Raw genomic sequence first — 113277 nt, 5'->3', positions numbered from 1 at the left:
AAGTCGTTTTCGTCGCTTTCATGTTTGATGATGTTTGGTATGCATGCTTTCAAATGATTTCTTGATTTATAGCAATTTCGTCTGACTTTAGCACGACCCCGTGTATATTCAAGGGCTGTTTAAATGGACCAGTTAAAATGACTTAAATGTATGACTGCAATAAAAATGTCAACAGTGATGCTGTAGTATCTCTGTTAAATGCGATATTGCCTCCAAAGTGTCATTGGAGATGTAGGCTGACTAATTGTAGCCTAATTAAAGGCCTCCGTCTGCATGACAGGGGTCAACATTTCGGCTACAAGTTGAAATATGTAATTGAGTTACCCAGCCATGATAAATGTAATATAGCCTAAATATGAACAAGATCTAAGAAAGCAAGTAGTCTCCCAAACATTTGATTTTGTCTGCGACTGTAATAAATCAATAAAATCTTCTCTTTTCAGTAACATTCAAACCATCTGAAATCAGCAACAGCATTCCTTATTTCATTCATTGCCCACCAGTTGTCGTTTGATTCCGTGGCTCATATGTTCAAACCAGAAGAGGCTGTTTAATATATCAAAAATAAACATGCAACCATCAATATGTGCCCACAACGGCTTACCCTCTCTCAAATCTGTTTCGCTATGTCAGTGACTCTGATAATTCTTTTGATTACTTGGTTAGGACATATTGCACTAAGACAGCACTGTTTTGAAACGAACTAAACGTGTGTAATGTATTTGTCTTCGAAAGTTTCGAAACGAAACACCTGATTGCGATTCTCCTCTTGATTTAATAAGAGGTTATAAGCTCTTTACGGACTCATGGTTTTAAATTTGGTAACAGTGATGTAACAGGAAATTGCTTGAAAATCCACTACGGTTTCTTTGGAATGCGCTTTTGATTATTCACCAGGGACATCATAAAGTGTGACGTTGCCAAGCAGATATTTACGCATACCGACAGAGAGGATCTAAAATAGAATGGAACTTCTCTAAACATTCCAAATCACTTGCCCAATCAGTGTTGCTGGCCGTGTCTCTGTCTCTTCTGCTCATGAATGAGAAGCATTCAGATTAGAGCAAGCCTATCATGCCATCGTGGCCTTGTATGTCCCTTAGACTGGCTGTGAATCGAACAGCCTTATAAATAAAAGTTCCAATCACCATTTTTGTCCAGTGGAATTTCATAAATTCCAAAATCATAAAAAGTCATAAAAAATAACTTCTGCCAAATTGCCCAGCTACACCATGCTGCACTACCTTCCCATTTCAATGAATACCATTGCAAAGGTAGAATTTGGGAACAAACCTCATCTGTACATCACAGGGGATATACACAGGTTTCATGGAGTGGTGGTTGTGTGACATACTTATATGGTAGCTTATTCAAATTCTGGGTGAGACACACCTACTATAACATTGCACAGGTAGGCCTACTTACCTATAAGCAGGGCTTCATCTATAAGGCTATTATTCAAAAGCTGCCTTACTATCTCTGCAACCTTCTACACAATTTAAAAGCACATACTAGCTTCACAACCATGACTGAGTAACCTACTATTTAATGTCCCCACAACTCATTGAATTTGAGAAAAAAAAACACTTTTAATCACTTTGTAGAGTGGTTATGGAACAACCAGATGAAATTAACCAAGCATTTATCATTTGCTGATTGTAAGATTGCTACACAATGCTTCACCATGGATGCAATTATGTTCTGACGTAACAGATTACGCTTTAGTAATTTTTTATACTGTAAACAATGATACAGTTGCTATACTTTAATGACAATAGCATTGCACAGAGTCATATTGTTCACAGATAATGGATTTTATTGCAGAAAGCACAAGGGTCTCATTTGTTCACATTCCTCTAATTAGTATTTCATAAATCTTCTTCCAGCATTAATTACACTGACAAGACGCTTTCTGAAGTGTGTTTTGAGGTTTTGGCACTACAAATTACACAAGTTGCACCACAGTGAAGGGGGTAGGCATTGGAGGATAGGCACTACTTTACTGAAGCTGGGCTCAGTTAACCATTTCTTTGTAGACTTGGATGAACGCTTTGAATCGTCGTCATACTGTACTGTCAGTTTTCAGCAAAGTTTGAACACCTTGGCAGAGGGAATCGGGTTTTTGGCCAAAATGTCCTGGTAGGTGTTGGAATTCATAACCCTATCAATTTTAGCAAGAGCACCAGGACCCAAAGAAAAAAGAACAACCCCAAAACATAATAACCCCTCCACACAGTCATCGCATATCAAAATTTGGCATTGGGTTCTCTCTCAACATAAGATCCACATTTTTATACCACATGTGAATCTGATCAACATGTCCAAAAAACTCACTTTTCATTACATCTGACCATAAAACATGTGTCCAATTGTTGCTCGGAAGTAGTTTGACAAATTCAAGTTGCTTCTCTTGTGGATTGTGCTTAAAATAGACTTTTTTCCTTTTAAATCAGCAGTGAATGTAACATTTATGCCAACAAATTTGAATGGTTCCTTATGACACTTTGTAACCTCAAAACAGGAGTCCCAAGCCACCTGTCTGACAGCCCATGGAAAAATTGACATACATTCAGTAGCCTTTAATGTCTTCATAATGAATACAGTGGGAAGAGTGAGGTAAGAGACTAAGCTTTTTGTCAATGACCATTTACTAGCAGTCTTCATTGAGTTCTCTGCCATTCATCAGCATAATGCATTTAACTGATGAATCTCAGCTGTGTAGTTTACCTCCTTTTATTCCACAGGGAATGAGGAAACCTTTGTGTGTCTCTATATAGTTCTCTATGTAGTCCAATAGTTTTATATCTCTATATAGCTCTGTAAGAAGCTTCAGTCCAAATTCCAATAAACAAAATGTTGTTGTATATTTGTTTAAAATAAAATCTTTGAAAATGCTAAAGAGTTTTGTTTTAAACAGTAGATAAATATGTGAATAAATGTGATCCTCGTGTTATATTCACAAACAATGAAAGTTAATGTATTTGTGAAATTGCTCTGTGCTATGCTATTAAGATTAAAGATTTATAGTATTATAGTAAACATTTTTTCTTTTATTACGTGTTTATTTAGTCAGGAGTATGAATAAATGTGGAAGACACTGCAATTAAAAAAAGGCAGGAAGTAGGGAAGGTGCATGAAAATACACGTTTCATACATCAACTCACATCATGCATCTAATCTGTCATACGATTCTGTGTAGAGCTCTGCATGTGTAACCAGCTGAGTACGCCAAATTTAATGAGAAGAAAAGGGGAATATAATGAAACAAAATGGAACTTCAACTTTTTCCCAGCATTTTTATTGTAATCCCTTTTATCAGATGAATTAAAAACATTACAGTTAACAACTCAAAGTATGCCTTTCCAAGAATAAGACATAAGAAAAATACACCATTCATCAGAGTACAGTTTTTGCTAGAAATTAAAATGAACACTGTTGAACATCTGTCACTGGAATTTCTACAGTACGTACTGGTGTCTGCCTCTTGAGGTCAAAGTATGTAACTGCATTAAACAGCAGACTACCCTCAATTTACTGGTCTGCCAGTGTTTCCCAATCCTGTGCTTTGAGACTACTCTTTCATGCTGGTTTTCATTCTCCCTGAGCTCTCAGTCAATTGGTTTTCATTAAGCTGTTCAGCGAGCACTGATTTGACATCTCTACATGTGATTTGCTATAAATGATTTGTGAAAGAGATGTACTTTTGCACCATTATGAATAGTAAGGTCAGCTACTACATATTTTTAACACCTGCCCCTTAATGAAGAACCGGTGCAGCTGTTTCAGTTAAGATGAATTATTTCTGCTGTTACCTTACACAGGCCCAGTTGAACAACTTATCATGATTAACCAATAAAGATGAACACCTGTCTGTAATTTTATATCATTTAAAGGGAATGAATAGAAATAACTTACAGAAGCACCTTAACTTGCACCCTTGCATTAGAATGAATACTTTTTTCATGACCCATATCAGTAACAAAGAACCAAGACACAACAATAGTTACCTGATGTTGAATTCAGATCAGTACTGAATGAAGAGCATAGGCACATCAGTTGAGAATGTAGCTGAGACTAACACACCAGCATGCACAGTGGGTCCCCAGGATCAGGCCTGGGAAACACTGCACTTAGACCCCCTGTCTTTTTTCTTTCACTTTTATTACATGTAGTCTTGGCTGGCTGCAGCTCCCTTCATTAAGAGGATACTGTGATATATTGCTAGCATATTGGGAGTGCCACATCACCACATTAAGAAGCATGGTTACAAAATAGAATGCAAAATTAGGGCTAATTGGTTGTGTTAGAGATGTCCTTGAGATGGTGATGTGTAACCAAATTGTGGCACCACTGAGTTAATATTTTGAGGCTCAATTTGCAGCTACAAGATGCTATTAAGAGAAATGTAGAGGACTAACATGACATTCAACAATTGTATGTTTAACAACATATCACATAAAAACGTGCTTTACTTGTTTGTGTGTGGTTCTTTTGTATGTGTGTACAGATAAAATAAACTTTTAAAATTTGGAATGTCTAATGCTTTTACCTTTTTTCCCAATTTGGAAATGCCCAATCATGTCATAGACATGTTGCTCCTGTTGCTGCAACCCCTATTGTCAATCCGGTTTCGGCTTCCTCCAAAACAAGTGATGTTGACGCCACTTCTTTACCCAACACAGTCCCCCTGACAAGCTTGTTCCTCTGACATGAGTCAGAGGAAGACATCATTTCATGCACAGCTTTATACAAGCAGACCTGCATTGCCTGATTGAACAGCAGGGGTCGCTGGTGAACACAGCAGACAAGCCCCCCCCCCCCTATCTGACCTGCCCACACCTGTATCCCCCTGCGGAAAAAAGCCAATTTGTTCTGCCACTGTGAGCTCCTGGTCATTGTCAGCTGATGACAACGTGCCTGGGTCGAGCCGCGGTCATAGGGCTCAGCCTGCACTTGAAACAACTGCTGTTCCGAACTGAGCCACTCAGGAGCCACTCTTCATTGAAACCTTTTGAACGATTGTGCTAATCATAACTTGTAAAGGAACTAAAACCCAATTACCATGGTGTTCTATCAGAGACAGTACAATGATATTAGAAGACAAAAAAAAAACATGCAGGCAGACAGGCCAGAGGAAGGGGCTTAGTTGTACATCGTTGCGTAAAGCCACTGCATGAGAGAAATAAAACAGAACAGAGACATGATTTAATACTAACTGAAATGTTAAAATTGACATAAAACAGATAAATGAAGTTGGAATTGAACTGAATCATTGAAGTTATGGTTTCTACCGGTTAGGTAGTTTGCTTTGTTTTCTCTAAAAACTCTGTGCACTGCACTCAGTACTTTTCCTGTGGATTCTATAAGTAATCACTACAGGTTTCCACAGGCACACAGCACAGGAAAAGCATTGCATATGTTTTAACACAAAAGTGCATGTCTGCCAACTCTCACAACCTCTTACCTGCCTGTAATTGACAGTGACGGATCCCATTCCCACCATATCAAATGCATGAAATTTACCTGCAAGAAAGGCGCATGCAGTGTGTCAGCCAAAACATATTCATACCAGGTATCTACCAATGACGTGCACTTATACTGAAGATGCACACATGCAAGCATAGTATTATTACCAAGTCATTTGGAAGCTGCTCTTATCCATAGCAGCGCACACGCATACACACACACTCGTAAGCTCAGCCAGCATACTCTTCCTCCAACACTACACACTCATTCACACGATATTTCCTTTTCTTTGTTTTTGTCTCAGTCTATGCCACACCTGTCTCCGCCTCTCCTGTCCCCCTTAAGCTCTCTGAGTTTCTGCCCTTACTCCCTCACAGCCCAAACACTGCTGTTCTCTTACGGATCATGCCGTCCAGCTTGAGGAGTAGGTAGAGGAAGCCGGCGTAGCTGACGGTCCTGTCGGGCTCCGCGTATCGCAGGCGGACCATCTGGAGCACGAACTCGTCCACCTGCAGCCCTAGACAAGAGCAGACGAGCACAGATGAGCCGCACGAGCCATGCATTTGCACCCCTCACAAGCCACGTTTTCCTTCATCAAAGGGAACACAGAGCAGACATGAAGCTTGCAGTGTGGTACCCGTTACAGCCAGGGAGGCATGAGCGTGTGGTACCTGCAGCCGTCAGAGCTGGCGCGATCTCCATACTATCCAGCGACCGCGACTGGTTCTTGTCAAACTTCACAAAGATATCCTGTTAAAAGACAGCCGGGTCAAGCTCTCGGCCTTTACAATCAGTCTTAGGTCTCTGTGAGAGTGAAGAGTGGAAATCACTGTTAGATCAGGGTTACTGGCACTGGACCTCCCACTGTGTCTGTTTCTTTTCAATCTTGCTGAATTAATCAGTTTCTATTGAGGTGGCAACTGAATGCTTATCTTGATTTAATATCTCTTCATAGTCACTGTATGTGCTGTCAGTCCTTAAGTTATGAAAGAAATGTATAGTTGGAGGGGTTTTATGTGCAAATAAAAGTATATTTCTCAACATATTTTAGTCAATATGTGCCTAAAACAAAAACATAAGAGATTAAATACAAGCCCATTTATTACAATTAAGCTATTGTCCAACTGATCCACTGGGGCACAAAAAATTAATAAAACAAGTAAAGAAGATTAAGATTATTGTCCTAAATTTAGGAGGCATGAATTAACTGAATAAATTGAAGAAAAACACCTACTTTGATCTTTGCACTAGAATAAATACAAATCCTACAACATGCATTCACCTCACAGAGAAATTACAGGGGATGCCTACAAAGAAAATAATATCAAATCCAGATAGCATTCTGTTAATGTCATTAACTGAGCCCAGCTTTAAGGAAAACCAGCATACAGTACAGTACAGCGAAATGGTTCCCAGAGTACGGAGGCCAATTACATTTACAACAGTATGTCTGCAATGTCCATGCTAAAGCAAAAACATTTGAACTGAAATTGGAAGGGGTGGAAGCATGGACTCTGTCTTCATTTCTGTTGAAAACATCATTGTCAAGGTGTAGTAACTTGTTAGCATTGCTACAATTTGCAGAAAAGTACAGCATTGCAATATCCTCATATTCAGTTGCTCAATCGCAGTGCTCTTCTATGGTTACTGCTCATCATTTCTTCGGACATTAGATACTTGAGAACACACAGCGGGGCGTCCTGGCATAACTCAGCTCTTGACCTCAGGATGATCTTACCGTCCACCACCTGAATCTCTCCCAGAGTATCTGAAACTCCTCCCAGTCCAGCCCTTCTAGTCCGTTACTCTGTGATGTCACCATCGTCAAGGGAAAGTCACCATTTTAACCGTCTGCTCCTTCAGAGCGCTCCAAGTCCTTCAGCGCATGATGTCCACTTTTGACATTTCTAGAGTCATTTCTAAAACATATCTAAAATCAGTCTCATTTTCTCTGGTGAAAGGATACATCCATCAGTGCCACAAAACTCTTGCAATGTTCCAGGGAGAATCCACTCTCACTCCCAGCCAATGCTGGCAAGGATAATGAAACGGGAAACAAGGAGAGAAAAAAGTCACAGGTATTGTACAGGCAACTGTGTCTTCCCCTTAGCATAACCGGACCTCCGGTGTGTAGGTGGCATACAGAGTGAATAACATACTGGAGAAAATATGCAATACAACTTCAAAACCCCTCAGATTACAGCTCTCTCGCATTACACATCACTCCTTATGGCACCATAATGTACCCGAGAGTCTGTATCGGAGACAACCTCCTGGAGCAAAGGATCAAAGAGCAGTTCACTAGGTACGTCAACATCCGTGTTTAAGAAAGGTGGAGATTGACAGCTGAAAAATTCCACACCCACCTCCTCCACCGATAGCCTCTTTCAGCAGACTGAGCAGCTCTGCAGCTCCACAGCTCCCCCTCTGGAGGTAGGGCAGAACAACACCATCAGTCAAATGTCTTATGAAAAGCACCCTTCAGTAACGGGAATATTACCTCAAGTCTTCAAGGACTACCTGCACCATTACATACAGTTTCCTAACTCTGGTCCAACAAGGGCAACAACTTATCAGGGTTTATGGGCCTCTTTGTCAAGGCTCAAAGTCAAGGCTCTTAACACAGCAAGGGCAGGAACTTATCATTATTATAGGTCCCATTTTTCACGTAGTGCCTTTATTCAGCTGCTTATGCACTGAATCAGGTCAGGTTAAGTACCATGCTCAAGGCTGCCTAAATGGGTACACAGCACTGCTGAGTGAAAGGTAAAAGAGAACAGAGGAGCTTTTGGCTCCCCCTGCTGACTCACGCTGCCGCGGTGCTTCTTGAACAGCTGGTAGACCTCCGCCTCGGAGGGGAGGATGGACACCGTGGGGGAGGTGGGCTGCAGGAGGAAAGCACACAGCGGCGTCTCAGACTGACGGACACCGACAGACCTTCTCACAGTGATGCCGAACGCCGAAACGGCGCCGTCACGCTCGGACGCGCCGCGGTCTCACGACATCGGACCGATACTCCAATGTCACGGACATGCTAATGCATCGGGCTTGTACACCGATATCACATATGGAGAAACAGTGATCTCAGAACGTGAACGTGCTGAGATGAATGCCAGGCAAGAGCTCAAACACACAGGTTAGCATTAGAGTGTGAATACAATGCACTGAAAATTCAGGATATATGGACTCTCATTCATTGACTGTTACAAGAGCAGCGTTTAGATATTTCCACCTCATCACGCCCGTGAGGTAATTTACTGCACCATTCTGAATGCAGCTGGGTCTGTTCTGTGGAATGTGTGGAATCAGGTGTGGCAAGGCGGAGGGGACCACAGCAGCAATGAAGGAGTCGCCTCACCTGCACGGAGGCGTTTTCATCAGACTGGGGTTTGTCGGCAGGCCTGCAACAAAAGGATGATGTAATCAGAAGAGCCTTTTCAAAAAAAAAAAAAACGCAAACCTCATCACTTACGATTTTTTACCTCAAGGAACAGAAGTTGCACCACACAACACTGACATCATTTATGAGGACAGTCAAACAGGTAGCTTTAATTGGTACTTCAGGTCTCTCTAACTTATCAAGTTTTCCAAATGTTTCACTCCTCACCATGACTGGCTGAACTGAAATGTTAAATGCTGAACATGGCCATTATTATTATTATTACTATTAAGAAGAAGAAGTAATTGTTAATAAACATAAGTATTTATGTGGTGTGAATGTAGCCATTAAACTGTTGCAAGGCCAGCCCAGTGTACATTCAGTAAAGTGAAGAATGACATCGGCTGATATCCTTTATTATCAGCCTCTCCACTTGCAGCTGGGTCTCCCTCTGCAACGGCTTCGCGCCTGCAGCTGTCGCCGCACTCACACGGCCTGGTTGCCCTTCTCGGTGAAGATGCGGAGGATGAACTCCCCCTCCTGGTTTTCCTGCTTGGTGGAGGGGATGATAATGTAGCGGCCGGGCGGCAGGCGGCCCCGGAGCACCACCTCCGCGTGCTGGGTGTAGTCGGGCAGGGAGCACAGGGGGCGGAGCAGGAGCAGGTCCGTCGAGGAGAGGTACTCACGGTCTGGGCGCGCCTGCATCACACACGCACACACACACACATATAATTCTACTCGTAAACTACAATAATAATTATAATTATGCATAATTATAATATAAAACTACTCATTTACAAGATATACCATATTTAAACAGATTGTAAAACAGGTAATAAGATGTGCACTTTGGTAGGTATTAGTTCTATAGTAGTAGAACTGTATCTATCAGTGGTTTTCCAACAGTTCAAATAAGCTCTTCCAATAAAGCGCGCATGGTGTGTGTGTGCATGTGTACAGCACCTTGTAGATGTGCAGGTTGGTGTGGAGGTGTATGCCGGTGCGTCTCTGGGACTTCTGCATCAGTGCCACCAGGAAGCTGCAGGTCAGCTCGGGGTCGCTGGGGTCATCGTCCTCTTCCAGCAGGGTCAGCTGGTACTGAGGGTTCTGCCAGTACCTAACTGCTCACATGCAGACAGGCACAGACCACATCCGTGCAGCTTAATGTCAATAGCCCCTGCACATGCAATCTGAACAAGTGTAGCACAGTGTAGCACACTGTATAAAATACAGTTAACAATAAAAAGGCCATTGAGTGGGTCCCTCCATTATTGACATTTCTCAATAACGAATTAGCAAGAGATGCATCTTATTTCAAACAACTAGTCCATTATATACCCAGCCTGGACACTGCAGAGACTGAAAATAATGTACTAATGCAACAGTTAGAATACAGTGGAGCCATAACATACAGTGGAGACATAACTAGTGACTGCTCATGTGTTGGAAAAAAAATCAGTTGGAAAAAATCGTGTCTCTTTTGTTAAAAAGGTCCACATGATTCTAAGCAGGTTGAATGAATATGTTGTGGTGAAACCCATTTCAATGGGAGTTCCCTATTGCAGTGTGGAGAGGCGGGGCAGCGGGGCCTCCTCGTACCCCCGCAGGGAGAGCCTCCCGCGGAGACGTTGCGCACCCAGCTCCCCTGGCTCAGCGTGCACTTCCACGGCCGGCGGACAGCACCCGGCTCGCTCAGCGTGTCCTCGCTCAGGTGGCACACCTCGATCATCTCGAAGTTCTGACGGAAGTCTGACAGCGACATCCTGAGGGAGGGGGGTGGGAGGGGAGAGAGAGGGAGGGAGAGGGAGAGAGGGAGAGAGAGGGAGGGAGGGAGAGGGAGAGAGAGGGAGGGAGAGGGAGAGAGGGAGAGAGAGGGAGAGAGGGAGAGGGAGGGAGGGAGGGAGAGAGAGAGGAGAGAGAGGAGAGAGAGGGATGGAGAGGGAGGGGGAGTGAGAGAGAGACAGGGAGAGGGAGGGAGAGGGAGGGAGAGGGAGGGAGAGAGGGATGGAGGGAGAAAGAGAGAGAGAGAGGAGAGAGAGAGAGGGAGGGAGAAAGAAAATACAGATAATTTTATCAGCGAGGCGAAAACTCTGAAGAGGGTCACGACCGTGTTGGCCGCACGGCGATGGGAGACGAAGGGGCTGCTCCGCCGGCACTCACCAGAACTCCCCATCCTCCTTTTGGACCCGCTGGAGCCGGCTCTGCTCCTCCTCGCTGACCTGGCACCACTCCTTCCTGCACACCGCACACACAGAACAACCCCTCCTGTCAGTGCGACTTCAGTGTCAGCCAAATCTCTGTTCCACAGTGAAAATCTGAGGGCTCTGCAGGCCTCTGCGCATCACGACGGCGCAGGGATTAAGAGCAGCAGAGGCACTAATTATTAACTAACAGAGAGCGTGGCACAGACATGTCGTGCCCTGCAGGTGCTGCCCAAGCTTGTGTGCCATACCCTTCAGTGTCACTCCAGGCCCCCTCCCACTCAGCTCTCCCCCATGGATTGTGCACCCGTACCAGATCCACAGGCCCACATGTTGTCTGAACCTGAGGGAGACAGAGAAGGTGACTTCCTGGTACCACCTGTCAGCTGATCATTGTGCTGCACCTATCAGCAACCATATCAAGGACTAGTAAACTGGCTGTAGTAGCAATTACACTCCAGCAGAGGGCAATATCTCACCGTCTCCACCCCCGTCACAGAGTAAGCGTGTTTGAACATGATTCCAAATTCATTTTTCTTCTCCAAGGGACCCTGTATGAGCACACACACACACACACACACACACAGACAAACACATATTGATGATGATGAAGACAACTAAGTGTGCAGGACGGCAAAGACAGCAAAAGAGGAGGGGGGGGGGGGGGGTTCTGGCAGATAGATAACTGAAATATGATTAGCCAGTTGGCTGCAGCAGCTCGCCACGCCTGCACCAGCACACACCTTGGTGTTGCCGCAGTTGATGAGAGCCCCCTTGTTCAGCAGCGGCATCATGAAGCCTGCCAGGTCCTGCGGCAGGGAGGACAGCGTGAACACCTCAGCCACGCCCCCCGTCATGTCCACCATGGCCTCGTGGGGGTAGCCCATGTTCAAGGCCTGGTAGCCTCCCTTCAGCCTGGGACACAGACAGGGAACAGCTGGGGGAGCCGAACTGAATCACACTCTTCATAAATAGACAGGTGGATGTAGCCACCTCAGCAGTGCTGGGTGTTGCAACAGGATGTGTACCGCGCCAAGGGCAGGTGACCCATATCATTGTTTACTTATCAGACGATAAAAATATAGCCAAATCAGCCATAAAGATAATAGTAACGCTAGTGAGGACGTGCACAATTATTAAGTTTCTCTAAGTCAGTGCAGTGAATAAATATAAAAGAAAATGTTCCTATTTTAAGAGAGGCAGAAAACCCACAGCACTGTGGCCCTCCAAAAAGACGGCTGTCTCCCTCGCCCTCACAAACATGCCTAGGAATTGGGCCTGGTTATGATGGGATTTGAATCTCCTACAGGACTTTTTTATCAGACCTCAGACAGATACGTGTTAGATGTCATCACTAGGACACTCTGGGCAGGACAAAAAAATACTGCACTGAGCCTGTAGCTTGAGTATAAAGTCAATGTGTATGGGCAGACAGACAGGTGGAGGGTGAGGTGGACACTGACTTGGCGTAGGCCTTCTCCAGCAGAGGGGTCCAGAACTCCTCAGAGTTGGAAGAGCGGAGGAACACTAGCTCTCCCTTGTGTGTGGGAAGGAGGTCATCAATCGTCACTTCCTTCCAGACACCATACTGCCAGAACTGGGGAGAGTAAGAACGGTACAGGATAGGGGTCAGGTGACATGATGCCGTCTTCCAAACTCCCTAATCTTCATGTCAACGCTGATCTCAGATCAGCACACATAAATTGAGCCAGTAACAACACAATCACCCCAATACCCCACAGGCAGAGCAAGGGGCCAGTTTAGAATATAGCTAGTGGCTGTGGCTGAAGCTGGCAAATTCAGTTCCGTAAGACTATGCAAGCACACTATTGCCTTCTTCTCCGGATGCCAGTCAACTGCCAACATTTATCATCTTCATCTTCATTTATCATCATGACTGCCTTTGAATTGCCTTGTCATACCCAGTAATACCTTTTTATGCATTTTATGCTATGGGCTAGAGTATAGTAGCCCATAGCATAAATAATTCACATAGCAGAAATAATTCACTGTGGGCAACAACAGAGTACACACACACATGTGCTTGCACACACACACAAACACACACACACACACAAACCAAAGGCAGCTGCTGCACACCATTTTACCGCAAGCGGCTTTTTCTGTGTGTGTAACTGGAGAGGGGGTCAGACAAGCCACAGCCCTTTCTATTGGGATCGCAGCTCTCACAGAATGGGGCCTGTACAGCATGCATGACCCACGTACCCATGGTAAAAGTATAAAATCAATGAGAATCGAGCAGGGTCTCAAATGTCACAGCTTAGGCCGAGTAATTTTGTTGAATAGACTGGAAATTTACACCACCAGCAACATACTGTTGGTATTCCTCCTTTCTCATCTCCAAGGGCTACAGTTCAGTCATCAGCCTTGGAAAATGGGAGCTACAGGCCTTTAAGACTGGCAGGTCTGAACCTGCAGCTGCTAAAAGTGTGGAGGCAGCTGTCACCACCTAAGGGCACCCAGATCTCTGCAGAGGCTAGTAAAGCCCCAGGTAGGGTTCTTACTTCCACATATCATTCTTATTTTCAAATTCCGTTCTGATTTTACATAAACTGCTGATCCTACATTCAGTGCTCTGTGCAAAAAAAAAAAAAAAAAAAAACTGAAACTGATCCTGGATCAGTGCTTGTGGTAACGCTGCCCATCCTGTTTGTGGATGGTAGGCTGACCCGAAAGGTGAAGCAGCCAGTGTAGCCATTCTGGAAGTCTTGCTCTACGGGGACCACACGCTCCAGCAGAGCCTGGTGCATGGAGAGGGATGCCACCGCTGACAGGAACCAGCAGTCACCTGATGGGGGGAGAGAGAGGAAGCAAACTGCCACAGTGCCACACTGACCGCTCCCTTCTGATTAGACACCTGTTTTCCCTTGGCGTTTTCCAGGCAAAGTACTCGATGACTTCATCTCTAAGCGGAACTAGGCACACAAATGCTAAAAAAAAAAAAAAACTATTAAACTTTAGACCTTAAGAATGCAAGCCAAAAGGCATCAATTGATGTGGGGGAAATGGCTACTGTCAACAGATGGTTGCAGGTTCAGATCTTGATTGGGACATTGCAGTGGGCTAGGTAGCTATCCAATGCATTTCCAGCCACAATGATGGGAAATGTGTAAGGTGTAATTCAATGAATGAACAGCATGGCTTCTTGCCCGGTTGTTGGCAATAAAGAAAAATTTTGACACCTCTACTAATCAAATACGATAATTCTGATACAGCAACATGCAAATAGGCCACATGGCACATAGAAAAATCCTGTCTACAAATGCCAAAATCAGTCATTCTGATTCAAATCTCCAAAACCACAGCCATCACGGTGAAATGTGTGCAATCGCATATGGTAACATTCTACTCTGAAATACAAAGTGCACAAACTCACACAGGTGGCATGCTAGACAGTACTGGTGGTTCAGGTGAGCCACCCATTCCCCTGACAGTTAAGCCCTTTGAAATTCTTGAAATGGATATGCCTTCTGCCATTATTATTTATTGTAATATTATTTGTCACAGCACAAACATTTATATTTTGCTTAGCAGACATTCATACCCAGGGCAACTTGCATGTAGCTGACAATTTTTACATGCTATCCACTTTATTGTACTGAGGTAATTCAGGTTAGGCACCTTCCTGGGGTGCAGCAGTACGCATTATTATCACTATATTGTGAAATTATGGAGGAAGTAAGCAGAAAAGTCGGGGAGATGACAGAAACACAAAGGGATATGAAAGCAAGAGCTCACTCACAGAGGACTCCCTGACACACATCCATGCGGGTGGCTCCATCCACAATGAACTGAGCAGATGGGCAGATCTCCTGGAGGAGGACACAGTGACCCAGCTGAAAGGTGATCTTTGCGCAACATTCTAACGCTGTAACAGGAACGTTATGAGCGAACGCTGTGCTTCAGCCAGGGACAATAAGAGTAATAAACCATTAGTGCCATGTACAGCTGTGTTGGAGTACTGCTACATGACAGATGTTGACAGTTGAGAAGAGTGTCATTACAGCAAAAATAACTTCCAAGGAGATCAATGCTCCAAGGTTTGGGAGATCCACAGCAAAAGAGAAATGAAACTAAAGCTGCAAGGTGCCCACAAGTGGGTATTAGGTGCTCAGATACAGGACAAAATTGGACCTTTACAATACTGCTTGCAGTCATTACAGTGGGGAAACTGAGGAGTCTTGCTTGAACGCACACACCTTTGTCTACCACACTTTTTGTCAGGTGACAATGCAGCATCTGAACTTCTCGCTAAGTGCTCCACATGTTTCTCAGCTCAGAGGAGCATGAGTGGAACGTCTAATGGGTAAAAGCCATGCCCAATTGTAGTGACAGGAACCACGGCCAGTCCACCTTTTTATTTATACAGTTTTAAGAAACCTAAGGTTCCAATTGAAGTGGTTCCTTGATACTCCCAGGCCACTTTGATTCAATTATGTCAGACTTGAAATGGCCTCAGAGTTGCTTCTAAAGAAGTCATTATGTGATCGATATAAACCCAGGGTCAGTGGTTTTGAATATAAGAACACAAGGCGTAGTTAGAACAGGTACATGTACTAAACAGGCTGGCCCACAGCAATCATGCAACATCTGGAATCTTCAGGTGACTGAGCACCTGAAACAGTGACAACCTCCTCTGACGATGTGTACCTCATTCAAGGTGCAGAATATTTTATTCATCCACTAAGTGTGTTCTTACTGTATGTGTTTCCCCATAGTGAGTTCCAAGTTTACACAGGTCCAGAATACAATTCCGGACACACCCCACTTCTGCTCCACTTGTCATGTCTTCAAAATAACTGTCTTGCCTGGCGAGATGACGTTGTCATTTATACCACGATGTCAAATATTTCAAAAGCAAATTTGACAAATAATTACAGTGAAACACCTGCATGATAAAAAAAAATCTTTAGGTTTCTGAAAACAGATTAGGTTAAGAGAAAACCAGTGTTACTAGTATGCGCTGGTGATAGGCTACTAAAACATGAACTTACGGTGTAAGTGCATCTATAAGCAACAGTTAACGATATAAAAATGCAGACGTTGGTGGTTCGTCTTGTTTTACCTTGGGTCGCCTCCACTCCAGGTCACGCTGGACTATCATCGGAAAGCTATGATCCACAAACAATCCGTCGTCCATAGAATTCTTCCCAACAGGTACTTTGACCTGTTGTGCAGTTTTACTTGCGTGGCTCATTATGAAGTTGTAAGTATCAATCGTTCGTTAGGTACCTTGCGACACGACAATTTGCTTAAAAATATCCCGTAGGTTACAGATGCTTAAGCAAGAAATTGAAAGTGTTCTACAAGTTTCAAAGAGATTGTGCTTCAGTTAGTAAGCTACTTCTACCACTGTCTGCAAACGTAAAACAAGCAGCAAGCAAATCAAATAATTGAAAATAAATCCGTTAGCGAGCTTTATGCGATTGTCTAACTATAACTGTAAAAGTCGCCGCCAACTTCCTGAAACAAAATGCGTTCATACTGTACCTTGCACTGTGCCGCGCATTTAAGTTGTCGGAGCCAGGACCAGGTGATACCTACATGGCAAACCACACCCTCTTAAAATAACAGCGCCTTTGGTGCGCCTGAAAGACACATTGAGATCCCATAAACTGTAATATCTTGCAATACATTTTGACATATTGAGTTGGGGGTGGCACTCTTTGGCAGTTTTTTTTTTTTTAATCTTATTTTAGGAGCTTAGTTTGAGCTTCTATTACAATTAAAGTTTTGTGTTGGAATAATTTAAGCTCAAAACCTTCCATAAAGACAGTATTGACAAGACACGAAAACGCAAAAATATCTGCATGAAGAAAGATCAAGCAGGACAAACATGTATCAACTGTTTGGCTCTTCAAACGGCTGACACTGTAGTTCTCCAAGCAGTGACATACTACTATCTTATGCAGCAGTGTGGTGTGGTGGTAAGGAGCAGGACTGAAAAACAAACGGTAAAGTAAACCCTGGTAGACCCTTGGGCAAGGTATTTCAACTACAATTGCCTCAGTAAATATCCAGCTGCATAAATGGTTAAAACTAACTTATGTAAATTGCTCTAGAATAGAGTGCCTGCTAAAAGATAACAATGTAATGCCTAGTTTAGGCTACACCTACACCTGCAACTGGTTGACTAGTTGACTAGATGAATTACAAGCTACAGAGTGCCATTTACAAAATTCAAGTCTTTTTGACAAAAAGATATAACAACACTATATAGCAACACAGGACTGACATAAAATGACAATCATGTTGCAGCTACAGTTTGTGAGCTAGATATTTCAGCAGTGTAATGATGTGTACCTTTCTCTGCACTGATGCCAATATCATGTGACGTGTGAGGACTGAATTGTGTTCAGATTGTAAGAAGAAAAACACAAGACCATGGTGCATGGAAGTATTTGAGAAACATTGGATAGTTTGCTTTGGAACAGCGCTTGTGAAGTTTGCATGAGATAATATCACCCAACATGAATAGTATAACTTGGCTTCATTTTGATAACAAGACTTTTAATGGCAGACCTATTTTTGCAAGTGCAAAGTACACACATACTCAAAAAGTATTTAGGATGCATGAGTAATGTGCCACTTTTAAGCAATAAAATGTATTTTGGTACAGTATGTTAGCAGTTAGAATGATACTATGTATAACAGGTCTCATTGTGGAACTGTACACATCCTGTCCCCGTACTGTCGCTATACTTACTGTATGCACTTTTGTAAGTCGCTTTGGATAAAAGTGTCTGCTAAATAAATAAATGTAAATGTAAATGTAAATAACAAGTGATGTAATATAACAAGAGAATTTGAACAGACTGTAATCAGACAAACTATTGGTATAGTAAGGCCTGTTGTATCTGACATTTATCCTCATATTTGTGTTGTAAAAGTGAAGTAACAAACTGCATGTCCAGGTATTAGAGGAACTCCTCCCTGAGCCCCAAACTTCCTTTCCTCACAAGTTTCACAACTGTTTGCAAAACTGTATCAAACACAAATGATTTCATGCCAACAGAACCATCCATTACTGAAACCACTGTAGCACTTTGAAAAGACTCTTCAAATACAGCACAGGATTAAACTGTGGGCAAACCAAACTTACAATATACCCTTGCTATTCCTTCTGCACACACATATCAATGCAGCGTCAGTGGTCAATGCTGTGTATGAATGGGTTACTTTAGAGTTACTCTGGTTGCAACAGAAATCAGCTGCAACTTTAGAGTCTACAGCAGGAGGTCAAGGGAGCCACATAAAATACTAAAGTGACTAAAATACAAACTCAACTACTGTTGACTTCATAGTGCAAAAAAGAACTTTTCAATTCTGCACAATCTCTCACACCAGAAAGTGGAAGAGTATTTTTGAACTCCACATATCAAATTACTGGTGTGACTGCACAGTGTTGGGTCACACACAAGACCGCAGATTTGTTTACAAAACATTTTTGAACTGCGATATTCAAAATATGAAATGCATGCATTGCATCCATTAGCTTAGAACCTATGCCCAGAATGACAGAATAAACATATTCTATCCTATTCTGTTCCTATTATGCAGCCTCTTTTTTAAGCCTGGATTTTAACTGAGAAATTGTAGTGCAATCCCTAAGGCAACAGTACTGTCTTACCACTGGGTTTCCCACAAACTACAATTCAGTACCTCACATTATGAAAGTAGTTGTTTGGTACTGTAATCCTAGTAAAAGCCATTTGACACGCTCAAAGGAGACCCTGTATACTGCGGATGAAATTTCTGAAACCTCAAATGAATCGAAGCTACATGCAAAGGGGTATGTCTAACAAACTAGTCTGGTCAAGTCTGAATTCCACAGCAAATGTCCCCTAGCCTACTAAATGTGAAGCAGTAAATAAAGGAGGCATATTAAGGTGTCTGTGCGATGATACAAGACAAGCTGGTGTGAACCGTGGGAGCTCTAATTGCAGTGTGCAGTTTTTCTTTTTTTTTTTTGTTTGGTGGGTGTAAGCCATGGCCGCTTAGGCCAGAGGTGACACATTAATGCTTGTCTATGCAAATGAGCGCACACTGCAACTGGTGCTACATCACGGCCGATGATTCACTTGAAGTGATCAGTCTGTTAAATGTATATTCATCTCAAAGTGGTCCAGTTAAGTGATTAAATGCTCAGGTGTAAGGAAAAAAAGTAGATACGGTGCTCAGGCACAGGATCTGACTACTTTGGCACAGAATATCATCCACCAAGCTGGAACAGCCCTCTCTGTCTGTGCACAGGTTGTGTGCATACTTTCAAACCACTGCCATGCAACTGAGTTGCTTTTAGTAAGAAACACAATCAACTTTTTGTATGTTAGATAAATGGTTTATTGTGAAAAGTATCCTTGCAGAAAATAAGATCAGATGGTAAAAAGATTGGAGATCCTGTCTTGTGAGTATTTGTGTATGCCAGTTCATTACAGCATATCACTGGGATGTGGCCATGATGCTTGACACACCTGAGGGGGGAGAGAGAGGGAGGGAGAGAGAGAGAGAGAGAGAGAGAGAGAGAGAGAGAGAGAGATGGGCCAGTCAATGGTACTTACATAATATGTACTGGAAATGTACATGGAAAAGAATAAATATTTACAGTGGTTACTGGTGACTCGAGGGGGTGGCAGAACTGAATGAACACTCTAGGAACTATGAGATACAAATCAAAGGGATCATTGTAGGCCTGATCAAAGAGTCAAACACGCAGCAAAACGAACAGCAGCCAAGACAAGCACACCAACACACACACAGACAAAGCCACTGAACAGACAGGCGAACAGCAAAGGCATGCAAATCGCCACATCACAGACACAGACAGGCGAGAGACAGGGAGACTGAAGCCGGGGGACGACCCAGCGAAGCTCACTCTCAAAGTCGATCTTCTCCACGATGTTCTTGGGCTTAACGCTCTCCTCCTGGTTGAAGATGAAGATCTGTCCGTCCTCGCTCTCTGTCCAGCCGTACTTGCTCATCCACACCTTCACCTGTGTGTCTACAGGGGTACGGGAGGGTCAGAGTGTCAGACAGCAACAGCACCATACAAGCGATGAACCCTATGTAAACATTTTCCCACGTGTCATGTGGGAAGTTTGAAAGAAATTTTCAAACCGCCACTTTAACGGTCCGTACTGCGTACATTTTCATATGTGTAGCCATTACTTCGATTTGCACATGTTCCAGTTCCCATGCAAATCGGAGCTATCAATTTCACACATCCCACCAGCTCTGACTAGCATTCTTGAATAACAACGGCATGCCTGCACCCATGCATGTACCTGTGGCTCGCCCTGCGGAAAAGGGGGGATTTTTTTTTACTGAGATGTTGATAAATTATAACTATGAAGTGAAATTAACTATGAAGCAGCCCTGGGGAGGACCTCACCTAGGGGGTCTCCCAGCATTTCAGCTAGGAGGCGATGTTCAATGTTCTGATAGGTGATCCCCACCACGTGGCAGATAACTGTGGAGAGAAGAGGGAGACGAGTCAGAGACAAACAGAGGAAAGGAAAAGAGGTGGGGAAGGGGGCAGTTCAGAGCTCATACTGGGCAGCACAAAAAAGGTGTTATTTCCCCTTTAAGATAAGCAAAAGAACAAAGTCCTTCTTGATAAGATGACTTTTGCATTTGAGCTTTTGTAGTCTCTAAAGCACAATGTTGTGCAAGGGGAGTCATCCTCAGTGCAAAGAGGAAGAGTTGTGCTTCTTTGTATCATGGTGCATCCCTCTGCAGATGTTTTCACAGTGATCTGCAATAACATGTCAGCAGTTTGCCTACTGCAGCTTAAGGCAGGCTTACACTGTGCAACAGAATCAGTTAAGCTTGGTCCACTGCATCATGCATTGTGCAATTCCACCTGACAATGCAGAAATGTAGCAGACTTGGGGAAGAACTCAGTTACCCACGCCCCACTTGACCTGCTGCTGTGCCTCTCGCACCCAGACAGGAAGTGCCAAGACAAAGCGCGATTCACCCAACCGCGATGGCAACGGCTACTTTTCACACCAAAAGTCACACCGTGTAACAACAGGAGAGCTAGCACCGACTGGGGGGCCGGCCCATCTCTCGCTGACGACAACCCAATAACCTGCAGATGCCCCGCGAGCCCTTCAGAGGGGCTGACACTGAAGTGATCCGAGGGTGCCTGCCGGACATTACCCCACCCAAGCCTGCCAAGGTGAGGCCTGCTGTATCATCCTATGTCATCCTTCCTGCCGTTGCTGTGACCCGGACCCAGCAAGCTAACCACACAGCCTAGACTGGAAAGCGCGATGTCTTGGTTACAAGGCTGAGTCTGCGCTGGGAGCGAGGAGCTTCACACACTCAGGAACCCTCAGCAATTCATTTTAATATAGTACCGCTCCTTTGCATACAGGTTCGCTCCTGGCTTACAGGAGAATAGAGATATTAACAATAACTGGAGCAGAAATCATGCAAAACATGTCAACAACAGGAAGCAGTTACTGTGGTTTATATCAATATTTTGCAATGAGAACTGAGGGGGGAAAAAAATGAAGGTCTACATCAATACGCAGCTCGCTCACAAGACGCAGACAATGTAGGGCTCTTCAGCTCAGCTGGCTTTGCTTGAGAGGTCAAGTGATCTCAAACAACACAAACCCGCCATCAGCAGACAAGCCCTGTTTGCAGTGACTAAGCGCCCCTTGTACTTTCACCCTTGCTTGGTATACCCATCAGTCGCTTGGCCCACCTACAAATCATGCTGATGCAAAAATAAAGCCAAAGATGAGGACTGGCAACACTAGCTTTAAGAGAGGTAGCAGTGTCTGAGACAGAGCTAACGTATTGAGCTTGTGTGCTGCAGGCAAATTTAGCTAGTGTTGTGGCTCCGATACTGTGCCACAGTGTCTGAGAGGCGCCACTCACACTTGCGTACGGAATCCTCGAAGCCGGTGATTCCATCGATGAGCTCTCGGTTCTCCTCCAGGCTGGACTGTGTATCGCAGAGAGAGGTGAACAAGTGACACACAGGGGGACGGAGTGAGACGAAACACGTCGGCAGCAGTCAATTTAACGCCGACAGGCAATGCCACTCTCCACAGCCAAGATTTGCAACATGAGGAGGCACAACAGACAGCTTGTCTTGGCAAGAATTTGGCCCCAACAATCCACTCGGTGAGGAGCTGCGGCCACAGCTGCACTGCTGATGCGTATGGGTACCACACAGTGACCAGTTTGTTACAAGTCAACACTGCCTCAAAATTTCATGTGCATCTGGTCTGAATGTCCTGAGTGGAAGGGACTCTTGGGTAACTTCACAAAAATCGTGCATTTAATGCTGTCTGTGCAAGAACCCTTATTCTGGGCAGCCTATGCCATTTACCAGACATCACCCACACACACAACGATGTTTTGACAACACTAATGCAACTTGTGTGCCTGATTAAAGGACAGAGAGTAGTTCCCCTCCCAAAATCTAACGTCCTGACTGCAGTTCCATGTGGTTAGAACATCCAGGGCCTTATATGCAACTCCCCAGAGCTGCTGAGCTGCCTGAGCCAACTCAAACTGAGGGTAAAACACAGGAGAGACCGCTGTGTGATGTCACTTACCCAGAAGGACTGGAAGTGACACGTCTCCAGGAGGTTGCCAAGGTACAGGATCTGTCTTATCGGACGCTCCTCTTGCTGCGACACTGTAGTCAAGGAAAGAGAGCGCCCCCTAGCAGGCAGAAGGCCTCAAAACTGGCAAATCCTTTCCAAAAATGCATCTTAACTCCCTTTAACTAATGTTGGCTATATGGTTGGTGAACTAAGACGTATACTAAACCTGCCATCTCAATATCATAAATTCAGTGTTTTTCAAAAATGGTCATAAAAGTATCCTTGGACTCCTTTTTTGTCACAATCAACCCTGAAGCTTCTAAATGATCCTTGAAATTTAACTGTGTTCACTTATTCATGCTTGGTATAAGACTGAATCCACTTACAAAGGGACTTTTCCCTATTGAAATACACTGGCAAGGTGAAGAACAAAGACTGTTAACGGCGTGAATGTGTTAAACTGAATCCAGTAACAAGGAGCTGTTCAGTGTTCAGGCACTCAGCCTATATATCTTTTCGCTGCAACTGAAATTTCACCTCGCTCCCCCAAGAGCTAATGCATGTGTTCTTTTTCAGTGATAATCAAATTAAAATCCCTGAATTATGAAAACGGGGGACACTTCAGTATGCTACATTTTACTTTCTAACATTTTCCTGAGTCTGTGGTATCTAACGTTGTAGCTGGACCTGCACAGGTTATTGCCAGGCAAGTGGGGATGAAAGGTCCCAAAAGGATACGTGTGTCTGGTCGATCATACACTTGCACAGTGTGAAGTCTGTGTGGGGCAGATTGGTAAGGGCCTTGAGCAGAATCTGGGAGGTCACAGTGGTCTGAAAGTAGGCAGGGTTGAACTGGTATCTGGAAGAGGATGCACATTGTTGATTACCATTTGCAATAGATGAGACACATCTGTAGCTGCTGACTGTATTATCGGCATAGCGCCAATAAGTGTTTTTTTTTGTCGTTATACGTAGTAATTTGGATACAATAACTTACAATTTCAGCACAGCCAGATTGGCCTCCAGGTCGTAAGCGTTCTCTTTTGCCTGCGTTTCAACGTAACGCTCAAGTGTAGCCAAGTTCTCCGGGTTATACCTGTAAAGAAACAGAAATAGGCGGCTAGATAAGGCCTATGGAAAGATGCTTACTGAGGGGGGCTCAAAATGACGTATAGCACCTGAGCGACACTTACACTGCGACGCGACAAGACCACAGGAGTGCATCATAAATACTACAGCCCACTCCATATTCTATTTCCTAATAATGTGACTTACTCGAAATATTTAAAATCATATACCTATATCAATTAAATAGTACGGTAATCTTGTTTGTTGCCGGTTTTAACAATGTTGACGTCAGCTGCCGGCAGCTAGCTACAACGTATCTTATAGCTAATACTTCAGTGAGGATGGCCAGCCTCAATCGCATACCAGCATCAGCAGGATAACCATCTTGTAAAATGGATTGTTGAAAGAAAAGTTGCTTTATAAATTTAACCAAATACTTCAACAAAATCATACTTTATGCCGCGCAAAGTGTGGAGAGACAACTATCTTACGGAACAAATTAACTAGCTATACATAGCTAGCCAGCCAGCTAGCTACATCCAAGAACAAACCTATCGATTCCTCGTAATAGTTTTCCCACATTGGCCCTCATCTGCTCAAATGATGAACCCATCTTCTCAGAGGTGTTGTTTAAGCGCCTTATTAGCTTCGACAACTGTCCCAAGAAGATTCGGTTCGACTGTAATCCGCACGTGGGTCAGATGGAAAGGTAAAAGAGCGGTCGGAGGAAGAAAACGGATGGAACGGAAAAGGATAGGGTCACGTGAAGCGGGAGATTATTTATGAGCTTTTCGATCTGGATGAAAATCTACAGTGTAATATCATAATATGTATATCCTGATAGATACAAATTATGAAAATAGAATATCTACTGTCCACGAGCACTGAAAATGTGGGAAAGACCCGTGTTTTGATTAACGCAAGGTAGACTTTATTTATCCCGGAAAAACCTGGTCACGTGGGACAAGTGTGTAAAGATGAAATAGTTCCGAGGAGAAACATGCTAGCGGAAATGATCAGTTCTTATTTATTTTTTTTGCTTTTAGATGTTTTGTTTGGCTTTTGTATTTCTTTTGAGAAAACATCATTACTGCACATATAAGTACAAAGGCCACCATTTTCCCGTAAAATAAATAAATGGCGAAAACATTAACCCGACTCAAAATATTCCACGTCTTAAAAACTAATTTAATTATAATTCCCTGTTACCTGTCACTAATCTATTTCAAATTTCACCAAAATCTTTTGAGATGATATACCGATTTTCAAAACACAGGGAAACTGATAAATTCGCGAATGATGAATGAATTGGGGTTCGTGAACGGCAAAGTAAATGCAGAGCTAAATTTAAAAGGCTTGTTTTTCGTTCACAAACAATTTTTAAAGTGCTTTGCGGAAAATAAATAAAACATAAGAGAACCGGTAAAACAACTACACAAATAGATTAATAATATTAATGAAATAGATTAAAACAATGAGCAAATCACCAGATCAACAATTTAAGAAGATTACAGTAAATTAAACTCAGTACAGTATGAGTGAGATTTGAGAGCACTTGTACCATGTTTTACAAATTCAAAATTACTTGCCCATCGCCGCATACTGTGTAAGAATGCTGTGAACAATGAACTGTATTTCATTAAAACAATGTAGAAAACATTTATTTTCTAATATTATATATTAATAATATATATATAAATATTTATTTTGTAATGTTAATGCAATATTTGTAATGGCAATGTTCATTAGCTGCAAGTAAGAGATACACTGACTGAAGGATATGTGTAATTAACATATACCAATTTTTTTTCATTACATCATTATTTTTAACTTTCTCATTATGTGAGGGCAGCAGTGTGGAGTAGTGGTGAATGAAATGGGACTGAAACCCAAATTCAGCAAGTCAGATTCCAGGGTGCGGTTCACAAGATGTACCCTTGATAACCGAAATAGCAATCAGATAGCTATGTAAAGCACATGTAGAACCACATGCTATGAGAGTAGGGAAAGGGCATCTGCTAAGCAGATAAATAACACAATGTCGTAACCACATTACGAATCAAGCAGAATATCACTCAGGCTCATTTGAATTCTTTACCATGTCAAGCTGTATAAATATCAAATCACAGTGGTCAGCACAATCACCATTCTTGCGACTTCCTTTTAGGAGGGTGCGTGGTAGATGCGTTTGTTGATGTGAGTTGTTGCTGCAAAGTGCAAGCCCACATGTGCAAGCTGAAACCTGTGGGTTGTAGACAGACAAACAGGCGTGTGGAAAGCATCATAACAATGCACAACTCAGTTTAACTACAGTTCCATTGCATCTCTGCTCTTTTTTTTCCTACTGCGGTGGACTGCAGGTGGTATGCTGGATGGCATAAAGTGGCCAAGTACTTAAGTAAACCGACCCCCTTCTTCAGAACATTTTGTTAAGGGAGATGGGAACTGAGGCACAGCAAATTGTTTCAGAGCAGGATGTAGTCTGTTAGAAACTATAAGGCTTGCAGAGACCTCCTGCTTATTTGAATTTTTGATCGTGTACGTAATTGCATTTATCTTACAACTACATACCTTGTAAAATACACTTCATAATATATGAACAGATTTATACATTTAAAAGTGGCAATAAGCCACTTGCCATACATTTGACACATTGTGTTAAAATGCAATTAATATTTTTTCTAGTCTGATATTTTTCCTTCAAATTCATATATTTGGTATTTGATATTCAACATACTCTTGGATACCAAAAAATGGATTCATGTTATTCATGTATTCATATATTAATATACTGTAATCCATGATATTTCCCATAATGTCTGATCGATCAATGTTTATGATCTAGTGAACTAATACAAAATATAGTATCCAAACTGACATCGTTGGAATGGTTATTGCAAATGCTGTTCTGTGCTGTCTTTGTCTCCCCTCACTCTGTCTGTCACCTTAGAAACTTACTGTGGGATAAGGAGGAGTGGGCAGTGGGTTCAGTTGCTACACTAGCAGACCGTGGGCTGACTGACCGCATCACTAACGGGCCCTTCTTAACTGAAGAACAAGAAGGGAAAGGTCAGCAGATGTCTGCCTAACCCCTCTCCCTGCCCCCGCCCTGTGGAAATAGCACTCCATCTCCCACAATCCTCTACTGTGCTTTTGGTTAGTCCAGCCATGACAATATTTTCAGCTAATGCATCACCATGTCACCATGTTTCTATAATGTTTTTTTAAAAAAATTGTGAAGTAGCCAACGTAACAGCAATGTTGTAAAAACTTTGTGCACTGGCAGGGTTTCTACATAATCTACATATTGTTGGTCTCTGTTTTTACCTCTTCACACCAACTGGTGGAAGCTATTGAAGCTATTGCCAGTGTAGAAGCATATAAAATGTAATACTGTCCATCAATTTATGTTTTTGTTGTATCCAAAGCAGAAATTTTTCTTTTCTAATGTTTGACTTTATCAACCATTGTTTATCATCATTCCAATACAAACCCAGCTTTATCAATAGATCTATCAAATTCATGGCCATTCTAGAAAATACCTTTAGACCTACATGCGTATACCCACACCAACATCTATTAGCTTCTTTTATTTTAGTACCTGGATGTATAAGTCACATTACAGGAAGCCAGACAGATCTGAAGAATGTGGCCCCAAACTAGGGCAGTGCTGCAGTTTCTCTGAGCACTTTGGCTGACACACAGAAACCACACATACCCACACATACACACACATACAGAGCAACAGAGCAACAGAGCAACACCCAACAGGAAACAAAACTAGAGTTGATGTAAATGAGCCAGAGAGAGAGCGAGAGAGAGAGAGAGAAAGCGATAGGGGAGGGAGCTAGTTAGTGAGAGAGGAAGGTAGGTGCTTGCCAGTGGTGACCCTGTGAGTGTGCTGCACAGACAGCGCGCGGTGGAGGGAGCCTTTTGTCAGCCAGTTCCTTCCCCAGGCCTGCATCAGTGCCATGCCCCAGCAGTGATGGACTCCCAGAATCGGGCCGCACTGGACATCTCCACCAGAAACCCCCAGGAAGACTTCGAGATCCAGATCAGGGTTGGTGGAGGGACCTATGGGGAGGTTTACAAGGTAAGAAGCCAAAAAAATACCGCGGAATACTGACTTTCTGCCTCTGTGCGCCTTTCTCTTTTCATTTACCTCTCTTGTCCCCTTCATTCCTCTTTCTGCCACCTGTTCACTGTAGGGCCTTAGGAAGGCAGAAATGTAACCAAACCAGTGTGTCATACAAGTTGATATGCAGTGATGATGGAGTTCCCCTGGCTCAGACATTTCAATGTTTAAACTACATGAACACCTTGGTGATGTGTTCTTACCTTGGTTTGGGAAGTAGTCTGGTACCAAAGGAAAGGTCAGGTACATGGTTTCCAGATAAAACAGAAGCCAAGGGATTAGTAAAACTTGAGTGATTAACTTACAAACTGTCATGAGTATCAGAGTATGATTATTGGCTTATTAGCAGAGTGCTGTGATTTATGTGTTGCTCATTTCATTAATCTGGGGAGGTCTGATTCATGCAAGGTCACAGATTTCACATTCAATATCAGCTCTTTTCAGGGGTTTAAATCTACCTGCTCAAATATCTTTTTTTCAACTCCTTGTGACAGTGCAGAATTTTGCACAGCTTATGAAAATTTAATTTATTATGATTATAAATACACAAACAACATTGTGAAGAATGCATTTTCAATACAGCACATGGTGATATTTGTTACAAACATGGGTCATTGTCACTTTTGTTTATGTAGTATTATTGCATTATTGTCAGGCCGGTTAGCTCAGTTGGTTAGAGCGTGGTGCTAATAACGCCAAGGTCGCGGGTTCGATCCCCGTACGGGCCATAAGTTTTCTGGAATTTCCCCTGGGGGACAAAGTAGTCTATCTATCTATCTATGCATGGAACAAAGAGAATATGCATATACTTGCATATGTGATTTTAGTAATCCTTTCTCAGTGAGGGAGGAGAGAAACATATTTCTGACAAAGAGAAAAGTAAATCAGTACAATGGAGTTTAATGATATTTTACAGTCTGCGTTTGTTTTGGTGTTTTCGTTTTGTGCTGCTGTGGCCTATATCACCGAGAGGCCTGTACTCCACGACATTGTGATATGTTCAAATAGACCCATGGTCGCAGGGACCTTTTAAGCTGTATTGTGTGTTGTGGCTCCAGGTGCAAAATTTGCATTCAAACAGAGTGTGATATATGGTGGCTGTGGTCGCAGGGGCCTTCTGGCGTGATCTCAATCAAACTTCCCGTCTTTAGCAAAGTGAGCACTTGCAGCCTACTGTTGTGTGTCATGTCCCTCTGTCATTTCAGGCTGGGATTTTTTTTTTTTTTGTATTGAAGAATCACAGGGCTTGACCGGATCTTCCAAGGCTTAGTGACAACAGGCATCATTTACACCTTAGGGTCTGATTCAAATAACAAATAATCTAAGAAATATGAGAAAACAAGATTTTTCAACATTTGTCATTGTGTAAGTTGAACATATTCATTACTTACACCCAAGGTTTTGCACTTAGATTGAATCGGGCCCTTTATTTTACCAAATCACCTCTGCACAATGCGTGATTGCACTTTAGTTAATCAGAAAGTTATGAAGCAAACCTTTTACTATACACACATTTTCTATCATCAGCAAAAACAGCAAAAGTGATCTGCCAGCAAACACCATTATGTCTCCATTCACTGGGAAGTAAGCATACAATAACAGGGAAGAGATCAACTTTTGGGAAATACTCTAAATTTTCTGAACAATTAATGATTAACCTGTTTGCCAAAGCCAGTTCCGCATCAGATGAGCTCCGCCGCCATCCCTGGCACTACTTTCACACTGTTTCCGTGGGGCACAAAACAGGGGTTAATGGTGATGTTGTCAAGTAATGATAAGGGTGAAGAAACAGACACGTGTTCCCGGAACTTCTACGTTTGTAGTAAGTGTGACAGCAGAGTGTGTGCCGTGTGCCGGCTGGAGTAGTGTAGTGTTCAAAGCGCTAGATCTGAGCGTTCCAGGTTTAAATCCAGTGTGGCAAAGTTATGTTGTTTGATTATTTTTACAAAACTGTTGCAGGTTCCCATTGATAAAAACATCTGTTAAGAAAGCCAGCAATAATCAATGTACAAGACTCTGGGGGAGGAATTTAAGAACAAATTCTTTTTTGGAACATGGTGGGCTGTAAGTGAACAAATAATGTATAAAATATAAGGAGATTGCAGGTGGCCATATCCAGCAAGAGATAAAGCTGCCCTCCTCAACCTCACACACCCCCACATTCTGTAGAACCAGAGTGGTCCCCTGGTACCTCTGCTGTAACACCTCAGTGAGCACAGTGTACCCGTGTACCAAGCTCTCCTGTACACCTAATGTGGCCAGCCCTGATACACAGGAGTGCTGCAGCCGCCACGGCACGCAAACGTTTCCAAAACATTAGCAAGGCGTTCTGAGAGTATTGTCAGTGAGACGGGAGCAGCTGTTCCCTCCAGCTGCCATGCTCAATGCAGTGCAGAGCTGATGCAAATTAGGGGATGTGGAGCACACTTCCTCTTGAGAGTAGCAGACTGTGAAGACGGTTGGTCACACAGTTCTACTTGCTTAGTGTTTTATAGTACGCAGGTCAACGGTGCCAATAAATACTGACCCAAGAACAGTTTCAACATTTCGCTCGAAGTGGTTAGGCATGGGATTACAGCTGCGTCAGTTTACCTGGGGTCAGTATTAGGGAGCACTATCTGAAGACAGAGAGAAATAAGGAAGCATGCCCTTTCAGCACCCACATTGAAAACAAAATCAAAACACACAGAAGGAGGGGGAATTTGTGATGAAGTTTACCAGAACCCAAAGTAACTTCAATATGGGCCTGGCAGCCCAATGTAAACTACAATAATCAACAAATTCATTCCCACAGAACTCTGCTTGAAGTAATTACTGAACAAAAAGGTAAATCCCTTGGTCAAAAGGGTCAAAATATTTCCAACAGACTAATTCAAGTCCTCCTCAAATGTCACATTCATCAGAACAAACTGCTTATAACTAACTCTACTGTTTCACGTTTGCACCAGAAAAGTAAGCGAGGCAGGCACGTTTAGGCAGCTAGTAGAGTTGACGTATGTGGAGTTCCCGATATCTGACCAAGCTGACGCTCACGTAAGCCTTCAGAGGTTTCAGTGCTGTCAGCTCAGCTTGTGCTTTGACAGTTTTCAGTGAGCTGTGCTACGTGCTGGCCAGCTTCACCAGATGAAGCAGGGGACAACGATGTGGTTTCTCCACTTTCAGTTTCAGAACGGTGTCCCGCAGATGAATGGCATGCAGAAACGGCCAAAACGGCACAAACGTCCCCTGAGGGTCCGACTGCGAATCATCCATACCGTACACCTCAGTGCCCCGGCAGTCCGGCAGAGGTCAGAATTTTGGAAGTGAGGCTGAAAAGGTCCCACTTGGTACATTTCAGTGTTGCAGTAGGTTTATCCTGTATCACCAGCCAAACATTAGGGTAAAATTCTGCCTGTGCGAATCTGAAGGCATAACTCCTGGTGAAAGTTAATGTGAAACAGCCAATCACAGCAGGTCATTTGCTAACTGTGTGCTCTTGCACATGAGGCTGAACTCATCACTGTACAATGTACGAAAGAAAAAAGGTGGATGAACAAACCCGAGATGTAATTTTCACAGCAGGTTCCATTGGGGCTGGGCCACGGCATTGGTTACCACTTGGCCTGCAGCCGTTGATTGTCTTGGTTTCACACCTTCCACGGGGGAGCTGGAGGCTGAGAGGGATGAGGGCTCAGTATTCAGCTCGCCCGCTCGGCGCGTGCTCTGTGTGTCACCATTACTCTGCAGTCACAGTTAGGGTGACATTTCCACCTTGGGGCCGTAGCCGGGTGTCCCCGTGATGTGATGACAAAGGGACGCTGAATCAGGCCAGCTAGTGTCGGCCTCTCTCCTTTACAGCTCATAAAATAGCTGTTACGTTGGCGTGATGGTGCAATGGCCACGTCATGACGATGCTGTCAGAACATTCCGACTTAAAGACCTGCTGTCTGGCATGGATAGTTTATTCATTTATTTATTCACAAGTGTAGGACTGCAGCCACTACTTCTGTAACATTGTGGGGGATGAGCAGCTTTATGTATCCAGCCCATGTTACTAAAACCTTTGTAGCATTCTACACATACAATGAGACATGTGTGCAAGAGTCTGAAGCCTCCATAAATTTAATCGATTGCATGGTGTGATCAGTTGCATTCTTTATGCTGGAAGTGCCCATCTATTTCCTGTCATCTTTATACTGTACCTTGTATTCACACATTTCTTAAGCATCGGCTATGAAAACACTGCTGTCAGCAGCACTCAAAGGGTGAGTGGGACTGTATTACCACCTGCATGCAGGCAAGTGGAGAACCTTTTCATGCGATTTGACATTATTATTTGCTTTGCACATTCCCTTATCCAGGGAGGTTTATGAATTTGATACATATATTTTCACACACGTATTCTCATGTACACCTGGATGTTGCAGCTCAGGTGAAGTGCCTCCCTTAAGGGTATAGCAATACAGTCCCAGTTGAAATTAAACCCTCAGGTTCCACGTGTGCTCTAACCAAGGCACAAACACAGAGCTCCCCCTTTACACATAAACACCTCTCCTCTCCCTCGCTGCCCCTTTTTTTCTGCTGAAATTGTTCACTGAAGTCATGTGACCGACTGTGAGATATCTGGTCTGCAAGTCAGTTCAGCCTGCTGACACTGAAGCACACTATGTGCCCACATCTTTTTACGCTTGTGCGAAACCCTGTTTTGGAATCAGCAGTCGTAACCTTCAGCTCGCCAGCCTCTGCGCTCGTGCAGGCGTGCTGAGGCGAGGCGAATGCAGTCCTCCCATGCACTCACACGCAGCCAGCAGCGACTTCCCGCGCCGCAAGTCGCTCGTTGCGCCGCAGTGAAGCGGGTGCTCGTTGCAGGACGGGCGATCTCCGCTGACGTCATAAGAGGAACTCAAAGGTGCCTGATGCGGGGTGCCTGACAGCAGTGAGACAAGGAAACCCAGGCCGACCTGCCCACCCGGGGTTCCCCGGTGGATCAAACGTCAACATGGGCTCCTTGTCGGTGGATGACGCAGCCGGGTTCGAGCCTGGGGAGATGATACAGTTCTGAACTCCCAGCATGCACTGGAGATGAGCACCTCGCTAACTGAGCCTCTCCAAAGCCCGTGCTGACATGTTTGAGTGTGCAGGCCCTGTGTTTGCTGGTAGGCATGGTCAAACCGGTTCAATAGGGGTGCTGGGTAAACACAAAGGCTCCTGCCTTCCTCTGTCATGACAGCCAAGGTTAACCAGATGAAAAACAAGCACGAGGAAGAAACACACCAGCCACGTCTTTTCAATTTACCCTGAATTCCTCAAAAGCGTCGATAAATTCTGTCTTTGACAACTGACCCCAGATTGTTTTAGGATTTTCTTACGCATGGGGTTAGGATTAGGGCTGAAAAAGCTAATCTTGAGCCAGAAAGTGCAGAAAGCATGACCCCCCAAATGATACTGTGTTTTGGGAAGTGCACAATGCATTGCCAAAAAAGAGGAGCCATGAGCCATAATGAATGGAAATAGTTAGACAGTGGCCATGACAGCACACATAACTAATTATTAAGACAAATTGCCTTCTACCTTAAGAATTGTAACATGATATCTACTAACATAACCTTTAATAAAAATAAGTGTGTTATATTACTCTTTATATTACACATGCAAAGACTTGACTCCTAAAACTTGGTAGCATCCCCTTTTAGGAGGGAATATCATATACACAAACTAAGTGTGAAAAGGGTTACTGTATACGTGTACATTTTTGTTAGGGAAAATGTAAGGGTTTTGGATGCTGTTTATTAATATTTGATGACACTTTCATCAATGGATCTTTCATGACCAACCACACAAGCACTTCATCACCCATCAAAGAGCTGGTTGGGCACAAGTGATTTGATCTGTTGAATGTGAAGTCTGTGGAATTCCAGTGTAGAAACACACAGAAAGGAACCGATATTCACCATGTTTCAAGAGAACAAGGAACTCACCTGCTCACCACTTAGGGTGTTCACATCCAGCAGTTTCTAACCTTGGAATCCCTTAAACACACACAAAGTCCCTGTACAATAGGCCACAAGCAGGAAGACAACAAGATTCAACACAGCATCAAGGTCAAGCCATCATCCCTCTCCATCCTAGCAACTGCTATCACAGTGCCAGTTTCCCTGCATCAGCGACTACAGGCTGCATCGCTAAAGTCATTACATTTACATTGCATTACATTTCTTTAGCAGATGCTCTTATCCAGAGCAACTTCCAGCACAATAGAACATGAGCGAATCCATTCAAGTTAAATGAGCTACAGTGTCAGACCAGGCTAATAACACTCCCAGACCAGTGAGTGTGAGCATAACACTACTCGAGTTAACTTGTGCAATCTGACTAGGCAACGGAAGCCAAGTGTACTACCACACATCAGTCACTAGAACACAGATTCCAAAATACATCACAATACTACACATAAAATAATCAGCATCCTCATCAGTATTCCATCATTCAGACACCATCACTGTCATCACTCACTTTGAGGGGAGTCCTGTGAGGACCAGACAATCCTGCTCAAACAATCACATTTGGACATCCTTCTCATAGGGTTTGCTGCCCAACCACTGGCATATAGGTCTCCAGGCCTGCACCACACTCATAAATCTATAAAGTCTACACAAACCTCAATTCATGGCTTAGGAGAACTCAGCACCACCTGATGTGCTGCTGACACCGTATCACTCTGATGCGTCAGGGAGCACCGAGAGCACAGTGCAGTCGTTTGGCCTGCAAATGATGAACATGTGGCTGCCTCGTTACGGCCAAACTGCTGAAATTTAATTTCCAGCTTTTGGTTAGTGTTAGTGGAGGGGGACTTGATTAGGATTTCCACATTACGGGCCAGCTTGGGTGGAAAGAGGGGTGGTGGGGTGGTGGTGGGGACATTATTTGAAGCACGTAGGATTAGGATTAATTTATAATAAAGCGTCACTGCATTTTGTAGTGTAGGGACATCATTTGAGGTGCATAATTGAGAATTAATTCATAATATAGTGTCACTGGATTTTGTAGTGTAGGGACATTATCTGAAGTACATAATTAGGAGTTACACAACATCGCTGCATTTTATAGTTCACCACTCTCATTGCAGGAGAGTGTTTCAGAAAAGCACAGCGCTGACACATATAAATAACTTGTAACCGCCTGCCCTCGCTTGTCGCACATATTTCAGCTCTGCACCGACGCTTCCATCCTACACTTCCCCCAAACTCATCTTCAGGGTGTGTTGCGAACACGACCCCCCAGCCCCGGGCAGGTCCCGCTTTTAGATTGAAATACAAACTATGAAAATACAGAAGTGAGAGAGGCCCCTGATGTCGGTCTCATTTTTGCGAGGAGGAAACGGAGGGGACAGACCTTTCTCATCGGAGGCCTCTTGTTTCTCGCGCTTCGGAAGCGGGCTTTGCGTTGTCTGTTTGTCCCATGCACCGTGGCAGATTTAACGCTGTCCTGCCAGTCAAGCCACCCGCAGCACATCAAATGTAAAATGAACGAGCAAGCGCCTACCATTACAAGCTTCCTTTGTGTTTTTACGTGTATGCTGATGATACTGACTTTACCCTTTTGTGTGCCTGGAAGTATTCTACTCTTAGAAATGTGTTTGGATCAACAGCCATTGTTTCTGTTAGTAAAGTCTTCCTGTACTAAAATGAGATTATAGCCAGAGCAGCTCTGCGACTTCTAGTGTTATTACTGTATTAGTAATGTAGCCACAACGCCGACTCTCTTCTCTGTGGCCCTAACCATTAACACCCATATGAAAAAAAGGAGAATTTTGTGCTCTGTTCTGTACCCTTCCACTGGTTGATACCCTGTGAGGACAACAGCTCTCCCAACATGAACTTTCCATCAGATCACATTCCAGTGTGCTTTCCCTTCAAATCTGCCTTGTCTGGGACTGACACACACCACATGCATTGAAGAGAAAAATGAAAGATTCCCTTCAAACAACCATGGACTACTTTTTGTTTGACGGTGTAAGACACAAAAATTTTTCTAAGTTCTAAGAAGGTGTTTTTATATCAGACTCATGCATATTTATTTGCAAAGCACCTGTCATGGATCAGTGCAGGTTTACATGCACCGCCATAACCACATTCCAAGGATGCTAATCTGACTGTATTGTGTGTACATGATATTTTATGTAGACACTCTAGACGTGCTAAAGTGAAATAGTAGCAATTGGTATAACCTGAAATACACCTTTGACTCAGGCATCAGAATGGATTAGTGGTTAGGAAATGTGACTAACAACCAACCAGATTCTGCTGTTGTATCCTTGAGCAAGATATTTAACATGACTTGTTCCAGTAACTACCCAGAATTAAAACAAGGATAATTTCATCATTTGTAGAGTGTAAGTTGTCCCAAAAAGGACAAAATATTATGTATTATATCACTGAAGTCTTTTATGTCTATTTCCCTCATTCACAGAGATTTCCTATCCAGCGTGGTATGCCTTATATTAGAATATATTAAGGAAACATTAAACCTTTGATTTAACCATTAAACATTTGATCAAAACATGGCCCACTCTAGAAGGCCAACAAACTCCCGTCACCTCTCTTAACTCTTCACATCTTTGGTGCCTTCAAGGTGTCAGTGAATAAGACATGCCTTGGTGAGTAGGAACCTTTAGTGGGGCAGAGCTGTTACTTCCTCAAAAGAGAGTACAGAAAAAAGTTCACAAGGGCTAAAAAAGAAACGACAGATAGCATCTCTTCGAAACATCCCCTCAGCTAAGCAGCCAATCTTTGCAGGGCCAGGTGCATTCCAGTGCAGCGAGAGCTTGTGATCTACCTGTGGGTGTGCGTGTGCCTGCTTGAGCGAGCGCGTGTCTGAGTGTGTGTGTGTGTGTGTGTGTATGGAAGCTGTACAGTGAATAGGAAGCAGAGGATGTTTGATAAGAGGAAGAGGAGGGTGTTTGGTATGAGGAAGAGGAGGCCGTTCGGCTGTCAGCAGTTGCTGGAGTTTCCCGGTCCTGAACGCAGCAGCCAGGTGCTGCAGCAACAGCAGCAGTAGCAGCAGAAGTGGTGCCAGGGTTCAAAGGTAGAACCTGTGAACCGGGGGGAGGGGTTACGTTGCTCTTTTATGTGTTCAAAGATCAAAAACAGGAACACAGAAGATCTGCTACACAACTCCCCCCCCCCCCCCCCAAACCTGAACGCACACTCTCAGTTTCATCTTCTAATCTCCGTCTTGCTCTCTCCCTCTCTCTCTCTCTCTCTCTCTCTCTCTCTATTTCACTTCATAAGGCGCCTTCCTAGCATGTAATGGCACGTTGTTGCCAAGGCGATGACAGCAGTTTCCCCCTCTGGTCTTTCATGTTTCTCTTAAACTTAAAATATGTAGTATTTAAACTAAGGTATTTAAATGAGGTATTTAAATAGTATTTAAATAGCATTTGAAATATGTAGTATTCTCTGCTTCTTTGATCTCCCTCCTCCCACTCTCCTTCCTTTTATGGTGCACTCAAGTCACCACCACATTATGCCAAATTATGACCTTTGACCTAACCTTAAATATATGGCAGACACAACATCCTAAACCAAAGGCAAAAAGAGGTCGCTCAAGTGTCATGTGACAAGTGAAAACTCAATCACTTTGTATGGTCTGGTCTGGTCTGCCCGTGGTCTTGCACTGCTTCTGACCACCACATATTCAATGGTCTCCGTGGTGCTTCTGCTTTTTAATGCTAAACTCTGCGTATCGGTCTCACCAAAGGGGAACAGCTTCTTCAAACTGTTTTCACCTGCGTGCTACCTCATAACAGTTTGAAAAAGTTATTTTTTGTTTGTTTTTTTTCAGGGGGGGGGGGTGTTAGTGTCTGAGAATAGATAGATCACTTTTGTGTGAATAATGGTAGTTGTGCAGACTGACTGTGCAAACTGCTGCTCCTGAATATAGACATAATAAAGAAATAAAATGACACATACAGTGGCATGGGAGGTTTCCCTGTCTGTTTGGAAACTGAACAGCTGCTTGCTTAAAAATGATGATGATGATTATGATGGTGACGACAATGGTGATGGTGTAATGATAATGATGACAGTGGTGATGATAATGAAGGTTATGACCTGTAATACAGCACGTTTTTACCTACAGGTAAACCTACAGGTCTCACTCACGTGTCACTATTGCTCTTTTTTATGCCAAGGGCATCTGATTGAACCACATTTCTGACAATCTGTATTTTTTTAAATGGCACTAAGTTCTCAAATAGTCATGTTCAGTCAGGGTGACTTGTTACTGCAATGCAGTCACAATGGCTGACCACAGCAGGACCACGCTCTGGAGATACAACACAAATGCATGTGTAGTATGTTTTGTGGAGGCACAAAATGTGACCAATCTCTTTTTTCATGGCATCACTGTGCAAAAACCATGGTCTTGTAGGCCTCTGACCGCAGCTGGTCATGAAAACCTTTTTTACAGGAAGACAATTAAGCTCGCTTGCCCACACACATTTTTTGTGCATGTTTTTGTAGCATGCAGTTGTTGTTGTTGTTTTCCCTCCAAAACAATATCTGTGATGTCTAGCTGCCCAGAGATTGGAACTTTGGTCACTTTGTCCATCATCCAAGCGCATGCGTCAGCTGGTCATAAAAGAACGCCGTGACATCACCACAGAAACCACCAGGCCCTAACAACGATCTTTCCACCACTCTGTGGGGTGGTGTTTACTTGTTTGCTTTTGCCGATTGCTGTTTCTTCAGAGTGGACTCCCTCAGCAACTTTCCACTCTTCGCACTGAGGGGACGAGGCTATTTATAACAGTGGTTGTTTGCCCATGGGTTTATATATAGCAGCCTTTTTCGATTTGCTGAGACAGGTTCTGTGCAGGTTTCAAGCATTTAAACGATATTGTCTAAAAAACCTTGATAAAACAGAAAGAAGGTCACACAGTCAATAGCGCAATACAGGGGCTGTACAGAGAGCCAACCGCAAACCTTATCTGAAGTCCAGCACAGCAGAAAACACCTCACAGGCAGCTAAGGCTCCTGATGATGCATTTGCACTCAGAAAGGAAGTGTTATCTAGAGGGTGAGAGTAAAAGACATTTACAGTGAACAGGTTCTCAGGCCTCAGATTGAGCCTGCACAAGCGGTGCACAGAGAGAAATATTCCCTCTGTCACCCGAACAAGCGCCAAAGGCAGGATAATATTGCGACAATGTTAAAGAAAGGTGGAAAAAAATGTTGTGCATTAGCCAGGTTGGCCTCAGTGTCTGCTGCTTTGGCAGTCTCTTGGAATTGTGTACTCATTTGGTGGGGGGGTCACAGTAGGCAGAATAAGATGATGTAGGCCCAGAATGTTCCAAGACTGAAAGTTCCAACAGAAAGTTGGGTGGAGTGGAAAATGTTCTGGGTCAGACTACTATTATTGTGATCTGGTCATTTTGCAGTTCATGCTTGTGACTGTTTCAAATATTAAGTGCGATATAAAAACTACTACCCTACCACTGTTTTCTGACACACTTGCACTGAAATCATAAATGATCAGGACTGGCCCCTCAAGAATTCTTTTCAAGATGTCCTAATTTTGTGACATTTTTCTGGCCAGGTTCTTATGGTTGTGTTTGCAAAAAAAAATACATAAATAAAATTAAACCATATATGGATGATGCTTCCTCAAATGAAATAGAGGTCCCTCATGTGAGCGTATGGAAATAATTTACGCTTAAATAATAGTTGAGCATTCATTTACATCTTTTTTGAAAATCATTCATTGAAAGCATTAATTGAAAGATCCAATGCAAAGGCTCTTGTGTTCAACATTGTAACACAGATTGAAATGTACTCTACTCATAATATTTAAATATTCCTGAAGTTGGAAGATGTGAAAACTAGGTAAATTGATACATAGCAGGATAGGAATTCCATAGCAGGACAGGAATTTGCCTTTGTGATGTTGTCATATTCAGTTTTACCTAATTTGGCGTCAATATTGTTTGTAAAAATTTCTTGAAAGTTTTTTTGGAATGAATGCAATGGACCATCAGTCTATTCACTTAACATAATACAGGGTGATTTAGTATATGTATTTTTAAGGGACCAAATTTTAAGAAAAATGTATTTCTCATAATATGGCTTTAAAACAGGTATGGTGGAAAAGATATATTGGTCTTCAGTAAGTGCATTAAAGAAATAAAGCTACCATACTAGGAGAATATTAGGGAGATTAGCAGGAACAAGTGTTCAATTATGTTTATGGTTATGGTAACTCCTACTGATTTCCACAAACACCCACGTTAACGTAAAAAGGAGAGAGGCATCATAAGCCATTTCAAATCAACACTAAGCATTAATCCTGCTGTCTTTTGTTTTACATACAATTCAGTGAATGAAAGGGCTTGCTTTCTCATGAAGGTCACGGATATTTCTATATCACCCTTCAGGGAAGCCTGTTTGACTACTGTGAATGATGTCAGAGATGACTTTCTTAACCAGTTCAATGACGCATTTCATCAGCATAAGACCATTGCAATGGCAAAAATGCGAGCAGAATGCAAGGGCCTGCCACTGAATCCTATTTAAGGAACTGTGAGATTGGACCCATATTTTTGGGTGCTAGACAGGGTGCCCTTTTCAAAAGGGTACTGAAAACAAGCGAGTAAAGGATCTTCAATGACCACATACAAACAATATGCACTCATTACAGACTTCACCTGGAGTGCGATCAGGCCCAGGGGATGCGATAAGCATTAAGGACTGACTCATTCTCCTTTTCTGTATTTCAGGCACGGAACAAACAGAGTGGGGAGCTGGCCGCCATTAAGGTCATTAAGATGGAGCCAGGTGAGTTGGAGCACTTCACTACAGAGTTTGGGAGGAGCAGAGAAGGGGCTCCTAGGAGGTGCTCCTTAGGGTGTTACGTTCAGGCACAGCGGGCTACAAGTTCATTACCAGAATGGGACAGAAGCTTGTATTCATAAAGCATCATCAGCCCTGCTTTTAAGATTCAGTTTTGGTATAGATTTGCATTTTTCCAAACATTAAAGGCTACATCACAAACATGTATCTTTATTTATCGTGATGCAACTATAAATAGTGTAACAAGATAAGTCACATTTACAAGCACAGCAATGATTGCAGGCATTCAGACATATTCCACGCCCACACATGTTCTGCAGCATCAAATGCATCCACTGAGCGCTTCAGAAGATTTACTAAAAATACAGTGAGTTGTAATGTATTCCATGCGAAAGAAAAACAACAAAAAAACTGATTCTTTGTGAATGGGTGCAGTTGCTGGAATATCCTTTGTTCTGAAATCCAACTGGTAGAATGACAGCCAGATGAATGATTCCCCCTATCATGAGCAGTTGAGCCAAAAGAGTTTCAGACAAGGGCGTCACGAAAGCAGACAATAAGCGTAGTAGCTCTTGGCCGAGCTGAAATGCCACTGTGCAGATGGAGGGTGATACGATGACTGAGAGCAGAGTGGGAGCATGTTTGGTGGTATGGGGTTCCCCTTGCATTTTGTCCCATCGATGAAACCCCGTGCTCACTCCCCCCCACCCCACCACCTCATGGCATTTAAGCTGAGGAGGGATCAGGTAGGTGGTGAGCCACAGGGGAGGGTGCACTTTTCTTGGCGGTGGTGGTTGGGGGCGCTGGCGCTGAAAAGCTCAACCAATTCTGAACGTGTGGATGGTAGACTGTTTCCTGTAAGATAAGGAGCAGACCACAGCGGAGACAGAAAAAGAGACAAGTGAAAAAGAAACAGGGAAAGAGAATAACAGAGAGAGAGAAAGAGAGAGAGGGGAGGGACATTGATAACAATCAGAGGAAGATATGCAAAGATGCAAAGACGTCCGGGAAAGAAGGCACAAAAGAGTTACGGTAGTGAAGACAGTTTGGTCAGGATCCACAGTGTGGTTCACTGAGCAAAGCCTGAAATCAGTACGTGTGGAAGCTCTCATAAGTGAGAGTGAAATCCATGACTGTCCAATTTTAAAATTATAGCCTATTTCTCCAACACTGGGGTGCACAGGGAATCAGGGCTTCTGCCTTAGCAGGTTGTGTGTCTGAACCGCGTACTGGGTCCTGCTGGAACTGAGAATGGCTCCTTTCCTCAACAGCTCCAACAAAAGTGGATTATATTGTATGGCTCTCTTGACACGGGTGTCTGTTAAGCAAACATGAAGCAATACTCAAGACAGTGGAATACACACCTTGCTCATAGGTGCAACAGTACTGTGTAATGTCAGTTTAAAACCCATAGTCTTTTGAAGGTCCTTTGCTGACTGCAGATGCTATTTTTATTGCATATTTATCTAACTTGTTTGAATGAGCAACTGAAAGTACGGCGTCATCTAAACTTGAATTCAGTGGAACTCAACATCAATCTTAGTATGTATTTGAAATACAAGTAATGATTCAGTTTCCTTGTTTGAAATTTGATTAAAAAGCTGCATTAAAAAAAACTCCCACATGAATTTTATAGCTCCGAATTGATGGAAAGTACCAGTTAATCACTTGACTGCCATTCTAAAGAGCAGCAGGAAAGCAAAATAAGTGAGTGACATCACTGCCACCCCTGTCGGTATAAATGTGAGAGGGAACATTTCGCGCCTGGATGTTGTAGTTTGGATAAACATGGAGAGCACACCTACTTGCAGATCCAGCCCAGTGCTATTCAAGGCTGAGGTTGCCTTGGTCATCTCCTTCTCAGATATGTTCCAGCCACACACCCACAGAGGCATGTTGGCGGGGGGATCATCATTAGTGACACCTTATCATCTTAACATCATGATCAAGACTAAACATTATTTTGATCTTGTTTTTTTTAGCCCCTACAACAACCACAGATTAAAAAATAATAATAATAATCGTGTTTGATATTGCATTCTTTTCTTCCTTCTAAAAAATGTCCCATAGATGTAAACAAATATGTAAAGGGTTGCTGTAGGCACCGAAAACTAAGATAAGGAAAATGCCATTCTTACACATGGTGCTCTCATGACTCTGCTGCCACATAGCAATATGGTAATGTTGCAACATCATTGCATTAATGTGGTATTAATGTTGTAGTCCATTCTCATTTTGCCCTTCAGAGGATGACTTCTCAGTGATCCAGCAGGAGATTGTGATGGTGAAGAGCTGCAAGCACCCCAACATTGTGGCCTACTACGGCAGCTACATACGGTAAGCAAGCAGCCCTCTGTCACACATCCGGGACTGGCTCACCTCTGGACCAAGCGGAACAGCTCTGGACATAAAAAAACAACTCCAAACTCTGCAAAACGACTCCAGACCTAGCAAAACAATGTAGGGTTTAACAAAGCAACTCTGGGCTTTCCATCTTTTTAGTATGCAATGCAGGATAGTTACAAAACCCATCTATTAGGGAAATATATAAAATATAGGCCATAGTTTTTCTCATATTCCCATCTGATCCCCAACCATTGCATAACTTTTCCGTACTGTTGTGACAGCACGTGTTCAATAAAACCTCATGCAAAAAATAAATATCACGGGTATTGTGGGTATCCACTTGGATACTCAGTTCATAGTGCCTCTCTCAGATCAACATCCATGTTTGTCACAAGGCTTCTCTATCTTTATGCCAGAGGGTCAGTGACCGCAGGCTTTCATTACAGTTGAATGTTACTGCTAAAACACAGTGTACAAACCCTGGTAATATCATTACAAAATCTCTCCACCAAATGCAAATAATAAAGACAGAACAGGAAACTGTGCACAGAAACACAATGCAGGCATCAGAAGCCTGCACTTGGAGCTGCCAGCAGCACCGGTCTAGTACATAGCATTCTCAGAAGGAAGCGGCGCTGCTCCGAGACAACTGATATTACTGTAAGATTGTTCTGCAGATCACCTGCAATCTCCCAACTGAAAGTTTCCCTTGGATTGCAACAATATAGTCCAGTATATATTTTAGATGTAAAAAAGGAATGTTACTGTCATTTTGCTGAATTTGAAAGAGGGTGACCAGAATGAGGCTGAACAAGGGCAAATTTCAGAGCCTGTCTTCTGAAGAGTAGTTAAACATCCAATTGCCACAGTTCATATGTATCTCATAAGTATCATTGTACTTAGCTATGTAATAACAATTCACTGAGGTTTTAACTGTACTATTCAATGTCATTAGAGCCTTTTAAATGGGTGATGTGACGTGAAGGGGCGAGTCTCATTGAGACAGACACATGAAATACTGACCTTTGTGTTTGCCACTGTGTGTGGGTCTAGGGCCAACAAGCTGTGGATCTGTATGGAGTACTGCGGAGGCGGGTCCCTGCAGGACATCTACCATGGTGAGCACTGGGTGTGGGTGGGGCTTGCATCATTGCGGAGGGTAGAAATGACATTTTGGGTCGGAGGTGGAGGGTGCACTTTCTATTGTGCTCCCTTTTTTACAGGGTAGGGCTTACTGCACAGACTATCTCAATATAAGTACTTAAATCAATGTTTCTGTCTCCCTGTCCAGTTACGGGACCTCTGTCAGAGCTTCAGATTGCATACATATGCAGAGAGATGCTGAAGGTAAGAGCAGATACATTAAGCTACAGTATGCTTCCACACATAGAGTGCGTTTACACATACACACACACACACATACAGACATACACACCATGTAGAATGAACTGACTTCCCTTGCATTCCTAACAGGGCCTGGAGTATCTGCACAGCCAAAAGAAGATTCACAGAGACATCAAGGTAAGCTGACTGAGACATAGCTCACATTAAGAATCAGTAACATTACTACAGCTTACAGAAACTGAGTCTGTGACTTTCAACCTCCCACATCCATCTCTGCAACATTTTGGTACAGTGCGTAGTGGGTAGTTTCAATAGTGTCATAGCATGCCGCACCTCTGAATCTCTTATTCTGAACATCCTAACACATCCTTACCCCATCCAGTAGATCACCATCTTCAAGATAATTGTGCAATTTTTTTATTTCATGAGAAGAAACCTCAAATTAAAAGGCCAATTTATGTTAGCAATCTTAAAAACAAGAGATAAAAAAATTTAAGTAGCGTAAAGTTGTGGCTTGTCATGCTCTGGTTTCACAAAATTCACTTGCAGGTGTCAGCTCTATAGAAGGATTAGTGCTTTTTTGTAAATCATGACCTGAGCGTCAATGTAGTGCTGCAGCTCCACACCCCACAGGATTCTTTTGACAATATCAGTGATGAGAATGCTAACCGTGCCGTCAGGTTGCAGCGCTGCAGCAATCAGAAGAGAGCAGGAAAGTGCAGTAACATGAGAACGGGAGAACCGAGCGGTTTTCTCAGAAAAACCTCAGTCTACCGACAAAAATTCATCTGCAAACCTTTCATGATCTCTCCGCAACGTTTTGTCACAATGACACACATTCATTCTTGCTAACATAAACTAAATGAAGTCTAAACAGCAAGGTTACAACCTCCCCGCATATAATTACAAACACATGGCTCCAGACAGCAAAAACAAAAGACAGCAAAAAAACTGCACTGCAGCACAAAGGAAATTAGGCACGCATGTACTCTCAGCGACTGAAGCATACACTTATGCACTGAACACTGGTGTATTCACAGCTGATTGGAGTCTGTCTATGTTTTGTTGTCTTCAGCCATGAAAATAATTGTTTATTGACCTGTCTTTTGTGACACAGTGTTTGATTCCAGTGAGATTGTGTACTGATTGTATTTGAATATTTGTCATTTCAGGGTGCCAATATTCTTCTGAATGACAATGGAGAGGTCAAGCTGGGTATGTCAGAGACCAAGTCTCACATGTTATCACAATGCTGCTGTGACATTGAACCTACAGAACAAAGCTGGATTCATGTTACAGTAATTTTGAAAGCACACTGTACCTTTGCAGGGAACTTCTTTCCAGTAAACACCATTCACATGCTCTATGATGTTAGGAAAACAATTAGTGTGCATAAAGCCACCTTCAAGTCAATAATCACAATGAGACCAAGTCAATCTACCCACACACCTTTCACACTGTTGCCTTTGTTGCCCACACATTCTCCTTTGTCTCTGTCTCACCTTGTCTGAGATGAATATTGCCCCCTTTTGGTCAGGATGGTGAATTTCAGCCCTTCTGTTTTGTCATCAGGTGTGGAGATATAGTTCTATTCCAAACAGCTTTACCATTTGTTGCTACCCTCAGTAACACTGCCACTACACTGATCCCTGATCAGCAGCCCGTCACATGATGCAAAGTGTACATTTGCTCAGCGCAGATCTGGGATTGGCTTCCCAGGAGCATCAAGACTGAGGGAGCTGTTGTAAATGAAGCTTGTTTCTGATTCTGACATCAATATCCTGCAACTCTGTACTGTAAACCACACAGTCTTTTGATATCGAGACTACATACTAAGACATGTGATTAGATACTAAATAGATATTAAGACTTTTTTCCTCTCCCACTGTAGCTGATTTTGGAATTTCAGCGCAGATCACAGCCACATTTGCACGCCGCATGTCCTTCATCGGGACACCATATTGGTGAGATCACAGAACAAAAATGAAAGCATCAATGTACTTCCTGTTTCCTCAAGCAGATCCAATCTAACAGCAGAGCAAATCTTAGCTCTGAACCGGAAATTTAAGCAGGTGTTAACATTTTCATTACATACACAACACTGTGAGATCAGCTGCCATTTCATTTATTGAAAAATACTCTATGTGTCATGGAAATATTAAAAACCGTACAAACAAACTGCTTTGAAATAAGTCTGATGGCTCATAATCTGGAGGATGCAACTGCTGTTTCTGTGATTTCCACAGGATGGCACCAGAGGTGGCAGCAGTGGAGATCAAGGGTGGATACAATGAGTTGTGTGATGTGTGGTCAGTGGGCATCACAGCCATTGAGCTGGCAGAGCTGCAGCCACCGATGTTTGATGTTCACCCACTGAGGTGTGCCTCTATCAGACTCGCATGTACACCCATATAACATACATATGCACAAACACATTCACACAACATGCACATATACTCATGAACACAAACATATACAGCAACCATCCATGCTTGTCTCCACAGAGACACCACATTTCACACACACACACACACACACACTTCTGATTACCAAACTGCTCACACATGCATGTTTTCTCATATCTACCCCCTCAATAAGCAAACATATGCATACCAACACCCACACATACATACCAACGCAGTCCCACACGCACATACACACTCACTCAGATGATGAACTCTACAGTGAAGCCTTGTCTCTCCACAGAGTGCTGTTCCTCATGTCCAAGAGTGGCTACCAGCCCCCCAAATTGAAGGATAAAGCCAAATGGTGAGCATGTGACATCACCATTACATCATCATTACATTTAACTATTTAACCATATTACATTTAACCAAAGATACTAGTTTAGCACACCACTCCTCTTGTGAGACTCAACTCCTTGGCACCACTGTACTGGAGTGTTTGAGATGTGTGACTGAAAGAAAACAGCAACATTACATAACCATGACACCAGTTCACAAATACAGTTCTCTAACCATTGCATTACATTTTTTCATTGAGCAACTGCTCTTCTAAAACAATAATGTTAATGTGTAAATCACTGCAGTAATAATCATATTACCCCAAAAATACTATACAAAAAGTCATGACTAACAATTAGACAGGACCTACAAGACCATAAAAATGGCTGCACTGCTTCATTACACCAGGAACGGCTGTAAGACATTCAGAGATACAGGTTCATCCACTAACATCCTCTGTCTGTCCGCCCCTGTCTGTCTGTCTGCATGTCTCTCCCAGGTCCTCCTCATTCCATAACTTCATAAAGATGATGCTGATCAGGAACCCAAAAAAGAGGCCCGGTGCCTCTAAAATGCTTACAGTGAGTCCAGCTACAGCCTTTCGTTCTCGCGAAATTAATTGCAGAATTTTGTTGAATGGTGCTCATTGAGAGTGGCTGACAGGAGGGAGACAAATGGTAGAGGAATGGTAGGCATAACCTCTCCTGTGGAGTCAGAGAGAGGGCTTGCACCTGCCTGTTAGCATGAGGTCATTTACCCCCCTGCCCCTTGGATCCTTGGACTTGCTTGTCCAGCGTGGTACATTATAGACAAGTATAGAAGAGGACAGCCTATAACAGCAGACAGGAGAGGATACAGGCGCAAGGATTTTTTTGCGCTAGATCAGAAAAAAGGTTCAGCCAGGTTTGGTAACTGGGTCAGGATTATGGGAAATCTTGTGTCCCAAAATCTTTACTCAAAGCTGACGGTCCCGCTCTGTCTTCCTGGTTTCTCTCACAATCCACCACTCTCCCCCCCACCTCCACAGCATACGTTCGTCACCCAGTCCCACCTGAACCAGTCGCTGACCCTGGACCTGCTGGAGCAGCTCCGGCACCCAGAGAAGCTAAAGGACTGCCTGCAGTACGAGGAGGAAGACGTGGAGGTACAGGGAAAACGTGGAAGAAGAAAGCATGACTCACCCAAGCACACTCACAAATACACTTACGCACACTGACAAGTCCTGAATGATGGAAAAAACAGTGAAGCAGGAAATCGTAACAAAAGTACCAGTAATTTCAAGTGCCACAAAAGTAATTTCATTCATACAGTGTAACATATATCTTAAAATAATATTTTTGAAGATAATACATATGCAAAATTCCATATATGACAGTGGCAATAAACTATATACATATTATCTTTTCAATTTTATAGCAGACACACACACTCACACACACACAAGGACAGTCATAACTCAATACTGACCATTGGCTTTGTGATAACATATTGAGCAAATACGTATAACATACAACACAATACAATGTAATACATACAATATAATGGGCAATAAAATATGTGTAATAATAAAAATGAACAGTAATCAACTGGTGTTAGAAAGTAAGTCTCTTTTTTACCTCTATCTCACAGATGGTAACAGCAAGCTCCCTGAGAAGAATTCATTCTACAAACCGACACAACCGAGCAGAGCGAACAAACTCTGACATGAGCTGTAAGAGCTCTTGCATGTGTGAGTGTGTGTGAGTGTGTGTGAGTGTGTGTGCATGTGTGTATGCTATCATAGTTCATTAACTGGCCATGGCTATCTCCCAGCTTTGCCGCCTTGCTAAGACGACATGGTGCATGTATGTCTCTTGGTGCTGGTGTGGAACAGCATCCCTCTTTCTGACATTGACATGGATGATGACACCGGCTGTCTTTTTTGTCTACCAGGGCAAAAGATCTACACCGGGAGAGGAGATACAGGCTCACCGGAGGCAACGGTAAGTGTGTGTGTATCTGTATGTGCCTGTGTGCGCCTGTCTGTGTGGGGGTGTTTTAAAAAAGTGTGGCGCTGTTGTGTATATATATATATATAATCCCTTTCCCTTTCCGCGTGTCTGTGCTTCAGTTACGGCCCACGGCAGAAAGCAGGACAGTGGGCTCTACAGGCAGGGACAGCTCAGACAAACGGAGCCTGAACAGGTACCAGGAGAGATACCCTCCATATCCAGTACACTGCCCGCCGGCAGGTTTCCCACCCAGTCAAATCACACATGATAACAACACCAAATCCAAAGGCCTACAGTCATGTCTGCCACACAACCCACTGAATCACTGCCATTCACACAGCGCACAAACCGGCAGTCCCCACCACCCAAAGATTACAAAACACACAGGCAGACCGCTCGGTCGCTTTCACCTGCTCACAGGTTACTTCCACAGACTTTCGAGGAAGGCAAAAAAAAAAAAAAAAAACACAAGGGTGTACATAAAGCTTAAACGGTCCAGGCCCAGCAGGGATGCCATGCCCTGAAAGGGTGGCATCGGGTCAAACCTGATAAATTTACTGTGGTTGTGTTTTCCGTCCTCCGTTAGAGACCAGAGCATGGACTCGGATGACGACTACGATGATGTGGACATGTAAGCGTTCTCTTTTTATTACCATAACCATCAGTGCTGTACAATACTCTGCATCTGCATGTAGGACACAATGACATGGTGATTATCTTTCTCCATCTCTCCTCAGACCCAGTAACTACACCACTAGGTAAGCACCCTTGTAAACTTGATAAACTTCTCCTGTATTTAATGCTTGCCGCTGCAGGATTTGAGGCAGGTTAACCCAAATGAACTCTTCTTGGAATGTCTCCCACTTCAGTTCACGCTGAATGAGACCAGATCTTCACAAAGATCCCTCCTGTAGATGTGCATCATGCCTTTCTTGTAACCTTTGAGATGTTAGCATTACATTGTCAGTGCTGCTCATCACTGATATGAGCCAACGCCTCTCTCTCTCTGTGCAGTGAAACAATGCCAGCTGATGAGGTCCCGCCCCCACTTCCTCCAAAAGTAAGGGACTCTGATGACTTTGATGTCAACTCAAGGGCATGCTGCATTGAGTTGTTGCTGCAACTTCAGCCACAATACGCTAGATATTTAACTAAAATTATGATATACTGGCTGACCTTCATCTGTGGTTTCTTCTTGAAAGTGTTGAGGCATGCGGGCTCCCAAGTGGCTCAGTCAGCAAAAGCACTCATTCCGAGTGTAGGCTAAACGCTACGGCCCGGGTTTGATCCCAGCCATGTCACTAGCCGTCACTGACCGGGAGCTCACAGGCGAAGCACATTGGTTTTGTTCCACCGGGGATAGGGGTAGCTTAGCTTGTGGGCCGCAGTGCGAAAAGAAGCAGCGGCTGACATCACATGTCTCAGAGGAGGGCACGTGCTTGTCCACGCTCTGGTGTGGGGGTTGTGCAATGGAACCAAACATCGATGAAAAATTGGGCATTCTAAAATTCAGGGAACTGGCCATTTCAAATTGGGGAGAAAATGGAAAAAAGAAAAAAAAAAAAGAAGAAAGTACTGAAGTATACACTAGACCAAACCAGATGCTGTCAACCTTTTCACCTCATTTATGGTCTAGGTCAAGGTTTTAATATATTGCAGTTGTAGAGTTACAGTTCTGTAGTTTTAATTTACTGAGTTGTTGAGATTTATATATGAAATGTATTATAGCTAGTCAGGATATATGCAGACTTTATATGCATTTACAGTTTATAATATGTATATATTTATAGAATAAATATATGCATTTTTAATTCATTGTAGTCAGGAATAATATTTTAGTCAGGATATACAAACTAATACTAATCAAACATAGTTGATGTCTGGATTGTAATCTCATGTTACACTGAAAGATGAAACAGTGTCATTATGATGTCATTTTCTGATGTGCTCTGATCAGCCCAAGATGCGCACCAGCTCAGAGGAGATTGTGCCAGGGGAGGGTGACCGGGGACGGGGTGGAGGCTCCCTCTACGCACCCTCGCCCCTGCTGCGCTGTTCCAGCAGCAGTGGTGCTCGGCCTGTCCCGAGGCCGCGGTCCGTCCGAAACGTCAACTCCGGTGAGCCCTGCCCCTCTAAAATATCCAGCCAAAGGGCATTACACATTCACATCCACTGCCTGCAAATTGAATGATGCTCTCAAATGCGGAGTTGAAGGTTAAGACATTGCTTTTGATTATTAAGCCACCTCTGGTAGCATCAAACAGACACAAATTATTTCTCTTCAACAATTTTATCTTCATGGCCAGCACCTGTGAAGTTCCATGTACCTCTGCCTCATGATCACCCCTCCAGCATAACAACTCTAATGAATGAGAGATAAAGATGACCCAGTCTATTGCTATTTGCTCAAAACAGCTTCGACTTCCAATTGACCAGTTTCATAATATGTCATTTCCTGTCCAGACCCCACCTCCTTCACGGGTCACAAGATTGACAGCCCACCTGAACTTCCCCCCAAGATGGACAGGAGACAACGCCAGCTCCCTCAGGTATGGGCACAGATGGTGACTACGATACGGTTGGCACAGTTTTAATGGAATTTTTTTCAATGGAATTTTGGATAATGGAATTTTGACTGACTGTGTTGTGTTTGCAGGCCCCAGTGGAATGCACCAATCCAGTGCTGAGGAAGCCTCCAGTAAGTTTGTCCACCTAATCACCACCTATCTGTATTCTCTGATTACCATCTGAATAATGAACACAGAGCAGCCTTGACATTCAGGGTCCACATTTTCCTCCTTTCTCTCGCAGGTATTCTTTAAGAAAGTATTCCATGGCTGCCCTCTAAAGATCAACTGTTCAACCATTTGGGACCACCCCACTACCAAAGGTGAGCTAGCACCCTAAAGGTAGCCAGGTTCACCACATATGCTGACAGTATGGTTCTGGTTCAGTCTGACTGAAGTTCACCACCAGTCTGAATTCAGATTATATGTTATGTCCCTTATCCTGTTGTTCTGCGTTTTTTTAAAGATCACCACCTCATCTTCGGAGCAGATGAGGGTATCTTCACACTGAACCTGGACGGGCCTGACGCTACGATGGAGCTGGTGAGAATATGGTGATGATGATGATAGCATAGCAAAAGAGTAATAAGGAATGGTGCAGAAAGGTATTTTATGTGGGTCATGTTTTTGTGCTCTCAATCTCTCCCATTTAGCTCTATCCAGGAAAGTGCAGCTGGGTCTATACCATCAACAACGTCCTTATGTCAATTTCAGGTGAGGATCAGTTCTGCTAAGATATGATCTCCAACTCTAAAACCCACACAACCCATCAGCTAACAGTGGAAATACAGCAGACCCCCCCCCTCCCCAGCATAGCACAGACCCTGAATCAGTTTCAGTCTCATAAATTAATATTGTAAGGAAAAGGTTCCTGGGGCTGGGTTAACCCCCATCAAAATCAACATGCTTTTGCAGCATCTTGTGGAAGTGTCAGGACAAATGTCACAGCACAGTGCAAAATGTATGTGGATCATGTATATGCGGGATCAATGGGAAATGCTGACGGCATCCATGATGGTGTGGGTGTGTGTGTGTGCTCCCTCAGGTAAGGCCTCTCAGCTGCACTCTCACTCCTTAAAGGAGCTCTACGAACAGGCACGCAAGGAACACCGAATGGTAGCGCTGCCAACTCACAGGCTACTGCCCAGGTAACAGACAAATCCATCTCATCCATGTGACCTACATACACACACTAAAACAGCTGTAGACTCCCATCAGGTGTTTTTGGTTCATGCTGCTGCTGATGTGTGTGTGTGTATATATATATACTGTATCAATCTTCAGAGGCTAAGATGGGGTATATATTTCAGCCAGACATAAATGTCTATCAGTTCAGTTTCCAGTGGTACTATTGTCCATAAAGAAGCCAAAAGCTGCTCATGTATGAGGTAAATCCAAAATATTAGGACAAAGCAAAATTTTAAATTATGAAAAGCAGAATGGGGGACACAGACAATATAAATTAGCTCTTTTCTGTGATGCCAAATAGATATTCAATAATATAGTCGATTTGGTATTATTCACACCCATCTCAAAGGGTAAAGAAATGTGCAAGTGAACACTTGAATTTGAGCTGAATATGAAACATAACATGACAAACATAATGTTTTTGTATTGGCAGGAAATTTACTGTGACCAGTAAAATACCAGACACAAAAGGTTGTAGGACCTGCTCTGTAGGTGAGTTGACAGTAAATCACTCCAGCAGTATGTCTGGTATTGTGTTGTAACAAACATGACAATATGGCCTCTCCCCAACAAATGTAGTGTATGCTGTAGCAAGCAACTTTTCAAATGAAAACCTAACATCAAGTCTTCAGTTATTAATTGAAACACAATTAATTAACTGGTGGTTAAATATTCTAACTGGTTTTCCATCTTTCATTGATAGGATGCACCGTATACTGTAACCTTAGTGAATGAAGGGGTTATTACCTTAACTTTCATCTTAAACTGGAAATTACATGATTAACCAGAATGCACAATGACAATCCGTACACAATAATCAATGATTATCATCCTAAATGGAAACAGTCACTAACATTGCATATTAGTGTTTGTTGACATATTTGTTATAAGCTAGCAAAATATTGTTCAGAGGTCTAGGGAAGCTTGCCAATGAAAGCCTTTTCTTTGACTTATGCACCTGTGATCCGCTCTCTCCAGCCCAGAACTCCCAGCGGGGCTGTGTGTTCCTGTGTGGGGCTCTGGAGTCCAGCGTAGTGCTTCTGCAGTGGTACGAGCCCATGCACAAGTTCATGCTCATCAAGGTCAGCGCTCGCCTTAAGCACCTCCCACACCTGTCACGGCATAGCCAAGTTCACCACTGGAGTTAGCCTCCATCTGTGACGAGTAGCTCCGCCCACATACTTCATGCCACATCCCACTGCACTGTCTCACCTGAACCCCTCCCACACCATCCTCATAACTCCACCCACTGCACTAAAACATACAACAAAAAAGCTTCCCATTAATGCCTCTCCTACAATATAAATGTATCAGATTATGTTTGTTCATTATAAAAATACTCTATTACGTGACTGCACAAGACATGCACAGGACATATCTTTTTAAGGGGAAATATCATTACAACACATACAGTGTTAAAAATGTTTTTAACAGTCTCCTCACAAATGCTTCCCGGCAGCCATGCCTGCCAGGACTCCGGCCGGGTTCCTTCTGGTTTCACTGACACGCTGTGTGCATTGCAGCACTTTGACTTCCCCCTGCCCAGCCCCCTGCGTGTGTTTGAGATGCTGGTGGTCCCGGATCAGGAGTACCCGCTGGTGTGCATCGGGGTGACCAGGGGGCCCCACTCTACCCAGCCCGTTCAGCTCGATAACATCAACCTCAACTCCAACACCTCCTGGTTCTTCAGCAACAGCTCAGGTAAGGACCACTTAAGGGCGCAGACGTAGCGGTAACCCCAGCCCAGCTAACATCCTGCATGAAATATAAAACTTGTTTGCAAGTTGAATGTCAGCATAGGCTTCTGCAGAAGCATCAAACCTCGTTTCGCTGTTTGTGCTGCAGGGAACACCAGCCTTGACACGGTGCAGGTGAACCAGCTCGACTGCAGCACGTTACTGGTGCTCCTTGAGAGTAAGTCATGATGTAGTATTATTGGCACACTACTGTCTATTACATTGTTGTGTAGTGGCACTGTAGTACATGGCCACTATGATCTCTTACTGTAATAACAGCAGTGAGCTTGAGACTCCTGAAAAACTCTTGTTGCCCTATCTGTCCTTCACTGCCTTCTACTCAGAGGTATATGAACTATGTCAGCTGAATCTTTATCCCATTTACTGTGCAATAATACACATATTGAAACTTCCACTGCATTAGCTCCAAAGTACACATCAGCTTTACAGCCTAATAACTTTGGGTGTGTTATTGAAGATGTGGACAGACACAGATTAGATCTGAGTGTAGAATGAGATGAACAGACATACCAAACAACAGTGAAGATGGACATGGGCACTGCTCTGAAGGTGAGTAACAGGAGTGGGTGTGTCTCTCCATACAGAGTCAGTGCACATCGTGAACCTGGAGGGTGTGAGGAGGAGCCAGAGTAAACTGCAAGCAGAGACCAACTTCTCCTTCGCTGTGGAGGCTGTGGGTAAGAGAGGGGTGAGGGGAACTTGGGACAGACTACATCGTCAGGATCTAGGGGGATCAGAAATGGACCAATCCCCCAAAGTCTGACCCCTGGTGGACACTATGAGAATTACACTGGAGCCACATCATTGAAGGGGGAAGTTTTCAAGGGGACAAGCACTTATCTGTGTCTCCGTTCGTCCTGCAGTGTATTTCGAGGACACCCTGCTGGCCATGTGGCGGCACGGCTGGCAGCGTAGGGGGGAGAGCTTCTCCAACATCCTGGAGGAGGAAACGGACCGTAGGAAGTCCTTCCGTCTGGTGGGATCGGACAGGTATGCATGCTTTCGCACACAGACCTCAGCTCTAATTCACTAAGAGGCACACACAGGCCTCCACTATGGGGTACTGATACACAAACATGCAAATAGAGCTACATTTTAGGGAACGAAAAAAGAAGCCCTCATACACCTACACTGTAGCTCTGATACTCCAATGTACACATAGACCTACACTTTAGGGCATGGACACACAAGCATGGAGACACAGTTCTACATCATAAGGAAGTGACACACAAATATGTATACATACATAAATACATACATACGTTGTAGTGCACTGAGGCATAAGCATGCACGTAGACCTACTGTACACTGTGAGGCACTGGCACACAAACACGCACATACATTGCCACAACACAGGGCACTGACACGCACTGACAAAGAAATTACACACTCAGACTAATAATGCAGGCACTGACTCTAGCTGTAGGACCAACACATGATATGGAGCTCAATGTTTATGCAAGTCTGGTACCGACAATGGCGACAACCACCAACTGAAAGACATGGCGCACGGGGCTTTCACACAGTGAGCTAATCCTGCGTCACGTCAAGAACATGTGGCATGTTGTTTGCAAAGGCTGTGTGTTTGACACCCCCCCCCCCCCCACACACACACACACACACACACACACACACACACAGGCATCACCCATTCTATAGCACTGACAGACACAGACCCAGACACGCTGTGAGAGTGGGACACCCTTGAAGTTCCACTCAAGCCAGCGCACGCTGAACGTAGCGCGGCCTCGTCAAACCCACCGTCTCCTGTGTTCTTCCCTCAGGATGGTTGTCATGGAGACGCGGCAGTGCGAGGACCAGTCAGGACTCAGTAACTTGTACATCCTGCAGATTGCTGAGAACTTGGTCCCAGTGAACTGAGATCAGATGTGCTGACAGAGCAGCGGGCTGAGCCACTGGCCGGCTGTAGCCTGTTACTCCTCCAAAAAAACATTCTACATCCCACTCCCAAGCAGTCAATGTCAATGTCTTGTGTTGCCACATGAATAGCAACATGAATGGCAGTCTGCAGAGGGTGGAGGTTTGATGCTGTTACGTTCTGTGCCGAGGCTCTGTTGAGACCGCGGTTAGGCTCTGTATCCACACAGGTGATAGGATGAAGCAGTTACACAAACTGCAAAAGCACTCACAGACAGTGGCACTCCACCATACTGAATACACCAAGACAGTCAGGCATACTTGCAGAGACCAACCCATATACATATTCAGACATGAATTTTTCTCTCTTTCCCCACTCCCTTGTATATACACACAGATGTGCACCTGCACAGACACATGAAACAGTGTCTAACCCACAAACTACTCATTTGACTGTCCATTTTGGCAACACTTTTTTCTTAATCACTCACAAACTTACAGGAACTTTAAAAATAGGCAAATTCCACTTGCAACAATGAGTTTTATTCATTCATGGTCCAACTGCCTGATGACACAATTCATCAGATGAATGCTTCTTTGAATTTTGAGGGTTTTTTCAATGTTAATTGTAACTGCCGGTAGTGTGGTCTAGATCACAATCATCCACAGTCACCATTTGCCACCCACATAGTTTCACAACCCTATTACCATGCATAACAGGTCAGCCTCAAGTTACTGCCCCCGCTCTATTGGAGCAGTCTAGAAATCCTGAGACAAATACATGTATTCATAAAGGTCGGTCAACAAAGAGTTATTTATAATGTACTATTCTCCCTTTTCCAAGAACTGGTTCAGAAAATGCATACATTCAGACATGCAACTTGCTTAATATCAGTTACTCAAGATCGTTGAGTCAATGTTTCTACGAATGTACAGCGGAATAGCTCTATTTTGTTGAGCATTCAGATCTCATAAAAGTTCACTTTTGCGGTGTTTTCTGTGGTCATCTGAATGTATTACAATAATGGAAGTAGGCCTACTTTTGTTTAAAGTGGCTAATTTATATTAAACAATGTAACAAACGTCTGTGATTTTCTTTTTATCTCCACCAACTAATAATACCATAAATGTGTTTCTAACGTTTTGCTAGTCGACGTGGAAAACTGGACACGCTCAACTATTTACAAACACAGCAAGCAAGCTAGCTGCTCTGCTGGGCATCATTTATTCAAAACTGCATCTGGAACGCATTTGCACACATATCCCACGCTGCACGGAAAGCAAAGCGCAACTTGCCAATTTGTAGCTATACAGCTAGTGTAACTAAAATAATCCTCAACCGTTGCGCGTTAATTTGTCCATGAAGTAACTGTGGCAGTAGCTAAACCTTATAATCATGCCAGGCGCCCCCATTGTTGTTGTAGTTTTTGATCAGTGTTTCCAGGTCGGGGTCGCGGTTTCCTGTGCGGCTTGTTTGTATTAAAGATGGCCGGTGATGGAGGCGCCCTAAAGGATATCAATGAGATTAAATCCCAGTTCCGGACAAGAGAGGGTTTCTACAAACTGCTTACCCTCTCGGATTCACAACAACGAGGCGGGATAACCCGGGGTGCCTCCGCGAGTGCAAACGTGGGTCCAGGGGCCGGAACGGGATCGCTACCCGGTGGTGGCGGCGGAGGCTCTCTTCAGGGGCCCGGGGCTCCCTCCTCTGCCACCGCCTCAGCCAACTCCTCCTCTCCGGTCGGCTTCCTGCCCCCGGTTCGGGTCTCCATGGTGAAGCTTCAGCCGGAAGACCCCAGTGAAGAATCAGAGCGAGTATGTTTCAATATTGGCAGGGAACTTTATTTCTACACCTATACAAACATCAAAAAGGTAAGCTACCTGACCAACTGGACAGGAAGAAAGGCTATTAGCAAGGTACCTAGGTATCTGGCTAACTAGCTAACTAGCCATCTGATACTTTTACTACCACTTGGTATTTATCAAGTTGGCTATGCATGAAAAGCCAGTTATACTGAAGAGCCAGCTAGTTGGCCAAGTCCGTCAAATTTGATATAGCAAGGTTTACATAGCCAGACATTCAGCTTTCTTGCTAACTCGTTATCTAAATAGACAGCTTGTAATGTTATTCTGTATGCTTGCTAGCTACCACTATTGTATGATGTATCACAAGTGGTTAGGGTTGGGGGTATTTGCCCTAATTGTGGTCATTCTCAGACGTGTACGGTGAATGCTTGATCAGATGTTCAGCGATCAGAGGATGCTTGATCAGAAGTAGCGAGCTTGCTATCACTTGATATGAACCCACACACACCCTTAAATACAGTCGGAGGAATAAACAACAGTTGCTCACTGTCTTCTTTTTTCTTGCCCATTTTTATTAGCGAGCAAGGTAATTCAACTTCAGTTAGCTAGTTAGTCCAGCTGTATGAGTTAGCAAGGATCTGCTCAAGCAGCTGGCTAGCTAGTTAACTGAGTCTGTTAAAGCGTGGAAATACTCGGTCTTCGGATTCCCCCTCCTGTGAAGCTTTTTAACATTAATGTCAGTAGTTACGTTAATTCTGAACGTGTTATGGATAGCTATACCTATTTCACTATTTCATTTTGTATGCCATTTGCTCATATAACGTTACCTGTATGTCTTGTTTGTTATTGCACGCATTGCGTTCACGTCACTGGTCTTTGAAGTTTTTCACGCGTCAGTTCCGCAGTCAGTGGTAACGGCTATTTATGTACTTTAGGCCATTAAGATGTCAGATATTTGGACGGGGAATGCACACATGTTAACCCAAAGTGTATGCTTTACGTGTCCTAAAGCGACACAGATGGGAGTACATTCTTTTTGTATTGCATGATAAAATATAGGAGGTATTCTTCGGTTTGGAGAATGACAGTACAGTATTTAGAAATGCGCTACACTGTGCTACCAAAAGGGGGACGTAGACGACAGTGAAAAGCTTTATGACTCAATATAGAAATACCAAACTATGTGCATTGTGCAGGGGACTACACAATTTTACCAACTCGCAAGACAGGCAGCGTCATTGTGTTTTACAAGATGGTGCGTGACAGGAGTGTGTAGTCTTTGCCTAGCTTAAATAAACATCTTCTGGAGAAGCAAAAGGTGTGTGCTCAACCCTTGTCCCTGAGGGCTGTTATCAATCCAAATGCCCTGCTTTATTTAAATGCTTAGTTTAAATGTGTTTATTTAAACGCAGAACTTGTTTTGGGTGAGAGACGTTAACGTGCATTATTGCATATGTCGCCATTGTGTATTTGCTGTGCAGACATCTCTTTCAAGAGCTACTTTCATAGTGTACACTCTGCTCTGTATTTCCTGGCTTTTGTCGTTGCTAAGGGTACATTACATTTAGCCACATAGCAGACCCTGTTGTTCATAGTGCCTTACAAGAACAAAGTACGTTTTTCCCCTAGTGGCATAATAAAGATAACGTAAACCTACCAAATGCAGAAAGATACAGCAATGCATACAAAGTTGCTACAGTAGTAGGTTCCCACACTGGATTCAAAATTGTAACATTCTGGTGTCTCATATCCAGTTCTCAAACCATGACTCCATACCACTGCACTTTAAAGGTAAACTGGTTAAAATAAACAGTTAGGATTGTGATTAGCCAAATCAGACAGAGGGGTGGAAAAGCAGATTCCAGCACAGCCCTGTCAGTGGGACTATGCTAAACTCTTTGCACAGCTCTGAGCAGGTCGAGTAGAAATGGGAAGGTTGTCACCGAGGTAACATTTTTTGATTGGCGTCTCGCCTCCCCACCCTCACCCCCCTCTTAATCCCTGCAGGCTGTAGACCTCAGTAAGCCCATCGACAAGCGCATCTACAAGGGCACCCAGCCCACCTGCCACGACTTCAACCAGCACTCAGCCACAGCCGACAGCGTCTCTCTCATTGTGGGCTTCTCCGCCGGGCAGGTGCAGTACCTGGATCCCATCAAGAAGGAGACAAGCAAGCTCTTCAATGAGGAGGTGTGTGTGTGTGTGTGTGTGTGTGTGTGTGTGTGTGTGTGTGTACAGATCACACCCGCCTGCCCCTGCACGCCATGTCCTACTCACACCCTCTCAGGCTGGGTTATGTGTGTCACAGCGACAAAGACGAGTGTCTCAGATCCTTCTCACCGAAATGTAGCCATATTCATAAAAACTATTAATTATTATTTGGGATTGCTTCTCATGTTTTTATTTCACTGTAATTTATGTTTGTGGTTTTCAGATCTGTTTTGTTTTTACCCCATTTTTCTTCCTCTGATTACATTCAGTCAAATTATTTTCCTCATGAAACTGCTCAGGGCTATTAGAGTAGGTGGGCCTCAATTTGCATCAGTTTGATTAGGCTTCAGATTCAGTGCATTTCTGAGTGACTGAAAACAAAAGCTATCCCAATATATCTTTGATCCCAAGTCACCGAGTATTCTGTTCCTGCTCTTGGTAGGGTTCTGCTTTTAAGCAGCTACGTGCCAGGGAAATGTGTCCTTTCATTACCCTATGTATCCTGTCCTTATCCTGTCCAACTATATCTGAATAAAATTTTAAAGGAATGTTGAAAAGAATTGAAAGCAGAGACGAGAACACCTTTTATGTTTTGGATACATCAGGTACAGAATAAGTAAAACAAATGACCAAAATGCCGAGGAAGGATGTCCATGCCTCAGATTTGACACCAAGTCTTGATCCAGTCTTAACTGAAAAGGCTGCTCACCTCATTTTCTCCCCATCCTTCCAAACCCCACCTTTCCAGAGGTTGATAGACAAGTCGAAGGTGACATGCCTGAAGTGGTTGCCCAAGTCGGAGAACCTGTTCCTGGCCTCCCACGCCAGCGGGCACCTCTACCTCTACAACGTGGAGCACCCATGCGGCACTACGCCGCCCCAGTACTCTCTGCTCCGCCAGGGCGAGGGCTTCGCGGTCTACGCCTGCAAGACCAAGACGCCCCGCAACCCGCTGCTGCGCTGGGCGGTGGGGGAGGGCGGCCTCAACGAGTTCGCCTTCTCGCCCGACGGCGTCCACGTGGCGTGCGTGGGCCAGGACGGCTGCCTGCGCGTCTTCCACTTTGACTCAATGGAGCTGCAGGGCGTGATGAAGAGCTACTTTGGCGGCCTGCTCTGCGTCTCCTGGAGCCCCGACGGCAAGTACCTGGCCACAGGCGGTGAGGACGACCTGGTGACGGTCTGGTCATTCGCCGAGGGCCGCGTGGTCGCCCGGGGCCACGGTCACAAGTCCTGGGTCAACGTGGTGGCCTTCGACCCTTTCACCACGAGCCTGGAGGACGAGGAGCCCATGGAGCTGAGCGGGAGCGAGGAGGACCTCCAGGGGGCGCTGCACTTTGGGCGGGTGCGCACCAGCAGCACCCTGTCCCGCCTGTCCCGGCACAGCTCCAAAGGCGGGGCGCCCTCCGTCACGTACAGGTTCGGCTCGGTGGGTCAGGACACCCAGTTCTGCTTGTGGGACCTGACAGATGATGTGCTGTATCCTCGCCTCCCGCTCTCCCGGGCCCTGACCAACACCTTCGGGTCCAGCATACCGCCGTCGGTCAGCAGCGGCAGCAACAACCTGGGCGGGGGTGGGGGTGTTGAGGGCCACCACCACCCCCCGAATCCGCACCCACCCCTGCCCTTGCCTTTGCCCAGGTCCCTCTCCCGCTCCAACTCCCTGCCCCACCCAGCTGTCGCCAACGCCTCCAAGGGTCAGGGAGGCACGGACAGCGGGGGCGGGGGCAGCGGCGGCGGGGGCGTGCCCTTCAGCATTGGCCGCTTCGCCACGCTGTCACTGCAGGAGCGCAAGTCGGACAAGTCGGGGGGCAGCGGCGGGGGCGGGGCGGACAAGGAGCACAAGCGCTACCACAGCCTGGGCAACATCAGCAAGAGCAACGACAAGATCAACGTGGCTGCGCCGCGCGGCAGCCGCCTGGACGCCGCCAAAGTGCTGGGCACCACGCTGTGCCCGCGCATGACCGAGGTGCCCCTGCTGGAGCCGCTGGTCTGCAAGAAGATCGCCCACGAGCGGCTGACCGTGCTCGTCTTCATGGATGACTGCATCATCACCGCCTGCCAGGAGGGCCTCATCTGCACCTGGGCGCGGCCCGGGAAAGCGGTAAGCACGCCAGCAGAGCTGCTCTGATTGGGCATTAATATCTGGATGATCGGACAGAGGCTTCCTCTGGTCTTCTGTGAGATGGATGGATATGCTGCCATTCAGATATTGGTATGTGTGTGTGGATCAGATGTAGTGCTATTCAGATATCCATTTAGCTGGGAGCACACAAGTGTGCTGTCCACAGGATGGCCAGTACTGTTTCTGTACTGTAGTCATTGTTTATAAATGGGAGCAAAGCCAGAATCGTCTGTTTATTGTACCTGAACATGAATAGTGAACGCATTGCTTTCATTTTGTTTCTTTGTGTCTCCCTCACTCCCTCCACAGAACTTGACAGCACAGAATGGGAGCTCTCCCAGCGGCACTGTGGTATAGCTGGAGGCGGAACTCTGAGCCCTCCCCTGAAGGGGGCTGGATTTATGAATGTGCTCACGAGCTTCCGAGACTGTGACCACACACCGTCGACACAGTGTTGCACCGCCCTCTCCGTCATGCCCCCTTCCATCGCTCCTCCCGCTCCTCGGAAAGACTGCAAAACAAGGACAGCTCCCCTTTTGCCCGGGGCGGTGGAGGAGCCCGCGGCAGCGTCTGCAAACGCTACGGAAGCCACAGCCGTTGTATTTTACTTATTTATTTTAACATATCAGACTGTAGTAATTTATATTGTACATATTCAGAATACTCTATAAATGCAGAGGTCTAGATGTATGGAAATTATGGGTCAAAGAGGGAAAAAAAAATTTAATATATTAAGATCCTATATTGTAAATAGAGACAGTTCAACTGAATTTCTGCGATTAGGGAACCCAGTAAGTAGTGTCCATGTGTGCTAGAACTGTCATGTCCATTAAAGCAAGTATGTATGATGCGTCTGCTAAGACGTATGTATTCTGGAGACAGAAAAAAAGACTGACACACAGCATAGTGTAATCTTCTCATAACTGCTATACCCTTTCAGTGAGACATTTACTTCTGTGCCGGCATGCTTCCAGACACTACATACAGAAAAGAACACACAGTAACACAGCACATGGTACAATATTGTATCATTGAATAGGCTACAGTACCTATGCCTACATCGCCTTTAGCAAGACTTTGCACATTAACAGCTAGATTCAAACTCTGAAAGAAACTGCAGGGTGATATATGTGGTAATTTGCTGTTGATACATTGTGAGCATTTGGAGAAAAGCCAGCATGTTCAGCCAAAGGCAGCAACAGCATGGGGAAACTTCATCTTAGCCAATACCCCTGATAAGCTCAAAAAAGGCCTGATAGCGAAGATTAGCAGTCTGGCTTTAAAGCGATAACAAACCCAGATAAGTGGTATTTTAGATAACTTTGTCTGGCATGCACAGGCCAAAAGCAAAAGGAGCAACCCTCACAATGACATTCTCAAAGCAGAGGAGGCCTAAATGATACAGTGCAGAAAGGTAGCCATGTGTGTGTGTGTGTGTATACAGGATTCAACCCAAAAGCACATTCCACTGCCCATATTGTTGACTTGTTCTTTATTGTGCACTGCAGTTCAAGAGAGCTGTGTAGTACACCGATGGTTACACTTGCAAAGGAGTCTGTTGACTTGTTAAGCATTATAGGAATGAAAACACACGGTTTCATGTGATAAAGACAACATTCCCAATTGTTGGATTTTAACAGTCACAAAAATCCATTGCATGTCATCTTGTTTTTTTATTTGTTTTTTTCTTTCTTTCTTTTTTTTACAGTGTGCATTAAACACAATGTAACACTTATGCCTGAAGTGGTGAAGTAAGTGGCAAAGGATATGAATGGGTTGTACAACTCTGTTATTAAAAGTAAACCCTAACGCTGCTAACTCCTCTATTGCTAAGTAGGTCACAGTTTTAATTTTATTATTGGCTTTCACAAGCATGTAGACGTAATTTGTAATGTAAATCAGAAACTGGATTTAACAGCTTCCTTCCAGTCCTGTCACCAAGAAGGACAACATAGTGTCACACGACAACTCTGGTGTGAATTCTTGTCAATTAATGGGACATTAGTGGCGAGCAAAGGAAAGACAGCTAGCTTCTGCTTTGCAACAATATTCTGTTTCACATCAAGGACAACCACTTGAGAGAGAAACGTCTTTCGATACCCAAGCTGGGTTTCACTAAAACAATAGACACGATGCTAAGGAGGTAAGTTCAGCTCAAGCCACAGCCATGGCAGCCATTGGTAGGTCAGGTAAATATGTACAGGGAATGGAGAGAAAAATTAAAGTGTAAAGTGAAGTAGCTGGAGTCTAATACAGAGTAAGTAGGCAGCAGTGTTTACCATGGTACCAGGAAAAACATGTAAAATGTTGTAAGATGCACATTACTAGGGAGTGATTTCAATGCTGTGTTGGAAATATGGCAAGAGAAATTACTTTGCTGCAATACATAATGGAATACACAATGGGATATGGAAGCATTTTTCATGAGTGCTGTTACACACGTGAAGTGGGCATGGTCCAAAGACAATGGCTGGTACATTCAGCTACACATAGGTGGACCCACTAGTTAAGTTTAAACTGGGCGCTGGACCTGAACCTGGATGTGAGATGTACTGACACAGGCTCAATCATATGTGGCGGGGCAAGAGTTAAGCCAAAGGATGATCTTACCTACAGTTCTTCATGACACCTACAGTTAATTAACTGTTTCAGAAACACCTTTTAGGCTAACAAGTGTGTGAACACCTTGATCTCATCAGAAAGGCTGACACTCTCATAACGGCTGAGCAGATGTTCTGTTAAGCTTGGGGCAGGCCTTACTGTGTCAATAGCAAGAGAACAAGAACTACCTGGGGGCACATCATCAGTGTTGATGGCATGAAACCTGTATTGCTTTTACAGTGAACTCAGTGGACTCCACTCTCTCTCAGGCTAAAAGCCACACTCACATGTGTACTGAGGGTGGCTGAGCAATGTGCTCACACTGGACAGGATTTCAGTCAACCCACAGTGGTGACCATGTTCTTTCACAGCAGCCATATTTTTGATATGATTTTGATTTTGTCTTCTGTGTTCAGTGAAATCTGGCAGCATTTGGTGATGCTTGTTGTGTAGTGCTGGGTTTTGAAGCTCACTGTCTAGCATTTGGCCTTAATTTAGTACTATTTTGCTGTTATCTTCTCTCAACATGATCACTTTCCTCGGGACCAGATGTTCCATGTGACACAACTGGAGCCAAACATTGGCTGCATCCGAATATTCATACTGCCTTACTATATTGTACGCAAAAAGCAGTATGTCACGTAGGGTGTGCGAATAGTCATTAGGCATTTAATAGTAGTTGAGCAGTACCTGGATGACGTACTGCAGCCGTTGAAATTTTGAAGTGTGCAAACGTACTACACTACCCTATCCCATAAGTCAGCTGGAGCCCGAATAACCAAAGAAGAAGAATTCCCTGGGAAAAACAGAAAGAAGATGGTGGACCAAAGTGAAGCTGGCTGTTGCAGCATCCAAGGGGCGTCTCTGGCGATGTACAAATGTAAGTATCATTTTAGCTGCTGCAAAATAAGTTATCTAATCAAATTTTCGCGCGCGTGGGTATACATCATCTGTAAACATCTGGGTCAAAGGACAGGTAAGATGGCAAGATCCGAATTGTGTCCTTACTACTTGCTCGCATACCCATAGAACGTACTACAGTAACGGTCGGGTAGTAGGTTCTTAACCGACGTTAGTGCATAGTGAGTATTCGGATGCAGCCATTGACAAGCACATGGTGAGGTGTGAAGTGAAAACAACTTGTCCTGGTTTTATGTCACTGAATTGGGTGGTGCTTGCCAGCTGAAAATAAAAACAAGTGTCTGTGAAACTTGTTTAAAAGGCATTAATATGAAAAGAGTATATGAGCTCCCAAAACTCTTAAACTAAGAATATAGTTTGGTGTGCATATTGTAAGAGGATGTAGAGAAGCTGACCAACACTTCTCACATAAAACAATCAGAAAAGACCAAAGGTTAAAAAACAATCATTTATTTAAAAAGTGTAACAAACTGGCCTATGCAAATCTACAGCAGGAACAAATTGAGCCTCTCCCCTGCCCTCCATCCACACCTGTGTTTAATAAGCCTTCAGTTAGGCAGGTGTGGCTTGTTAGCCAATAGGCTGGCTCCCATAGAGATTACAAAGTAGTAGTTGAGATGTGGTAAGGAAGTGGTGTTTTAATGAAACTGTCATTTGAACACTTACCTGAGAAGGAAATGTGGTAATACATATTAGCCTAAGCTGGGAAAGGGCAATACAAGTTGCACAGCCAAGCTCCATAACTGACAGGAGTAGTTACCATGGTAACTTGGTTACAATTCGTTGAACTGTAGTAGCAAAAGACTGAGACTTGCTCCACCCTATTACCTTGTGTACAAGACATTATAAAACTCAAAGAGCCTCTCACTGGCCCATCTTTTACACGCCACCAAAGAGCACAACACATATTGTCTGGTGTACTGAAATGTACTGAAAATGAGGCATTGACTGAAACTCTCTCTTGAGCAAGTGAATATAGGCAGGGTTTTCTTCTCTGAATTGCTGGAATTGCAGTTTTAAGACAACATGACAGACCTACAGAGCAAAATAAGCAGAATTATGTACAAACATGTATGCACATTTATGTATGTTGCTGAGGTTACTGATCTCAACATAGAGAGGAAAAAACTTGAACACCCACAGTACACAATATGTTCTTTATTTTATAGAGGTAAGGACAGAATGTTATGCCATATCTGTATTCAAAGGACCCAGTCATGTCAAATTCTGCAGTACGTTTAAGAAACACGTTGTTGAAGATGTGAAACAGTTTGCGAAAAACTTGGCAACTTAATCAGCCCTGTAGAACGTTATGACTTATTATGAAATAATTACTTGTGCAAGTGGTTAGGGTAAGATTGGGAAGGAATGGGCATCATAAATTTCCCCTCAGAAGTGCATGGCAAGCTTCTCAACAGGTTCCACACACCCAGCTCTGGACAAATATCTTCTTTCCATCGAGTACGTAAGTTAGGTTGTTACAGTTATAGTAACTCAGTTATGCCTGTAAAAATAATTTGTTACCTTTTATTATATAATATAATTTATTACCATCTGTATAGCCATCTGTGACTCTAACGGTTTGTGGGAAATGGGTAGCTATAGTTTGCAAAAATATTACAAGGGTATACTATATTTAAAGAATATCTTGAAACCCAGTTCTTTTAAGTGTCAGAATAAAAAGCAGTGCCAAGGTAACATGGACAATGTTGAGTTGCTGAGCTGGAGGAGATAGCACCACAGTTTAGTTAATAGAAAGATGGAAGAGAAAGTTGACAGAAGCAAGGCAGAGTTACGATCAAGAGGAAAAAAGTAGATGGAGACAAGTCACGAAAACTGATGATCTGAAAAGTGAAGGGTGGCCATGAGGCCAAAGGTGTTGCAGTTCCTTGTGAAAACAAGGTCAAGTTGGCTGCCAAAAAAGGAGTGAAGCAGTGAGAGTGAAACAGCCAGTTGCTAACTGCTGTTACTGTGAATGTTTCCATGCAAGTGCCCCGGAGAAAGTTAAGTTCATTCTGGAACTTGCTGAAGAGACCTGGCAGGTGACAGAGAATAACAGTAATTATGTTTGGTAAGATCTGTGAAAGTAAGGGAATTTAATTCAGAGGAAAAGAGAGGGGGGCAGGGGCCCCACTCCAGGAGTGAAGAATGGCTCAGATCCCACTAGAGAGTGAGAGGAAGGTGTAGGTATGAGGAATGAGGACAGAACAGCTGGGGTAGTAACGCTGGCTGGGTTAGCAGTATTATCTTATGGGATGCATGCTTCAATGAGAACTAAGAGATAGACGAAGAAAAGGGAGGCAGTGGAGGTGATGAAATCGTTGATTCTTGGCAGCAGTCTGGCAGTTAGGCACAATGGTTAGACTGACAGAGGAAGAAAATGGTGCAAGGATGAGTTTGGATGGTTTTTGCAATGGTGGACGTGTTCTCTTGTGGTGAGTTTGGTTAAAAGATTGGGTAAGGACAGAGCTGCACTGAACATGTGGCAGTACAGCAGGGCAACAGCAGAAGCACGGCACAGAGTAGAATAGCTGCAGCCAACAGAAAGAAAACATCATGCAATAAACCATCCTCTATATTTGCTGTTGTCACTTCACGTAACATCAGCTCTCCTTAAACAGTAAGAGCAGTAAGAGCAGTACATTCATCCTCCTCTGCCAAACTGTCTCATATCATATGGGCGGCAGTGTAGCATAGTGGTTAAGGAGCAGGACTCGTAACCGAAAGGTTGCCGGTTCGATCCCCGCTGGGACACTGCTGCTGTACCCTTGGGCAAGGTACTTAACCCACAGTTGCCTCAGTAAATATCCAGCTGTATAAATGGATAACATTGTAAAGAACTGTAACCTATGTAAGTTGCTTTGGATAAAAGTGTCTGCCAAATGAATAAAATGTAAAATGTAAATATCAGAAGGATGCAATTCCACTTCAGAGCATGTGCAATAGCACGTACCTCTATGCTTGCAGGGTCTCAGGTATGTGGGAGACCTCACCATGACTGTTTGTCTTTTTGGGCTTAGTGCTTCCTGCAGTTCTGGCATAAATCCAAAGGGAATAAGGAGAAGAATTTAAATCTACCACAGAACAATTTGGCAACAAATTGAAGTGTCAGTAATGGTGAACATGTTTTGAATGGTATCCGTACCAATACTGCCAGACACTGCAACAGTTTTTTCCCTCAGACAGTCAGGCTCCTCAACAAATTCTGAAGAAAAAGCTTTGACTTTCTTTGAGACATTCCAATGCTTGCATGCATATGACTGTGGTCAAAATAAGTCAAGTCAAATCAGGTGAGCATATTACTCTAAAAAACAGGATCAAACCAATGTTCCTTCCTTAAATCTGAAATTAGCCAATCATGTAACATGAGCATATGAAATAGTCAAATATGCCAGTATCTGCATGTCCATCATTGATTTGTTTTGGTTCAGGTTTTTGGATACACTTGTTTGGGTTGTCATTTGTGATGGAGATTCTACCACCAACAGACCAGGTAAGAACAGTCAGGACAGTCAAGCTGTCCTTCACTGAAGTGTACTCAGACAAATTGATCACTGGTTTATTTTCTGAATACTGAAAATGTGGCTGTTTTGTGTCAGGAACAAACCCCTTTTTGCTTAGGCTTTACCATTAGTACAGTACAGAAGTCATGATTTCTCCAGTTGCAAGGATCTCTAGAATTTACTCTCTCAGACCTGTACACAGTGACCAAGACTTTCAATGGTTTTTCAGTCAAGGGCAGTAGTTCAGGCCTTAGTAAGTATCCAGCTGTATAAATGAATTGCATTGTAAAAACCTGTAATTGATGTATGTCACTCTGGATAAGAGCGTCTGCTAAATGCCAATAATGTAATAATGTAAAAGCCATGGTCAGCTAAACCGTGCCCTGTATCACGCTCATCCTCTAAGTGCAATGAAATACACCTGCAGATTCAGATCGAGCCCCACGCTCTTCCTTTGCAGAGAAATGGATCGGCTGTCCACCGTCGTGGGAACGTGAAGAATGAGGAGACGCTGGAGAGAGTGGTGAATGGGACCTGCAGCTCAGAGCCCAAAGTGCACAGTGTCTGGAACAATATCCGTGAGCTCCACATCTGTTTCTGAGTCTCTCAAAATAAGAACAGATTGTTGTACGTTTAAACAGCTAATGATTTTGAATGATTGCAAATAATTTTACAATGTTATGTCAATTCAGGTAAATTATTACTTATTTAATCCTTTAATTATTATTCAAATCAGAACAATTGCAATTAATTCTACCATGTTATGGCAATTCATTTTTATTCTCTTTTTATGCATTATTTTTTAAACGTTTGTTTTACACTATGAGTTGTTCACAATTGTTCCATTGTTTCCTATACACAAGTGGTCCATTGTGTTATTATTATTATTATTATTACTATTATTTATTATTATTAATGATACAGCAGATATTTCTATTGAATAACAGATACCTCAAAGACTCCTTTTGATACACTTTGTGTGTGTGTGTGTGTGTTCGTGTGTGTGTGTGTGTCAGATCTGTTCCTGGTGTGTACGCTGTTGCCCCAAATTCTGATGCTGTTTCTGGATGGGTGTCACCCCCCCTCCGATCCCTGGAAAGTGTTTGGACCTGGAAGAGTGCCACTATGGGACTGGAGGGCCTTGCAGATTGTAGTAGCCTTCACCGCCCTCCAGGGGGTGCTCTATTACCTTCCCTTTGGCAATGTAAGCCGAAACTGTCTCCAGTACTACCTTAGTGCTGGAGACATCCAAGAATATAGGATTTCAATAATTTGCCAGTTTGGCTTGATGAACATTTTAAACACATATTTCACTTTTGGTGAGGCTGAAATGCATGAAGCTGCTCATGAGAACATGTGCGGAAGCTGATCCAAAATCCATTTTATATGTTTGAGCTTAATATTCTCTGCAAATGGGAAATTATATCCTTTTACTTCAGAGTATGTGTTAGCTTTGTGTTTGAAACAGAATAGTGCCACTGTCATGTATATTGCATAGCACTTACATGTTGATCTAGGCACATCCTTGTGATCCCAGCTCTATGTTTGGCACTCATGCCTATGCATGTGTGGTTACCATAGTCCTGTTTACACAACTTTTCATGCCACTTTATTACATGCAGTTTGTAAAAGTAACATTTGGTCAGTTTTTTTTAAAGATTTTCTGTAAAGATTTTGGGGTTGTGGCAAACCTGATCAAAAAAGTAACTTCTGATACTAATATTGACCTTAAATGTCTGTCTGGATCCCTGAAGTTATTTCTCCTGATGTTCAGGTTGTAGAAGGCAAAGTGGGGCATGATGGGAAACGCATAAGATACAGCCTCAATGGTAAGAATCTCTATGTCTTTAAAGCATTACTGTTGTACTCTTATACGAACCCCTAAGCATCATGATGGCCAACAATTTGATTTGGTGCATTTATCCAGGAGCTTTATATTAGTCTGTGTCAGGTCAATTCAGGTCAAATGTCATACAAATCAGGTTTGAATTCAAATAAAGGATGAATAAGTCTTTATTTTTAAGGCAAGGTGCCCTCAGGCTCTTTAAAGACACCTGTGTTTGCATTATATAAATGAAATATGTCTCCTGCCATGCACCAGCTGCTAAAAGCGTTATGCTGAAATGTCTGTGTTGCGCCCTGCTATGGGCACATCGTCATAAAAATTAATGCTTTAAATAATAGGAAATAAATAATAAGAAGAATTAAATAATAAGAAATAATGCTTTCAATTGGAACCTATTTTACAGTGCCTGCTATGGGAACCACTGGGGCATCTTACAGCCTGAGTGTAATGTTTTAGAGCATTTTCCATTGGACGTAGTGTGTCTGTGGTGTCAGGGCCCACAGGCTGCTTACCTGTGTTCTCCCACAGGCCTGCATGCTCTGGCAGTGACAGTGCTCCTCCTGGTGGGACTGTGGTACTGCGGCATGTTCCAGGGGCCCACAGTCAGCGGGCGGGTCCTTCAGCTGGTGGTAGCCTGCACCGCCCTGTCCCTGCTGGCGGCCACTGTCCTCTACCTCCATTCCCTCAGCGCTGACTCAAGGCAGCTAGTCAACTATGGTGATGGCGGTGCGTGTTCACTGCACACCTACTCCATTCTCAAATAAATACAGGGTTTCTCAGGCTTACTAACACCATTTTATTGTCAATTGATGATAGCAGTAGTTATTACAACAGCATGTCATGGATTGACACCTGTTCTGATGTAGTGCATTGCTTTCTGTATGTACTTTCTTAAATACACACATATTCTCTTGCTTTGAAAGTCACTCTGATTGTAACTGGCAGGTGACTTAATGCAGCTGTAAACAAGCCATTTGTTTCTTGCAGGTAACTTCCTGCAGGAATTTGCCTTGGGAAGAATTATAGACCCGTCTGTGGGCAGGATTGACCTGAAGCAGTTCTGCATGGTTAGGATCGGGTTCATTGGATGGGTGAGTGAACGCGTACTTCACAGCTGTTTGCAATAGTCTGACCTTTGAGTCTGAATTGCAGTTTGTGGCCCTGCCACAATGTTCACCTGTGTTGTGTGCTGTCACCACCACCCTCTGCCCAGGCCCAGGTGGACCTCTGCTACCTGCTTACAGAAATCGAGATGCGTGGTGCGCCCTCCCTGCCCTTACTGCTGGTTGTGACCTTTCAGCTCATCTACATCCTGGACTTTCTCATTGATGAGGTGAGCGAATACAAAGGAAGGAGGCAAAACAAGCCATAACTAAGCTCTGGGTTTGGGGGACACTACTGTAGAGCTGCCCGTAGAGCTCTCACTCGAACACACCAAGGACGGAAGTGCCCGAGTGGTGAAGGATGGCGTGCTGTCTTACCTTTGGCGGTTTGGAAACAAAATTTATTAAATATAACTGCTTTTAATACATCTGACTCCAAATTTTGTAATTGTTAATGCATTTTACTTTAGTAACCAAATCACTCAAATGCCTCTCTGCTAATCGCTAAGACAGAATGCTTTTTTATGAAACTGAGGGACTATAGCCTCTGGTCTCGCGTAGTGTTGCTCTATATGGGTTGCTCTACAGTCTCTCACAGAGATGCATACATGCCTGTGGCCTGAGCTCGGCCTAAAATGGCACTAGTTGTGTAGGCGAGGGACTACGGAGTATACCAATTGCATAATGATTTTATAAGCGCGTAAATAGCAGTTGTCTTACCGTACAGTGATCAGCTGCGTAAGACAACTGAGTAAGACAGACGATGAGCATTGAGTTACAATAAATGAATTTATTTGTTACAATGTATGATCATCCAAAATAATGAACAGCAGGCAATGTGATGGAAAAAACAGGGTACAACAGAGAGGCAAAGAATAATGAATAGGCTATATGCAAAAGTGCGCAGGAGGTCATGTTAATGACTCTCCCCAAAACATACCAGTTTCCCTCCTATATACCTGAACATCAAATGTGGTAACTGGACTTTGGTGCTGTGACCAAACATGATAAGCTCTGAAACAACAGTGTAGTCACCATTCAGCAATTATAAATACTGCAAATCTTGCAGTAACGAGGGAGGTACGAAGGGGTCCTAGCGAGTGAGAAATGCAAAGATAAGTGCATTCCTCACTGTTCACTGTGCCACATGTTACAAACTTATCGTACCTCCCTGCTACATACATCATTGACATGCATGTGAAATTAGCTTTCAAATGACACCAAATGTGATTATATTGCACATTAGAATGACCATATGCAATACATTTGACAAGAGATGAACAGTCCTGAGTGTGGCTGTGCTGTACGTTGCCTGGCAGCAGACAGAGTCCAGAGTCCAGGATGCAGCTGCCCTTAGCATGACCTGCTGGCCAGAGATTAGTGGCAAGGGTTGGACTGCCGCTACCCCCTGGTTGAGTTGCTTAATAGTCACATTTGGTGGGTGTTGCATAGTACCTGAGGTGTGCAGCCTCTCAGAAAATAGTTGGCAGACACGTAAGATTAGGATTCTCGTTTCTGTTGTGAGAGTTTGTGTAGCTCTCTGTGGGGTATGTGTTGAGGAGAGGTTTAATACTTACAATCATTTCAACTTAACACCTGGGAGAGGAAGTTTATATCATCTAAATCATTCAAGGCACTTATTTAGCCTGTCCCAGAGCTTTAACATTACCATTTTTAAAGGATAGAGGATGTCTACTTGAAAGTTAAATGTTGTATCAGAGCGGGGAGTGAAAAATGGATCCGATGCCAGTTTTATCCTGTTTCCATGTAATGTGCACTGTGTCCTGTAGGAGTCGGTGTTGCCCACAAAGGAGTACACAGAGGATGGGATTGGCTTCCTCATGATTTTTGGGGAGTACATGTGGGTCCCTGTCTTCTACAGTCTCCCTGTTCACTTTCTGCTGCACCGACCCACCTATATCTTCCCCCTCACCACCACCATCATCTGCCTGCTGTTCGGTAGGGCCAATCGCAGTCTGTCCACCTTTTAAATCCAATGACACCTCATTTCATCATCTGTCTGTTGTTCAACAAGGCTAATTGCAAGCCCAATCAATTAGGCTGATCATCCAGTTCAAAAACTGAGTACCTCCTGTCTGCTATTGAAATATGATATGGATATTATATTACTGAATGTGTATTTTTCCTGCTTCTGTGATCTGTTCCTGTTTTGTTGGTGTGGTGATACATGGTCCTACTGGCTGAGTTATCGGAGCCTCAGCCTAATATGGCCTTGCAGAGTATGTCTTTTTTTTCCTTTGGCAGGAATTGGCTTCCTGGTCTATCACCTATCCAATGCTCAGAAGTTTAGATTCAGGAAAAATCCAAGTGATCCTGCAGTTGCTCGTATGTATTCAATGTACCCCCTTTCACACATGCACACACATATACACGCATTCACACAAGTGTCCTCACTCAACCTGCTTGCCCACAGACCTGGAGACCCTTCCTAGCCCCTCAGGGAAGAACCTTCTGGTGTCAGGCTGGTTTGGCAGGGTGCGCCACCCCAACTACCTGGGGGACATACTGATGGTCTTGGCCTGGTGCCTGCCGTGTGGTGAGAGATTCTTCCTTCCATCACAGCATCCATACTGTAGAACTGCATGGACTCCACCTATCGCACTGCATGTCTACCCACATTTCACCACAAATCTATACAACAGAACAAAATGTGCTCCATGTTGCTTTTTTCCTGTATTGCTTTTACAGTGAACTCAGTGGACTCAGCTCTCTCTCAGGCTAAAAGCAACACTCACAAGAAAGTTCAGTAACTTTGCAGCAATGTAACTCTGTAACTTTCTGCTGCAATGTCTGAGCAACACTGTGAGCTTGTTAACTGGGTATGTCTTAACCCCATGCGCATCGCCTGTCCTCCTACATGTAACTTTATTCTGTCTCATGTCACACTTCTTCCTTCTGCTGATGTAGTTAATGCATCCCAGTTTGACTGACTCAATGTGTATTGAGAAACCTATCAAGTATGTCTTTTTTAAAGCTTGCTGCTAGAGCTGTTGTAAACTGCTTACACAACTCATACATGAGGGGAGGAGACTAAAATTAGCCCTGTTCTCGACTATTACACTCTGTTTAGCACATGGGGGGATGGTACCCCTCCTTCTGTCCAGGATGCGATAAGTCTGTGACAGGGATGTGGAGAACAATCTTGACTGAGGGACGTTCTCTCTCCCTGCTCAGGCGTCACCAGCCTTCTGCCCTACCTGCCCTTTCTGCAGTGCACCAACCTGCTCCGGCAGCGAGCGAACGAGCTGGAGGAGGCCTGCAGAGAGAAACACGGCACAGCGTGGCAAGAGTACTGCCGTCGTGTGCCGCACAAGTTTGTGCCGCATGTGTACTGAGGGTGGCTGAGCAACGTGCTCACACTGGACAGGATTTCAGTCAACCCACAGTGATGACCATGTTCTTTCACAGCAGCCATATTTTTGATATGATTTTGATTTTGTCTTCTGTGTTCAGTGTAATCTGGCAGCATTTGGTGATGCTTGTTGTTGCGCAGTGCTGGGTTTTGAAGCTCGCTGTCTAGCATTTGGCCTTAATTTAGTACTATTTTGCTGTTATCTTCTCTCAACATGAGTACTTTTCTCTGATTGGACCAGATGTTCCATGTGACCGCAGCCATACATTGACAAGCACATGGTGAGGTGTGAAGTGAAAACAACTTAAAACTCTTAAACTAAGAAAATAGTTTGGTGTGCAAACTGTAAGGGGAGCTTTGAGAATGAGGAATTTTTTCAGAAAATGACAGGATGCATGACATTTTTTCTATGATTACCTGTGCACTATAGCACTTCACCCATTAGGGTTTAATATACCGTAGTAATTTGCAATGCCAACATCTCTTGGTGTAACATAATGGTTTAATGTAAATATTTTTCTTGTTTGATATATTTCACACCAACAGCTTGCCATAGGGGATTCATGGGTTTGACTTTCTCATTCCTCTGTCTCACTGCTCCCAGGCACCCAGCGGGTTTCTCAGTTGGTGTCAGCAGACTATTGTGTGTCCTACAATAACCATCCACTCTGCTGTTCACCTTATCAGGTGAAAAATAACCATTGGCTGCATGCAAGTGTCTGTTTATTACAATATTTAAACTGATGTATGCTGTTGTCTATATGAGTAAACAAATAAAGAGTCCTGGCAATATTACACAGTTTAAGTTATGCTTTTTGTAGTTGTATGAATTAACAAGTTAAAACGTTATATGTTAAACAAGGAATAAGCTGAAAGTAATTGAGGTATGGTTAGGAAGTGATGTTTTAACTAAATTGTTATTGAACCCTTAGCTGAAAAGGAAATGTGGTAATACATATTAGCCTAAGCTGGGAAAGGGCAATACAAGTTGCACAGCCAAGGTCCATAACTGACAGGAGTAGTTACCATGGTAACTTGGTTACAATTCGTTGAACTGTAGTAGCAAAAGACTGAGACTTGCTCCACCCTATTACCTTGTGTACAAGACATTATAAAACTCAAAGAGCCTCTCACTGGCCCATCTTTTACATGCCACCAAAGAGCACAACACATATTGTCTGGTGTACTGAAATGTACTGAAAATGAGGCATTGACTGAAACTCTCTTTTGAGCAAGTGAATATAGGCAGGGTTTTCTTCTCTGAATTGCTGAAATTGCAGTTTCATGACAACATGACAGACCTACAGAGCAAAATAAACAGAATTACGTACAAACATGTATGCACATTTATGTATGTTGCTGAGGTTACTGATCTCAACATAGAGAGGAAAAAACTTGAACACCCACAGTACATAGCGTGTTTTTTATCTTACAGAAGTAGGGACAGGACGTTATGCCATATCTGTAATCAAAGGACAGAGTCATCTCAAATTCTATTTGTGCAAAATCAGTTTGTGCAGGACTTGCCAGCTGAATCAGCCCTGTAGAACGGTATGCCTTTGGAAGTTACAAATCTCCATGTAGCAAGTGTGTCCAACACGGTTGGAAAATAGGTCTTATTATGAAATAATCACTTGTGCAAGTGGTGAGGGTAAGAATGGGAAGGAGTGGGGGCCATACATTTCGCACTCTTCTTCCCCTCAGAAGTTCTCAACAGGTTCCACGGACCCTGCTCTAGACGAATATCCACCGTCCATCGAGTAGGTAAGTTCGGTTTGTCAAAAAAGTTACAGTAACTCAGTACTACCTGTAAAAATAATTCATTACCTTTTAGCAAAATTAGACATCTTAGATAATTAGGTATACCTTGCATTACATTCTCTCTCTCTCTCTCTCTCTCTATATATATATATATATATATATATATATATATATATATATATATATATATATATATATATGTACGTTGTGTGTGGGTGGGTGGGTGTCAATTCAGTGAGTACAATTCATTTAGTTCATGAAATGAACTGATATTCAATTCATTAATTGGAAAATTCATTAATTGGAAAATCTTCATAAAATGAAGGTGATGATGATGGTCAGTAATGGTCAATTCTTAATTCATTAATTTATCAGTGTTATAAGAGAGGCTGTTTACCTCTCAGTTTATTTTGAAGATCAGGATGACTTAAAGAACAAATTAGGAACTGCTGATGGAATGCAAATTTATAGCGAGACTGTCGAGAAAATGCAAACCTCAAAGAAGAAGCTTCGGGGAATTGATATGGCAACATGAGGGATGTCATCAGCAATGGCTAACTGTTACGCCTGCAGTGCCATTGTGTAAGCTCCACTAACTCAGGTTTCTGCATTAAACATCTGTGACGCTAACAGTCTGTAGGAAATGGGTAGCTATAGTTTGCAAAAATATTATATTTACAGTATGCTATACTTACAGAATATCTTGAAATACATTTCTTTTAAGTGTCAGAATAAAAAGCAGTGCCAAGGTAAAATGGTGATGTACTTGGACAATGTTGACTAGTACTCCATGAGATCAACATTATATTACTTCACACACAATGCCTGGGGTGATCGGCCGCTGGGAGTTACGGGTGTAGGATACATCCAGGTTCTGGAACCAAGGTGATGACTGAACATTTGAGTTGACACATTGACACAGGAGGACAGTAAGCAATTTCTAGACATTCGTTTAAAGGTAATATGTTTAAGTGTTTTTCAGAGGTAGAGGAGAAAAGAAACAGGGTGAACAACAGAAGGGTAAAGGATGAATTTTTGGAGAATGGTGCCATGGTTCCTTCTCATGACACTGTCCCTGTGCATATGTGTATGCTGGAGGAGAGGTGCCATAGTTGAACGACTGTTCAGTAAAACGAAAGATGGAAGAGAAAGTTGACAGAAGCAAGGCAGAGTTAAGATCAAAAGGAAAAAAGTAGATGGAGACAAGTCATGAAAAACTGATGATCTGAAAAGTGAAGAGTGGCCATGAGGCCAGAGGTGTTGCAGTTCCTTGTGAAAACAAGGTCAAGTTGGCTGCCAAAAATGGAGTGAAGCAGTGAGAGTGAAACAGCCAGTTGCTGCTGTTACTGTGAATGTTTCCATGCAAGTGCCCCAGAGAAAGTTTATTTGGCTGGGTTAGCAGTATTATCTTATGGGATGCATGCTTCAATGAGAATTAAGAGATTGAGGAAGAAAAGGGAAGCATTGGGGGTGATGAAATCATGATTACAGATAACAGACTGGCAGTTAGGCACAATGGTTAGACTGACAGAGGAAGAAACTGGTGCAAGGATCAGGTTGGATGGTTTTTGGCAGCATGGGGGTAGCATGGGGGTGCTCCTATGCCAAACTGTCTCATATCAGGAGGCTGGAATTCCGCTTCAGAGCATGTGCAATAGCATGTACCTCTATGCTTACTGGGTCTCAGGTATGTGGGAGACCTTTTTGGGATTAGTGCTTCCTGCAGTTCTTTTCATGGTGGTATAAATCCAAAGGGAATAAGGGGAAGATTTTGAATCCACCACAAAACAATTTGGCTGATAAAATGAGGCACTGCTCATTTTATTTTTATTTGTAATCAAAAATGTAAAAACAGGAAGTGTCAGTAATGGCAAACGTTTTGAATGATAAGATATCATATGATTCTTGATTCTTGAATTGTTTGCATACAGAAAAAATATTCCTGAAACTTGCATATTTTGAATATACCTTCCTTAAAACATTTTCCTATTGATCAGAAACAGATGTATAAGTTAGTGGGTGTTAGAGGCATATTTGAATTACAAAACAAGACACTTCTTTATAAATGGACAATGTATTAGCAATGGAATGAACAGATGGTTTTGCAAAGCTTAGTAGCAGCAAATAAGCTTGTTGCATGATTTTTTGAAACATGATCAGTGGGTGAAAAGTCTGTGTATAATGGGAACCTATGAGCACAAAGGAATTGCTTGGGTTAGACTGATAGATTAGATTGACAGATTAGACTGACAATTTAGAACAAACCCTGAAGAAAAAGCACTGACTTTCATTGAGACATTCCAATGTTTGCATGCGTATAACTGAGGTCAAAATAATTCAAGTCAAATCAGGTAAGCATATTACTCTAAAACACATGATAAAACCAATGTTCTTTCCTTAAATCTGAAATTAGCCAATCATGTAACACGAGCATATGAAATAGGAAGTATGCCAAATATGTCAGTATTGCTTGTCTGCGTGTCCATCATTGATTTGTTTTTGTTTAGGTTTTCACATACACTGTTTGGGTTGTCATTTGTGATGGAGATTCTACCACCAACAGACCAGGTAAGAATAGTCAGGACAGTTAAGATGTCCTTCACTGAAGTGTAGTCAGACAAATTAATCACTGGTTTATTGCCTTAATACTGAAAATGTGGTTGTTTTGTATCAGGAACAAACCCCTTTTGCTTAGGCTTTACCATTAGCACAGTACAGAAGTCATGATTTCTCCAGTTGCAAGGATCTCTAGAATTTACTCTCTCAGACCTGTACACAGTGACCGAGACTTTCAATGGTTTTTCAGTCAAGGGCAGTAGTTCAGGCTCTCTGACATATCTCTCATATGCTACAGTAAATTGGTCACTATATACTGATCAGCGTTGTATAAACCTTGTGACATGCAACTGTGCATCCAACAGAAGTTCATTTGTAGTGAAACTTTGGCATAAATCATTTAGTATCAAATATTCCTGAATTAAAGGTGTAAAAGCAGTGTAGCACAGTGGTTAAGGAGCAGAACTCATAACTGAAAGGTTGCTGTTTTGATTCCCCATGGGGGCACTGCTGCTGTACCCTTCATACTTTACCTTGAATTGCCTCAGTAAATATCCAGCTGTATAAATGAATTGCATTGTAAAAACCTGTAATTGATGTAAGTCGCTCTGGATAAGAGCGTCTGCTAAATGCCAATAATGTAATAATGTAAAAGCCATGGTCAGCTAAACCGTGCCCTATATCATGTTCATCCTCTAAGCGCAATGAAACACACCTGCAGATTCAGATCGAGCCCCACGCTCTTCCTTTGCAGAGAAATGGATCGGCTGTCCACCGTCGTGGGAACGTGAAGAATGAGGAGACGCTGGAGAGAGTGGTGAATGGGACCTGCAGCTCAGAGCCCAAAGTGCACAGTGTCTGGAACAATATCCGTGAGCTCCACATCTGTTTCTGAGTCTCTCAAAATAAGAACAGATTGTTGTACGTTTAAACAGCTAATGATTTTGAATGATTGCAAATACTTTTTCAATGTTATGTCAATTCAGTTTAATTATTACTTATTTAATCAATTAATTATTATTCAATTCAGAACAATTGCAATTAATTCTACTATGTTATGGCAATTCCTTTTTATTCTCTCTTTTTATGCATTATTTTTTAAATGTTTGTTTTACACTGTGAGTTGTTCCCTATACACAGTTGTTCCATTGTGTTATTATTATTATTGCTGTTATTATTATTATTATTATTATTAATGATACAGCAGATACTTCTATTGAATAACAGATACCTCAAAGACTCCTTTTGATACACTTTGTGTGTGTGTGTGTTCGTGTGTGTGTGTGTGTGTGTGTGTGTGTGTGTGTGTGTGTCAGATCTGTTCCTGGTGAGTATGCTGTTGCCCCCAATGCTGATGCTGTTTCTGGATGGGTGTCAACCCCCCTCCGATCCCTGGAAAGTGTTTGGACCTGGAAGAGTGCCACTATGGGACTGGAAGGCCTTGCAGATTGTAGTAGCCTTCAGTGCCCTCCAGGGGGTGCTCTATTACCTTCCCTTTGGCAACGTGAGTTCAAACTATCTTTGGCGCCACCCTAATTTCAGGGGCCATCCAAGAATATAGGATTTAACAGTAAAGTAACAGTAGAGCACATGATCGACACAAAGTAGGTTTTATTTCTAGATAGGACTCTATTCAATCATTTCCCAGTTTGGACTGATGAATACTTTAAAAATAAATTTCACTGTTGATAAGGATGAAATGCATGGAGCTGCTCATGAGAAGATTCAAAATTTTATCAGCAATCTGCTTTTAACAGTTCATCATAACATTCTCTCCAAATGTGAAATTATACCCTTTTATATCAGGTTATGTGTTAGAATTGTGTTTGGAATGATATTGTCCCACTATTGTGCATATTGCATAGCACATACGTGTTGATATATGCACGCAGTTGTGATCTCAGTGCTATGTTTGGCACTGACGCTTGCTCATACGTGCTTACCGGGGTCCAGTTTGTACAACCTGTTCATGCAATGTTATTAGATGCACTTTGTAAGTCACTTTGCATAAGAGCATCTTCTAAATGATGATAATGAAAATAATGAAATTTAAAAACTTGTTCTGTTTTGTTTTTACTTTGACTGAGTAATGATTTTGTGATTGCAACAAACCTGACTAAAAAAGCAACTTGTGGTAATGAGCTTTCTGATGCTAATACAGTCTGGATCCCTGAAGTTATTTCTCCTGATGTTCAGGTTGTAGAAGGCAAAGTGGGGCATGATGGGAAACGCATAAGATACAGCCTCAATGGTAAGAATCTCTATATCTTTAAAGCATTACTGTTGCACTCTCAAAAACCCCATCAAAATAGCATCAAGATGTTTTAGTGTATTTATTTGAGTCTTGCATCAGATCACAAACCAGGTCTGTACTCAAACAAAGAATGAATAAGTATTATTATGACAAGGTGCCCACAGTCTCTTTAAAGACATCTGTGTAGACAATGTGTAAATGCCATACATGCACTGCCATGCATCAGTGGCTGAAAGCATTACACTGAAATGTCTGTGTTCCACCCTGCCATGAACACCTTGCCATAAAAATAAAATCAGGTCAAATGTCATACAAATCAGGTTTGGATTCAAATAAAGGATGAATAAGTCTTTATTTTTAAGGCAAGGTGCCCTCAGGCTCTTTAAAGACACCTGTGTTTGCATTATATAAATGAAATATGTGTCCTGCCATGCACCAGCTGCTAAAAGCGTTATGCTGAAATGTCTGTGTTGCGCCCTGCTATGGGCACATCGTCATAAAAATAAAAAATGAAAAAAATACTTTATTTTCCTTCCTTGCTTTCAATTGGAACCTATTTTTACAGTGCCTGCTATGGGAACCACTGGGGCATCTTACAGCCAGAGTGTAATGTTTTAGAGCATTTTCCATTGGATGTAGTGTGTCTGTGGTGTCAGGGCCCACAGGCTGCTTACCTGTGTTCTCCCACAGGCCTGCATGCTCTGGCAGTGACAGTGCTCCTCCTGGTGGGACTGTGGTACTGCGGCATGTTCCAGGGGCCCACAGTCAGCGGGCGGGTCCTTCAGCTGGTGGTAGCCTGCACCGCCCTGTCCCTGCTGGCGGCCACTGTCCTCTACCTCCATTCCCTCAGCGCTGACTCAAGGCAGCTAGTCAACTATGGTGATGGCGGTGCGTGTTCACTGCACACCTACTCCATTCTCAAATAAATACAGGGTTTCTCAGGCTTCCTAACACCATTTTATTGTCAATTGATGATAGCAGTAGTTATTACAACAGCATGTCATGGATTGACACCCGTTCTGATGTAGTGCATTGCTTTCTGTATGTACTTTCTTAAATACACACATATTCTCTTGCTTTGAAAGTCACTCTGATTGTAACTGGCAGGTGACTTAATGCAGCTGTAAACAAGCCATTTATTTCTTGCAGGTAACTTCCTGCAGGAATTTGCCTTGGGAAGAATTATAGACCCGTCTGTGGGCAGGATTGACCTGAAGCAGTTCTGCATGGTTAGGATCGGGTTCATTGGATGGGTGAGTGAACGCGTACTTCACAGCTGTTTGCAATAGTCTGACCTTTGAGTCTGAATTGCAGTGTGTGGCCCTGCCACAATGTTCACCTGTGTTGTGTGCTGTCACCACCACCCTCTGCCCAGGCCCAGGTGGACCTCTGCTACCTGCTTACAGAAATCGAGATGCGTGGTGCGCCCTCCCTGCCCTTACTGCTGGTTGTGACCTTTCAGCTCATCTACATCCTGGACTTTCTCATTGATGAGGTGAGCGAATACAAAGGAAGGAGGCAAAACAAGCCATAACTAAGCTCTGGGTTTGGGGGACACTACCACACACTCAGCATGCACCCACACAGGAACAATACTTGATCCTTTACAGCCCATGTCTTTGTAAGCATGACATCATGAAAATCATAAGCATTAATGAATAGTCATAATAGCCTCTCAGAAATCAGTTGGCAGCCACATAAGATTAGGGTTATCATTTCTGTTGTGAGAGTTTGCGTAACTCTCTGTGGAGTATGTGTTGAGGAGAGGTTTAATACTTACAATCATTTCAACTTAACACCTGAGAGAGGAAGTTTATATCATCTAAATCATTCAAGGCACTTATTTAGCCTATCCCAGAGCTTTAACATTCCAGTAGGATATCTACTTGAAAGTTAAATGTTGTAATAGAGCGGGGAGTGAAAAATGGATCCGGTGCCAGTTTTATCCTCTTTCCATGTAATGTGCACTGTGTCCTGTAGGAGTCGGTGTTGCCCACAAAGGAGTACACAGAGGATGGGATTGGCTTCCTCATGATTCTTGGGGAGTACATGTGGATCCCTTTCTTCTCCAGTCTCCCTGTTCACTTTCTGCTGCACCGACCCACCTACATCTTCCCCCTCACCACCACCATCATCTGCCTACTGTTCGGTAGGGCCAATCGCAGTCTGTCCACCTATTAAATCCAATAACACCTCATTTCATTATCTGTCTATTGTTTAACAGAACTAATTGCAACCCATATGAATTGGGCTATTCATCCAGTTTAAAAACTGAGTACATTTCCTACTCAAATGTATCTCCTATCTGCTATTGAAATTTTCTGTGGAAATTACATTAATGAACATATATTTTTCCGGCTTCTGTGATCTGTTCCTGTTTTGCTGGTGTGGTGGTCCATGGACTGACAGGCTGACAGAGTTACAGGATCCTCAGCCTAGCATGGCCTTGCAGGGTCTGATTCTTTTTCTCCTTTGGCAGGATTTGGCTTCCTGGTCTACTACCTATCCAATGATCAAAAGGACAGATTCAGGAAAAATCCAAACAATCCAGTGTTTGCTCGTACGTATTCAACATACCTGTTTTCACACATTTGCACTCACATGTACAGATTCACACAAGTGTCCTCACTCAACCTGCCTTTCACACCTTTTTGCCCACAGACCTGGAGACCCTTCCCAGCCCCTCAGGGAAGAAACTCTTGGTGTCAGGCTGGTTTGGCTGGGTGCGCCACCCCAATTACCTGGGGGACATACTGATGGTCCTGGCCTGGTGCCTGCTATGTGGTAAGAGGCTCCCCCTTCCATCACAGCATCCATGCTTTAGATTTGTGGATGTCCATGTTGCTTTGTCTTGTATCGGTAAATGAGGTGATCACTTTTACAGTGGACTAAGCTCTCTGTCAAGCTAAGAATCAACATTCCCAAGAAATTTCTGGAACTTTGCAGCTGCACTATCTCTTCTCTGCAATGTCAGAGCAACACTGTGAGCTTGGTAGCTGGGAATGTCTTAACCCCTTGTGCACTGCCTTTCTTTCTCCGTATAGCTTTACCCTATGTCTCACTTCACACTTCCCCTTTCCATTTGAGAAGTTACTACTACAGTTTGAATATATGAAACTCATCGTAGTCCTCCTCTCAAACTGAATTGTTAATTTATAAATGTAGTATGTATTCAGTAACTTGTCAAGTATGCATTCTAACAAAGGATTATTTTACATTACATGTATTCATTTGGCAGATGCTTTTATCCAAAGGGACTTCTCTCTCTTTTGAGAAACCTGTTTTGAGCAACCTTTTTCTAAGTAAATGCCTGGCCTGCTTGCATACTTTCCACATTGATTTAGGGTTAGGGTTAAGGATTGTGTTTGACAATGTGGTATATTTAATTAAATGAGTAGTAGCTGCAGCAGTTTTCGACTGCTTAAATAACTCATACATTGTGGTGAAGACCAATAAAAATTAGCCTTGCGTCAGACTATTCCATTCCGATTAGCAAGTGGGGGGATGGTACCCCTCCCTCTGTCCAGGATGCGATAAGTCTGTGACAGGGATGTGGAGAACAATCTTGACTGAGGGACGTTCTCTCTCCCTGCTCAGGCGTCACCAGCCTCCTGCCCTACCTGCCCTTTCTGCAGTGCACCAACCTGCTCCGGCAGCGAGCGAACGAGCTGGAGGAGGCCTGCAGAGAGAAACACGGCACAGCGTGGCAGGAGTACTGCCGTCGTGTGCCGCACAAGTTTGTGCCGCATGTGTACTGAGGGTGGCTGAGCAATGTTTTTGTCAACCCATAGCAATGACCATGCTCCTTTGGAGCACCTGCATGTCTGGTAGTCCTCTGTGTTCAACGTGATCTGGCAGCATTTGGTAATGCTTGTTGTTGTGCAGTGCTGGGTTTTCAAGGTCACTGTCTGGCTTTCGGCCCTAACTTAATGCCATGTTTCTGTTCCCTTTGCGCAACATGAACACTTGCCTTTGGTTTGGCCACATGCCCCATGTGGCACAACTGGGGCTGAACATTGACAAGTGTACAGTGATTTGTAAACAGAAAAGCAACATGTCTAAGTTTTATGTCTCTTAATTGGGTGGTGCTTGCCAGGTGGAAATAAAGACAGGTGAAAGGTCTGTGAAACTTGTTTTTCTTGATCCTCTTTGCGGCAATAAACAGTATTACAGTACGTTACTGTAGGGAGCATAGGAGCTCCCTAAACTCTTAAACTAAGAATACAGTTTGGTGCGCAAATTGTAGAGGAGCTTTGAGAGACAGGAGATTTTTTTAGAAGTTGACACGATCCATAACATTTTTCTATGAACACCTTTCCGAGCTCTACCGCATCACCCGTGATACCGTAGGAATTTGCTGAATCATTGCCATTGCATCAGTTGTCCCAACCTGACTTTGACAGTAATACAAATTGTATCGGGCTACGTTTTCTCTCGCAGCTTTAATTGGCAGATTTTTATGCTCGACTGAGGATCCCGAATGCCGCAGCATAATCAAAGAAGTGCCATGCCGTATACGCAAATTCGCATTTATGAAGGCATCGCTGCAAGTGTACATTTCATCAAAGGTTGTAGGATATTACAAGTGCTGCTAAATAATCCATGCATATTCCACAATTAATACCAATATAACAGGTAATGTCAGGTTTGCCCAGATACTCCCAATGGCACGAACTTTTATATATTGTTTTCAGAGTTTCTGGCTCTGCAAAAACTGTGTGAAAGGGCCAGTGTAGATTTATATTGCTCTCTGTCACAGCTATAGAGGAAGAACTGCAGGAGCACCGGAGACAAATTGACATTGGTGTTACAGAAGAGGAAGTATACTTCATAACGACTCCTCCCAGAAGAAATATCTAGCTGACATAAATATAATTGTATTTTCCACGCATAAAATTCAAAAGCAAAAAAAAAAACAAAAAAAAAAACACGATTATTAGACCATGGTATTTGGTTTAAAAAAATCAACATCTGAGTCTTTCAGTGGAACATTTTGGTTGAATGTAGCGGTTACTGGTGATGCCCCTAAATTAACCAAAAGTACTGAAGAGATGGGTGCTGTTCATTGTATAGTATGGAGTGTTCTTTTCACTTTGTGCACTGTTCAGTTATTGCTGATGAATCAAGATGACACGACACATACCATAGAGTCTACACATTTTATATATCTGTTAATTCTGTTAACTTTGGATAGGGTTTTTGCATTTGATCCTGATTTGGATACCCAATGCATTATATTTGATCCCCACTGGAATAGCACTACATGTATTGAAAACGAACATTGACCTGCTGATCCTCTTTTGCAAGGAATGCCGATGGTGGGGTAATTTGCTTTCATTAAACCAGGACATGTTTAATGTATGCTCTTTGTGTAGGGCAAACATTTCTGGATCAGTTCACTCATTTCATCGTATTATCAAACACTGCCAGCACATGGCACTACAACGCTTGCCAAGCACAAGACGGAGCTAGCGAGCAAACCCGTGGAAATGTGAAAGGCGTCAGGGTGAACATGGGGCGGAGATATCTGCTCTCAGATTTCCAGCTATTTCACTGCGCAGGCACAAGCCATAAACAATAACAAGCCCAAAGGACAGAGATAAGCAGTCGACTTCTACAGCGATCCGTTATGGAGGCGGAGATGGATCCGGAGGAAAAAAGGTGAGGTTCAGCGTTGCATGGGTATGTTTCGTCAAAGATCATGCAGGCTGTCTTTCTGGGAGGTCAGTGTTTTCTGGAATTTATCTTAAACTTGTGTCACATGCTGTGCCATGGGCTTCGTTTGTTGAGAGCTAGCTAGCACATGACGGTGTTGCTCTTAGCATGCTAGCAATGCTAAGAGCAACACAAATATTCTTAGCTAGGCAGTTTTCCCACTTCTACGAAACAAACACTGATAGTGGTTAGTTAGCTAGCGAAAATTAGTGCCATTTCGCTCGGCGCACGCAGACAGCTAGCTAAGACTGAACATTGTACAATATAGTGCTCGCACTGCTAGCTAGGTGGCTATAGCTAACCGCCTGCTGCTAATTGCAAGGACTGTGCATGTGGTGCGTTTAGTGTCTGTGTAATCATGATTGATCAAATACTCTAAAGGAATGTAGCCTACATACATTATGTAGGATATGCAGATATGTAATGTACTGTAGCATTGACTAGTGTGTTAATTAGCTAGGCACCCTGATGCGATATCATGCTGGTTTGTTTTGGGGCTGTTATGTTCAAGTAGGTGCTTAGTGCTAGTTTGTCTAGTTAGTGTACTAGATTTCTCGATCGAAAGGTCAAAACATAAAATATGCTGCAATTGTGCCTCGGTTAGCTTTAGCTAGCGTGACAGCGACATTTGCTGTACTGAATTTTGCTATGGTTATGCAAGAAGTCATTGTGCAATTGCTTATTTAACTGAGTGTGTGCGCTTAAAGTGCTTAATACCGTTTGCACGGTATCTGGTAAGTTATACCAACGGTATAGTTATAGCATCGATATTTAGTCATCATTAACGGAGGACATTTGTAGAAATTTGTGGCCTGTTCTTTTACATGTAGTCTAATTGGATATGTGTACATTTGCACTGAGTTTGTCAAAACTCCATAAAATGGTAGCCGAAACTTTGTAGTTGGTGACAATGTAAGGTATAACGTTACCTATAAACTAGTTTGTTGGCTGGTCGACCTCTCGTTTGTACTTAATTCAGTCTGTACAGGCAATACAGATTAACGTTACTTAGACTAGTAGTGGAAAAGACGTGTGTACTGGTTGGCCGTCTAATGTAATAGCTCGCACAAGGTATATCCTTGTAGAATTAGGATCCTTTGCATCAGTGTGAAGCGCCGGAGAGTAGCGTCATTTGGGAGTTATAACTCATGTTGTGTGGATTTACCTTAGACAGGTGTTGCACAATATGACCTACAGTGATATTATGTTTAGTACCTGAGGATCTGGGAGTCAGCGGAAGCTGGTAGAGCACCTCTGTTTTACTAGTAATAGAATGTTCGCAGCTAGTTTAGCTGTCGAGCTATCACTGTTGAGCTCAATCCTCGTCAACGAAATTGAATGAAAAAGCCGAAAATATCTGGAAACGGAATTCCAGCGCCCTTCTTCCCAACCGAACCGCACTGCTGGGGCCTGGTTACTGATCAGCTTGGATCAATTGGCCATTTGACCACAGATGTCATGCTTAATTTAAGTCTGCAGAGTTTGTGTGTCCCTGTGTCTGTGTCCCTTTTCCGTCACATAGCAATGTTTTGTAAAGTTAAAGTGCAGCAAAAAGAGGGCGCAGCTCTCAGAATGCCATTTTCGGTTATTTTCTGTCATGTTAAGACATGTTGGCTGCTGGGAGAGTTTCTTTGAGAAGCCACGCTGAAAACGCAGCGTCTCAGTCTGTCTTGAGCAGGGTGTGCAACTTGGTTGGAGAAGACTAGAGACAGGGTTTTCAGTAAACAGAAAAAAACAATATTTTAGGATGGTAGTAGCAAAGTGAACAATTGGTTGTGGTAAAATCAAAAAGAACAGAAACATTTGGGGGGTGTCACCCTGACGTTTATAGCACCATTACAAGGCCTCCACACCAACTGACAGAAAAGAGTGAAGTAGCTGTTTTTGGTTTGTGAGAGGGGGAAAATGATTCTCTCAGTTTCTTTCGCTTTCTGGAGTTTGGCCTTGCATGCTGGCACACTGCCTACAAAGGATGGCTCTTGTGGTTAGGAGCACATCTTTTTCTCGAGGTGTTATATTTAAAGTTCCCAATAACTGAGGGCTCGTTCCCTGGCTGGCACGAGATGGGGGGGGGGGGGGGGGGTCTGGGGTGGGACCCTGGTCCTTGCTTTGTTCTGGCTTTAACGTAGGAGACGCTCAACCCCCCCCGCCACCCCCACCCCTGGTTGAGTACATCGTGTTCCCTGCCGCAGAGGCGATAGCCTGCTGGTCCCCGGGCTGTCCAAACCTTCGGATTACTATCCTCAACCTTGTTATTGTTCTGAGGGCTGGCGCCATTACATGCTTGGGCCCCGGCAGAGAAAGGCTATCGTTGCACAACCCACCTGGATTCGGTCCAAGCTCTATTTTTACGAGGGTGGAAATGAACCCCACGGCAGACTAATACCAGCGGGCATTGTGTGTAATTATACTCCTGGACCCCTCAGCGCTGGCGCTCGTTTCCAGAAATATTGCCGCTCCTGGAGACGCTCGCATAGCGACGACAGCGGCCAGCAAAGCGCCACCACCGCTGCTGCCAGCAGCGCACAGTTCTGTGCGATGTTCAAGGACACCGTGTTCCAGCGAGCCAAGTTCCCTATATGGTCTGGCCCTTGAAAGCGCCTGCTTGTTTTAAAAGCACAAAGTTGCCTTTCAGGGGACTTCTTAATAAATGCCTCCACGCCTCGATATTTTGAAATGCTGTGATGCTCAGAGATGAATCGCATTAAATGAAAGAAAACTCATTTGCTTTACATAGTGGTGTGATGTAATAGCTTTGTAATAGCTTCACATGGAGCTGTTTGTAACCCCATTACAACTAAACAAGGTCCTATGTAAACAACAAAAAAATGGCCCGACGAAAACAAGTTGTGAAATGGAAGGTTGGGTAAAATATGACCGTTTTAAAAAGCATTTTACTTGTTTGTGGGCTTTCTGTCAACTTTCTTATAAAATTCAGATAACTTTTAGTGCTCTGAACTTTGAGAGACTGCTTTTTGCTTTCCATTCCACTGATATCTGTCTCCCTCCTATCCTCTGTGCCTTTCTAAATTTCAGTGTGTTTGTCTGTTTCTTGCTTTATCTCTCTCTTGCTACCACCACCCAGCTTGAATTCCTTGGATTTCAGCCAAAGAAGTGGTATGAAAAAATTAGATTCTTGGATACAGAGCCAGCCAATTGGGTTATGAATATTCTTTTTCTTTTTGGCTGCAGCCACTTGGAAAGCAGTGTTCCTGAATCTTCCACGTAGCACTGCATGTGACAGTAAACAGCTTCCCCTGCTATTCCTCTGTCTCTCTCGCACACAAACACGCACGCGCGCACGCATACGCACACACATGCAGACGTCGTCACAAACAAACAAAAAATAAAAAGCCTTTACATGATCTAGGAATAAACTAGCATGTACAGCATTAAAATAGGCTTGGTTATTTTTGTGACCAGAAATATTTTAACCTAAGAGAGAGTATCATCCACAAGGGTTTTACAGTGCAAGTTGTTTACCCAGGAGAATGCTGCAAGACTTTGCCCGTGGGAGTTTAAGTATGTATGGGAACGTGGTTGTTTGGTCAGCGGTTGTAAAAATGCCATCCCAGCAGCCCAGACATGTGCAGCTTCATGTCAGAGAAAGGAGACTGCCACAACAGGTTGCAAAATCCTGCAAAATGTCAGGCATCTTACTGTAAATAACAGTTGGATGGACCAGTTAGAAAACACCATACAGATTTAGCACTGTCAGTAAATGACGGCTGACACTCATGTTATACTCTGCTGGGAAAGTCAAAATCACTGGATGGCGAGCAGCCTTTTCAAAGTGAAGGGGGAGGCACATAGGGAATCTGGAGTATCTGGATTCTGAAAAATATAAAGCTCAGTAGTTTGCCTCATGTTGTGCACATGTTACCATAGCTTAAAATATATGTTTCTTGGAATAGACTTCTATTAAAAAGGAGACCTAAAGAACACTTTAAGTCGAGTCTATTATTAGATAGGCGCATAGGTAGTCCAACAATACTCCTTGCCAGGGGAGTATTTACCTTTTATTATCACCTTTTGTGCCTTCTAAGAAACCGCAAGGTGGGGAAGTCATGCTGACGTGGAAAGGGCAGAGGGCTGAGGGGAGCTGGGTGAGCCGTCTCTGAATGGCTCGTGTTGGGGCCTGCTTCAGCAGATGAAAGGCTGCACTCCCCTGCCGTGTTGTGTCTCGGCTCTCCGCAGATGAGGGTCCTCCGCTCTCTGACAAACAAAGATGGCTTTTCAGAGCGCTGCCTTTGTCCCTCAGCACACTCCCTGTTTCACAGACAGAGGGGGAGACGTACAATTTTTTTTTTTTTTTTTTTTATATCAATGGACTGGAGGGTGTGCAATTTTTTTCCACCCGCCGCAACATACAGCGTCCTTATGGCCCTGGCCGACACGGCCGACTCGTTTTCCGCGAAGATGAAGGCGAATAAGAGCACAGGCAGGCCACAACAGTGTTGTTTTCGCACTTTGTCGAGTCTGGTGGAAATTTACCAGACAGCTGGCCTTAGCCCTAGATGAAAGTTTTTTGGGTAGTGGGGAAGGGGAGGGGGGGCAGGCAGGGGACGTGCTGTAGTGTAGAGCTGAGAACTCAATTCTGTGGCCTCAAGATCCCTTCAGAGGAGCCTACAGAGACCAGCGCCTGCCAGGTTTTCTCTGTGCCTCCAAATATCAAATTCTCCAGCCCTGCTTAGATGGCCAGTAAGGGATAACCGCTGGATCTCTGTATGAGTGACCACCACAGATAGAGATTTCTAGAAGGCAGCGGTGCGGGAGGACCGTGCACTCTTGATCTCCGTGGGGGCTTTGGAGTCTTGGTTGTAGTTCTGAGCATTTGATGGGGCTTCTTGCTGTTTTGTAGCCCTTAAGTAATGTGCTTTGTCTCAGTTGCCTAAGTAACAGTTTGCATTTCGTCATGTAACGGGCGCTCCGTCCAGGGTTATTTAGAAGACAAGAGTAGAAAAGGGCAACTAAAAAGATTGCAGACCAGTCACACAGATGGGCTTTTGGGATATGAACGATGGCCAGATCTGTGTTTTGAGAAAGGCAATAGTGCAATAGTGAGGTAACTACTTATTTTTTGAAAATGATTTCTGAAAATCGATCAAAGCATCTGCAAAATGGGTAAGATTGGGCCTAACTAGGACTGGAGGTTGACTGATGATTAATGATCCACTCATGTGGTGAATTCATTGGTTGAGACTGTATTGACTCAGTACAATCAATGTGGAAATGTGAATATCAATACAAACCATAAGGGGCTGATATGATTAAACTCACAGATGAATATGGCACTACACACGCTCTATGTAATGACCAGATATACACATAAAGCTGACTCACACAGTGTTTTGTCTTTCCCAAAGTATTCAGCCTTTTTGAATCACTATGAATGTTCTTGAAGGGTTGTGGTATAGAACAGTACATCCACAGAATAGCAGCACAGACAGCAGAGGAAACGCCTGTTACAAACCAGAACCTCTTAGAAAATAAAACTGGGAGGAACACAAGAGCCGCATGTAAAAAAGCAGGGTCTGAAATTAATGCCTGAAAATGCAGTTAGATTTTCTCTGTGGCAGGTTAATGTTGCAGGGTCACTAGCCACTCTGGTGGGTGCTTTTAAAAAAATCTTTTTATTATCTATTGTCTTTGAATGGTAATTAACCTTTGTAACCTTTGTATTTGCAAGGGTGCAAGATGCCAAAACACAAGCCCCTTGAGTCTGATTCCTATTGTTTTTTTTAAACTCTTAGTCAGTGGCAGGACTCCTTGTGTCATTTTACAGTGCTGAAATCTCATGGTGGTCATCTCTGTACATTTCCTGGTTGTGTAGTCATGAGTTACATAAGCAGTATGATGCAAATTCTTGATTTTCCAACTAGCTAGCTGGATTTATTGTGAGAAGTAGTTACCCTTAACTGTGTCTGTAATATAACATTTTGATAGCTGGCTCTACTGTTGATTTAAAAATGTGGAAACAATAACTACATTGAGTGAACCACCCTAGACAGATGAACACCATGTTCTGAAAGGTCCGTGCCATCAGAAAAATGGGGAGCCCCCACTCTGATTTTGAGTGGCTGCGCAAATATGATATAGTCAAACTTCATGAATTCTTTATGTCCTTAGGCTTATGTCTGTCTGGCTAGGTAACTAGCTGGCTAGTAGTAGTAGCAAACATTATTGTGGTTTACCTGTTAGCTTTAGCTTTAATACTGTCTTGTTGGCTAGCAGTTTTAACCACTAAAATACATTGTTAGTATATGCCTCGCAGGAAGTGGCTTGATCCACAGGTAATTATTTTGTTTGGTGAAAAAAATCAATTAGTGGGTGGACCAAAACGTTAATGTCAGATACTGAAAATATCTGTGACTCAGTGCATTGACCGTAATGGCAGTCATATGGACAAATGAGAAGGGAACATTGAAATGTGACTGCTGTTATGAGTGTGACGTTCTACAGCTGACTGCTCACGTATCAATACCTGTACAATGTCATATTACTGATAGACACACATCCTGCACATCCTTATTTGGTGCCCATATATCTCAGGTGAGCCTTTTAAGATTTGATGGAAAGCATGCTGCAGCTCAAGCTATCAGTAATACAGCCGTAAGGTTTCTGTTGCACTCAATAGCGTAAGTTTAAACATCGGGATCTCTTCTGTTTTAATCTATCAAGAAACATCAAGCAATCTCGCTCATCTCTGTACTAAAAAGCACTGCATAGGCAGTTGTGGGCGGCTAGCCTCTAAAGACGTTCCAAGACAGGCAGCGCTTGAACAGTGGGTGAGACGGAGTCAGGTGAAATGCACACAGTCGGTTTATGTCGTATTTGAATGGTACATGCACAGCCGGCACATATTTGTAAGAAAAATTTGCTTGTAGGAGTTCGTTTACAGCGATCGGAATTGTCACATAGCGCTTCCATACCAGAACTGTGTAGCAAATGATTTCAGGACGGGTCTGTGAAGTTAATAACAGAATCTTACCTTTGTGGTATGGCAATCACTGGGCGACACTGCAAAAACTAGGCACGCATGGGAGAAAGACGTTTAGCAATAGCAGGGAGAGTGTAGGAGATGCCACTGAACGAAATGGAAGCAACTGTACCATTTATTAAATAGTCAGCTGCAGCAGAAATAGCCTGCTGATGTGGAGAAAAGCAAGGCAGATCAGTGGAAGCAAAGCTTTTGTCTCAAACCTTTCTGGATTCTAACATTCTAAAACTGAGGGGTGAGTGAAGTGACCTCCGCAGGAGCTCCGCATTATGGGTCTGTTTATGTTCGGATCAATTCTATAACGTCCTGCCGCTAGCACGCGATGGGTAAATATTATTGCAGACTTCATAACACAATACGAGGAAGGACAGCGGTGTCAGTGTTGTAGTGCGTGACCGGGCAGCCCCGGCACAGGAACAGCTTGTACCATAAGAAAGGATTTCCTCTGTGTTTGTTTACTGCAGTGTGGTTAGGTGTGTAACATGCTTTTCAGAGCTGGGAACATTTATTGAGTCATCAGGAGGATTGGAAGAAATATCGAGCCAATCCGTTTAGAACAATGACGGGCTCCAAAGGCGGACCAGCTGGAAACCAGCCCTGCGACTCCCTTTGTGAGCGGGTCCGCTTCCGTGTCCCTCAGTGTAGAGTGCCTGATTTCAGCGCATTACTGTGTATTGTTTAGGGTCCTTTCAGAGAGTTCAGGGGTCGGACCTCTCCAAGACCTCCTTGGCTACCCCCCGACTCCCTAAATCCCTGCACCACCAGCCTCCCCCCGCCCCCCAAAAGTGAGTCACCAGCATTCTCCTGGATTTGTTTTTAATGCCTTTTAAAGGCAGCAGGGATAGGCAGACTCCCAGGGGACAGGTGCTGTAGGACAGGGATATTAAGAGCCCATTCCTCTTACATTCACGTCACGTTCATATAATCTGCACACAGCTCATTGAGTCATTTTGTGTGAACCTTAAAAAATATGTCCAGGGTCATTGCTGAAAAAAAAAACTTACTTTCTAAAACCACTCAGCCATACAGCGATCGTTAACAAGTGCCCACTGGTGCTTAGCGTTCATTCGGTCTTTTCTGAGAAATGGAGGGGGGGAGGGTGTTTTGTGAAAGAAACCCAACTTAAATTGTGATTTAGACATGCCGTTCCGGGCAGCATTGCGTGGGTACTAGTTGGTTTGTAACGTGTTCAGGCAAATAAAGTCTAATCAGTGGTTAAGTGTTAAAAGGATATGTTGACTTTCAGCAGAAGTGAAATGAGTTCCTCTGTCCTGAGGAATGTATAGAGTACGGTGGTGAGGTAAAGTGCTGTTTGTTTAGGTGTGCTGTAATGTCAGGAGGCAGAACACCGCAGACTTCAGCACGAGAAAGGGGAGCGTTTGTTCCGCTCCGTGGCAGAAATATCAGGTCATCGGGACAGCTCTCCCTGCCCCAGGGGAGCACACCTCAAACGGTCGTGTCTGTGGGTCCCTAATGTCACCTCTCATCGGATGACAGAGTGGCCGGGTGCCGCCGACCCGACCTGCTTCTCGTACCTCATTTTCACCCTGCCCCCCCCCCCCCCTCTCCGCACTAGTAAAACCATAGAGAGCAAACTCCTCCCCTGCAAGGCGCAGTCCATGAGCGCAGCTGTTTTGTACATGCTGTTCTCGAGAGGCAAATGGGAAGGGGGGGGAGGGCGGGGGTGCATGCAGGGCGGGGCGTCCGGAGACGTTTGAGGCACAGTAAGGCTTTATTCCTCTGACGCAGCCTCGTACTGCAACAGCGCCGCGAGTCGTGGGTCACAACCACAGGCCGACTGTATTGGGGTCAGGTCAGGTGGCACCGACCGAAACCCATTTGTTTGCTAACCGTAAATACAAAAACCAAGTTATGTGCAAGTTGTGTTTATGGAAAGAGCTAGCGGTTCTCTTTTCCCGAGAAAAACGCAACTCCAGCTCCAGGTAGCCGGTTCCAACCTTTAAGCGTCACCGTCACCACAGGGTAAAGTTGCATTGAAGTGCTACTGAAAGGAATAAGGCTTTTGCTGGAAAGCCTGGGGTCAGACAGAACTGCAAATAATGGGGATTTTTAAAGCCTCTCCTCTAGATGGGGAGCAATGGAGCCGCTTTGCAAAATCCAGAGAGGGGAGAAGGGGGTGCAGGCACAGCTCCCCTGCAGGGACCAGAGGGGGAGGGCATGGGGGTAGGGTGCACGATGTGCGGAGGGTCAGCCGGGGTCATAAACAGAGTAATAGAGTCCGCCTGTGTCACAGCGGGGAGGGGGGGGGAGGTTGGGGTGGTCCTGAGGGAGGGTTGGCCAGGCAGGAGAAGGAGTGTTTGTTTGCACTCGCCGTCAGACCCTGGGGGGGGGGCGAGAGGCGAGACACATTTGTCCCATTATACGCTTCAGTGAATATAGATGCAATATGAGAAAGACAGACAGGGGCATTCATGCTCATGTCTGTCACTGTGTGTTTGCAGTACAGAGTATTGTAATTATACATAAACCTTGAGAGAGGGAGAGATTAGAGATTAGAGGTTGTTTAGCGTGCTACAGTTTCCTGCTTGTCTCTTTCGTAATTGTTCCCTTCATACATGGAACTTGTATTTTTAGGTTTTCTAAGCAGAGACAGAGATCTTTAGAGCAGCGTTTCTCAAACTTCTCCTGGAGGACCCCTTGTCCTGCATGATTTAGATCTCTCCCTGCTCCAACACAGCTGATTCACAACTCGTCATGAACTCCTGAAGCTGCTTAATAACAAACGGATCATTTAAATCAGCTGTATTGGCGCAGGGAGAGATCCAAAACATGCAGGACAAGGGGTTCTCCAGGAGAGGTTTGAGAAACGCTGCTTTAGAGTGTTGTGTTAAAGCAGAACTAAGTCTGTGCAGCTATGCTTAAAAGTCCACTTGAAATATGAGGATGTGGATTTATGGGGACAAAGCACATTTCATGCATTGGGATTAGACTCGCGAGTCACGCACAAGGTTCCCAGACTGTGTGCTGGGTTGGAACGCTGTGAGTTTGTTGTAAAAGGATGACCGCTGCAGACACCTTACTGACCCGTCCCCTCCTCAACGCCCCCCCCCGCCGCAGGCCAAGCTCGGAGCTGCGGAAGGTGCGTTCCCGCGACGCGGCACGCTGCCGGCGGAGCCAGGAGACCGAGGTGTTCTACCAGCTGGCGCACACACTGCCCCTCCCCCGCCGCGTCTCCTCCCACCTGGACAAGGCGGCCATCATGCGGGTGACGCTCAGCTTCCTGCGCATGCACAGCCTCCTCCGCTCAGGTGAGCCTGGACCCGAGCCTTCCGCCCTGCCCACAGGGGGGCGGAGCCGAGAACGAGAGTGACAGAACGAGAAACGGGCTGGCTGGCTTGACCCTTCGTGTGCTTTCCCCGGCGCAGGGAGCGAGAAGGCGGAGCCCCGCGCAGAGGGGCAGGGGGAGGAGGAGGAGACGATGGACCGGTTCTACCCGCGAGCGCTGGCCGGGTTTGTCATGGTGCTGACTGAGGAGGGGGACATGGTCTACCTGTCGGAGTGTGTCAACAAATACATCGGCATCACACAGGTAGGAAGCTTTCTGGTCACACCTTCACAGCAGTCTGTGGGTCAGCCGTATTTCAGGACAAACGCGATTACTTTGTGTGAAAGTGCCTCAGTGCAAACGCAAGTGGATGTCTGCTATTTTACCCAAATTTTCTTTACAAAATGGCAGCATGTGTTTGACTTTTTGAGAGACATTTTAAATACTTTTCCACCAATGAAGTAAGAAAGTAAAACAGGTCAAAGATTCAGTCCAAACCACCGATAAAGGTTCCCTACTGTGTTCAGTTGTGATTGAATCTGTTCTTTGGCCTTCGTTGAAAACAGGGCATTATCTTTGTGTGATGATGGGGGAGAAATTTCTGTATAAAAGCTAACACAAGCCTTTTAATTTACAGCTGTGTCTGTGTTTGTGTTGTAGCTGGAGCTGCTGGGACAGAGTGTTTATGACTTTGTCCACCCCTGTGACCAGGAGGAGCTTCGGGACGTCCTGACACCGAGAACAGGTGAGGGAAATGTCTGTTTGTCCATCTGTCTGACCGATGGCGAGATTCTATGGCTACATCAGCAAAGGACTGTGTTGCACTGACTCACAATGGAGTTCTGTGTCTGTCATTGGGCCTGTAGGGCTAACAAAATGGAACTAAGGTCACATCAGTAGAAGAAAATACTTTTGCTGAATAATTGTTATGCAGTTGTATATAGCCCAATCAGAAGAACTTGACAGGCACAGCCTTAGGCAGAGTAAGCTTTGTGTTGAGGATATCTGCTTCATTTTTCCTTTGTGCCACTCAGGCCTCTCCAAGAAGAAACAGCCAGACCAGTGGACTGAACGCAACTTCTTTCTGAGAGTGAAGAGTACGCTGACCAGTAGGGGGCGCACTGTCAACATCAAGTCTGCTACTTGGAAGGTATGGCTAAAATGCCTCTGGCTCATCTGACTCACCTCTGGGTCCTCCACCCATCTCCATTTGCCCCCATTACCAAAGCCTTGTGTGTTGTTGATGGTAAACATGAAACACTGCTGTAATATTGTAGTGTCTCTGTACTGTTACAGATGGTTTATTAGCAAAGTGGTTAAAGTTACTACAAAAGAGCTGAATATATTTTTTATTCAGTTTTTTTAAATAAGTCCATGGAAGAATCTTATGAATTGGACCTGAAGTTTTTCTTATCAGCAACCTTCCATCGCACGTGACCTACAAACGGATTCATAAAGCCTGCCAAGGGAAATGTACGCTGGCTGAATTCCGTAGGATTTTCCACTGACTCCCACGTCGTCAGAAACCATACTGTGCACATCAGCTCTGCCCTTTCATATCAGATAGGCAAAGTGGGGCACTTTCAAAAGATCCCAGGGAGCATTACATAACCGACAGTGTTAGAGATATGGAACTAGCGTGCTGGAGATGCACACAAGAACCTACACTGTCCAAAATGCGCAAGGCCCAACATTACTCGCACTCTGACATATGGCTTCCGGACTCCTTTTAGTCTGAGGTCAGAGCAGGAGGGCGTCTACGCCCCCTGTTCCATAATGGGGTGTTTACATTAGCCTCAGTTCTCCAGCGTCTCCATGCCGGTGTGTGTTTGTGTTTCCTTTACCTTGAGGTACACCTGAGCGTCTCCCGGGACTGTCCCCTGCTAGCTCAGTTTATAATAGCCATGTTTGTTTTTTTTCTTTGCGGAGGCAGGAATTGGCCTGTTTTCGCTCGCTCAGACCGCCCATAAACAAACCCAGCGGCTGCGTTATATTTTGTTTTTGAATCGCTTCAGAATAGTATGCAGACCAATAACCAAGAAACCAACACACAGCGCAGCATGTGTGGTGTATTAGCTACCTGACCTTAACCCCTGATCTCCCCAAACAAGGCCATTTAAAGTCTTCCCACTGGTTGTGGGAATCCATTGTGTCGTTTATTAGATTTGATTTCATTGCTGCCAGGAACAAGTATTTACTCATGTAAGCTGGAAAAAGCACCCTGAGAGCCTTACGCAAATAATGTAGTCATAGCCCAATCATTTAATCTCCTTCAGTTTACATGTTTGGTCGTTTAGGTTTAAAATCTCTTCCCATACAGAGAATGAAGGTTGGTTGTAGAAAGAACCACTCAAACTCCTCCAAAGCACTGGGGTGGGTTTACCTGTGGGACATTAGTAACTCAGATACAAGTCGCCCGTTTTAAGGGTTCATATACATTTGGATGTGTTGGCTGTGAACACTATACAGATTACCTTTCCCATGAAATGCTCTGGCGGCGGTGAGACTTAACTGGGCCAGATTGAGATTGAGATTGTGTTTACGATTCGCATACAGCAACTGAGTACAGGACAGAGGGAGCACCACGCAGCGCACAACACATTGAGTCTTTTCAGGAGGTGCTGTGCGGCAGGTGTGAAAGTAAAAGGCACTCTTTGAAGAAGTGTTGCAAAGCATTCCGTCAGTGCTGATAACCGCGCTTTATTGACCTGCCCTAAACCAGGCTCACTCAGTCATCTGACCCCTCAGCGACCTCAGATAGCTTTTGTCCCTTGTTTTAGGCTCATGAATATTCGTAAGAATTTAACCTCCCAGATACAGTTCAGCTTACTTTCCATTGGATAACAGGGTGTTCTGGATGTTGAAGGACACAGGTTTTGAAGGACAGAAATCGTCTGAATTGTTGATCTGAACAGGTTTGCTTATCTGTTCCCCTCCCTAAATATAGTTTGTTTCATCATTGAACAGACTGTTACACACAGATCAATAAGATCGGTTCAGTAATTGGAGATAATGCGTAGGTCTAACCCTAACCCCCTCCGCTCTGCCGTCAGGTCCTGCATTGCACGGGCCACATGCGGACATACTGTGGCAAGGACGACGCATCGCCCCCTACTGGCAGCTTCCTGACACTGCTGTGCGAGCCCATCCCCCACCCCTCCAGCGTGGAGTTCCCCCTGGACCGCAGCACCTTCCTCACCCGACACAGCATGGACCTGCGCTTCACACACTGTGAGGGCAGGTAAGGTCACACACGCACGCACGCGCGCGCGCGCTCACATATATACGGATACACACGCACTCGGGCGAACACACACACACACACACATACATGCACCTACAAATACATGCATACACAGGCACACACACACACACAACCACTAATGTTTCACCTCTTCTTAACGTAATTGCAAATTGAGCAATTTATTATATATCTAAATGTAGATTATTCTTTTTCTTCAAATTAAGAAAAGGCAAAGCAGAGAACTGAAATTTCAATTGAACAAATGATCCGCTCTCTGAGAGTGCCATGGTGAGAAAGAAATGAGAAACCAAATGATGCTTCGTGTCTGTAATCCAGGGGCTGCGCATGTGGTTTTTAATTTACAGTATATTACATTGCATTGTAGGAGCAGTGGAACAGTAGAACATTGTATTTCCAGTTATAATTTTTGATTGCAGTCCAGGGAGACATTCGCAAGGGTTTTTTTTAAGCTGTCCATTTCATATCCCGTTGGATGGGCAATTCAGGTGAAGTGCAAGCTGGCGCCCCCCCACCCCACACCCCCAGGGGGTTTGAAATTCCACCCCGCCACGTTTTGGTCGGGTGCACAAGTGACATAATTTCAACCCCCATAAAGCGAGGGCAGCTGGGTTGGCCCAGCGTCCCGGTGAACGGGTGCGGGAGATAGGGTGTCGCAGTGGGCAGGGCGTGCAGACGCGGGTTTGGCTCCGGGCCGCGGCGTGAGAGGGGATCTTGGGTTACGAGGAAAGGCGCTGCTTCCCCCCCTGCTGTTCTGCTGAGGTCCGCAGTTCCGCCGGGTCGCGCGCGGCCTTATTTTCGCTGTTTGTCTGCTCAGCAGATGCTTTCGCACACAGAGGGCGTCTCGCTAGGCGGTCAGACTTATCTCCCCTTCTCACAGAGCTCAGCCACTGACCTCTGGTCCAGCACCATATAGGTCCCCAGTGTTCCCCAGAAGAACTACCGAACATTTAAAAACACTTGGTTCACTCGGTTAGGTGGCTTCTGATCCTCTGTCATTGTGCACATTCGTTTTCCACTTTGTCTATAGACAAATGTCAGATGTTCATAAACAGGAGTAACATTTACTTTAATATCATATAGTATGTACGATATATATAGTGTGTATATATATATATATATATATATATATATATATATATATATATAAGATAAGTAAATATACTACAATGTATATAATATAATGTGTTTGTATGTTTATGGATATTTCTGTCATGGAGTCAGGGAAAGTGGGCAAGTACTCCACTCTCCTTGAAAATTCAAGTTAAAAAACTCCCCAAAAAGAAGTTAAGCCTTGTAATTTTCTTCCATTGAGTGAACTGCGTCAGTGGTGGTTGCCAACCTGCAATTTACTGTCAGCGTGTAATTTATTGTTCCGCACGCTGAAATGAACAAACATTCAAAACACGCTGGCTTTACCCGGGAGGTCAAACGCCGGAGCTCTTCGGCGACAGGTATTTGTTGCGCCCGCAAAGTGTCTCCACAGCAATGCGTCGCTGAAAGCATTCGGCCTGCGATTCCATCTGTGGAGCGGCCCCATTATACGGGAGATAAGCAGCGGTTAAAGAATAGCCGAAATGGTTGAATGGCAGTTAAAGGTATAACTGAAGCGAAAGGCTGTAGAAAATGGCAGACGCCCAGCAGAAGGCATGTAAGGAGAGCGTGCCGGGCCCGGCAGCGATCGGCGTTTGCTTTTCACTCCGTCATGGAGGCGGCCCGGGCTGACATGGGGAGCGCAGGCGCCGAAGGGCTGCCAGCAGCCGCAGAGGCCCCGCGCGCAGAGGTGCGGAGAGATGGGATCAAGGACTGCGATGCTGGCGGCTTGCCCAGGACACTTCAGGGCAGGGCCAGAGTGAGGGGGGGCCGCTTGGGGGGGGAGAGAGAATGTTCTGTCCAGACCCGGATAATGAGAGGGAGGGAGGCAGGGAGTCTCTAGGGAGTGTCACATTCAGGATTTGGAATGACAGATTACAGTGTGGTTCATTCCGCGGAGATAAGGCAGTCCTCGCCGCGCTAAAAGCTGACCTCGTGTTCCCTGTTGGTAAACACGCTTATTATTAGACACGGCACAGGCACTTTTGCACGATTCTGCTGGGAGGCCTCCGAATGTTAGCGGAGGAAGCTTAAGAGGTCCGCAGCAGTGTTGTTCTTGGCAGATAGGTGTTTCTGGCTTTGCTAATGAGCTATCTGAAAGCTCAGGCGGGCGGTCCAAGTCTTCCTACACGCAGTTTGTTTTTTTCCTTTGAGAAAAGTAGAAACGGCTGTTGATCTGAAGGTGTCATCTGAGTTCATGAGGAACCAGGAAGGAAAAGAAGAACGTATCTCTTGTTACGTTAGGCCCTCTCGCGTCAAGCTTTTTTTTTTTGTTCAACTTCGCCCTCGGGTGGTTGCAAGTGGAAAATCAGGTTTTTCGGTCACAGTCAGTACAGCAGCTGTGTTCCCAGGTTACACTGGAGGCCTCCCACTCCCGGTCCCACACCTCCCACTCACTGTCCTGGATCTTCCTGTGTCCACAGGGTGACCGAGCTCGTGGGATACAGCCCGGATGACCTGATTGGCCGCTCCGCCTACGAGTTCCACCATGCCCTGGACTCTGATCATGTGACCAAGAGCCTGCACATCTGTGAGTGACAGTGGCGGTGGGGTGGGGAATGGATTGACTGACCTTTCTGGTAGCACCACATCAATCTTATTTAAAAACATTTACAGTGTGATCCAGGTTTCACCATTATAGCTCGATGATCTCGAATGTTTAGTTCTCTTTCCACCGCTCTCCTAACCTACATCATATCATGAAGCGGTTTCATACGTCTGTAGCCAACGGCGGCCTGTTGGTACAGTAGCAGCTCCTGGAGGGAAATCTTACTTAGGGGAAAAAAAAAAACGTGGATCTCCAGTTTCAGCTGCTGGAACAGTATCCTCTCTACACTGAGAAACAAATGAGAAACAGGCAGCAACTGCCAGAGTCTGTACTGTCCTTTCAGACGAGACCACAGTGAAACATAGGCGACAAAAATATGCCACCTATTTCTCATAGTTTTACTTCGATCACGGCTTACTGTGAGTCCAGCCATGTTTGTGTCTTTACACATCACTGCAGGTTTCTCATTTGATTGCCTTTTGTATTGTGTTGCTTTACAATGCAATCTGTGTATTTACATAGCTAAGTGCTCTTGTTCAGGTATACTTCACATTGATGCTCAACTCCATAAGAAGAATTTGAAGTAGTAAATCTTCTTTCTTCTAAAAAGCTTCTTTCTTCTGTCTTATAATCATAGCCTGGTGTAGCACTTCCCTTTATAGCAGGAAGCAAGGGTCTGTGAGACATGTTTGCATTGCATTGTGTGACCTCTGACGCTCTGTGTCACCCTCAGTGCTGTCCAAAGGGCAGGTGTGCACCAGCCACTACCGCTTCCTGGCCAAGAGCGGGGGCTTCGTGTGGGCCGAGACGCAGGCCACCGTCATCTACAACAGCAAGACCTCGCAGCCCGAGGCCGTGGTCTGCCTCAACTTTATCCTCAGGTACCGAGGCCCTCCGTCTTCTCCGTCCTCTCTTCTCCGCCCCCCGGTCTCTCTTCCTCTTGCCTTTCCTTCTCTTTCTTTCCCCAGCTCTCTTTGCCTTTTCCATTTTCATCCTGCCGTTCTTCTGCTCTCTCTCTCTCTCTCTCCTTTCTTCCCCTTCCTCTCTCATTCCATCCATCTCCCTCCCATCTCTCCACTCCCTCCGTCTCTTTCATGTCCTCTTTCTGTTTTGCTTAGATGTTAAACTCTGATATGCTGCGAGGAATATGAACGCTGTTCGGTGGTTTTCGGTTTTCTCAGTGGTTTCCTCTCTCTCCCTCTCCCTCCCTCGGGGCAGTGGTGTGGAACAGGCAGACGTGGTCTTCTCTGTGGAACAGACCCAGTGCCTCCTGAAGCCCAAGAAGGAGCCGGAGGAGGAGATCGGCACGGACACCAGCGCCCAGCTCTTCCTCAAGCTGAAGGAGCGTCCAGAGGAGCTGCTGCAGCTGGCGCCCGCCACCGGTGATGTTGTCGTTCCCCTGACAGGTGAGGTCACTTGCTCGCTCGCACTCCTTCATTCTGGCACATAAATTTGGTGAAACGGGACTCCTTTCAGCTGAAATGGAAAAGTGCTTAAGATTTTCTCAGCGTCCCTGAATTTTGCCTGGTTGTTGTTGTAGGCCACACCGAGCCAGTGGACCTGTCATTCTGCCGGCCTCCCAGCCCCAATTCTGTCCCCGATTTCCCCCGCGACCTCTGCACCCCGGAGCTGCGCCAGCTCCTCTCGCCCATTTTCGACGGGCCCACTGCCGTCCCCTCGCCCGCTTCGGTGAGACGTCCCCGCACCTGTCTCCCGTGTCCTTACCGCCAACTTCCCGTTGTCTCGCCTCTCTCTTTCTCCCATTTCACTTTCTGCCGAAACCCTACCCGCGAACTGTGCAGTCTCACGCATCGCTTCCTGTAACCCGACTCCCCACTTCCTCCGTTGCCTAATGTAGAGTGTGTCTGTGCATTCTGCCTTCCAGAGCACGAGCGAGGACCTGCCGATGGACAAAGACGAGGTTGAGAAGTTCTTCGCCGCCAAGCCAGAGGACAGCCCACAGCCAAACGGCAAGCCAGAGGTACCTGCTGTTACGAACGCAGTCTCAAAGCAGCTCTGTTTTAGTTGGAAGGTGTGGCATGGTGTAAGACAACAACCCAGTATCCCGTTTCAGTGTTACTGTAAGCCCTCCTACTTTGACTCAGACCTCCCTACAGGCCACATAGAGTATTGAATCAGATAATGATGTCTGTCTGGCTGACTGTTTCGTGCCACGATTCTCCAGGACATGGAGAGCATAGACCTGGACATGCTGGCTCCGTACATCTCCATGGACGACGATTTCCAGCTGACCTTCCTGACTCAGCTGCCCGAGGCCGACCTCTCCTCCCCAGAGTCGCCCACCCTCATAAACAGGAAACGGTAAACCCCCCCCACCGCGGGCCAAACCACCGCACCCTCCATAATTTAACCCACATGCTTTGAGTTCTCCCGCTACCAGTAGGGCTTGTACAAACCTAACAGCCTTATTCAGATACACAGGCGAGTGCTTATGCCTTAGGAAGATTTTGGCTCCAAATTTCTTACCCGCTGTCAAACGTGTCTTGAGTTTCTCAGCCGTTTTTGGTCCGTCTTAAATCCACGTACGAGGATTAGGTTTAATTTCCTTTTGGAATACTGGCGTTTGAGGTACGAGCAGGAGCATTTTAAGCTTGACCTCCAGCTGTACAAATGAGTGTGTTCAGTGAGAGGTCGCTGTCCGACGCTGTGCCAGAGACCGGTGTTGAGTAAACGTGCCCCTGTGTCTCGCAGAGGTCGGGATCTGGATGAAGACCAGCAGTACACCGCGCCGGATAAGAAGCAAAGACACACCGAAGACGAGGACACGCTGCTCCTGCACCACGCCCTGCTGGTAAGAGAGGAGAGCGGAGTTTCAGGCCTTACTGTAGCATGAGGGTAGAGGTTTCATTCAGTCCAGTTCCTCCACAAAGCATGTGATCCGATAGCCTGCTTAGCCAGCCGGACCTGCACTGGGTGAACTCCTGGTGTGATAAGTGGCTTATTCATGTCCTGGTGTTTTAAGGGTATGGACAGGAAGATATAGAGCAGCAAATGGATAAGGTAGCACTAACTCAGTGGGCGAACAGTAGCTGCATGTAGTGAAATAGGGAGCCTTTTAACCTCTTGCCCGAAGGTTTTGGGTTTGAAATCGTTGCCACTGAGCCCTTGACCAAAGCACTGCTGTAGTACAGTTCAAGCCGTATTACGGCTCAGAGGTGTGGCTGTACTGGAGTTGAAAAACATAAGCGTTTTATAGCCTTTGGTGAAACCCTTGCGGTGTTTGCAAATGAATCGATGCTGTGACGCGGCAGCGTCGTGCTAGCTGTTGGGACGCTGCGCGGCGGTCGTGACAGTGCGTGACCGGCGTGTGTCGTGACGCAGGGCTCTCTGGTGGATGGGGACGATCCGGACGAGCTGGAGCCCCTCCCGAGCCGCAGCCAGCTCCTGACGGACAGGGACCCCATCCTGGGGGAGGCACCGGCGCTCTGCAACACTGCAGGTACAGAGGAACTTTGGGATTAAAGAGCTTCACGTTACATTGCATCAAATTACAGCCATTTAGTACATGCTGTTATCTAGAGCGACTACATATACATACATATACATAAATGGATAAAATTGTAGGTTACAATTTTATCCATTTATACTGCTGGATATTTACTGAGGAAACTGTGGGTTAAGGGTTAGGGTTAGGGTTAGGTAAGGTTAGTTATACTGCTGGATATTTACTGAGGAAACTGTGGGTTAAGGGTTAGGGTTAGGTAAGGTTAGTTATACTGCTGGATATTTACTGAGGAAACTGTGGGTTAAGGGTTAGGGTTAGTGTTAGGTAAGGTTAGTTATACTGCTGGATATTTACTGAGGAAACTGTGGGTTAAGTAACTTGCCTAAGAGTAGAACAGCAGCACCCTTTCAGGGAATTGAACCAGCAACCTTTTGGTTAAGAGCCCTGCTCCTTACCACTACACCGCACTGCTATAACCAACACACCACACAGCTGTCCAAATAATCAAGAGCAGGCCTATTCCACAACGCTGTAACAGTTTAAAGGCCTCTGCTTCCACTGTGAGTGCTGGTAATCATGAATGTCTGGGTGGAAGGAGTGCTTCCTAGTGTGTGTGTGTGTTTTCTAGGCCTAGCACATATAGCAGCCATGCATATCATATTCACCTGAGCCATTCCAGCAGGTTCAGGGTTAATACATGAGCACTCCCCACCCGCCCTTATCACTTAAGATTACGAATGCACTGTCCCAGACTGGAGAGTTCATAACAGTTGTTCAAAGTCACACTCTTCAAGCCCAGTGATTCAAGGTCAGACTCAAGTTTTTTTTATCTTCTTTTCCCATTGGTTCTGACAGCCCTGATGAGTACCTTCTTGTCACGCCCGCCCGACTTGATTGGCCTGAAGTCGAGGCCCGTGTCACCGCTGACCTGAGCTGGCCAACCGCCTCGCCCCCCCGAGCTGGAGTCACCCGTCCACACTCTCACATGACACAAGGGATACACTCTGGCCCAGCATTCTACACCGTCCGAACTCCAACTGGTGACGCCATGCTCCAACACTCATCCAGCACACAAGAGACCCATCCCACAGAGGGAGGAGGACATTTCAAATGAGAATCATCAGTTCGGAGTGGGTCTCCTTCCCCCTCATCTTTAAAGTGCTCTCCATGGACCAGACTCACACACCTAGCTTTACAGTACACAGACCCCTGTAGGAGGCAGTGTCATGAGGCTGTAGCCATCTCGTCCATTTCATCCAATCTTGCCGAGCACAGCGGCATTCTGACACAATCTCAACTCAGTTCAGCAGTCAGTTTTAAAGGGGCCAGCTGTCTTTTAAAACACTAAGCAATCGTGGTGCTCTTGTCCTCAGAATCGGCTGGGGGATTCTGGGATTGATCAAAGCTATACGCACAAATAAGCACACCCTGAGGTACTGAGGTGAAGACGCGTTTTTCGGGTAATGCAAACATACTTGTTCCTGCATGAGGTCTTGACCCAGAAATAAGTTTGAAGTGAAATTTTACCCATCGCAGTCTTCATGTCAGTACTGGCCATGTTCTTATGGTCTTTTGTTATTGTGATTTTTATTTTTTTCTTTTCACTTTTGAGGAATTTTAACTGCATCAGCTACATTCTACGTTCTACTACCACACAATATTGCCTCAGAAATAGCATGCATTTGTAAGCTTGAAATTATACCTCATGACAATATCAGGTGACAGTGCTGGGTCATTTTGCAAACCCAGCCAATTTTCAATATCAAGGTCAATAAGCCATAACTGTAGAACTGGTGAACAGTGAACTCAGACGAAAAGGAATTGTCTTACCTCAGCTGCAGAACAGTTTGTAAGGAAACCTTTGACTGCACACCCACCGAAGGACCCACTATACTGCTGACACCACAGTCTCAATTATCAGGTAATTCAAGTAATTCAGTGGCATCTTTTTTATATCATCTTTTATATACTTTTACTCGCTAGACTTGTTTAAAGCTATAGCCAGTCAACAAAGAACGCATAACTAAATATTAGTTTTTGATATGTACATTCTGTGTAGTGGTACAGCATAGGAGTGTGTACTGCTCCAAGTTTTTGAGTTTTTTGCTTTTGTAGTTTGTTTTTTAATCTTGTATGCTTTTCAGGTTGCATCAGGTAAAACTGGTCATTCTTGGTTTTGAAAAGATTCTGCGAAGCATATCGGCATTTCATGTGTGAACTCTGTGCAAGAGCACCATACCCGTCGTGCCGTACTTCACATTCTTTAAAAACGCATTGGTGCGAAGCAGCAGTTAAGCATTAAACACTCGACTGAGGCCACCTGGGCTAACTCACTTTGACCCACCAGCAGATGGGTTCAGTTTTGGGGCAGAACTGACATTCGTCTCCAACCCATCGACACTTACTTCACGCACAAACCTTCTTGTGAAAGTTGCCTCAGGTGAATAACAGGAGAATGCCTATGCTATGACAACAAAACGTTGCCTCAAAACTTTTTTCCAAATCAGGTTCACAGCAGGTGGTTCACATATTGACTTAGCCCTGAAAGGGTTCCACCCGTACATACAAAGGTATGTCTTTTTTTTTTTTTTTTTTTTTTTTTTTTTTGAAGGCAAGTTTCTCAGAAGGACATACTCAAGTATGGTAATGCGCACAGTACGTACCCTTAGATTGTAAACGCTGTTGACACTTTCCACGAGTCAGCTCGGTTCAATTCCCGTTTTACCACTTTGCTCCGCCCACTTAACCCTTCATGCTTAATGTAAAGCAATTGCTGCCAGCAGCTTTTGACAAAATATATATATGATATATATGTATATGTTTAAAAAATGGAAAATGCATGTAATAGCCTTCTACCAACAGCTTGTGTTTGGGTCGCTGTTTGTATTGTCCCAGTCTTTCTCTGGTGAGAAAAGATAAGGAAAACAAGCTGAAATTAAAGCTTCAGTCAGGTACTCCATGCCACAGTTTCCTATTGTGTGTCCACATTATGGAATGTTTACAAAAGCATTAAGCTGGAATCAGAAAAAAAGCTTAGATCTGCAGAGCTTCAATTCTGTAAATTCAATCCATAAATAAAAGCAAATAATGTGCCAAAAAAAGATATTTCATGGCCAGAATTTTAATTTTGTTGCTGTTGAAAGGCATTTTTGATAATTGGTCTTGTGATCCTGAGATTTAGTTTGAGATTCAACTCTCACCACAAAAAACGTCTTTCTGCCCCTAAATTACATGGCAGCCTAATTTTTGCTGCTCTGTGGATTTGCTACTTTCTTATGGTTGATTGGTTGTAATCACATTCATACCAGTTACAGTTTTGGGTCCACAACTGTTTGGGAGAGAAATGTTGTTACAGTTGTTGGGGGAAGTGGTTTGATTTCTTTAACTTCTCCATTGTCCGTTTACGTTAATAGCAATTTACTGCAGTGAGAGGGTGCATTTTTGCCAGTTGGCACAGCTTCATGGCATTTAATCTTTTTTGCAAGTATCTTAAGAAATATGTAGCATTAAATGCTTTCAAAGCATCAGCTGATTAATCTGTCTGGTTAATATGTTACTCATAAATCTTGCATTGTATTTTAAAGTGGCTACAACTTGGCACAAAACTATGTTTGTGTCTCAGGTTGTTTCATCCTTGAGATCAATAGCATGGGTTGTAATATGACGTCAGTATACTGCCAGATACTCGTGTACCTCTAAAAAATGGTTCTCCCTTTTTTTAAAAAAAAAAGAAAAGCATTTGTCTGATTTCACTCAATTTTTACATTTTAAACCATGTATCTATCACTGACTAAGAATAAAGACATTTTTGCCATTGCCGACTGAGTGGGAGTCATTTTTTTGTTCTTTGGCTATTTTACACAATATTACTGAGTACTGACTGAAGACCCAGGAATGATTAAACAACAAAATGTTCCACCAGTAACGTATTTGTAAATGTCAACACATTTCTGAAATGTGGACAAACAGTATTAATATTTTATTTTGTATGAAACACACTGTTGGTGTGTGAGAAATGGATAGCATTTGTGTAGTACTGTAACACACGGTGTAGCTATAGTGGTTGTAATATACAGGGACAACATTACTCAGTAACATACAACATTACTGCTAACTACAATAATGAAGTAATAATTAAATAGATTTTCGTAAAACCAGTGGCCCGAGGCCTCTACCAGCAGGCCGCCTGGCTGCATTGTTCCTTCTTGAAAGTGAAGCAGACTGCTTTGCTTCATCAGCAGTATTGTTTGCCATTACATCACTTCCTGCGTTATACTCCCAGCAAAGACAGTTGATTTAGATTGTCTAAAATCTCTGCTCTTACACAGCTGTCTTTGATACTCTGCTGCCCCCTTCAGGCAGACGACATTATTCACACGGCCTCTGGTGATAATTTCAAGCGGGGGAAGATTATTCTGACGATACGGTGGAATAAAAAGAAACGGGATAGTGAAAAATAGCCTTTGAATGGACAGACCCATCTCTGAATATATGTCCTGGTATCTGTTGGGAGTTTTGTTTCATATCAAAACGCATTTTGTTTCTGTATGATCAAAGAAAGTCCATAGCAGGTGCATTTAGACCCTAGGCTATTCAATGAATAGTTCCAATATAAATTTAATTTACCACACTTATGAATTAAGTGGATAATATGGCCATACAGTTACATGCTGTCTGTTGTATTGCACTTGATTATTTTGTGTTTGAATTTTGAACTATATTTTCTAATACTCTAAAAGCGTACTAAATGAACAACACATTCCTTATTATTATGTGCTACAAATTATGACAAATATTGTATCAGTTATTGGATGATACAAAGACATCATCAGACATCATGAATGTGTAACATTTATCTCTTCTAAAGTCATCACCAAGAAGTCTTCTACAGAATGTTGAGTATGAAATGTCTCTGTCCATGCTCTATGAAACTTGCTTTTGGGAAGCATAGAAAATGAAACCAGCGGTTCCTCTTTTTCATAAACAATAAGTTCAAATGAACACTTTGAGCACACTTCCTCATATCTTTGATGCAGAGCTCTTGGAGAATGTGTTTGTGGACTTGTGCCTGTGTTGAATGTATGTGTTGAATGTATATGTTGTTAGGTGTCAGTGGATTGGTGACTGGGAGGTTGGAGCACCCCCCAGTGGTGTATACTGGGAATTAAAAAAGCCTTCATAAGTGGAGTTGGGCAGGTGTTCTTAAATATAGGTACTCCTAAATTCCATGTGCCCCTACTTGTACGGTTCTATAAAGCTTACATAGAAAATTACATATAAAATGGACTTCTACTATCTCACTTGAATGAAGGGAATAGTTTGAAACTGGAAATGTACAGCAATTGGATGTGTTTAACTTTTGACAGGT

General features: G+C 44.0%; 7 protein-coding genes and 1 non-coding gene across 11 annotated transcripts; 6 read left to right on the top strand and 2 right to left on the bottom strand.

Annotated features, from left to right (window-relative positions):
• Positions 1-3293: 3293 nt before the first annotated feature.
• On the bottom strand, positions 3294-16525 carry zgc:85932 (uncharacterized protein LOC405875 homolog). Its single transcript, XM_036536994.1, has 20 exons — positions 16133-16525; positions 14810-14879; positions 13737-13855; positions 12510-12643; positions 11790-11961; positions 11526-11597; positions 11298-11389; positions 11006-11080; positions 10445-10608; positions 9809-9966; positions 9336-9544; positions 8825-8867; positions 8277-8351; positions 7833-7893; positions 7433-7497; positions 7205-7273; positions 6138-6216; positions 5867-5983; positions 5465-5523; positions 3294-5169 (listed from the first exon to the last, which is right to left on the bottom strand). Exons 1-20 carry the CDS (start codon positions 16262-16264, stop codon positions 5143-5145), a joined length of 1992 nt encoding a protein of 663 aa, XP_036392887.1. The 5' UTR covers positions 16265-16525; the 3' UTR covers positions 3294-5142.
• Positions 16526-19392: 2867 nt separating this feature from the next.
• eif3k (eukaryotic translation initiation factor 3, subunit K) lies at positions 19393-24456 on the bottom strand. Of its 2 annotated transcripts, none has more exons than XM_036536695.1 (8): positions 24257-24456; positions 23635-23733; positions 23376-23496; positions 22647-22724; positions 21961-22027; positions 20459-20536; positions 19943-20068; positions 19393-19541 (listed from the first exon to the last, which is right to left on the bottom strand). In XM_036536695.1, exons 1-8 carry the CDS (start codon positions 24316-24318, stop codon positions 19510-19512), a joined length of 663 nt encoding a protein of 220 aa, XP_036392588.1. In that variant the 5' UTR covers positions 24319-24456; the 3' UTR covers positions 19393-19509. The 2 variants fall into 2 exon arrangements, with proteins under 2 accessions (XP_036392588.1, XP_036392589.1); XM_036536696.1 differs by having other exon boundaries at positions 22647-22721; positions 24257-24455.
• A 3087-nt stretch (positions 24457-27543) lies between these two features.
• On the top strand, positions 27544-57447 carry LOC118782861 (mitogen-activated protein kinase kinase kinase kinase 5-like). Of its 2 annotated transcripts, none has more exons than XM_036536470.1 (32): positions 27544-27798; positions 40595-40652; positions 42914-43004; positions 44067-44131; positions 44305-44360; positions 44487-44534; positions 45530-45572; positions 46249-46321; positions 46604-46735; positions 47064-47126; positions 47601-47682; positions 48129-48245; positions 48731-48812; positions 49034-49083; positions 49212-49285; positions 49679-49723; positions 49830-49850; positions 50107-50152; positions 51050-51209; positions 51556-51641; positions 51749-51790; positions 51904-51982; positions 52126-52202; positions 52313-52373; positions 52705-52807; positions 53281-53339; positions 53826-53929; positions 54371-54548; positions 54693-54761; positions 55189-55281; positions 55468-55594; positions 56389-57447. In XM_036536470.1, exons 1-32 carry the CDS (start codon positions 27691-27693, stop codon positions 56483-56485), a joined length of 2589 nt encoding a protein of 862 aa, XP_036392363.1. In that variant the 5' UTR covers positions 27544-27690; the 3' UTR covers positions 56486-57447. The 2 variants fall into 2 exon arrangements, with proteins under 2 accessions (XP_036392363.1, XP_036392362.1); XM_036536469.1 differs by having other exon boundaries at positions 48731-48830.
• trnai-aau lies at positions 28495-28568 on the top strand. The gene has a single exon. It is a non-coding gene; the product is annotated as a tRNA-Ile (tRNA).
• A 511-nt stretch (positions 57448-57958) lies between the features above and the next one.
• Positions 57959-64145, top strand: zmp:0000000529 (WD repeat-containing protein 20). Of its 2 annotated transcripts, none has more exons than XM_036536499.1 (4): positions 57959-58354; positions 60296-60478; positions 61248-62600; positions 62931-64145. In XM_036536499.1, the coding sequence occupies exons 1-4, from the start codon at positions 57968-57970 to the stop codon at positions 62976-62978; spliced, it is 1971 nt and encodes a 656-aa protein (XP_036392392.1). In that variant the 5' UTR covers positions 57959-57967; the 3' UTR covers positions 62979-64145. The 2 variants fall into 2 exon arrangements, with proteins under 2 accessions (XP_036392392.1, XP_036392391.1); XM_036536498.1 differs by having other exon boundaries at positions 57968-58297.
• A 5464-nt stretch (positions 64146-69609) lies between these two features.
• Positions 69610-75951, top strand: LOC118782962 (delta(14)-sterol reductase TM7SF2-like). Its single transcript, XM_036536598.1, has 11 exons — positions 69610-69636; positions 70074-70224; positions 70747-70850; positions 71421-71475; positions 72021-72218; positions 72480-72583; positions 72706-72825; positions 74386-74554; positions 74861-74941; positions 75030-75152; positions 75791-75951. The coding sequence occupies exons 1-11, from the start codon at positions 69610-69612 to the stop codon at positions 75949-75951; spliced, it is 1293 nt and encodes a 430-aa protein (XP_036392491.1).
• A 4319-nt stretch (positions 75952-80270) lies between these two features.
• On the top strand, positions 80271-86297 carry LOC118782961 (delta(14)-sterol reductase TM7SF2-like). Its single transcript, XM_036536597.1, has 11 exons — positions 80271-80297; positions 81040-81157; positions 81686-81789; positions 82482-82536; positions 83230-83427; positions 83689-83792; positions 83915-84034; positions 84520-84688; positions 85019-85099; positions 85201-85323; positions 86137-86297. Exons 1-11 carry the CDS (start codon positions 80271-80273, stop codon positions 86295-86297), a joined length of 1260 nt encoding a protein of 419 aa, XP_036392490.1.
• A 1773-nt stretch (positions 86298-88070) lies between these two features.
• hif1al (hypoxia inducible factor 1 subunit alpha, like) lies at positions 88071-111727 on the top strand. Its single transcript, XM_036536454.1, has 15 exons — positions 88071-88200; positions 98333-98523; positions 98641-98804; positions 99201-99285; positions 99575-99690; positions 101594-101781; positions 104319-104425; positions 105177-105324; positions 105662-105849; positions 105984-106132; positions 106329-106424; positions 106629-106765; positions 107156-107255; positions 107786-107903; positions 108765-111727. Exons 1-15 carry the CDS (start codon positions 88169-88171, stop codon positions 108839-108841), a joined length of 1896 nt encoding a protein of 631 aa, XP_036392347.1. The 5' UTR covers positions 88071-88168; the 3' UTR covers positions 108842-111727.
• The last annotated feature ends 1550 nt before the right edge of the window (positions 111728-113277 follow it).

This window comes from Megalops cyprinoides, chromosome 9 (genome assembly GCF_013368585.1).
Source record: "Megalops cyprinoides isolate fMegCyp1 chromosome 9, fMegCyp1.pri, whole genome shotgun sequence".
NCBI lineage: Eukaryota > Metazoa > Chordata > Actinopteri > Elopiformes > Megalopidae > Megalops > Megalops cyprinoides.
Note: the sequence above shows the minus strand (reverse complement) of the source record. Positions and strands in the feature narration are given on the sequence as shown.

Excerpts from the sequence above, each read along its gene's own strand:
- LOC118782962 (XM_036536598.1), top strand. The coding sequence starts at position 69,610 with ATGGAGATTCTACCACCAACAGACCAG. Across the intron at positions 70,851-71,420 it reads ATTACCTTCCCTTTGGCAAT|GTTGTAGAAGGCAAAGTGGG; the intron begins GTAAGCCGAAAC and ends CCTGATGTTCAG. Across the intron at positions 74,942-75,029 it reads AAGTGATCCTGCAGTTGCTC|ACCTGGAGACCCTTCCTAGC; the intron begins GTATGTATTCAA and ends GCTTGCCCACAG.
- eif3k (XM_036536695.1), bottom strand. The coding sequence starts at position 24,318 with ATGGGTTCATCATTTGAGCAGATGAGGGCCAATGTGGGAAAACTATTA. Across the intron at positions 22,725-23,375 it reads GTATGATCGACCAGACACAC|CAGCAAGAGGAGCGTCCGAT; the intron begins GTATCCTTTTGG and ends ACTACAGTGTCG. Across the intron at positions 20,069-20,458 it reads AATGCTGGGAGACCCCCTAG|ACACACAGGTGAAGGTGTGG; the intron begins GTGAGGTCCTCC and ends GTACCCCTGTAG.
- LOC118782961 (XM_036536597.1), top strand. The coding sequence starts at position 80,271 with ATGGAGATTCTACCACCAACAGACCAG. Across the intron at positions 81,158-81,685 it reads CAGTGTCTGGAACAATATCC|TGTTTGGACCTGGAAGAGTG; the intron begins GTGAGCTCCACA and ends ATCCCTGGAAAG. Across the intron at positions 84,689-85,018 it reads CATCATCTGCCTACTGTTCG|GATTTGGCTTCCTGGTCTAC; the intron begins GTAGGGCCAATC and ends CTCCTTTGGCAG.
- zgc:85932 (XM_036536994.1), bottom strand. The coding sequence starts at position 16,264 with ATGAGCCACGCAAGTAAAACTGCACAACAGGTCAAAGTACCTGTTGGG. Across the intron at positions 11,962-12,509 it reads CTGGAGAAGGCCTACGCCAA|GCTGAAGGGAGGCTACCAGG; the intron begins GTCAGTGTCCAC and ends TCTGTGTCCCAG. Across the intron at positions 11,390-11,525 it reads CTGTGACGGGGGTGGAGACG|GTTCAGACAACATGTGGGCC; the intron begins GTGAGATATTGC and ends TGTCTCCCTCAG.
- zmp:0000000529 (XM_036536499.1), top strand. The coding sequence starts at position 57,968 with ATGGCCGGTGATGGAGGCGCCCTAAAGGATATCAATGAGATTAAATCC. Across the intron at positions 60,479-61,247 it reads GCAAGCTCTTCAATGAGGAG|AGGTTGATAGACAAGTCGAA; the intron begins GTGTGTGTGTGT and ends CCACCTTTCCAG. Across the intron at positions 62,601-62,930 it reads GGGCGCGGCCCGGGAAAGCG|AACTTGACAGCACAGAATGG; the intron begins GTAAGCACGCCA and ends CTCCCTCCACAG.
- LOC118782861 (XM_036536469.1), top strand. The coding sequence starts at position 27,691 with ATGGACTCCCAGAATCGGGCCGCACTGGACATCTCCACCAGAAACCCC. Across the intron at positions 40,653-42,913 it reads GGTCATTAAGATGGAGCCAG|AGGATGACTTCTCAGTGATC; the intron begins GTGAGTTGGAGC and ends TTTGCCCTTCAG. Across the intron at positions 47,683-48,128 it reads GTGCCTCTAAAATGCTTACA|CATACGTTCGTCACCCAGTC; the intron begins GTGAGTCCAGCT and ends CCACCTCCACAG.
- hif1al (XM_036536454.1), top strand. The coding sequence starts at position 88,169 with ATGGAGGCGGAGATGGATCCGGAGGAAAAAAG. Across the intron at positions 98,524-98,640 it reads GCACAGCCTCCTCCGCTCAG|GGAGCGAGAAGGCGGAGCCC; the intron begins GTGAGCCTGGAC and ends TCCCCGGCGCAG. Across the intron at positions 106,133-106,328 it reads CCGTCCCCTCGCCCGCTTCG|AGCACGAGCGAGGACCTGCC; the intron begins GTGAGACGTCCC and ends TCTGCCTTCCAG.